Source organism: Pan paniscus, chromosome 8, assembly GCF_029289425.2.
Source record: "Pan paniscus chromosome 8, NHGRI_mPanPan1-v2.0_pri, whole genome shotgun sequence".
Lineage (NCBI taxonomy): Eukaryota > Metazoa > Chordata > Mammalia > Primates > Hominidae > Pan > Pan paniscus.
The window spans coordinates 117,974,040-118,118,218 of record NC_073257.2 but is presented as its reverse complement, the minus strand read 5'-3'; the positions used below and the strand labels follow the sequence as shown (position 1 = coordinate 118,118,218).

The 144,179-nt window shown below is 36.7% G+C and overlaps 1 long non-coding RNA gene across 1 annotated transcript; it reads right to left on the bottom strand.

Moving 5' to 3' along the window:
- Positions 1–54,107: 54,107 nt before the first annotated feature.
- Positions 54,108–103,237, bottom strand: LOC130540563 (uncharacterized). Its single transcript, XR_008954559.1, has 5 exons — positions 103,077–103,237; positions 59,534–59,646; positions 58,819–58,866; positions 56,383–56,460; positions 54,108–54,845 (listed from the first exon to the last, which is right to left on the bottom strand). It is a non-coding gene; the product is annotated as an uncharacterized LOC130540563 (long non-coding RNA).
- Positions 103,238–144,179: the final 40,942 nt, after the last annotated feature.

Sequence of the window (144,179 nt, the reverse complement as noted above, 5' to 3'; positions counted from 1 at the left end):
TTCAGTTCTTATAGTCCAAAGACAGACTTCCTAAAGAGATGGAGGTACAACCAGAAAAGAAAGTAAATCAAGGCATGTACAATGCACTATTGTCTTATGTAACACTAAAAGAGAATATCCTGGTAATTAAACTATATCAGTTATGGGACATTTCTTGAATTTAGCAAGGATAAAATGTGAAAAATATGCATCTTACTATCAAGGAAATAAGACAATGATATAAAACTTTTTTAAAGCACTTACCCTCATCAACTGATAAATCTAACTATCATCACTCTCATTAATGTGAGCTACATATGCCAATATAGAACATGTTGTCAAGTTATACTCTCCCATTTGTCTGCTCCCTTACTCTCCTAGCTTAACAAAGTATTTGCAATGGACTCATACATTAATATGGACATGACAAACATGAGGTATATAAGCTCTGCAGCCATCTCTCTCAGGTTTTAAACTATTTGTAACTCTGGGGAGGCATCACAAATCAATCAAAAATATTTCTATGGAACTTTAGGAAGACTGAGGGTCTTTCTCATTGGTGAGGTGACAATGTAGTTGATGATTGAAACTAGGACCCTCCTGTGAGTCAAAGAGAAATCTATTAATAAATATGCTTCAATAAAATATCTGAAATGGTAATAACATCCTAGGCAAACTGGGATAGACTGTTCATCAACTCATATAAGTTCCATAATTCACAGCCGATGGATTAAAGTTAGTGTGCATGTTGAAACCTCTTTACCATTCCTGTCTGAAAAATGTGTTCCTGATATAGTTAGAAACAGTGAAAGAAGCTCCTGGCTGGGCTGGAAAGGATGTGATGTCACGATTCGTCTGAGGAATCCTGGCAGTTGTTGCCTCCAGAGAGCTCTCTCTTCTGTGTATTCCTATCTCCCGACTTGTTTTCTCCCTGATCGTGGTTAGCTGTGTAGCCTTAACTTTGGTTTCATCATGCTGGAACCCTGAGCAGCTGTTTGGTGAGGTGGCCACTGACTCTTCTCTGTGTCTGGCTATTTCAGTGCCAATGTCGCCCTACTGACTACAGCATCTTAGGAGCTGTCATCAGCCCTACTGTGGTTTTGACAATTGATGTGTCAGAGAAACACGGAAGAGAGAATTCAAAGGACAGTGAACCACGGAATAGATACCCTTTGCAAGAGTGGCACTATGTAATGAAGAAATTATTAAAAATCACTTAAAATTGGACATTCATAATTGTAAAAAGTATAAATATTTTCTTTCATTTCTGACTAGAGCTTTGTGAAAAATGTAAGGGAACTATCAGTACTCTAAAGGAGATGTAACATACAGAAGTGAGATGAGAAATAATTCTATTAACTAGTTTGATGTTTTATGTGTATAACGCAAATGACCTAAACAAGTGAAAATATGAGGAAAACACAAAGTATCTGATTACTTTGTGTTCTATGATTTGGAACACAAAGTAATCAGATACTTTGTGTTTTATAATTTAAGGTACATAAACACAAACATATGCCATGCACACATATACAAGAATTAATGCCATGACATTTCTTCCTCATTTAACAACAAAATATTAAATCACAAATCCAGTCGATTCTACTCTCTTCTGACTCTAGGATAAAAAAATAAAGGCCACATGGATTAGAAAATCTACTATTCTACTCTTTGTCATAGCACAATTATTTTGTCTCTTTTGAAAAGAATTCAAGCATAAATATTTCTATCACAAATATTAAAGCTTATATTTTAATCACATAGCCTGAAGAAAGAAATTTAGAAGAAGAGAGACAAGATTAGAAAGAAGACAAAGGAACAAAAAGATAATACTTTTAGAAAGCTTTCTAGGTGGCTGAAGACAAACCACCTATCCAATATTTCCTCTCAAAACAATTCAGAACAGTAAAAAGAGGAATTACATATATAAAACATATTATAAATATATAACATTATATATAACATAGTTAACATATATAAAATGTTATGTATGTATATATAACATATATGTATATATAAGATGTACGTGTGTGTATGTACGTGTATATATATTGTGTGTGTGTGTGTATATATATATATCTATTGCTCTGGATAATTAAAAAACCATAACATGTTCAATTTTCAAAATGCCTTAAGTAAAAGGAGAAAAGTCACCAGATCCTAGCTCTATACTCTCTCCTGCTCCCCGTCTACCCCTGCCCCTGCAAAACTTTGTAACAAAGAAAGATGGAAAATAATTTTGAAGAGAGAAGCCTCAGTTACCTATGAGGCCTAAGTTTAATTCAAAGCTACAGCCCTTAGTGTGAAAATACTAAAAAAGTGTCAATGTAGATCAGAGCATAGACTATTAGAGAAACTTAAAAGTATGTATGATTTAGAACAACAGTTTTGATATGCATAGTTTCTGAAGGAGGAAAAGGGAATAAAAGGAAGAAACAACCCCCTTTGTTGGATTATGAAGGGGAAAGAAGAAAAAAGAAAAATTTAGGTCTTTAAGATAAAACTTAGGATCTGCAAGTCACAGAATCTAAGAATTTTAAATCCTCCCCTACCACGAGAATAAACAACAAAATCCATTGCTATATACATGGACAGAATAGGGTACCTCTAAAAATCCTGTAAAATACCTCAATACCACAACAATTCATAAAAGGAAAATTAACAAATGCACATAGGGCTATTGTAAAAATTCAGAAGACAAAATTACAAATACATCAGCTGCAAAAAATTCTACAGGAAGCAGAGAAAACTGCAAGCTAACACTCCAAAATATACTGAAATAAGCATTTGAGGATATGAAAACCACATTGAATGAGAAATTCAAAAACTAAACATCAAAATAGACAAAAAGTAGAAATAAAAAAAGACTTGATTGGACTCAAGAAAATATGAAAGAAAGACAAAATTATTTCCAGGATGAAAAATAAATTACAAGAAAGAAGAGACTGAAATAAAAATTTAATACAGGGTGATATAGTTTGGATGTGTGTCCCCGCCTAAATCTTATGTTGTAATGTAATCCCTAGTGTTGGAGGTGGGGCCAGATGGAAGATGACTGGATCGTGGGGGCAGATTTGTCATGAATGGTTTAGCACTGCTCCTCTTGGTACTGTCCTCATGATAGTGAGTTCTCGTGAGATCTGGTCTTTTAAATTGTATAGCACCTCCCCACTTGCTCTCTTGCCCCTGTTTTCACCATGCGATGTGCCTGCTCCCACTTTGCCTGCTGCCATGACTGGAAGCTTCCTAGGCCTTCCCAGAAGCAGACGCCACTCACTATGCTTCCTGTACAGCCTGCAGAACCATGAGCCAATTAAACCTCTATTCTTATAAATTACCCATCCTCAGGTTTTTTATTTTCTTTCCTTTTCTTTTCTTTCTCTCTCTCTCTTTTTTTTTTTTTTTTTTTTGAGACAGAGTTTCGCTCTTGTTGCCCAAGCTGGAGTGCAATGGTGAGATCTCAGCTCACTGCAACCTCCACCTCCTGAGTTCACGCAATTCTCCTGCCTCAGCCTCCCGAGTAGCTGGGGTTACTGGCGCACACCACCACACCTGGCTAATTTTTTTGTATTTTTAGTAGAAATGGGGTTTCACCATGTTAGCTAGGCTGGTCTCGAACTCTTGACCTCAGGTGATCCACCCGCCTCGGCCTCCCAAAGTGATGGGATTACAGGCATGAGCCACCGCCTCTGGCCCCTCAGGTATTTCTTTATAGCAATGCGAGAATGAACTAACACACGAGTTTTTGAAGAAGGTCAGAAAATCAACCAAGAGAAAGAAAATGATATAAAGAGTTAAAAAATGATAGAAGAAAAAGTAGGAGAAATAAAAGGCAGAGAATGAATAATAATGATTAATAATATTAACAGAATCCCTAAAGAAGAAACACTACATAATCAAATAGAACTAATAAAGAGAGTCACCATTCATAAAACACCATCAAAATAATTATTTCAGGCAAAAACCACTGATGAATGATAAAATCAGTGGGGGAAAGTACAGTGAGAAATAGAAAATGTGCATACCTCAAATTGACTCTACACTATATACTTATTAATTACAAAGGAAAAAATAGCAACTTTACAATGGAGGAACCTGGCAGACAACACTCTAATCAAGACATCAAGGTTAACACTATTTAAGATAGACAAATGTATATCCTGATAGGATACATTGAGAAAGACACACCGCCTCTGTGTTACTCTTGTTGAAACTGTGTAACCTCATTCTAAACATGAGAAGACATCAAACCTCACTGAAGGACATTCTACAGGAAACAATCACTGTTAAAATTGTCAGGGCCATGAAAGACAACAAAATGTTAATTTCCTGGCTTCTATAACTTTAGTGTGGCTATGTTAGTTGTATATATTAGGGGAAGCTGAGTAAAGGATATAAAGGTACTACTTTTGCAGCTTTTCTTCATCTAAAGCTATTTCAAAAAGTAAAAATTAAAAAGAAAATCAAATGATGGTAACCACTACTTTTATTCTATAATGTGGTTCTGTAAGAATAGAATAACAGTTTATATATCAATGCTATATATTTTAGTCTAGTTTTATTTATATGTAAACATAAATATACAGCATATAATATGTATATATATTTTTATGTATGTAAAATCATCAAATATAAGCTATTTCCCAGTGGAAAAGATTCTTCAAGAGGTTTTCTTTGTTTTACACACTTGATTATTTAAACTCTTATAATAGATTTTTACTTACTAATTAATTTGGTTATCAATGTATGTTAAAATCTACATGTAATACAATTTTCACATATTTCATTAAAAAATGTTATTTAAATTCTTTAAATCATCTTTGCCATTAGTGTTTTCATTATCATTACAGTCACATTTTGGATCCTCTAACACAGTTATCTAGAGCATATCATCCTTTTTTTTTTTTTCTAAATTATTTGATACATGGTACTTTTGAATCTGTTGATGGGGCTGTCCCTAAAATTTTTATTCTTAGACATGGTACTAAATTGCAAATAGGTAACGCTGGTTTTTTTTTAATCCTTATAAAAATTTTGTCTTAAAATACAAAAATTTGGTTGAATGATGGAACAACTTACTATACTCGCCTTAAAAATTTTTAACATTTAAGAAAGTTTTATTTTTAATTGACAAATAGTAATTGTACATATTCATGAGGTGTACAGTGATGTTTTGATACATATATAGTGATAAGATCAAGTAGTCTGCAACTGCCCTGTAATTTGCTGATTAAAAAGTATTTAACACTCACAGCTATAAAGAATAATTACCATTCTAAAACTTTTAGTCTCTTTTTAAAGTTTACTGTCCCACAAGTTTTTAGTCATCAATACTTTTATTGTTTGAGATCTCTTCAATCTAATGTGCATTCCCCAAACAGTTCTTTAATGTACAAAATGAATTAAGAAACCATTTTGTATATAATATGTTTCTTGCATATTTTTTACTTTAGAGGAAAATGCCAAAAATCCATGGACTTTTTAAAAACTATTCACGGCAGTGCTTCAGAACTGTGTACAGACTTCTAAAGTGGGATCGTTACTTTAAATCACGCCTCTGTGCATTGGGCTGGCTGGACTTCATAGATCCAAATCGTTCTCTGACCTTTCTCTCCATGCTATGGTTCTGATTAAAGCAGAATGGCTACAGAGAAACTTTACAGTTGCAGATAAAAGTCTACCCATTTTGGTAGAAATGAAATGATGTCTGACAACTGGTTGGTAATAAAATGAGATGAGAAGGTGCCTGCTTCCTGAAGTGGCCAGGTCCAGTGCATTCTGCTGTGCACCAGCTGGAGATAAATCTGTCAGCAGAATTTTATTTTCCTTGTCTCTAAGTCCATACAACTCTCTTCACAAATATTTTGTTTTCTTTCACAGACCTGCAAATGTATATATATACACATATATGTATACATATATATACATGTATATACGTATATATATACATATATATACATGTATATATATATACGTGTATATATACGTATATATACACGTATATATATATATATATGCTTTGTTGTTGGTGAGATGCTTTGTGGTGGATGTGATGTAGTTACCAAACTCAGGTGCGCAAAAGAACACTGTGGAGTGAGGGAAGGGTAGGAATTCTATTAATACCTCACTCATTTATGGGAGATGTCCATGCTTTTAGGGAAATCCAGCAAATTCTAGTCTCCATCCTGTCATGGTTATTGCTGCTGGCTTTATTGTTCAAGTCCATGTGTTTCCTGGAAGACTGGCGGCTCTGGGGTTCCATGACACATGATGGCATGTGATTCTTCACTAAAGCAAGGGAAGCCAGGAGTCAGGGGCCAGGGGCTGGCCTCCCTAAGCATGCCAAACTTCAGCCTCGGCATGTTTCACCAGCACGCTGAAGTGATGTCTGGAATTGGATAATGTGTTCCTACTGCCTGCAAAACCCAGAGACCTTTAACTCCTACTCATCTGGGGGGGGAAAAAATCTCATTTTCTCCTCTTATAATCTACAAAGGTAGAGACTCTCTGATATGGTTTGGCTGTGCCTACATTCACATATCATCTTGAATTGTAGCTCCCATAGTTCCCACATGTTGTTTGAGATAACTGAATCATGGGGGCAGTTTCCCCCATGCTATTCTTGTGGCTTGAATAAGTTTCACGAGATCTAATGGTTTTATAAGGGGAAGCCCCTTTTGCTGGCCTCTCATTTCTCTTTTGCTGCCACCATATAAGACATGCGTTTCGCCTTCTGCCATGATTGTGAGGCCTCCCCAGCCACATGGAATGTTGGAACTGTGAGTTCATTAAACCTCTTTTTCTTTATAAATTATCCAGTCTCATTATAAATTATCCAGTCTCTTTATAAATTATCCAGTCTCTTTATAAATTATCCAGTTCAGCAGCATGAACATGGATTAATATACTCTCCTTTTTCTCTAATGCTGCAAGAATGTTTTCTTCCCTGATTTTAAACTTTTACTAAAGACATGAAGGAAATATTTCACTTTGAAGCTTTTGATTTACTCCTATAAAATTCCTGAGACAAGGAAACACTAAGACTGGCATGGCATGGATGAGGGGCGCAGAATAGGGAAGAAGTGAAAAATACTCTTAACAAAACCAAACTAATATCTCAAATTGCTGCAACTAGGAAAATCATAATTGACAAAATATTTGACCAAATGAATATCAGAAAAATCTGTTACCATTGAGTCTTAAGAGGAAGGTCAAGACTACAGATTTTGTTATAGTGATAGAAAACATTATTTGCATCCAGAGAAGCAAAAGCTGTGTATCTTCATATATCCTCTCATTTGTTTGTCTCAGATGCTAACTTGTCTCATTCAAGAGGGCCTCTTCCCTGTTCTGTGAACTCTCTAAGTGCTATTCTGTTCGTCTCTTTTACTTAGCTCATTCTTGCTTGCATGTATGTATACATGCTTGCTGTTCCAGTCACATGCTAGCTCTCTGAAGTTAGGATCCCTGTTTTCTTCATGTGGATAATGTTCACAGTACTGACCACAGTACCAAATTTACATAATACACACTTAATAAGTTCACTAAGATTGTACAACATAAGCATTCAGCATATGCAAATACAACTATACAAGCAAAGAAAAAAAGTGCTTTTTTTCTTCTTAAGAACATAGATTTAGGCTTTTTTTTTTTTTTTTTGGCATTTCACTTCTTGGGCACTGGGACACATTTGCTGTCTGTTCTCTGTATGCCTCAGCATTCTGTTTCCCTTACTATGACTGTAATGATTGGAAAGCCCTTGTCTTTAACATAAGCCAAGCACAAAACTGGAATACAACAGTTTTATCCAAACTAGCAGTAAATGTGGCTATATTCAATTTAGGGAGGGATAATACAATACTGGTCATTCAGTAGAACTTATGGGACACTCAAGGGTAGTGTTCATTTCAAGCAATTTTCAGGTTATCCTATAATTGTTGAACCCAATCACCAGATGTGGTAAATCATGTGTATTGGCTCTCTTAGCTTTCTTTCTATCCATTTTCTCTTTAGAGAGGCTGAAAACTGAAAACTACACTTCCCACACTCCCTGGCAGCTGGGTCCAGTTATGAATCAGGTAAAGCCGTTAAAAGAATGTGTGCAAATCCATGAGTCGTTCCTTCCAGAATCCATCATTCAGCCCTTCTTGAGGGCTACTAGAAGTATTTACAGTAGCTGAATGTCTTGCTCCAGTGTTTAGGTTTCAGAATCGTAGTGGTGAGAGGCCTTTAAGGCTTGGGAGCTGCAGCAACTTGCTAACCTCAAGGTTGTAGCTACAGCAAAATGTTCCTAAATTTAATAAGCAGGAGGCTGACTTGTACCACTCTGCCCTTCCAACTATTTTGTAAGCACCTAATTACACCTTTTAAATCAGTAAGATTAGTTTTTCAAGAAATTACTGAGCACCTAAAAGCATGCCTATTTCCCTCAACCAGAAGTGTTGATAAAGAAAAACTATATATGAATGTATGTATGATATAAATATGTATGCATATTTTACTGATTTTATTACCTATAACATCATAGAATGTCACTGTAATAAGGAACCAGAAAAAGTATATGTCCCCTTCTTTCCACTACAGTTGAAAGAACTAAAGGCAAAACTAATTTTGGCATGTCTAGATTTAAACCTCACTGATCTAGAGCCCGGGCTACCACCCAGATGTTTCTGGCCACATGTTCAGGACCTTTTCTACTGTTGAAAAAAAAAGTCTGGTTGCGGCTGGGCATGGTGGCTCACGCCTGTAATCCCAGCACTTTGGGAGGCTGAGGCGGGCAGATCACGAGGTCAGGAGATAGAGACCATCCTAGCTAACACGGTGAAACCCCGTCTCTACTGAAAATACAAAAAATTAGCCGGGCATGATGGCAGGCGCCTGTAGTCCCAGCTACTCGGGAGGCTGAGGCAGGAGAATGGCATGAACCCGGGAGGTGGAGCTTGCAGTGAGCCGAGATAGCGCCACTGCACTCCAGCCTGGGCGACAGAGCCAGACTCTGTCTCAAAAAAAAAAAAAAAAATCTGGTTGCAAAAGATTCAAGAAGATATTTTGTAAATTTATAGTCATTGTAATTTATGTATTCTAGTCTCTCTTTTTTTTCCTCTGTCTCTCTTTATCCGTCTCTCTCCTCTGTTCATTGACCCAGCGTCTAATTTATTGAAACTCAAATTTGATGCTTATACTTACAGTATGAAAAATGAAAAATGTGTGTGTGAGGATAGATGCAAATGTCATGTGTTTTCAGGAATATCATTTAAGTTTGAAGATGATTTTAACCCAGCAGTTTTGTTTGTTTGCTTAGTTTTAGAAACGAGGCCTTTCTATGTTGCCTAGGCTGGAGTGCAGTGGCTACTCACAGGCATGATCATAGTGTATTGCAGCCTCGAACTGCAGGCCTCAAGCTGTCCTTCCATTCTCAGCCTCATGAGTAGCTGGGACTACAGGTGGATACCACCATACCTGGCAAGTAATATTATTTAGATGATACCATTTACAAAGTAGCAGTCACTTGGGCTGTTACCTATGTTCTAACACTTTAGTAACTGTGTGACTTTGGAAAGTTTATCTTTCTGGTCCCCAGTTCAATCTCTGTAAATTGAAGTTAATATGAGAGCTATTAAACAGTGCTTTCCTGTGTATTAGGTTAGTTATGCTTATGCATAATGAGGCCAATTTTTCATTGTCTACATGAAATCTGATGTTGATCTCGTGACACTAGGATTGCAAACTCTGGAAACATACAATATAGCACTCTTGGCACAGACATTGGTCATGTCATGATTAGTAGAGGCACCTGTGAGACTTCTCCAAGCAGCCATTTAAACAGAATTTTAAAGAAGGAAGGAAGGAAGTATAGAGCACATTTCTTGTGGTGACTTTAGATGACAGAAAGGCATATAGGCACATTGGAAGCACCCCATTGTGGATTCAAAAATATGTCTACTTTCGGGAGGTTTGTCACCTTGCCTGGGATAATAGACATTACTAAGATAACGTATTTTTATTATAAATTTGAAATCCTTAATAACAAATTATTTGGTATGAGAATATGCACTAAATAATTGGTATGCCCTCACTACACAGCTACTGTATTTTGTCGTTCTAATATAAAGAAGTTTTTGTCATTACTCCGTGGGTGAACATTTTTTTTTGCACAACCAGTTTCTATAGTTAGCAGAGTTCTAGGGAACTCAGCAATAGCTAGATTAAGAGATGCCATCATCCCAAGATGATTAAAGACCCAAAGAAAGTCATTTACATCACTCGCTGAAAGACAAAGTTAGGGGCTATATATTTCATAAAAGATCTGGGCACAGACATTGATTCTGCCGTGGACCAAGAGAGTCCACGCTCTGTCCTGGGGAAGCAAAATTTAGTGTTATTTTAAAAAGTTAATTAAACTCACTGATGTATGACTGGTAAAAAAAAAGTGAGCATGTCAGAATGCTGGTATTGCAAGAAGGCACTCAGAGAGAGCAGACTTCATGACAGAAAGGCTGTCTTAAGAATGGTGCCGACTCCTGCCCTCATCTTTCTAGAGAAGCCCTGTTTTTAAAAATAAATAACAATAAATACCCAGATAATATAATAGCTTCTGAGAAGTCTAATGGCATATTATAATGAAAAGAATGCCAAAAAAAAGGGCTCTATACTCCTTGTTCTCTCCATTTATTTATTTAAAAACATTTATTGAGCACCTAGGCCCTGTGCCGACTCTAAGAGATATAACACTCAACAAGAAAAATTATGTCTTTGCCTTCAATGAGCAGACACTCAATAGGTTCTGGTTGTACTCACTGTATGTACGTCATAGGTTACATTTCCTCCCTGTGGTTCAGTTTTTTTATCTGTTAGTTGACTGATAACCTGTGATTCTTTTTGTCAGACCTTGGGAAATAGGCATGCAAGATGACAAATAGATTTGGAGGACAGCAACAGAGAGGTGGTGGGGTTTCATTTGGGACATAATGAGTGTGAGGTCCACCAGGGATTGGGAAATTTTTGATTGAAACTAAGGATGGAGGCAGAGATTTAACATAAAGAGGAAATGAATTTACAGGGTTAAAGCTTTATCAACTATCATTCTGAAGGGGGTTCCACAAGGGAAGGGGAAAAGAGGATGGATGAAAGGAATGCACAGGGTTAGCACGCTTACCACATCTTCTTGTGATTCCCTTTGTTGAGATGAGAAAACTGATATGCAGCAAGATTAAAATATCCATGATTACACACTTGGAACCTTGAGGCATCCTCTCCAACCCAGTTCATTCTAGCTGTATAGCCTATATTTCTCATTCCCTATTATGTGGCCTGTCCTAGAGTGCACAAAGAACAGAGAAGCAGCAAAGAAGGAAGCAGTGCTTCCTGCTGGGTGAAATCTTGTGGAGTTTTATGGAAGAGATAGCATTTAAGCTGGGTGATATTAGGACATGTGGCAAGGAGTGGCAGAATTGGCTATCAGTCAAAATGCGATATGAATAGAGAGTAAAAAGCCAAATGATGTAGGGTGAACAATAAGATTGAGGCTTATGATATAGTAAAGAGACAACAAAGAGTGGAGATGTAAGTTAAAACCAGTTTTTCTAGGCTTTACCAGGCCAAGTATTTTAGACTAATGCAAAATGGCAGAAGATCCAATGTGAAAAGTATGAGCAAAGCAGTGGTGTCCTCAGAGTTGTACTTTGTTAAGTTTGATTTTTCCATCATTTTCAGATTGACTGAAATCCTTGGTTATCATCACCAAAAAACTTTGAAATCTAGAGGAAGAAGGTCTTAATTGTGGTGCCTGGCTTTTTCGCAAAGTTGGATTTTCTATGCTAATTCTATTGGTTTATTTCTGGCTCCTGTTAAAGTAAATAAAAATGGAGGCCAGGCTTGAAGAATCCCTGAGCAAACAAGGCCAATTAGGCCTCATAAGTGACTTTAACCTTAAGGTTAAGTGAAACTTAACCTGAGCCATTTCTTGTAAATTCCTATATCAAAGGAAAACAGAACTTAAGTTCAACCAATTAGAAGCAGCCACAAATGTATAATTATATAACTAGAGACTTTCTAACTGGGCACATCAAATAAGGCAACTATAGAACTATAACCAATCAAAATATTTTCCTTGCTTTACTTCAATGTTTGTCCAAAAAAAAACAAAAAACAAACAAAAAAAACCACCTCTTTGTTTTACTTCCTTGATGGAGCATCTGAATGACTTCTGGCTTGGAGTTGCCTGATTCATGAATTGCTGTTTGCTCAAATAAACTCTTTTAAATTTTATTGTGCCTCAGTTTACTTTTTAACATTCTTCCTCCCACCCACATCCCCTAAGAATATGTTGGACCCAGTGTCCTAAAATATTTTGACAGAATTGCAGGCTTCCCTGTTCCCATTCTGTTTGGTTAAGCCATGGCACACCGCTCTGTGTGTTCAGTGAGCTCTGATAAACGTTGCTTCCTGTGTTATTGCGTCGCTCTCTTTGTCTCCATGTATCAAATTAATAAGTATATGTCCATGAAACAGAGTTTCAGACACAACCTCTTAGATAGACATAAATCTGCTTGCATTTTGCCTTTTTCTCTACCCTAAAACCTGTCCCAGCGCAACATGGGCTCTCTCTGTTATCTAGAAAAATCCTCTGGGGATCTGAGTAGATGGCTACAAGAGTCAATGTGGGCTATTGTTTCACCAATCCACTTTCACTGTCATCTGAAGGTTTCAAAAAATAAAGGACAAAAATAACAACAGCTCCTCATTTGTGTGTCTTTTTGGAACTATTCCATCAAAATGATACCCAAATGCCATTGTATTTTGGATACTTTTAAAAGGGAAACAATTTGGTTTTGATTCCCAAGAATATGTTTGTAGACCTGGATGAAGAAAACCTGTTCTACAATGAACATCTATCTCTGCAGGCAATACCATAATACTGTTCACAATAGGTCCTTCTCCAAATGACTATGTAATCCTACCTTCTGGTATCAGGCCCATAGCATTTTCCTCCTAATCTTGAAGCCTAGATTGTCTTTGCATTTTTTTTTTTTTACTATTGAAAAGAATTAATTTATGTCTTCCATTAACTAAGTTACTTTATAAGACTCTACGCCAAAATAAATAAGCATATGAAATAGTGGTTATTCTTTCTCACTTACATGACAAATACGGAAGTAGTTCCATATTGTCTCACTGATAGCTGGGTACTAGATGCAGTGACTACCTCATTATGCATGTTTTATAGGAAGCCTAAATAAGAAACATTAATGGTTCTTTTCCTATTATACTTTGAACAAGAACTTAGAAGTGGCATATGCTAGAATATTTTCTTTGGGATTATTCACCAGCAAATTTGGAGAGTTTTTAGATCTCAAAAGATTTGTAACACAGAATATCCCAAGAATGTAGGCTATGCGAGACACTTAATTTACTGTAAAATATTGTGCCTCTCAATATTAAAAAGACAAACTGTTCTAGCATTAGCTAGCTATTTCTTTTACCAGAACATTGAATCTAAAATTGTAAGTAAAACTATCCAAATTGCTAAAATTAATTTTCTATTAAAATGTTTGTCTAAGGTGTTTTTCCATCCATAGACAATTATTTTTCATTACAAATCTTCTAGAATGCAGGATGCCTGTCAGTTATTAGCAAGAAAATAATGCATAGTTTGTAACTTTGGAGTCAGGAGAGAAAGATGCATATTATGGATGACAAATGTGAAGTGAAAACATCGCTCCTTAACAGCTGTGAAATCCCCTTTGACCCTCCTCCTACTTTTAAAAATCAACTTGGTGCTTAGCATTTTCCTAAAATGAAACTACAAATATTTCCTTCACTAGAGAAATATGGTCTCACTCATTATAGTGACTTATAGTATACTGAACAAAGAGGGTTCTATTCTGAATAGATTCTATACACACAAAGAGAGAATGGTCTGCAAAGAGATTGCCCATATGCAAAGTCCAAAGAAAGTCAGTTACTAAAAGAATTGCATAAATTCTTCCCCCCTGCTTATCTGGAAACCCAAATGGCAAATTCTCCTAAGAATTTTATATCAAGTCACTTTTATTATGCCCATAATATGACCCTCCAGGATTTGCTTGCAGCTCATCTTCATTTTATTTTCTTTGATTATTTAATCATTCATGAAAGCCTCTCTCCTGTCTGGCACTTCCATTTCTATAGAAGCTGATAATAGAAAGATATATTTTTAAAGCATCCAGTGAGGGACTTCATTAATTCCACACACCCTCAAGACAGCACCTACTTGAAGATGATCAGGATGTTTTGCTGGCGAATACATGACTCCTGATTCTTGCTCTTTGAAGGTCATTTGGCCGAAAGCAATTTCACTTGTCTTTTGTTTCTTTAACCTAATTATTCCCAAACTTTGTATTTTTTTTTAAATCAGATCTCAGCTAATAATCAGATTCTGTCATCAAACATGGAACAAGCCTTTTGTTGGCAGGAAGTATGAAAACCTAGGGAAGCTCACCGAATTTATAATGTGGATTTTATGTTTCATTTTCCTTACAATTTTTACTATGATGTTCAAAGATTTTTTTTATTATTATTAAGACTTGCATTGTTCTCTATAAGACCAAAACTGATTTTCAGAACTTAAAGTTCCTACTCAAATGCTCTGTTATTTGGAAGCATCTATTTCTGCCTCCATATTACTCTGTCCTTCTTCTATTCTACTCCTCTTTCTTTCTCCTCCAGCTTTTCCCCATTCTCTGTTGTTTTTACAATGACCATGTTGTCAAGAGTTATGTATGGCACATGTTGAAAATATTAGCATGCAATTGTCAGATGAATGAAAGGTAAACCTCATAGCTGTGAAAAATCACATATTGCTATTATTTTTTATTTTGTTTGGTTTTATTTGTGTGTGTGTGTGTGTGTGTGTGTGTGTGTGTGTGTGTGTGTGTGTGTGTGTTTGAGATGGGATCTCATTCTGTTGCCCAGGCTGGAATGCAGTGGCCTGATCATGGCTCACTGCAGCCTCCCCTCCTGGGCTCAAGCCATCCCCCCACCTCAGCTTCCTGAGTAGCCGGGACTACAGACATGCACCGCCACACCCAGCTAGTATTGTTTTTCTCTTTTGTAGAGACAGGGTCTACACTGTGTTGCCCAGGTTGGTCTAGAATTCCTTGGCTCAAGGGATCCTACTGCCTTGGCCTCCCAAAGTGCTGGAATTACAGATGTGAGCCACTGCACCTGGCCTGTGTGTTTTTTAAAATATAAAAAAATCATATCACAGTAATAAGTAGATGGCCATTACCTTAGCTATGTGTACACTTTTGATAATGCATAGAGAGGTTGTTTGTTGCTCCTTCTCTAAAATGTATTCCTCTAATTTGATCACTGTCCTACTTCAGTGGAGTAGGAGAGCATTAAAAAAGCCTGTGGAGATCAGACCTATCCTTGGCTACTTTTTCTTGCTGGGCATTATAAGAAGTTCTGCTGCACTCTAAATCTGCTGCTGTTTCCTGAGGCACAATCCTAGCATTGTGAAAATTGTTGATCCAATTTAGATGAGAGAGTCTTATAAAACAGCAGCACATTTTAAGCCCACATTACACAGCAAATCCAGCATAGAATCCGTTCTAAAACAATGTGTGCTGGATGTTATGATAGGAAGTATTAAAAATTAAAAGGCTATATGATATAAATGCACTATATATTTTTTATTTTTCAGAAGGCAAGCTCTATATCAATAAATATGCAGTTACACTAGTAGCCTTTTGAGGTGTGTATATGTGTATGTGCATGTATGTATGTGTATGAAGGAGGAGAGAGAATGACAAGAGAGTGTGTATAATAAGAGTAACAATAATATAAATAATGTATATTTATTTAGTGTTTAGTATATATTAGATAAGACAGGGATGGGACTAGGATGAAACAAGAGAGGTACTCACTTCAGAAGCAAAATTTAGGAATGTGCCAAAGTCAGTAATCAAAATTAATAACATTTTAAAACAGAGTTTTTTAAAAATCATAAGACAAAATATTTCATGATGAAAAATATCAGATTATTAAATAAAGCAGCTTGAATAGTAAGGTCCAAAACTCTTTGCTTACATTGTCTGGTTTAATATCCCTAGCATCCATATAGAGTTGGTATAATTGTTATACATATTTTACTGATAAGAAACCTGAGGCCCAGCACGGTGGGTTGTCCCTGTAATCCTAGTGCTTTGGGAGGCTGAGGTGGGAGGATTGCTTAAGCTCAGGAATTCAAGACCAGCCTGGGCAAGTTAGGGAGACCCGCTCTCTAGAAAAACATGATTAAAAAATTCTTAAATAAAAAGAAGAAAAAATATAAACCTGAGGCTTAGAGTCATGAAGAACAAAAAGAGAGCAAATCACCTGACAGTTTGCAGCCCCAGGTTTGGAAGAGCATTTGCTGGAAGTTCAGAGATAGACATAGGTATTGCCTAATGGCCATTGTGCCCTGGGCAGTGCACAGGAATCTAGGCAGGACTGGATGGTAGATGCAGAAAGGAACTATGACTAACGGTTTTGGCTTTCCAGCTGAAAAGTTAGGGGCAGTACTGATCTCCCTGATGAAAATGAAGCTGGCTTGTTATAATGTGGTGGACTGGTAGCCTCCAAGCCCTGTTCCTGTGCCTTGATATCCAGGGTTGGTGGAGCACTAGTAGCATTCCTGACATAAATAGGAGCAAGAATCCATGCATTGGGTGCAGCTGGATTGTTGAAAATTTTCTGTCTTGCCCAAACCTCAACACATTCTTAGTGAGAGGCCCAAGTTCCTCCACTATATGATATAACTTCACTACGGTCCGCTGCTGCCTCAGAGAACTATGACTGATTGCCTGAAGCTCCCAGGTGTGGCCAGTTTCCAGGGAGCAGTTTTCAATTCTCAAATGGCCTTGTTCTGTAGGAGACCAACTGTTTTGCTGGGAGGCCATCCTTCAGGCAAACTCATCTTTCAGGGGCTCCCTGAGTTAGCCCTTAACTCAAGTTTTTACTGTATTTGTGCAAGGCCATAGAGCCAATAGATTTGGAAAGTAAGGATTCAAATACAGGTCTGTCAGATTCCACAGCTCAAGCATTTAGCCACTGTGTAATACTGACGTCATGTATTCATTCATCTGGAAAATATTTAATCTAGCTTATCTTGTGCCAGATCATTTTCTAAGTGCTGGATATACAATAGTAAAGAAGACAGTCACCATCTTTATCTTCACAGGGTTTATTAGTTAAAAGACAAGGAACGTAAATCTTTATGATGTTAAAGCAAAGGAAATCTTTCAGTGGGTCACTCCCCTTTCTCCAGGTTTATGTTGTGTGACATGCTATAATGGACCATGCAAGACAATCATAATGTATTTAAAATGAAACCCAGTCCAGGCCGCAGCTTGCAAGGCTGTGAATTTGGAGGGCCTCGCTATCTTTCACCATCATTTCATACCACAGTCTCCCTTGCTTGTTATATTCCAACAATTCTGGTCTTGCTTTTTAGTTCCTCAAACATACCAAGGTCCTTTTTGCCTTGGGAAATGCTGTTCTCTCTATTGGTAATTTCCCTCTACTGGCTTTTCTCTCCAAGCTATTTCACCTTTTGGGTCTCAGTCTAAATTTCCATTCCCAGAGAGGCCTCACGTGACCACGCTAAGACAAGTGGATGATCGCTGTAATCATTTTAGTTCTTTCTCTGTCTCTCATTGTTTCTTGTTTCCTCATCACAAATTGTAATTTGTAATAATTGTATGTATTTACTCGTTTACTTTTCTTAGCCTTCTTTAACAGACATTAAGGCTGGAAACTGGTTTGTCAAGTTTGCTATTACATGCCTAGAAAATTGCAGAGCGTCTTACATAAAATAAATGCTCACTAGATATTTGCTGAATGCATGTTATAATACTATGCATGTAGCAATAAGAGCTACATTCAACCAGGATTTAGTCTGTTCCAAACACTTCTTTAAGTGCTCACAACAATTCATAATGTAGAAGCTATTTTAATAAAAACATCTTATTTTATAATTATAAAATAATCTTTTATAAGAGAAGAAATGCAAATAGTGCAGAAGGTTTCTTTTATCTAAATCAACTTTCCAGATGTAACTACTGTTCATAGCAAGCTACCTATTCTTGCAGATATGTTTTTATGACTATAAATGCTCTCAGATTCATCTGTGGCCCCAAATGTCAGTAACTCCACATTTTAAAGTGAGTCTATAGACCAACTATAGAGAACTTACAAGAGTTGATTAAGAGCAAAGAAATAAAATTTCTGCTATTGGCCACACATTTCCATCCTTTAAGACTCAGGAAACCAAAAAAGAAGATGCTGAAGTTTAGATAAAGGATTTATTTGGAGAGACTTGTTAGTGCTGTGGGTTCTATCCATGCATGCCTTGGCCAGGGTGTTCTTTTCCCTTACTTCAAGCCTCCTCTAAAGGAGTGCATCAGATTTTTCCCCATGAAGATTTCTGGGGCAGCAAAGGAGAGGTTGTATCTGTGAAGCAATTTCATTTCTGTAGATGAGAGATCAACTGTGCATGTTTTCATTTGGCTAGATATGAACCACGTATGAGAAAGAGCAGCTCTGGTATTGCTGGAGAGAGCTGCCTAAAGGAGCAAAGAACCCCATGCTAAAAGTGTTGCCACCAAATGCCTGAGGGTGAGGGGAAATCTGAGTCACATTTACATGAGTCAATAGAGCTGTACTTGTTTCTGAAGAAATCTTCAGGCGTAGATGTTTCTGAAGAACTTAAAAAGTACTGCAGAGAAGAAAAAGTTAGCCTAACATATACCTGGTTCAGAGGAAACAAATGACAGATTGCTTTAGTACTAGTTAGCAAGACCTTTGCTGGTCCTACCTGCCCTCCTGCTTTTGCAGAAAGAAATAGGGATAACAATAGCATTACCTTGTAGTTGATTAATTGTATATTGACATGGAAGTATTTGCATGACATAATGCAGAATAGAAGGCATGGCATGCTCCTAATTTTATTTTTTTAAAGTGTGTGTGTGTGTGTGTGTGTGTGTGTGCGCGCGTGCGTGCAGTTTCATAGATTGATCAAATGGGACTCCAGGTACAACAAGAAAACAATTGAATTTCTTTTTTTATCATTATTATTATTATTATACTTAAAGTTTTAGGGTACATGTGCACAATGTGCAGGTTTGTTACATATGTATACATGTGCCATGTTGGTGTGCTGCACTCATTAACTCGTCATTTAGCATTAGGTATATCTCCTAATGCTATCCCTCCCCCTCCCCCCACCCCACAACAGTCCCCGGAGTGTGATGTTCCCCTTCCTGTGTCCATGTGTTCTCATTGTTCAGTTCCCACCTATGAGTGAGAACATGCGGTGTTTGGTTTTTTGTCCTTGCGATAGTTTGCTGAGAATGATGGTTTCCAGTTTCATCCATGTCCCTACAAAGGACATGAACTCATCATTTTTTATGGCTGCATAGTATTCCATGGTGTATATGTGCCACATTTTCTTAATCCAGTCTATCATTGTTGGACATTTGGGTTGGTTCCAAGTCTTTGCTATTGTGAATAGTGCCACAATAAACATACGTGTGCATGTGTCTTTATAGCAGAATGATTTATAATCCTTTGGGTATATACCCAATAATGGGATGGCTGGGTCAAATGGTATTCTGGTTCTAGATCCCTGAGGAATTGCCACACTGACTTCCACAATGGTTGAACTAGTTTACAGTCCCACCAACAGTGTAAAAGTGTTCCTATTTCTCTACATCCTCCCCAGCACCTGTTGTTTCCTGACTTTTTAATGATCACAATTCTAACTGGTGTGAGATGGTATCTCATTGTGGTTTTGATTTGCATTCTCTGATGGCCAGTGATGATGAGCATTTCTTCATGTGTTTTTTGGCTGCATAAATGTCTTCTTTTGGGAAGTGTCTGTTCATATCCTTCGCCCACTTTTTGATGGGGTTGTTTGTCTTTTTCTTGTAAATTCGTTTGAGTTCATTGTAGATTCTGGATATTAGCCCTTTGTCAGATGAGTAGGTTGCGAAAATTTTCTCCCATTTTGTAGGTTGCCTGTTCACTCTGATGGTAGTTTCTTTGCTGTGCAGAAGCTCTTTAGTTTAATTAAATCCCATTTGTCAATTTTGGCTTTTGTTGCCATTGCTTTTGGTGTTTTAGACATGAAGTCCTTGCCCATGCCTATGTCCTGCATGGTATTGCCTAGGTTTTCTTCTAGGGTTTTGATGGTTTTAGGTCTAACATTTAAGTCTTTAATCCATCTTGAATTAATTTTTGTATAAGGTGTAAGGAAGGGATCCAGTTTCAGCTTTCTACATATGTCTAGCCAGTTTTCCCAGCACCATTTATTAAATAGGGAATCCTTTCCCCATTGCTTGCTTTTCTGAGGTTTGTCAAAGATCAGATAGCTGTAGATATGCAGCATTATTTCTGAGGGCTCTGTTCTGTTCCATTGGTCTATATCTTTGTTTTGGTACCAGTACCATGCTGTTTTGGTTACTGTAGCCTTGTAGTATAGTTTGAAGTCAGGTAGCGTGATGCCTTCAGCTTTGTTTTTTGGCTTAGGATTGACGTGGCGATGTGGGCTCTTTTTTGGTTCCATATGAACTCTAAAGTAGTTTTTTCCAATTCTGTGAAGAAAGTCATTGGTAGCTTGATGGGGATGGCATTGAATCTATAAATTACCTTGGGCAGTATGGCCATTTTCACGATATTGATTCTTCCTACCCATGAGCATGGAATGTTCTTCCATTTGTTTGTATCCTCTTTTATTTCATTGAGCAGTGGTTTGTAGTTCTCCTTGAAGAGATCCTTCACATCCCTTGTAAGTTGGATTCCTAGGTATTTTATTCTCTTTGAAGCAATTGTGAATGGGAGTTCACTCATGATTTGGTTCTCTGTTTGTCTGTTACTGGTGTATAGGAATGCTTGTGATTTTCGTACATTGATTTTTTATCCTGAGACTTTGCTGAAGTCGCTTATCAGCTTAAGGAGATTTTGGGCTGAGACAATGGGGTTTTCTAGATATACAATAATGTCATCTGCAAACAGGGACAATTTGACTTCCTCTTTTCCTAATTGGATACCCTTCATTTCCTTCTCCTGCCTGATTGCCCTGGCCAGAACTTCCAACACTATGTTGAATAGGAGTGGTGAGAGAGGGCATCCCTGTCTTGTGCCAGTTTTCAAAGGGAATGCTTCCAGTTTTTGCCCATTCAGTATGATATTGACTGTGGGTTTGTCATAGATAGCTCTTATTATTTTGAGATACGTCCCATCAATACCTAATTTATTGAGAGTTTTTAGCATGAAGGGTTGTTGAGTTTTGTCAAAGGCCTTTTCTGCATCTAATCACGCGGTTTTTGTCTTTGGTTCTGTTTATATGCTGGATTACATTTATGGATTTGCGTATGTTGAACCAGCCTTGCATCCCAGGGATGAAGCCAACTTTATCATGGTGGGTAAGCTTTTTGATGTGCTGCTGGATTTGGTTTGCCAGTATTTTATTGAGGATTCTTGCATCAATGTTCACCAAGGATATTGGTCTAAAATTCTCTTTTTTAGTTGTGTCTCTGCCAGGCTTTGGTATCAGAATGATGCTGGCCTCATAAAATGAGTTAGGGAGGATTCCCTCTTTTTCTATTGATTGGAATAGTTTCAGAAGGAATGGTACCAGTTCCTCCTTGTACCTCTGGTAGAATTTGGCTGTGAATCCGTCTGGTCCTGGACTTTTTTTGGTTGGTAAGCTATTGATAATTGCCACAATTTCAGAGCCTGTTATTGGTCTATTCAGAGATTCAACTTCTTCCTGGTTTAGTCTTTGGAGGGTGTATGTGTTGAGGAATTTATCCATTTCTTCTAGATTTTCTAGTTTATTTGCATAGAGGTGTTTATAGTATTCTCTGATGGTAGTTTGTATTTCTGTGGGATTGGTGGTGATATCCCCTTTACCATTTTTTGTTGTGTCTATTTGATTCTTCTCTCTTTTCTTCTTTATTGGTCTTGCTAGTGGTCTATTGATTTTGTTGATCTTTTCAAAAAACCAGCTCCTGGATTCATTAATTTTTTGAAGGGTTTTTTGTGTCTCTACTTCCTTCAGTTCTGCTCTCATTTTAGTTATTTCTTGCCTTCTGCTAGCTTTTGAATGTGTTTGCCCTTGCTTTTCTAGTTCTTCTAATTGTGACATTAGGGTGTCAGTTTTAGATCTTTCCTGCTTTCTCTTGTGGGCATTTAGCAAGCTGTATGTAGTCCAAATTTAGCAGGCATAAAGGGAGGACTGTTGTTGATTAGGATGCAATGTGTGCATATCTTAAGGATTATATCTTTTTTCAGAATGGATAATAACTTTTTGTACAACCAGTACATCTGGATGAGGTTTTGATTGTTTCAAGTCTAGGAGAATTTTGCTAATGGTTGTTGTGTTGCATAACTTCAAAAGTGAAACCCCACTGGTGTGCAGATACATGTGCCATTGCACATAGCTTAGAATCAAGGCTTATGAAGGTCATCAGGGTCAGAACTTGGCTCTGCACTTACTTACTATGTAAGTAAGAGCATGGACAAGTTGCTTCATCTCGAGCCTCATTTCTTCATTTCTAAAATTAGGTTAAAAATACCCATCTCATGTGTTTGTTCTCTATTCAAAAGAAAACACGGTTTAAAAGCACTTAGTTGGCATGTGTTATAGGCTCAAAATTTGTAGCCATCATTATAACCCCATTTCTCTTACTTTCTGCTCCAGTTGGATGGAGGTAAGGGAAAGGATTTTCTGTTTCAACATGTCCAGGGCCATTATCCAAGCTCTGAAAAGACCTTGGTAAGTGGGGCACGGCCAACAAATCACTTGTTCTGGTCTCATGTAACAACAATGGCAAACTGCCTTGTGTGGGAGGCAGGACCTTTATGATCTATGAGACTTTTACTATGTTGATATTGCTGTAGATGTTACAACAGTGTCTTTCTTGGAATTTATAGACAGAAAAACCCACGACCTTGCAATCTTTAAAACAGGAAGAATAGAAACTGAAAAAATTTTCATGTTTTTTTTTTGTTGTTTGTTTGTTTTTGTTTGATTTTTTTAGCGCATCCAAGATTCTTTTATTTGGACTGAACCCTGACCTATATATTCAACAAGAACAGCTAATTAGCTAGTTTTTCTATCTGTTTACATGCATCTAACACTAATGAAATTTTGGGGAAGGCATTAGCATAAAGTACAGAAAAGGAACATTGTCTCTGCTCTTTCTACATCATCATGACCCCACCCCAAATCCAAGCTCCACATGGCAGCCAAAGGGGCATTTTACAAATACCGTCTTGACTTGTGTAATGAACTGAGTTGGGTTTCCCCAAATTTACATGTTGAGGTTATAATATCTGGTGTCTATATTTACAGATAGGCCTTTAAAAAAGTAATCAAAGTTAAATGAAGTCATTAGGAGGCATCCTAATCTAATAGGATTCCTTATAAGAAAAGGAAGAGATATCAGGAGTGTGCATGCACAGAGAAAAGGCCAGGTGAGGATGCAGCCATAAGGCAGCCATCTGCAAGGCAGGGAGAGAGGACTCACCAGAAACCAACCCTTCTGCCACCTTGATCTTGGACTTCCCAGCCTCCAGAACTGTGGGAAAATAAAATTTGGTTGTTTAAGCCACCCAGACTGTCATATTCTGTTGTGGCAGCCTTAGCCAACTTAAAAATCTTTAAAGTCCCTATCACTCCCCTTTTAGTTCTGAATAAAATTGAGCCTTCTTAAGATGGCCTCTGAAACCCTGTGTTTGGCCTTTCCACTTTTCCAAACTTACCTACTGCTCTTTTCTCCTACTACATGCCATCCACAGGGACTTGAATTCCTTTGACAGACAAAGTTTGTTGGAAAAAAAATAGTTATCAATGTCCTTACACTTGAAGCTTGTTTATCTGGAACTCTGTTTCCCTGATAGTTTGCAAGGCTTCTTCTCTTTATTCAAGTCTCATTTTAAATGCCTTCTCATCAGAGAGGTTATATCTGAGCATTGCATCTCAAGTATCTCTCCTTCTCCCCTACCCTCAGTACTTTTGACCATCTTATTTTATTCCCTTATCACCATTTATTACTGTCAGACCTTATCTCCTTTATTTACCATCTATATGTTTATTGTATGTCATTTCTCACTAAAATGAAAGCTCCCAGAGTGCAGGAACCTGTCTATCTTGGTGAACGTCTGTTCTCTATCTCATTGTCCAGCAGATAGCTTGATATATGAGCTGCCCAGTATGTGCATGTTGGATGTTGAATGAATGCATGCTTTTCTTCTTTCTGTTCCCTATTTCCCATTTCCCTTTCCACTCTATGCCTGTCTCATAGCTCATGTCCCAAGCTTCATGCTTTCAGATATCTGCTCCAATTAACTAAAAGCTCTTATCAAATTAAGAGAATCCTTTCACAGGTGCAGTTGTATTTCCCTTGAAATTGGACTTCTTAGGTTGGAAATTTAGTCAAAAGGACAAATATTGACAGATACCATGACTTATTCAGTGCCCCTCAAGTTGAGGTCACCATCAGTAGCTTTTTATTCTCTCATCCCAAAGCTCTTATAGGGTCTTTAGATCTATAAGAGATAGTAGTCTTATATGAGGTAGAACACTGGCTTGTTTTGAAGGTCTTTCATTGCATCAGGGCTTCAACAAAAGAGAATTCCTTCTGCCCTGGAGGTATGAGAGGAAGAAAATGTGGGAATGTGTTGGTCACAAATACAGAAAAGCTCCATAACCTGACAACATTGAAAATCTGTAGTGCATAGTGTAAGCCACTAAACTATGGCTAGATTGACTTACAGCAACTATACCACTTCACATGCTGATAAGACAAAAAAGTAATGTGTTTAAAACCAAATAGAATTCCTAATCACTAGTTTCCTCGTTTTAAGATGCCCCCAATCTATTATCAAACCCTTTATCTCCATCTGTTCCTGCAAATTGTTCTAACTGAAGGCTTCTGATTAATGCTGTGATCTTTCTTGTCATGTTTCATTACAAGTGTTTGTATAGGAAATATTATCCCGCCTTCATGGAGGAAGACTCGAAGTTCATTTCCTTCTTCACTTCATTATGCTGAGCCTAAGCTCAGTTTCAATATCAAACACAGAGAGAATGATCTGAATCTAATAGAGTAGAGATTGGTTACGGAGAAGAATTGACCAGGCCCCTACAAATAAACATGGTTTCTCAACCAGTATCTTGCTAACAGCTCCTTCCCCCTATTTTATTAAAATAGCTTGACTAACTGGAATGGTTCCAGATTTGTTTTCCCATTGGCGTCCAATGCATAATTTCAGTAATTTGCAGATGAAGATTGTATTAGGTGGTGTTATATACTTAGCATTGAATATATACTTATTTTTCCCCAATTGTGCGTAACAGAAAAAGGCTACTTCAGTTCACAGAATTCTTAGCACACAGATGGCTTACCAGTTCATTGAACAGCCCTAATAAAAACAGGCCTCTGTAAGTTTAAATGCTACCTTCAATCTATCCCATTTGGCTTATCCTGATTGCCTATGCATGTAGAACCGTGTCCCTATTTTGCTTTAAACTCGATTTGATTAAAGATAAGTTGCTTGTATTTCCTTTGCCATAAACATAAAGAGCAAAGGCAAATCCTACAAACATCCCTCACCTTTAACAGGAGAGAAAAATAACCATGACATCAGATCAGTTGAGAGGGCTGATGAGACAACTTGCAGCTGAAAAGAGAAGTGAGGATAAGGAAAAAAATAAAACCTTTAAAATTATAATAGACTGGGAGATGAAATATATTACCTTCACGCCCTGGCAGTGATTTCTGCTGAGAAGGGTATAGTCTTATTTTCCCCCTTTTCCCCTTAAGAAACAATTTTCTAGGAATATGAAGTGTTTTTTTCCCTATTAAATGGAAAATCATTGCAGTTTTGCAGTAATACTAAAAAAACTAATAGGAGAATACATTCTATTTGTGAATATATTATCCGTTTGGCAGACTTGCAAGAACAAATCAGCAGCAATGTTTGGTCTGGCATTTATTTCTACGTATAGGAACTCTCCCTAAAGTAAGTTGCTGATAACATTAAGTACAGCTTATTAAAATAGATGGCAAGACTTTTAAAGGACTTGCATCTTCTTTGCTTATAAAGAAAGAAAAAATTCTAGTAAATAAAACTTCTAATGTTTATACAATCATATGCTATGGATTAGCCATTTAAATATATGGGATATAAGATGAAGCATGAATGCATATTATCAATATTTTTATGATCAATTTGTTACTCTTCAAAAATAGCAAAGTTATTATTCACCGTGCCAACCTTTCTCCAATTCACAAATAAGAAAGATGAAAAACTCAGCAACCACTTATTTACATAATCTTTTTCTTGATAAGCTCTCTAAGTTAGTTGGCATGATATTTTCACCTTGTGATCAGACTCAATTTCAAACCTACTCAATATTATGGTATTTCCCTTAAGATGACTGCAGAGTTGTTTAGCTGGATATATAGTAATAATAATGTTTGTTAGGATAGTAAAATAATAAAATAAAAAGAACTAACCCTACTCCAGTATGCCTATTTTCTAATTTAGCTCATTTTTAAAAACAATCTTTAATTTCACCCTTAGATATTCTATATTTTGTTTCTCATGTATTGTATATTTTATTTAAATAAAAGTGTAGTGGGATACATATTTTTTTATTTTCATTTCCTGCATATCTTAATCATTGTTACCTGTCTCGCGTTTTACGAACAGCAGTCTTCCTGAGGACTGCTTCTAGAATGAAGTAGTAGCAGTTCTGGCCCTCTGAAAACTCTGAATCATTATGTTGCTGGATAAAAGTTTATGTTGATTTGTTATTATAGTGATGGTTGTATTTAGGGAAAACCCCACTTTAACCTCTGCAATTTATTTAGTAATAGATAACATGTATTTAGTAGATACTTCCTGATGGACACTGTTGTAAGTGTGTGGTAACCCAAAAGAGAAGAGATGCCATATTCAAAAAGGAGGATTTGGGAGTTTAATTAAGGGGCTATTCACAAAAATATGGGCCGGATTAAGGTAAACCAATAGAAGGCGGTGAGGTACCTCTAAACTAGAAGGAGCAAAAGGTGGGAGAGGTTAACAGAACTTGGCAAAACTGTAGGTGTGGAAGAATGCCAGGCAATGTCTGCCACTCAATACTTCAGTTTTGGTTGCCTACTGCAGCACTCTCTGTCTGTGGCCTGGCAGGGAGCTGGCCTATAGGGAAAGGTACACAGACCTCATTTTCCTTCTGACCTCCCATCTCCTGTGGTGTCTTGCATTTGCTGAACCTGATAGGAAACCAGAAGAGAAGGAGGCTTTATCACAGCAGAATACACAAGCCTGCCTCCCAGGCACCAAAATGAGGGGAGAAAAGTGGATTGTAAACCCATGGTGGTGAGTGGAAACCCTCCAGCCCAAAGTGATTCCTGTGGATAACTGATTTAATCATCACAATAACTATACCATACCGATAAATAACATTAGTCCTATTTTACAGGTGAGGCAACTGATTTAGGCACTCTGCCGTTAGGTCATACATTTCATGAGCAGCAGAGGAAAGATTTGAACCCAGGCAGTCTTTTTGCACAAACAGTACTCTGATTCACTACGATGTGCTACCCAAGGAATAGCTTTCTCCCTGCCCCAAGGACAAAATCCAAGACACAGAACATGGCTCTCTTCCTGGAGGGTTTCTTCCCTTTCATGCTTTCCCATTTTTGTGTCTACACATTTAATTTGAGAACCATAGCAGCCATGGGATAGTGTGATATTTGTCATTCACCTTAGGATGTAGATAACCATGTGAGACATTCTTCTCAGAACAGTTATATTCTTTGAATCAGTAAACTATTTTAAGAAAATAGGCCCATGACTTCCTAGAATTATTTTAAAATTGCAGGGTAGGAGTGAGACACAGGGAAGGGTGATGAAAAGCATATGGAGAAAGAAACTAAATATTGGCTATATGTTGTGCTAGGTATTTTCATGTAGTAATATTAATAGTAGTAGTAATAATATAAAATGTCATAATAATAGAAAACATTTATTGAACATTTACTACATATCATCCCCTAGATCTAATTTTTGCATATTATGTTAAGTAATCTTCATAACAAATGAATGGGGTAGGAATTAGAATGCTCATGTTATACATAAGAAGTTTAGATTTTGTTGGGTTAAGATCGTCACATAGACACATACAAAAGTTAAAGCTCTAAATCAAACATAAGATTGTCTGATGTCAAAAGCCCTGATCCTAACCAATGTGTATCCTTACTGTTAAGCTTTGTCAGATGATCATTATTCAACTAGCTTTTTTAGGTGCCTAAGGGACTTATATAGCTCATCCAGTTTTCCAAAGTTAATAAAGGACAAGGCTGGAATTGGAACCCATCAATAGGACTTCAGTACCACTTCTAATAAGAAGCACACAAAGGCATCAATTGTGTAATTTTATCTACTAGCACAATGAAGTCTCCTAGAAAAAGTGAACTGCTATTTTCATTGTGCTCACTTTAATAAGCCATAAAGGTTTAGGGTATATCTTATGTAATAATTCCACTTATGAAAATCAAAAGTGACGTCAGTGGAATCAATTGAGTGAGTGGACACTTAGCTGGACAATTTGTTTCTTTTGTCACTTAGTCACTGCAGTCATTTACAAACCATCTAACCAGGCCTAGAGATTTAGTTTTCAAATTAGTTATTGATCTAAACTCTAGGAAGTACAGTTTTGTTTTGTTTTTCCAGATTCAGAGGAATCCACAAAAGAAAAGCTTCAGGGTTATGATGAACAAATGTCTCATTTTTAAAGAACTTTCTTGTAGTTCTGAATCTCTACCTTAAAGAGATAACACATTGGTATTTTCTATAAGGAGTGACTCAAGAAAACATGAGGGAGGATCTTAACCTACTACTCTTTGTTTTTTTTTTTTCTTTTTGAGACGGAGTTTCGCTCTTGTTGCCCAGGCTGGAGGGCAATGGTGCAATCTTGGCTCACTGCAACCTCTGCCTCCCATTAACCCTAGTACTGTTTATCATACAACTCTGCAATGACTCAGGTCACAGTCACATTCTGATATTATAATTTGAATGGTTTATTCTTATATGTATCAGTTTTCTATTACTGCATAACAAGTTATCAATCACTTAGAAGCATAAAACAACACAGATTCATTATCTCACAGTTCTGTGAGTTAGGAGTATTGGTAAAGCTTAGCTAGATTCTCTGCTCAGGGTCTCGTAAGGCTGTAATCAAAGTGCTTCCAAGCTGGATTCTTATCTGGAGGCTGGATTGGAGAGGAGTCTGCTTCTAAGCCTACTCAGGTCAGTGGCAGAATGCATTTCCTTGAGGCTAAAAGGTGTACGTCCTTGGCTTCTTGCTGACTGTTGTCCAGGGGTTGCTGTCAGCAATAAGAGGCCAATTGCAAATCTGTCACATTACCCTCCCTACAGGCCCTTCTATAATATGGTAGCTTACTTTTTCAAGGCCAGAAACAGAGAGGAATAGACTTTAGCAATACCTAGACAGGTACTAGAGACTTACGTAATCACCATAATCTTTGCCACACTCAGATTAGAAGCAAGTCCTAGATCCCACCCCCTACTCAAGGTAAGAACATTTCACAAAGGTATGAATGATAGGAGTCAAGAACCATGAAGGCCACCTTAAAATCTGTCCTACACTTTGCTAAAATGGAAACAAGCTCATTCTGGAAAGGTGCATTGAATAGTTCCAAACATATTATATCATTGAAAAGGCCAAAGTCTAGAGTTTTCTGGGAGATAACCTTTAGCCATGTGTAGTAAATAGATTTTTAGGAATCTTACTGTCTTGTAAGTATTAGAGACCCATTAAATCTAGCTTACACTATGAAAAACAATTTGTAGACAAGAAGCTACCTGTCTCACAATATCTGGACTTTGGGCACTGTTTGGAATCATGTATGAAGTAGTTGTAGGAAAGCAGAATTTCTCTATTTCCATCTCTTGTTTTTGTTTCATTTTGACCTGTTGTATTCTCCTTTCATATTATAGACAATTTTCTCTTTTGTATTGGCCCACATGCAGGAAAATGGTTGGAATGGAAGAAAGGCTTAAAAGAAGTGTCCATTTATGCACTTTGGGCCAATAATTTAACTATGAATTATACATTCATGACCAAGGGGCAAAATTATGTATCTGATTGTGCTTACTTCAACCATGTTTTACTTGGAGGTGGGGAAAAAAGGGAGACTTTCTAGAAAAGTGATACATGATAGAGTTGGAGTCTTTTCTGCCTTATTTAATGTCTAGGAAATCTCTCTCTCTCTCTCTCTCTCTCTCTCTTTCTCTCTTTCTCTCTTTCTCTTTCTGTCTCTATTTTTCTATTTAGTGAGTGAGAGAGCAGACTGTGCTTTTCATGAATTTGAGTCTTAAGGTCCTGAAGGACTGGCATTTTTTAGCACTGTGATTTATACATTTAAATGTTCAATAAATGCTGAATTTAATCTGTTCTATTTTCAGTGACAGCAAGTCAGAATTTTACTCTGCTGCTTAAAGCCTTCCAAAGGCTTCCTATTTTCTTCACGACTTTCAAAGATGATGGGCTATGTGGCTTATAGGATGAGGCCACTGTTTCTTCTCTGACCTCATCTCCACCTACTTTTCCTCTCTTTCACTGAGCTTCAACCACACTGGCCTTCTTGGAAGCACCAACCAACTTTTTTGTCTCAGGCCTTTACGCTTGCCCCCTTACCTTTTTTTTTTTTTTTTTTAGAGAGAGTCTTGCTCTGTTGCCAGGCTGGAGGCTGGAAAGCAGTGGCACAATCCTGGCTCACTGCAACCTCCACCTCCCGGTTTCAAGCGATTCTCCTGCCTCAGCCTTCCGAGTACCTGGGACTACCGGTGGGCACCACCACGCCCAGCTAATTTTTGTATTTTTAGTAGAGACAGGGTTTCACTCTGTTGGCCAGGATGGTCTCCATCTCTTGACCTCATGATCTGCCCACATCGGCCTCCCAAAGTGCTGGGATTACAGGTGTGAGCCACCACATCCAGCTGATCACCACTTTTAAAATTGCGAATGCTGTTCCTTGTTCCTTCATTTCCTACTGGCATTCCCTAATTTATTGCATCTACACCATTTATCATCAACCAGCATACCATATACTCTGTTTTACTTGCTCACGTGTTTAGTATATATTTCCACATCTAACATGTAATCATGTGGGCAGGCATTTTTGTCAGTTTAATTCAATGTTATGTTGCTTGTGATCAGGGCTTGGTACATAGGAACCTTTAAATATGTATGTATTTATCACAGCAATTGACTTTATGGCCACCCACATTATTTGTTTAGATTGAGACTGTGGGAAAATTTCTTGGGGCCATTCTTTTCAGCAGTGTGTAAAAGGCATATTCCTAGAGCATGCATAGGATGCCAGGTGGAAGTAGAAGGCACTGGGGAGTGTGAAAGGAGGACATTTGAGCTGCAGTTCGATGTAGTTCTATGGCCTCTGAAATTCTTTGTTTTATACATCATTGTTTATACATACTTTATAATTTAGTGCCTCTTAGTTTTCTGGTCATTGAGAGCTATGCTCTTTGCATTGTTTCTGCAGCTTTTTAAATTTAAACATTGAGTAGAATATTCATATAACTAGAACATAAAAAAGGAATGTAGTCAATGTCAAAATCTTATGCCGTAAAAATGACCATAAAATGGCAGTCTTTTGGTTGTGCAACTGATGTTATACCTTGTTTTATTAGCCCTGGCAGAATTTTGTAAATTGGATTTATATTTCCTAATTTCTATCAGTTTGGCTTTTTCATTACTTTCAGCTTGGACAATCAAAATAAGGCATTCATTATGTTTCTCTGCTGTGTTTGCACTTCTATCCAGGCAATAAACAGGAGAGATGCCTGCATATACAAATCAGATAGAGAAGAAACTCTGCTTACAAATTGAAGACTTTATAGCTGATCTCATGGCCTTTCTCATTCACCAGGAAGGTTGGGGCAAATTCAATCCTTTTATTAGGGGGAGTAATATAAAATAGTTTGGGTGACTAAGACAAATGATTTCAGTGATTAGGGAGAACATAATATGTCATAAATGCATTAACTTGTTCCCAATCTTATTCACTGCATCAGGCACTGTTCATGCACCACTGCATAGCCTCTCAGTTTTGCCTGAGTCTTATTTCAGCAGAGGCTGCAGTGATGCCCTCTGAAAGGATTCTGACCAGCTTCACTCAGGCTCAACCTGCCAGTGTCTGCCTCATACCTGTGCCATGTACTTCTTGCCTCCCACCCTGGGTCTTCTGTGTTGACATGGGGCTTTGCATGTGGTGGACTTTCCTCTGTGACCATAATAGTGAAACCTGCTTCCTTCTTCACTTTCCTGACCTTTATCCTGCTCGCTGGGATGCCATTCCTGAATAAAGCAGTACCTTATAAATCTTTGCATTGTACTCTGCTTTGTAGCAGAAGGCAGATTAAGACCATTGGTATTGGGGAGGTGGCAGAGCTCTAGAAAGAAGAGGAAAATTTGGAACTTGATGACTGTATGATCTGGTGTCAGTAAGATCATTGCTGGTGATAATTGGGGTGGTTGTAACCATCAAGGCTTTCAATTGTTAATAATCGGAACAAAGGGCAGGTAGAAGGTAAGCCACTGGATTTGCAGTGGCTGAGGGCTTGGATGGTGTGGGGTAAATGATAATCATAAGAAATGTGAATGTGTTCTATTCTTTTTTGGAAAACTTGAAATAAGAACATGATAGGCATGGGACAGCCAACTGCTAACTCAAAGCACGCTATAAAGCCAAAGAGCCTCTGGGACAGCTATGAAGGGTACTTTCATCTTCTGAAGCCATAGCACAGAATGCACTGAAAGTCAGGCTCATTTTAAGAGTGACCCCTCCATGTGGCATCCTTCCTCCAGAAGACTGGCCAGTCCCATGGTGGCAGGTCAATTAATTTGGATCCCTTCCACTAAGAAGGGAGAGAATTCCTTCTTACAGGAATCAACACCTACTCCAAATATGGGGCTTCCTTCCCTACCTGCTGTATTTTCACCATCACTGCTTAAGGACTTAAAAATGCCTAACTTACTGTCATGGTAGCCCACACATTATTTTGGAACAAGGGATTCTTGTACAGCAAAGGAGCTACGAAAAAGTTGCATGATAACAGATGCATTGTTCTTATCATAAACCCCATCACCCAGAAGAAGCAGTAGAATGCATTGTTAAAGGATTAGCTAAAAAGGTAGTGAGGGATCAACATCCCGTGACACTGAGGCACTGCCCACCAAAATACAGTCTGTTTGCTGGACCAAGAGTGCTCATAATAACTGGTATATATAAGCCTGGGAACCAAGGAGTAGAAATAGTGCTGGCTTTTCTCACCTTACCCCAATGATCTGCTTGTGGAATTTGTGATTTCTGTCCCCCTGACTGTAGGCTTTGCCAAGTCAGTGGTCATAGATCCCGAGAAAAAGAATGTTTCTCTTAGAGATACTAATGTTTCTTTTGAATTTTAGGCTTTAGCTACTTTCTGGTTGCTTTGGGATTCTTAAAATAGGGAACAGGCATAAACAAAAGAGTTACTAGATTGTTAGGGGCAGCAGACCCTGATTACCACAATGAGCTAAGATTGTTCTACATAGTTGGGGGTGGGAAGAAGGTATATTTTGAATGCGCAGGGTTCACCTTGGCACCTTGTGTTTCTGTACCCATGATAAGAATAAACTCTTGATAAACCTTGACTTTAAAAAAGTAGAACAATTGAAAACACAGATATGGAAGGGATAAGTGCCTTGGTCACCCCACCAGATAAGCCATCCAGATAAACTGAAGTGCTGACCAAAAGTGAGGGAAACTGATTATGGAGCCAGATATGATAAATACCAAAGATAATCTTGGCGCAAACTGTAGCAGTGTGGATGGTAGCTTTTTCACTAGGCTTCTTGGCTTACATCTTTTCAGATATTGTGTCTGTTCTTACTTTGAAGGGGATTCTATGATAGATGGGGTTTGTAATTCACCTTTCAAGGAAAAACAAAGCATGCTGTCCCTACTACAAATGGGAATTTCATACTGCAGTATTGGAGCTGGATAAAATGAAGAACGTACAATGAGACATGGTTTACATCACATCTTGGAGGATGATCACAAGACGGAGCAATCACTTGCCCTTTGGAGCTGTGAGCTCTGTAGTACGTCCTTGTCACAGGCTGACCCTCCTTTCCTGCTCTGCTCTCCTAGTCCCTCACTTCTGCTCCTTGGGATTGCACTCGAAAATAACAAAGCAACTCAGTAAGATTTTGCTTTGTTTCTGCTTTTGTGGGAATGTAAACTGAGATATCTACTATATATTTTAATAATTTAATTTATCAATAAAGTTTTATTATTTTAGCTTCAGACCGAAGAGTTTAAAATCATATTACTTATCAGTTGGGTGATGTTGGGCATGTGGCTTAACCTCTCTGAATTGTTGCTCCTTGAATAGGTTGTTGTAATATCAAGAAAAGTTGTGGTAATACCAAGAAAGGTTGTTGTAATATCAAGAAAATATCTTCAAAGCACATTAGATATTTAATAAATGGTAATTATTATTGTTGTATTACAAATTCCTTGTTCATGGTTGAGCTAACAAGTAAAAAGGAGATTATTTCCCCAGATTACATGGAGGGTATGCTAGAATGCATCCAAATCTGTGGATCCACCAGGATAATTTCCTTTCTATGGTATTGTCCTAGAAAAAGGAATCATTCACAACCATTCTATAAAGGTATAAGCATCTGAATTGACACCACCTGGCGTTCCACAGAGAATTGTCTGGGCTCTACTGGCTGAGATGACCATGGATGGTGTCCTGGAAGAAGTGCCCCTTAGCTTTGTCCTTGAAAGCTGAATGGGTTTTTGTCTCTATCTTACTGGCTTATTTACATTTACTTCACTCAAGTCATTCATAGTAATTACCTCTTACTACTTTTCTTTCATGGTTTTAAGATGAATCACAGATGCATATCCTAAGATAATCAGTAGAATGACAAGGTTTGGGCCTGAAAAATCATAAACTCTAAAAGGACTGGGTAGCTCTTCTTAAATAGCTGAAGGGCTAAGGAAGAAATATTCTGTCTTCCTGTATAGCTCCAAATGAGAGAACCGGGACCAGTAGATATACATTTAAGGGAGACATGCTGTAGAGTTCCAATGACAAGACATTCAGTAAAAGGCAAAATAGTGAAAAGATCAGTAGTTGCCAGAGGTTGGGGAGGTGGATGGAGAGATAAATAAGCAGAGCTTAGAGATTTTTTAGAGCATTGAAACTATTTTTTATGATACTGTATTAGTGGATCCATGTCATTATACATTCGTCAACACCCATAGAATGTAAAATACCAAGATGGAATCCTAATGTCAACTATAGACTATACATGATAATTATATGTCAATGCAGGCTCATCAATTCTAACAAATGTACCACTCTCATGGGGGATGTTGATGGTAGGAAAGGCTGGGGGAGGGGAGGGGGAGGAAATATACAGGAACTCTTTGTACTTTCTGCGACTATATATACATTTCATATATGTATACATATATACACATATAAATAAGAAACAAAATATAATAAAAACAAATTGAGAGTCAGAAGCATGTAAAAATGGAATGGGTTGCCTTTGTCAATAGTAAGGTTCCCACTTTAGCATTTTTAAGCACAGAGTGACCAAGGGGCCAGGTATTTCACAGAGGAATGAGATGACCTTTGGTGTGTCTTCTCATCCTGAGACTCCAAGCCTCAAGAGATCCAAAGATTCAATTTTATTTTCTAAATCAATTTATCATCTCCCTGTTTTGTATTCATTGCCTGATTCCATTTGGATACTGTTTTTAATTATTCTGATAAATAGATGGCAACTGCCTCCTTGATTCCCCTACAGAAACTTGTTGTTCGTGATATATCAGGTGCACAGAAAACAAGAAAAACAAAGTTCTCAAGTAATGCCTAAGATGATAATTGGGCGATGATTAACTCTCAGGTTCAAAAATACATACACTTCACATACAGCAAGCTGGTGTTTAAGCAAAAGCCTTTTCATAAGAAGTGCAGATAAGAGCTGTTTGTTATTTCTTTAGAGTAAAAGGAAAAAACACCTTAATCATCGAAGGGAAGAAACCAACCTGATAGGCTAATGAGATGTTCGGCCTCGATAAAGGAGGATCCAGGAAGGAAATATTGCCAAGATCAGGTTTTGCTGCATTGCCATGTTAGGAAGTCATGGACCAAAGAGCAGAGGAGGAAAAGTTGAACTTCAGGTGCTTGGCAGGAATTATAGGGGGTGTGGACTATAATACAGCATGGCAGCAATTCTGCTCCACGCTATTCTGCTCTAAGATCTTTTTTTTTTTTTTTTTGAGACGGAGTCTTGCCCTGTCTCCCAGGCTGGAGTGCAGTGGCATGAACTCGGCACACTACAACATCTGCCTCCCGGGTCAAACAATTCTCCTGTCTCAGCCTCTTGAGTAGCTGGGACTACAGCTGCGTGCCACCATGCCCAGCTAATTTTTGTATTTTTAGTAGAGATGAGGTTTCACTATGTTGGCCAGGCTGGTCTCAAACTCTTAACCTCAAGTGATCCGCATGCCTCAGCCTCTCAAAGTGCTGAGATTACAGGCGTGAGCAACCGTGCCCGGCCCAAGATCTTTTTAGGTAGGAGTGATCCTCAAGATTTGCTATGTGGACTTGAACAAATCATTTATCTTTTTAGAATTTGGAATCATTTGCTATAAAATAAATCACAACAATGTCTTTATAATACTCTAATTAGACAATATTATTAGCCTGTTCTATTGCCTATAAGCTGAACATTAAAACCGGAAGTATTATCTATTCTTCCTATTTTGAAATAGATTTTATTCTTGAAAATTTGCAGCCTTCACTAGTCACTAGTTTCTGCTGTTTGTCCCAAGAAAATAAGACATTCATCCTAGTAACCCATCAAACTTTGCTCTGACTTACAGTAACTTTATTTTCTTGCATATGATCTTCAAAACAACTGCCCAGGATTCTCGTAAAAGATACCTGAAAGTAGTCATTAAGGCTTGGGTGGAATGGAAATGTCTCATTAAAACAATACTGCTGTCTCAATGACTGTAACACACAGGTTCAAGTAAGCATTAAGACTGTCGAAGATGCTGTACAAGACATAGCATAGAGAAAATGGCTATTTGTTAGAAGAATACCAGGAGTGAGATCTAAGGGGAAGAGATTGAGTCTTACCTGGCAGATGCAGACCTTCCTTAGTGACCTGCCACTGGTTTAAGCCAGCAATGGCTTTGTGGGTTTTATTTCAGAATCTCAATGCCCAGCAGAAAAAGGCAGTTTTTTTTCCCAAGTAGATTTGGGGAATTATACATATGAGGCTGGTTATAGAAAGTATGAGTTGCATATAAAATTATCCAAGCACCTAAACATATCTTTGATTAGTTGGAAATTGCAATTATCTTGTAATAATACTTTAAAAGCAGCTTGTAAGAAAAAAATTGACCTTTTCTCTCCCATTTGAAAACACTTCTTTGAGATTAGCAGATAGTATTAGAGAAATATCTGCTTTTTCTGCATCTAATCCTTCAAAGACAGGATGGCTGGATGTTTAGACAACTTCGTCAAAGTAATTACAGGTCTCTTTGAAGAGTTGGGGTTATTTAGATGTTCTGAGCCAACTATAGGGCTCTCCTATTTTTCTTGGTTATACTACAAAATTCAAGTCAAATTTTCCACCTGAAAAATGCAGATGAATTGTTATATCTGGCAGTGGCAATAATATGTACTTCTCATGGGATGATCAGTGAATATTCAAATTACATATATAAAGCATTTTCTTAAACATCAAATAAAGTCAATTTTATTATTCTTACCCATTCAATTGTTTCTTAAATGGGAAATACAGTTGATAAAAATTACAAATTTGTTTCTTTTTCCGAAGCTGGCCAGGAGTCAATCATCATCGTGAAAACTTTGTTTTGTTAGACCCTAAATATGGTCTTTGTTTTGTTAGAATCTAAATATGGTCTATATATTCTGTATTCTTATACAACAATGTTGAACCATGAAGAGAGACATCAACCCCTGCCCCAAGGAAAAATGAAAGGATGAATTGTAACAATGTGGTCTTAATATGTTAGAGTCAACTCTCATTGTGAAATCTGTTTTGTTAGACCATATTTAGGTTTCACAATGAGGATTGACTCTAACATAATTAGACCACATTGTTACAATTTATCTTTCCGTTTTTCTTTGGGGCAGGGGTTGATGTCTCTCTTCATGGTTTGACATTGTTGACTACAAATACGGAATATATAGATTTCTCTACATATCATCTATAATCGAAAGTGGTTATTCATTGATGAAATTATTTTACTCACCACAGCAGTCTCAGCTGTGTTTTCCAATATAGCTGCCAATTATCTTACAGATTCTATGGACACTCTGATGTTGTCTAGACAAGAATGTGAAATCATGTATATACTTTTTGTAGCTCAAATGTACTTAGAAATTAGTGTCAGAGTAAAAAAAAATAAAAATCAGAAATGGAATTAAAGAAACTGAGACCTACTCACTAATTAGTTCCTATATTTTCTTACCTAGCATTAGTTTAACCCTTCTGTAAACCAGGACTGTGAATTATATTGCCTATCATTTTAGTTGTCACTATCAGATTATCTGGTCCATCCTTCTCGCCCTTATTATTATGTTTTAATCAACAAGGAAATAAAAACTCAGGAAGTTGAAGTTATCTGCCCAAATATATACAGGTGTGTGTATGTGTGTGTGTTTGTGTGTGTATATGTGCGTGCACACATGTGCGTGTGTGTGTGTGTGTGTTTGGCAGAGCCAAGAATCTTACCTAGATTTAGTTTCAAGGTCAACACATTGGGTAACTTTTCTTGTTGATCTCTGCCTATCTTTTGAAATGTTAAATAGATGAGATTATATACCTCCTAGATTATCAGAAAGAAGCTAGTAAAAATAGATGTTTCATCCTTAAAAACTGAAGGCTAAGAGTTGATCACAGTAAGTCACCTTCAGGCATGGAGCAGTGTATGAAGAAGTTATCATCAGCACCTAGTGTCATCTCCCTGTAACTCTTCCCCTGAACTACCTAAGGTCATACCCCTCTCAATGCAATTTCTGCTTGATATGGTTTATTATTTATTAAGAGCAACTTAATGTGGCTCCCACAGCTCTCTCAGCCTAGAGGACTGAAACCCCCAAATTAGATCTCTGAAACGATGCCACCAAGCTGAACCCATTTAATTTTGTCTGGTTCTATTCATTTGCATAATAAGTATTGGGTTTATTTATAGCTCTATGAGAACACTCCATATTAGCTAGTGGCAAAATAAAACTCTTTTATCACCAGGATTTGTAAGTAGCATTCACCCAAAATAACTGAAGAAAATATTTAAATTGTGAATTAAACTAAAGATAAGTCTATATGTATATTTTCAAAGTTAAACAAAAAATTTGAAATAAAAGGAATAATTTGTTATTTAGTATAATTTAGTAATAAAATGAAACAGAGGAGAATTGGGGAAGATGGGTGATTAAATATGTATTTCTCATCTGCACTTTTTGTCATCTTCCTGCTTGACACTTGAACTCCTAAAATAATTAGAACTGGCTGTAGTTGCCTAGTGGAGTACCAGACATACAGGTCAAAACACTCATAAAAACAAATAGAGGCCGAGTGTGGTGGCTCATGCCTGTAATCCCATCACTTTGAGAGACCCAGGCAGGCAGATCACTTGGAGCCTAGGAGTTTGAAACCAGCCTGAGCAACAGGTGATACCAGGTCTCTACAAAAAATACAAAAATTAGCCAGGCATGGTGGCCCATGCCTGTAGTCCAAGCTACTTGGGAGGCTGAGGTGGGAGAATCGCTTCAGCCCAAGAGGTCAAGGCTGCAGTAAGCTGTGATTGGCCCACTGCACTCCAGCCTGGGCAACAGAGTGAGACCCTGTCTCAAAAAATAAAAAAGAAAGAAAGAAAGAAAAAAAGCAGATGAAGTTTAAATTTTATATGTATTAAGAAGGCATCAAAAACCTGCAGGAGCGCATAATATTGACTTAAGCCAAATACCTATGACCATACACTTAATGATTCTATTAATATAAAGTTCTAAATAGGCAAATTTACGGTGATAGAATTCATAATGGGGTATATTACTTATGTATCATCACTGCATAACAAATTACAACAAATGTAGAGGCTTAAAACAACACATTCATTATTTATTTCATGATTTCTGTGGGTTAGGAGGTCAGGCATGGTTTAGCTGGGTCCTCGGTGTAGGATCTCACAAAGCAGAGATCAAAGTGTCTGCTCAGTTGAATTGTCACATGCAGGTTTGGCTGAGAATTTCTTTCCAAATGCACCCAGGTTGTTGGCAGAATTCATTTCCTTGGCATTGTAGGATCGAGATATCCCAATTCTTGCTGACTGTTAACCTGAAGCTGCCCGCAGGTCCTAGAGGCTTCCTCCAGTTCCTGCCCTCAATTCCTGACCCTGTGGCTTCCTCAACATGATCACTTACATCATCAAGCCAATAATAAGTGTCTGCAGAGCCAATTTGCTAGCAAATGAAGTCATATATAACATAATTTAAGCTCGATTGACATCTCATCACCTTTATTGCGTTCTTTTGGTTAGAAACAAATCACAAGGCCTACCCATACTCAGTAGGATGGGTTTATACAAAGGCATGAATAGAAGAAGAGTTATTGTTAGGTATATTAGTCTGCTTTCACACTACTGATAAAGACATACCCGAGACTGGGAATAAAAAAAGGTTTAATTGGACTTACAGTTCCACATGACTGGGGAGGCCTCAGAATCATGGCAGAAGGCAAAAGGCACTGCCTACATGGCAGCAGCAAGAGAGAATGAGGAAGAAGCAGCAAAAGCGGAAACCCCTGATAAACCCATCAGATCTCATGAAACTTACTCATTATCCTGAGACTAGCACTAGAAATACCAGCGCCTAATGATTCAATTACCTCCCCCTTGGTTCCTTCCACAACACATGGGAATTCTGGAAGATACAATTCAAATTGAGATTTTAGTGGGGACACAGCCAAACCGTATTAGTAGGGCTTTGGGGGAAGCCCCTAAAAGTCTTTCTGCCTTGTATGTATACAAAGTTGTACAGTGGGAAATTACTGAAATGGGGCCCAAGGGAGGTTTTTTGAAACTGAATATATGGCATTTCTTTTGGTGGTGGTTACAGCAGGATGGTCACTTCATCATAGTTTAGCTAACTATGATTTTATTTTTACCCCTTAAGAATGTTATGTTTTAATTAAACGTGTGTTTAAAATAAAGGAAATGTATATGCACGCATTCATTTATAATATATATTTTGTATTTACTATAAATATGGTAATACATTATGTAAATGCGAAAATAGAAACTGGCTTTATTAATAATAATGTTTCATTCAATGCTAACTCCATTATTTAATAATAAAGGAATAGCTTTCTTTTCCAATGTATACAACCTATAGTAATAGACTAGTCATTACCTTCTTGTACCAAACCTCAAAGCAGGGAAATACAAAAAGGAAGATATTTTACAGAATTTGATACATCCAGTAGTCAAAAGTCAAAATGTGAAATACAGTCAAGTATTTTCACAGAGATCATCACATGTATACATATTCTTTTCTTAAATTGATGAAATATTCACTGAAAAGCCCACTAATATAATTAGTAACAGAAAATCTAAACTTCCAAATATTTGGTACTTTATAGGATGAATTCTTTTATCATAGTCAAATCAGATTACATAACAACAAAGAAACAAACATAAGAAAACAAAATTATACCCCTTCAAAGGTAAGAAACAATATTATAAATATTTCCTAATTCAAGTGATGTTATACCTAGAATTATAAATTATCTAGATGTGAATCAAAGTAATAAATCATAGCAAAATATGAGTTTAAGCTAAAGCTGTACTCAGAGAAACATTTGTACCTCTAAATATTTTTAAATTTAAAAAATAAACTTCTGAATAAATTATTTATTTCAAGAACCTAGTAAAGTAAAACTAAAAATGAACCAAAATATTGAGAGGAATGTTTTAATAAAGATAAAAATAGAAATCAATGAAATAAGAAAGTGGAGAAATTACATCTAATCCAATAAATAGCTACTTTTCAAAACATTGGTTGGTTTGATTAAAGAAAAGAAATAAATACATCCAAAATTAAGAATGAAAAGTATTAACCTGATTTCTGTAAAAATTATAGAAAGTTACAAAATACCATTGTGTAGAACTCTTTGAAAATATATTGAAACTATGAAAAATAGATAGTTTTGTAACAAAATATAAATAATACTTTGAGAAAGTTATAAAGCCTGAACAGAAAAATAATCAAAGGAAAGTTTTCGAAATTTGTTAAATAAATGTAACTAAATTTTATTTATTTATTTTGAGACAGACTCTCACTCTGTTACCCAGGCTGGAGTGCAATGGCGGGATCTTGACTCAATGCAAACTCTGCCTCCTGGGTTCAGGCAATTCTCATGCCTCATTAAATACAAAAATTAGCCCGCCGTGGTGGCGGGTGCCTGTAATCCCAGCTACTGGGGAGGCTGAGGCAGAAGAATTGCTTGAACTTGGGACCTGGAGGTTGCAGTGAGCCGAGGTCACGCAATTGCACTCCAACCTGGGTGACAAGAGTGAAATTCCGTCTCAAAAAAAAAAAGTGCAAAACTCAGATGAGTTTGTCAGTTCCTCAGGAGTTACATAAAAATTTAGTTAAACCTGATTAATAATTCTTATAGGTCCATACCAAAGAAAAGTCCAATTAATTTTATGGGTTAGCATACATTTTCTTAACCAAACCTAAAATAGATAGTACAAACACCACAAACAAAACTCATTTATAAATATAGGTGTGAAAATCCAAGATAAAATATCAATAAATCATATGTCAGAATAAGATACTTCTCAGCAAGTTGGAGTTATTCTAGGAGTGCCAAAAATATTCAGTGTTAATCTATCAAAATGTGAACACTGTCTTTAAAGTAGAAAGTAACATCCACAAAATATTAAATGAGACATATATTAATGTAAAAGAACAAAAATGCAATCTAAGTAAAATTCAGTGAAAGTAAAATACAAATAGTACGAAACTACCTATATATGATCCTATTTATCAACCCCAAACTAATAGCAAGCATCATCTTAAAAAGCTAAATGTTGAAGTCATTTTCACTGAAATCTGGATCCAAACAGGTATGATTGATATCGCCACTATTAATCAGTACTTTAACAAATGTTTATCCAATTAATAGAATTCAAAATATTTCATAACATGAAAAAAATACAATTAACTTTGAAGAATTGATTACATGCTTGTATTTTAGAAAAATCCAAGTGAATCCAATATACAGGAATTAATAAGTTAATTAGATGTTTGATTATAAATCTAGAAATTCCAAAAGTTTTCTTTATTCAAAAGTAATGTCAAGAAAGAAAATGAAAAAGAGTATTTATAATAATGACCACAAAAATATAAAATACTTAAAAATAAATTTAATAAGATAGATAGATATACATATATATATGGCACCTAATATAAAATCTAAAAAAGTTATAGAAGAGCATAAAATAAGATCTTGATAAGTAGAGTAACAGATCATTTTACTACATGATATCAATTAACATGAAAACGTTGTTTCCTACCAAATATATTAAGCATCAGATTATTTAATTATACTTTTAAAAATATACTTTGAATCATATCACCAGCTGACATTTTTTGAAAAGAAAAGAAAATGTAGGCCCACATGTAATTTCATATAGAAGAATAAATATATGGAAATAATTAAGAAAAGGAACAAAAATGTGGTCAATAGTGATGAAGCATTTGTATCTACCTCACATTAGAAAGTTCCTTTCATGTTAATGGTGTGTGATTAGAATAAGGGTAGGGAAGTGGATAAGCAGAAGAAAACAGAAAGTTGAGGAAACATTTTTATTTAATAAAGTAATTTAATATATGTAAAAGATGGCCATTAAATTTAGTGGAAAAGGGATCAATTATTTAATCTAGGATAACTAGATACTTTCCATTTATCCCTCTATATTGCTGCTATAAGTCACATATGTAATTTCAAACTGGTAGCCACAATTAAAAAGTAAAAAGAGGCCGGGCATGGTGGCTCATGCCTGTAATCCCAGCCCTTTGGGAGGCCGAGGCCGGCGGATCATGACGTCAAGAGATCCAGACCATCTGGCCATCATGGTGAAACCCCGTCTCTACTAAAAAAAAATACAAAAATTAGCTGGGCGTGGTGGCGGGCACCTGTAGACCCAGCTACTCGGGAGGCTGAGGCAGGATAATCGCTTGAACCCTGGAGGAAGAGGCTGCAGTGAGCCAAGATCATGCCACTGCACTCCAGCCTGGCAACAGAGTGAGACTCCATCTAAAAAAAAAAAAAATGTAATATATTACCATTTCAGTGCAATGAATATAAACAATTATAAATGAGTATTGCATATTCATTTTCTTTGTTTTTCCTACTAATTCTTTGAAATCCAGTACTTATTTCATACATACAGAACATCTCCAGACTGGCCACATTTCAAATACTCAGTAGCTGCCTGTAACTAATGCCTGCCATATTGGATCCTGTCTCTAACCCTCACCATTCACTGAGACCAAAGGTGTGGACTACCTTGATCAGTCCCCTTGTTATCTGGTTTCTTATTGAATTCAGCCTAAGACAGACAACAAAGAGATGGACTTAGAGAGTAAAAGGAGAGTGATGTTGTGTATATATTCCTCCATGTACCTCTCTGTTGGACTGTGAGTTTGTTTCATTGCTCTCCTGGGGCAATAAATTCATTTAATGGCCTTCTCCTGCAAGGTCCTGATAACACATCTCTCCTCCTCTTACCTCTCCAAGTCTAATGAAGGAGAAGGATACTTCACTGTTTCTTGGCTTCCCTCAACCTTGCCCTCTCCCTTATAAATTATCCTTTTATTAAGTTGTCTACTTTTACCCTGTTTGATATTTTTCATACCAGGATCCTTGTTGATATAACTATTCCATTAGAAGAATATAAAAGTATACCTCATCTCATATCACATGCAACACACACACACACACACACACACACACACACACACACACTAGATGAGTTATAGCTTTAAATATAATATATAAAAGACAAAACTTTTGAAGAAAATATTTGTATAATTTTGTGGAGAGGAGCAAAAAAGCCAAGAAGCCATAAAGTAATAAGTAAAACAAACAACCCCGACGGATTAGATGACATTGTACTTAAAATTTTTATATGGCTAAATTTGGGCTCATGCTTGTAATCCCAGCACTTTGGGAGGCTGAGGCAGGCAGATCACAAGGTCAGGAGATCGAGACCATCCTTGCTAACATGGTGAAACCCTGTCTATACTAAAAATACAAAAAAAAAAAAAAAAAAATTAGCCGAGTGTGGTGGCGGGCCCCTGTAGTCCCAGCTACTCGGGAGGCTGAGGCAGGAGAATGGCGTGAACTCGGGAAGAGGCGAGATTGTGCCACTGCACTCCAGCCTGGGCGACAGAGCGAGACTCTGTCTCAAAAAAAAAAAAAAAAAATTATCAAAAATAGTCAAAAGGAAAAAAAAGACAGAAGAAAATATTGACATCACAAAAAATGGGCAAAATGTTAATTTCTTTAATATAAAAAGATCTATAAATTGTTTTTAAAAAGAACAACAGAAGGAAAATGGACAATAAATTTGAGTAGGAAATTCACAAGAAATTAAATGCAAACATCAAACAACCCCATGAAAAGACATCCAACTTCACTAGTAGATAGATAATTGCAAATTAAAACAATAATATCCCTTTTTTTTATTCACAAAATGGAAAGGATTATTTTCAGTTGGTGCTAAAAAAAAAAAAACCTTAGGAATAGCTGCATTCTCATAGACTACTGATGTGAGTGTAAATTTAAACAACCATTTACTATCCTTCTTGGATAGTAAACCCCGTGATTACTCGCCATAATGAAGTAAACGTATAAGTTAATCTTACCAAAAAAAGAAAATAATAAAGGAAAAACACATGCATTTATATGTACATAGAAAACTATTATGAATGGATAGGTAGAATATTAAACAATTATTATATCAACAAGTTGGAATTGAAGAGGGAGAAGTCACAGTATTACAGTTACGTAGAGAAAAATACATAATTGTTCATTACAAAGAGCAAATACTTTGAAGTAAGAATAAAGAACAACAAAGGAAAACTATAGAAAACATTATTTAATCTTTAAAAAATATAACAACAATGTTCTGTTAACATCCTAAAGTTAGATTCTGGCTTCAATCTGGGTACCTGAATGTTGCAAAAAGAGAAGGTTTCCACTCATACAAAACCAGATTCCTATAAGACTGACCTACTGTCAGACCTTCTGTGCCTAGAGATCAGTTACCAATTTAGTTCCTTATGATCATTGTGTATTTATGAATTCATTAACTAATATTAATATAATTATTTGAAACACTTATTTGACAGTTTTGGCAATAGATCCGTCCAAGTTTAATTCAGGAAGAAAAAGTCTGCATTGGGAAGTGTGAGTTTCTATATCAACATTTTTTTCTATATTAGGGGTACATAGTCAGTTTTATACATCTTAACCTAAAATGGTTTTGTAGCACCTGAGGAAGTTGAATGAAATCTATGTCATGTGTTATTGGAATTTTAATATTTAGTAATCTCTATTCTTGTTCTTAGCTATTCTTTAGTAAAGATTTTACTATTTTATTGTAAATGATAATTTCTTTGTTAATTTGTTTTCTCTGCAGATATCTGTACTTAATCTGATTTTATAGTATTATTGGTATAGAGAGTTTATGAGGGCAAGAAAGAAAACTACAAATTCCTGCTATTCTAAAATAAGTGTCTGTTGGAAAATGGCCAACAGGTACATGAAAAAGTGCTCAACAGCATTAGTCATCAGGAAAATACAAATCAAGACCATAATGAGATCTCTCTCACTTCTTAGGATGGCTATATCAAAAGGACAAGAGAAAAGTGTTAGGAGGATTTGAAGAAAAGGGGATCTGTGTACATTGTTTGTGGAAATAACAATTAATACAGCAATTATGGAAAACAGTATGTTTGTTCCTCAAAAAAAAATAAAAATAGAACTATTGCATGATTCAGCAATCCTACTTCTGGGTATATGTTCAAAGAAAGTGAGATCACTATTCGGAAAAGTTATCCTTATTCCTATGTTTATTGCAGCATTATCCACAATAGCCAAGATATGAAAATAACTTAAGTAGTTGTTCATTGTTAAATGGATTTTTAAAATGTGATAGCCATACACACTGGAATATTATTCATTTTTTAAAAATAAGGAAACCTGACATTTGTGACAACATGGAAGAGTCTGGAACACATCATGCTAAGTGAAATAACCCAGAGGCAGAAAGATAATTACTTAATAGTCTCACTTACATGTGGAATGTACTCTCAGAGACACAGAGAAAGAAAAATGTTACCAGGGATTGAGGACCATAAGAAATGGAAAGATGTTAGTCAAAAGTACAAGCTTTCAGCTTTAAGAGGAGTAAGTTCTGGAGACCTAAAGTACAACATGGTGACAATAGCAAATAGTAAAGTAGTGTATTCATGATATTTGTTAGGAAAGTAGATCTTAAATATACCTACCACAAAAAACAAAATGATAGCTATGTGAGGGGGCAGATATGTTAATTAGCTTGATGGTGGTAATCACAATGTTTATACATATCAAAATATCACATTGTACACAATAAATAATACAATTTTTATTTGTCAATTATACCTTAGTAAAGCTTGGGGGGAAAAAAGAGATGCCTCCATTTGGAACTCAAGATGAAAAAAAATTAAAGTTCTTGAATATAACCAAAAGCAAATAAATAAATACAAACAATCAAAATGTGCTGCCAAACAAAACTTACCCTCTGTATTTGTTAGGGCTCTCTCTTGCTCTCTCTCTTGCTCTCTCTCTCTCTCTCTCTTCTCTCTCTCTCTCCTTCTCTCTTTCTCCTTCTCTCTATGTATATAGATAGATACCTCCAATACCTATCTATCTATCTATCTGTCTCTATCTATCTGTATCTATCTATCTATCTATCTATCTATCTATCTATCTATCTATCTATTGAGAGATACTATGCTATTATGCAAACTGAGAAACTAGCAAAGACAGTGGTGTCATTCAGTCCAAGTCTGAAGGCCTGAGGACCAGAAAAGCCAATACTATAACTACCATTCTTATTCCAAAGTTATGAAAACAAGGGGTGAGTGGCAGTGGTGTAAGTCCCGCAGGCCAAAGCCACAAGAATAAGAGTTCTGATGTCTAAGGATGGGAGAAAATAGATGATCTAGCTCAAAAAGAGAGAGAGAGAGGGAGAGATAGAGAGAGACAGAGAGAAAGAGGAAGTGGAAGTCACCTTTTCTCCCTTTGTTTTATTTGGGCTCTCAATAGATTGGATGATGCCCACTCACACTGATGAGGCTGGACCTTCTCAGCCTACTGATTCAAATACTAGTATCTCCAGGAAATATCCTCACAGATACATCTAGAAATAATATTTTACCAGGTACAGCTATCTGGGCATTCCTTAGCCCAGGCAAGTTGATACATAACATTAACCATCACATGCTCTAAATCCAAAATCCTAATATAACAAGTCTATAGTTGGCAATTCTGACCAGCTGTTGTCTGGGAGACTACCAAACTTAACATAAATTTATTTTGCTAGGAATCTATGAAAAATCTTTGTAGGTAACAATATGTCTTTTTAGTCCTGCAATTTTCACTTCCTGGCAAGTCCTACCCAATTCTAACCATACCAAATATTTTTTCTACCCAGTCCTTGTTTAAATTCCACATTTTCCCTAATGATTTTCTTAATTACAGTGATTGGAAAATAAATTTATTTTCTCTTATCTAATACTGCCATATAATTTTGATAAGTGTCATGAGTTTTAGGATTCTTAATACATTATAAACTTCCAGTTAGTCGAACTTTGCACAGGACATCTTTTTTCATAAGAAAAATATTGAATATCAAAGGATCTTTTATCCTTTTTACACCATGTTAAAGTAATTCCTTAAAAGATTTCAATATGGATGTTTTGGAGAATTGCAGGTACAGCCCAAGTTTCATAACAGAAACTAGTTCATGAGTTAGAGGGAAAACAAAAGGCAGTCCACTGGTTCTATATCTATTTTATAATACTTTAGAGACCAGAGAATATTGGAATCAGGAGATTTATAAAACACTAGCCCTCCAGGTTTCCAATGTTTGGTTTTCCAGATGGTACATTGCATATTGTGGTTATTCATACAATACAGAGAAGATTAATCCAAAGAGCAAAACATGTAAGTGTCTTTTTAAATCATTACTTTTAATACTCTCCTTTCTCCACCTCCAAAGATTTGGATAAAATATTTTTCCACATTGGCAGTATTTTTCTTTGGAATGCAAATTCCTAGTGTGGACCAATCCTATAATTATTCAGGCCAGACATCTCTAAAATGGTAAACATAAGCTGAAGGTTTACCTGTAAATTTGTGGTATGTATTCAAACTCACTGATGATTTTAGATAAACATAAGTAGAGAACCTAAATGAAAATATTTACTTACCTTAGGGAAATAAAGCTTGGAAAGCTGGTATCAACTTTCCTTCTGTCATATAAACCTTGCTTATCCCTACTTCTGACCATTTACTCATGCACTTCCATGCAAAACTTTCCTCTTCTCAGCTCCCTTTTATGAGTTTATATTCAGTGGTTACTTTAAGTTCTGTCTCAAAACTAGTTTCCTCCAAGTTACTGTTCAAGATTTTCCTACTCTGAAAATTTCTTTACCTAGATTTCTGTTTAGTACATATCTAACCATTGTCATATAATTTTCTTATCATGTATATGTTCTAACTTGCTAATATGTTATTTTGCCATTATTCTTGAATGGGATTGTCTTTTTTACTTGGAATATAAGCTTCTTAATATCAGAAACTTTGTTTCAAGCTTGTCTGACCTGCAGCTGAAGGGCCACGTGTAGCCCAGCATGGCTTTTCATGCAGCCCAACACAACTTTGTGAACTTTCTTAAAACATCATGATTTTTTTTTTGCATTTTTTTTCTAGCTCATCAGCTATCATTAGTGTTCATGTATTTTATGTGTGGCCCAAGACAATTCTTCTTCCAATATGACCCAGGAAAGGCAAAAGGTTGGACACTCCTGCTTTATTCCATTAATCTTCTACTTAGGGGTTAAATATTGATGGTGGAAAAACACATCATTAATATATTAAATGAGAGAGTTAAAATTAAAAACATTAGAAAATACTGAAATCCTGGACTTGGTCTGGTGAGGTGAAATTTTGATAATTGTATTATCTTTTGGTTCACAGAAACTAGAGCCCAAATGCATAATAGAGAGATATTGTAGCATAGAATTATATGTGAAAAGGCCAGTGTTCTATTTGGCTCTAAACTAAGTCATTGGAAATCAAATCTGCAAGTTATAGAAATGATACCTATTGAGAATGGTTGGAGTTCATGATACAAAAGCTGAAGGAAGGCTCATGAGATAGCTAAAGTACATAAAAGTCAGTTCATGAAAGCCTTGCATGTCATTATTTTTAGGCCAAGATTTATTGAGCACTGAACAGATGACAGACACTGAAAATCATCAATTTCAATCCTTGCACTATCCCTAAGATATAGGTGGTCTTATTCACACATTATAAATGCAAAACCTAAGCCTTAGGGAAGTAGAATAGCTAAAAATAAGTAGAGACATTTGTATTGGTTATTTGCTATGAAGTTGCAAATAACCAAAAAGAGAATAGTCAATGAAACAATTTATCCAAAAGAGTGATAGTGTCAGATGTAGTTATAAGACAGAGGGAAACTTCCTTGATTTTCTATAAAAAATAGTAATCATGAGAGGCGGGAGAGCTGTATGCAATTTGGAGGGGGCAGGATAAAATTTGAGATTTTGGTAACCTCTCTACTTACCTATTTGAGAATCACTGTTTCACAAACATTTGTTGACAGCAACATGGAGGGGGGACTTCTATTATGCGCACTTCAATTTAATATTCCGAGAAAGAGAATGTTTGGTCTGTTCTCTGCATGGTCTGTTCTCTACTTTTAATACATCATTTATTTGCAAGACACTAATTAAGATAAATTGATAAAGTGCCTGTTACTCAGGGTCAAGCAATTAGGATGGTGAAGGCAAAAAATCATTTTATAATGAAAAAGAAATCTGGATATGTATTTAAAGAAGATAATATTCGTGCAGTGGAGGAAATATTTTGCGTGATTACAAAATAAAACTTTTTCAGGGTTCAGCTTGATATAAGCAATTTTTCATAATCATCTTCTACATTGGAATGGATTGTCATTGAAATAGGTGAATTTCTAATTACTGAAGGTTTTAAAACATGCTATGCAACCTCTCATCAGAGGCATTATTCTCTCCCAGTTTTTCCACTGGATATGTGAAATTCTTTAACACCAGTATTTTCTGTTCCAAGCCTACTGAAACCAGCTTAACTTACAAGGGAATTCATTAGTTTATGTAAATGGAAGTCAGGAGATAGGGCAAGCTTCAGGAATAGTTAAGACCCAGAGGGTTATCTATCCTTGACACCAGAGGTATAGTTTCATTTCTCAGGCTGGCTTTCCTCATGTTGACGGCAGGTTGGCATTGCTCTTGAGTTACATGCATCTTGGTTCATATTTAGACAAAAGAAACGTTTGTTTCAATAAATTTACCACATTCAGTTTCATATCTATCCCTGATAGTTACAATGGCGGAGGTCTGCGTTATAAGCCCATCCCTGACCCAAAACTGTCAGAAATACATTGTGAATATATTGATAAATTTGATGTATTCCCCTGAGCAAGAGTTTTCAAACTCTGGCATCCTAAGAATCACCTGTATTCCTTGTTAAAACACAGATTCCTGGGCCCCACATCCAGAGTTTCTGATTCAGCTGGTGTGAGATCCAATGATTTATATATTTTTCTTTTATTGCATATGTTTATTGTATGCAACATGACATTTTGAAACATGTATACATTATAAAATAGCTAAACTGAGTAATTAACATGTGCATTCCTTCACATAAAATTTGCATTTAACACCTCCCCAGGTAATGATGATGATTAACCACTGCCTAGGCCTCATCTCAGAATAATTAAATGGGAATCTCTGAGGATGAAACCCAAGCATCTGTATTTTTTAAATGTGCCTACAGATCGCCTGGAAATCCTGTTAAAATGCAGATTCTGGTTCAGTAAGTCTGGAGAGGGGCTTGAGATTCTGAATTGCTAATAAGCTCTCAGATGATACTGATGCTTCCAATTTGAGGTACTGACTTTGAACAACAAAAACTCGACAACATTCTGGTTGAATTAACCTGAGGAAGACCCAGGTGTTTCCAGTGGGTGGACGTAGCTGAGAATCCTTTTCTGATGTCATCAGGACCCAGGAATTAAAACTCAATGCAAGAGAAAGAGGAGGAGTGGGTTTCTTCTGGAAAGACAGTCCCTTTGCCAGACAGTGGGTAATTGGATTGGTTGGGTGATCTTTAAGGTATGTTGTAATTTTGGCTTCCAGGAATTGTCTTGAGTTCCTTTGTGTTAGCCCACAAAAAACAGAACTTTGCTTCAGAATCAATTTATAGTTGAAAAATCAACTTAAATATAAATATTTGTTTTGTTTTGTCAACTCAAAAGGAATCTGAAATCATAAAAATCTTCCATTACTGGGCTCCAAGTCATCGTGTTTTAAGTCACCAGCATCTTAAACTTTCCTTAGAACCTTAGGCACTTACACAGCTGTCATCATGGAAAAAAAGGAAAAATCATTTTCACATGCCACACAGAATTTGGATAAGCACATCAGTGATTTTTTTCCTAACTCATCTGCAGTGTTTAGTTTACCTTACCAATGCGTGTTGCTTACTAATAGCTGCTGATCAGAGCTGAATGAATAGATTTGTTTATAGGAAAGATTTGCATGATTGAGAATCAATAAGGCATGTTTAAATCCTCAGGTGATATGAAGAGAGGAAATAGGACAGATTAAGCTGGTGAGTGTTTACAATTTAATTGTGAGCAGACAGGTGAAAAAAAATCTACTTTGGGAGAAAAAGGAAAAAGAAAAAGTTCTATGATGTCAAGGGTGAAAATATCAGAAAAATGTAAATACAGGAATCTGGATATTTTAGGCCTATGCCTTAGGCCACATTCATTAAAACTGATTTGAGCTAGTGGTCCATCTGTCCATTATTAATGGGAGAGAATGGCTTCAGCAAATAACTCATTAAATATGCACTGTTTGGCCCAATGTGAACTGATATATCTAAATGGCATTTGTAAATGCTTATGTGAAACTACTTTTAGAAATGTCTTAAACCACAAATAAAAATAAAGAGATAGGAAGAAGAGACATCTTGCTGTGGATGCTTTTGTTGTTGCAGGTTCCCATTATCTTTAATTCTGAAGCCTGGTTGGTGGAATTGAGATGAATTTGTTAGGGTCATATTTTAAACCTCAGGTAGCACTTCCCCCAGCTATCCACTATCTTTCCATGGCATATTTTATAGTTTAGATCTGCAGGGTAAGCCTCATAAAAATTACAAATTTTATCACCCCTCATTAAAGTGACTGGTATGACGATCTGTATGAGTTAAGAGCATGGCTAATTATCTACCTCTTAGCATTTGCAAGGTCAGTGCATCAAACGCTAAGAAGGTCAGTACTGGGTGAAGGGCTGACAAGAACTTGGGAGGTTTTGTGAAAAGATCAATGACCTTCATTTGTCTTAGGAGGCAAAACAGGCTGAAACAGTTCCAGCAGAGGGCAGCAGTACCTACATCAGCATGGCACTGTGTCAGAGGCCAGTAGCAGATGGCAATAATGATAGTTGTGGCAATAATGATAGTTGTAGCAATAACAACAATTACCAATAGGGTTTATTACTCTATGTCAGGCTTTTTATATGTATTCTTCCATTTAATTTTCAAAACAACCACATAAGGTTTTTATTATACTCATTTTTACTAACAAAGAAGCAGGCTTTGATTTTAAGTAATATACCAGAATGAGTTGACCAGATGTATATAATAGAAGTATGACTTTTGAATCAAGGACTGGCAGGCAGGTCAGCACTCCAGAAAACGATGGGTACTACAACTACTATAATTCGTAGTGTTCTGACCATGGTCAATGTGACTTCCTCCAACTGTATTCTTACAACACTAACATTCCTGTTAAGATGTTACTGAGTGTTCTTCGTGTGTGTGTGTGTGTTTGTGGTGGGGTGGTGGTGGTGGGGTTCCTACATAGGAAGGAGTTGGATAGGATTTATGACAATGTCGAGTTATATAATTTTTAGCAAGTTTATCTCTTGTATTACTTTTGCAAGGAGAGATACAATAGGGAACATGATCAATATATTACAGAATATTATCTCCAGTGGAACACAATTTATAAAGAGCTGAACGAGGAAAAGAATACAAGATCAACAGTTAAAAACCTAGTGTGTTAGTCTATTTGGGCTGCAATAACAGAATACTACAGACTAGGTGCTTATAAACAACATACATTTTTTTTTTTTTTTTACATTTCTGGAGGCCAGAAAGTTCAAGATCAAGGCACTGTCAGACTTAGTGTCTGGTGAGGGCTCACTTCCTGGTTCATAGTTGTCCATCTTCTCACTGTGTCCTCACATGGCAGAAGGCATGAAGCAGCAATCTATAGCAAGATTGATTTTATATGTATATAAGAAAAGAAAGCAAAATATATCAGACTCATTGGTGAATTTAGTGGATCAAGCCATAAGAAAAAGTAAGAATGCAGACTTCTAGAAGATAATAAGTAATATATGGCAATTAAATAGTTGAACCTCAACTTGCTTCTAAACTTCTTTATAGCTAAAGAGTCTCAAATTTAAGTGTCTTCACCTAGTGACTTTGCCTTGTCACTTGGAATTGAAAGTTTGTTTTCAAAGTAGAAAACAAAAACCAAAGAATAGGAATAAACTATATTTTTAGGGGAAATAAGAGAAGAAACTGCAGAAGTTTAGAGAAACTTAGGAAACAGAGCCAGAGGATTCTGTTTGATCAAAAATACACATTTTAAACTCCTGGATTTAGAGACCTTACTTGAAATGTATACCTCTTCTTCTCTCCAACACTGTATCTATGCAATTCCCTACTTTGATATTAATTGTAATCATAAAGATGATATTATAGTATTTGTTCTTCCCCTGTGGGTCTAAGATATGTCTGCCAACTAAGATTTGCAGAATATAGAAACAAAAGAAAAAATAACGTCTGGTTGACAACATCAGAGCACATGGTTTAAATGGGAATTTGTTTACTTTGGAGATGGACCAAAAACAACATCATAGAAACCCTTAAACCATCAGGAATAGAAGAGCCTCACATCTGGCATCTTTTCTACTAAAACAGGAAATTCTTTTTTTTTTTTTGACTAAGATGTTGCCCCCCTTGGCTGGGTGCAGTGGTTCACGCCTGTAATCCCAGCATTTTGGGAGGCCGAGGCGGGTGGATCACAAGGTCAGGAGATCGAGACCAGCCTGGCTAACACAGCGAAACCTTCTCTCTACTAAAAATACAAAAAATTAGCTGGGCATAGTGGCACGTGCCTGTAGTCCCAGCTACTCAGGAGGCTGAGGAAGGAGAATCACTTTAATCTGGGAGGCAGAGGTTGCTGTGAGCTGAGATGGCACCACTGCACTCCAGCCTGGGCAACAGAGCGAGACTCCATCTCAAAAAAAAAAAAAAAAAAGAAAGAAAAAAGAAAAAAAATTGCCCCTCTTACTAAGTGTACTCTACAGGATTTATTTGAACCAAAAGTACCTGTACTCGTAGAATAGTAGTACTTCAGCTCAAGAAAGTTAAGTCAAAAGAGGCCTTGAGGGGACCAACATTTTCCAAATAAGAAAACTGATGCCTGGTAGGGTGCCATGCTTTCTCAAAGCAGCTTGATGACAGAGCCAGGGCTTCAAGTCTCTAGTGACCCTGTATGCAACCCTTTGAGAAACTGTCCATGTGTCATTTTATATCTACATTCTCAAAACTGTAGTGTGTTTTATAACTCAGAGTGTCAGAGTTAATTGGAAGTCAAAAGAAGAAGGTATCCAATTGAACATCTAAAACAAAACAGATTTCAAGTAGGCACACATGGAAGGAGAATGACCTGTGTTTCTGCTTTAGAAAGTGTTTGGGGAATGAGGCTAAGCAGTTAAGAGTTAGTTAATATTTACCATGCTGTGTTATAATCACAGGAATCTGAGCTGATGCTGTTGGGTAAAAATGGTCTCCATCTTTTCAGAAAGCAGCTTCTACCCAGCCATGGGGAGGGAACAAACAAGACCATGGAGAGACATGACTGAATTATTAAAAGCCTCGTCTACTTATAAGGATTAATTGTGAGTTCTGAATCAATATTTTATCATTTTAGCTAGTGAAAAATTTATGAGACAGCCCCTTTTTTGCAAGTGCCCAAGTATAATTAAAAGAGATCTAACCTTTCAATTGGCATATTTTTCTGCTTTTACCTAGATGACATTGATTAGCTAAGCCCTAATCGAGCTAGGAACAGTCTCTTAGACCCTCTTTACTCAGTATCATTGTACCCATATTCCCTGTATACACACAATGCTTAATGTATTAATTTATTCACTCACTGAGAAAACACGTGTTGAGTATTCAAATGAAAATCACTGAAACAGATGCCATGGGGTATATAGTGATAAGAGATACATAGTCCTGGTCCACCCACAAAACCCAGACATCATTATGATTAAGCACCTACATCTAATCCAGCTTTTCTTAGGTCACACCACTGTGTATATATGTGTGTGATGTGTGTTTTTGTGTGTGCGTGTATGTGTGTGTATGCAATGGATGTAGTTATTGATTCACAATAACAAAAAGCCTAAATTCTCCTGTCTCCTACTTAACATTGTCAGATATATTCTATATCCTCTTTTTAGTATCTTTCCTAAGATAATACTTTTTTGAAAGCTCTCAGGAAGTGATCCACATAGAAGCAGTGTAAAAAAATGGATGTCAGCATGAGCTTGGAATTTGAATCCAGACTACACAGCTTAATAGTTTTGCGACCACAGACAGGTTTCCTAATCACAGTTTCACCATTTGTAAAATAAAGATAAACAAAGTACCTCCCTCCACATATTTGTTATAAAGATTAATGAGAATAAAAATGTTTGGTACAGTGCCTGATGTAAAATAAGTGATCCATTGTTATTTATTATAAATACGTGTCTAGTTTTATGTATCATATATTTCATTGGCTCTGAAGTGCATTTTTTTCTATTTCAGCATCTTTGAAATTGGGATGTGATTTAGAATCTACAATGTCTCAAACGTGATGAAAGAGAGAGTTATATGAAAGAGAGAATTATATAAAGCACATATTCATATAACAATAAATGATATGTATTATCATGGGCTCATGGACAATTGCATCAGCAATGTTAATATTTCTATCCTTTTATTCCTTCTTGATCCAGTTCAGTATGGTGAGTCAATGTTTAGGTCCAGGTATCATGATGTGGGCTTTATAGCTAGGACTCAACAAGACTTCTTGCTGTGCTGTTGTTGTTGTTGCTGTCTGCTGATACCTGAACTGGGGTGTCTAGCAGTCAAGATCTGGTGCATCAAGGTAACTATGGAGAGCATTAAGGCCTATTACTACAGGAATGATTTGAGCTTATTATGACAAAAGTGAGTGTAATTTCTGCTAATGTGGGAGATCTTTTGGCTATACCTTTGTATCACACTCTGTTGCCCACAACTCAAGGCAGTTCTGCCTGGGACCCCTTATACTTGAATGTATTCATTAAATAGCTTCTTCAGGCTTGGTTTGCAGACTGTCCTTGAGCTCAGGCTGGTGGGAGAAGTTAAGTGACTGGCAATGTGTGCTTATCACACATTGTCCCCTTTCTCAGGAAAATACGAATATCTGGCTCTTATTCAAAGACAAGTTGTTTCCTAGGTGTCTGATCACTCCCAAGTTGCCTGTGTGTGCTGCACAAATACCACAGCAGAGCGTTCAGGTGGGGATGTGCAGTGTGTGGTATGGCGGTCCTGGTGTCTGTTCCTGTGCTGTCTGTTTCACTTGTCTGTGCTCAGGTGCATTTCCTGCATTTCCCCTGCTTGGCTTCATATCATAGGGGATTGACCCCCCTGCAAACTCTGTTTCCCAGGACTCCCTCTCCTTCTGGCTTCCAGCTAGGTCTGGGCAACAGTGAACACTCACAAGAGCTTGAACAGAGGGAGAAAAGAAAAACTTGAGTTAGTTCTCATTTTCTCTGTTTTTGACAGTGTTGTTAGAGAGGACTGCATGTCTCCTATGGTTCCTGTTCTTGCTGAACATCTCCCTTTGACCTCACCTCCTATCATTTCTACCCCACCAAGGTAACCAGTCTCTCGGACTCTGGAAATTCCATTCCCTCCCTTATTCCTATAGCCTAAGGGTGATAGCAACTTTCTACTTTTGCTAATTTGGGGGTTACCTTTTTATCAACTGTTTGGTATTTAAGCTCCTCCCACATGTTTGTAGCTAGTTTTCTATTTTAAAACCTTACTAGTTGGCTACCTGGAATGGGTTTCACTTTCCTGATATAGGCCCATGCAAATAGACCTCAGGAGTCCCAACCCTACAGAATACCTACCCAGGTGTATCTGAACACTGGTGAAGGCAACATAGACTTTGCTTGGATCTGTAATACAGGCATATATTGAATCAATTAACATATGGTCAAATGTGAAGACAGAGTCATTGAAGAGCCATCTGGAACTTTTGAACAGGCTGATAGAAAAGATGGCGAGGGTGGTGATGAATGTTTCAGTGCATGGAGTTCAGGATGAGGGGTGGCATTTCTGAAAAATGAAGCATCACATTTATAGAATAATGAGTCATTTAGGCTGGGCGTGATGGCTCAAGCCTGCAATCCCAGCACTTTGGAAGGCTGAGGTCGGAGGTTCACTTGAGCCCAGGAGTTAAAGACAAGCCTGGGAAACAAAGCAAGGACCCCTCTCTACAAAATAATACTAATACTGCTAATAATAATAATAGTTAGAATAATGATTCAGTTTGGAGTATGGTATACTGTGGAAGACAGGGAAGATATTACAAATTAATAACAATATCAGTGACAACTAATATTTATTTTCATTTTAATGTTTGCCAAGCACTAAGTGGTCAGTATACATTCTGTAATTTATTCTTAGAAAACCTTGTAATGGAAGCATTGTAAGCTACATGTAATGATGTGGAAACCTAAGATGAGAAATGAGAGTAAGTCTTTTAAGTAGAAAATGCAAACTAAGTGGCAGAGCTAAACTATCAAATGTGATGCCAGCCCCATCTACTCAGCCCAGACTTACTTTTCAGCCTTCAACAGGCCAAGCCGATGTCCACTTCAGGGCATTTTCACATTTGCTTTTATATCCTTGGAATGTTGTGCCTCCTGATCTTCACCTTTTCCTCTTTTTGACATCTAGAAATAGTGTATCCATGTATTTGTTTCTGATTATTTTCTCCTACTTCAGCTAGAATATCAACTTCATAAGAGCAAGAACTTCAACTACCTTTCACTGTTGTGTTACTTGTGCCCAGGACAGTACATGGTATGGAGCTACATCATAATTATTCATTGAATAGAAGAATGGCACAAAATAGGGCTTTAGTAAATATCCATTCTCAACTCCCTGTGTGTCCAAAAGTCAGTCCCTCAGCCACTTTCAAGGGCATAGACTGCATACCCATAAAGGTCAATGGATCTGCTTTCAGAAAAAAAAAAAATAGGGCAATCTATAAGCGGCAGCATTTGGGACGATCTCTCCCAGCTAACTATTATCGTTTAGGCTGAGAAATGAGATTCGTACCCTGCCAAACTATTTATACTTTTTAGGTAATTAAAGTAATGAAGTTGTCTGGGAGCACAACACATTGTGTGCTATCCCCTCAGGTCCAATTCATCTGCTTTAGTTTCTGACTCCAGTTAACAGTTTTATGTAGGAAAATCACATAGAATAGTGGGAATTCATGCAGAGCCGCACGCCAGAACAAGCTATTTGCTATTTCCAAGAGAGAAATGAATGAGGAAAGGAAACAGGGCTTAAGTCTGCTTTCTCTGTTTCATGCAAGAACTGTGTATTTTAAATAGGTCTAATGAGGCGTGGGGAGTTTCAGCCTATGCAACACAAGCCCTCTATGTGGACATTGGAAAGCACTTTGTATTTAAAAATATATACATAGATGTAAACATATAGAGACAATTTATTTTGCCAGAGATCAGTGTAGCATAAAGGGTATGTGTATTCCTATAGAAATATTTTTCTCAAACAGGACACAAAGCACTGTTTCTTTGTTAAGACAAAGCCTTAGGCAGGAAATTGCCTCTGGGGTGGATAGTTTGAGCTTCTGCACACCTTCAACAGCCTCTTCCTTTCTACAGGTTCAGCCTAAGAGGCAGAAGTCTTAAGGCAGGCTCTCTTGCATCTACTCTGTCTGGAGGCAATGGCTTTCCTGGTTCCCTACCTCTTGGACAGCAGAGACCTTGGCTGCAGGCCAGCAGGAACACAGACGTGCCAGCCAGTAGGTTAGTTATGCTTTCTAATTAGTCACTGCCAATCTCTGGAACATTTTCTTTCTTTTTTTCTAATTTTTCCCTCATTTGTTTTACTATGTAGATGGCTTTCAAATTTGTCTTCAAATAATTACAAATATTCCATACCATTCCAGTTGAGGTGTAGAAAACAGAGTGAAAATATGATGTTCACAACACTGGGGAAAACCCACCAGGTTTCCTCTCACCTGGGCCCAGACAGTACTGGGGAGCAAGGTAAAGAAATCTTCAGATCTGCCTATAGACACTGGAAGCCGCATGTGTGAGCCAATTTTGCTGTTTTTCATGCCGATGTGTTTTACTACGATTCTCTTCACAAATATCCCTTCAAAGATCACCTTCCATCCAGGTCTGACATTCAGACTGTGTACTAGAATGGCTATGTCTGGTCTTTTTGTTTATTAAAAAAAACAACAGAAATATTTCCACACAAGCTGGTAAATAGCCATGCCCTGAGCCCCCTAGATTCCCCAGCTTCCCTGGCCACCTTGACTCAGAGAACCCTTGATTTTCAGGATCCAAGTTTATATCTGGCCCCACAGGTGGTCTGTCAACCTGTTTCAACACTGTAGATGACAGCAGTTGTGACTGCCTGACCAAGTTTTGAAGATTAGGAATAGCACTCCTACTTCTAATAAAAAGGGGGTTCATCTTTATAGTGCCATCCAGTCTTCCCTCACTTTGGGAATAACTTAGATTCCATGAGAAGAGCTAGAAGCACTGTTAGAAGACAAAGCTGTACAGCACAATACAGGCTTGGGGGGTCAGCCTGAAATGTATTTAAATTTTACTTGCCAGTTGGATGAGTTTCTGCAGTTGTCTTCTCCAAACATTGCTATCATATTTTGTCTTTGAACTTCAGTAGCCTGATCTGTGAATCAGAGAGTAGTAATTGGAATGCAAGCAAGAGGAATCGAAGTGACTGATATTTGAAAAACAATTTTTTAAGGATGCAATGAAAAATAATTTACTGCAGTTCACAGAGTCAAAGGAAGAATTGAGCAATGGAGCATTGTTGGGAAGAGTAAAAACCACAGCAGAGCCGGGTGTTTCTGAACAGATGGCCGGGCTTCAACTATGTTCCATTTCCCTTTATATTTTATTTTATTTTATGTCTTGGAGACAGAGTCTCTCTCTCTCTCACCCAGGCTAGAGTACAGTGGCACGATCTAAGCTCACTGCAACCTCTGCCTCCAGGGTTCAAGCGATTCTCCTACCTCACTCTCTCAAGTGACTGGGATTACAGGTGTGCACCACCACGCCTGACTAATTTTTATATTTTTAATAGAGATGGGGTTTCACCATGTTGGCCAGGCTGGTCTTGAACTCCTGACCACAAGTGATCTGCCTGCCTCAGCCTCCCAAAGTGCTGGGATTACAGGCGTGAGCCACCATGCCTGGCCATTCATTTGTATTTTATTAAGATTCATATTTTTGGGACAGAGAATCTGGTTGCGCTATTTGTTCTCCTGTCTGTCCCTATATCTAGGACAGCAAGTCTGTTTTATTGGTAGCCCCAAAAGAATAGGGAAGAGGAATTTCCTGAAGAAAAGGAAAACAAGTAAACAACAATAATCAAGATATCTACTTACCCACTAGACATTAATCACAGGGTACCACAGAGTTTAAAGGAGATAACATATATCAATTGCTTAGCTTAGTATGTAGTTCAAACACTCAATGAATAGATGCTAATAATATAATGAATGATAATAATGTGGCATAGAAGAAATATAATATCAGTGCTATTAAAAGTAGCAGCTGCTGGGTGTGGTAGTGGGCACCTGTAATCCCAGCTACTAGGGAGGCTGAGGCAAGGAGAATCCCTTGAACCTGGAAGGTGGGGTTTGTGGAAAGTGAGCTGAGATCACACCGCTGAACTCCAGCCTGGGCAACAGTGCGAGGCTCGGTCTCAAAAAAAAAAAAAAAAAAAAAAAAAAGCAGCTGTAGCGCTGGTAGTATGGTGAGAATATGGTCTTTAGCTTTAAAAGGCTAGATATAAGATCAATGGCAAATCTGAGACTCATTTTCTTCATTAGAGAATGAGGGATATAATAGTTTTTCTGAGTTACTAAATTAAATAACATAATGTACATAAAGCACTTATGGTTCATGGCTAAGTACTAAATTTTTTTTGTGTGTGTATATGTCCTTATGTGTGTATATATATGTGTGTATGTATGTATATATACCTCTACACCTAAATTTATATATCTTTATCTGACATATATGAGATTATATCTTAGGACTTTAAAGGAATCATAAAATCCATGATTAAGGTAGGTTTGAGGTTGTGTCTATGGGTAGCCATTCCTTGACCCCCTTCCATCTATAAATAGGCTCCCTTAGCATCCACATGTAGATAGATCTGGCATTTCATTCTATAAAACACATCTGCCTCTTGCAGTCTTTGTGCGAGAATATTGTTTCCTCATCAATTTTAAGGGTGATTTATTATTGTTTTTGCTGTTATTATTTATTTTCAAACCCCACATTAATTATTCAAAATTAATAACAGCTGCATTTGTAAAATGAGATCTAGATAGAGATGAAAGAATCTGCTCATGAAGCTGACCCCAGTCATGCGTGACTCAAAGCCCACTCCATGCTCCTTTTCTGTGCTTCCTTCTGGAGAAGAAAAGCTCAGAGCCAGAGGGGTTGATGTCATTAAGAACAAACGGACACTTTCCTGGTGACTTCCTTGGGAATTGGTCCTTTGCTTTCCTATCTGAAGTCCACCTTGATAAAGCAGCTGGCCCTTTGTACTGAAAGGAGGGGTTATCTCTTTTCAGGGAAATCTCTGCTTTGAATTATTCGTCTTTGAAAGTAAATGCATTAATAAAGTTGTCTCACTACAGAAGAGGACACAGTCTATCAACCTAGGTCCCCACTATGTGTTTTGTTTTGTGATGTTCCAGAATACAAGGGGAGGAACATTAGGCATAAATGACATTAAAACAACTTGAGGTCAATAGATGATGGAACTAAATAGTTGCGATAGTGGTAGTTTTCCCCAACAGCTGCTGTCCATTCAATCCTAGCTAATTGTTTACCCTTTGACACACACCTAGATGTATTTCAAAGTGGTCCCACTCAACTATTTAAATAAATTATGATGCAAAGATGTAGTGTAGTACTGGCAGCTGTTCTTTTGAAAGACTCTATAATGACATGGGAGAAATCTTTCAAATATATTGTTTGGTGGAAAAAAAAAGTCAGGATTCAAACATGATGTAATATAATCTCAAATAATATGCTTATATAAATTTTTTTAAAAAGGCAACTATTCAAAATTCTACGTTCCAAATATTCTATAAAAAATATATGTTTCTTTATAGACATAAAAACAATAACTGCTCTGCTGTTAAAGAGGGCTTCAGCAGTTCTTTATGCAGCCTAAGGATCCTGGTAAGGAATGTCACCGGACCCACCCATCCCTGGAAATCTAGGATGCCCTCATCCCTTTTCATGAAATTTATTCTTCTACATGTGATTGCCCAGGAAGTTACTTTAGTCCACTTACCACTTAGACTTTCAGATAAGATTCGAAGTCTATACCTGACCACATTATTTCAATTTGAATGGTGGAATCTTGCCACTTCCATACTGAATTCATACTTAGGAATTCCATTATATTCCCCAATTCATTTTTCCACCTTGTTTGATGATGTATGTACCTAGTAAGCTGTCTCCCTCTAGACTGTGGGCTCTGTAGAGGACATAGAGTGTCAGATTCTGCAATATATTCTTTGTGTCAGCAGGTCACCAAAGAGCAAACAGTGCTAAAAACTGGTATGAGCAAGGTCTTCTTAATGCCAACTGCTTTGGGGTCTGCAAAGATTACTATATTCCACATCTTTTTTTGTCAAGGAGAGAACAAGGTGAGATAGATATGGTGATTATGTGGTGACAAGAACACAAATAACTATTATATAGTCATAGGACAGAAGACGTGTCAGGTTCTCATAGTATAAGCAAAGACTTGAGAGATTCAACGGTGATTGAAGTCATATGGTTTAGTGGGTTTCCGAGGATGACTGATGAAGGATTTTTCCCTCATGTTGGGACTTGAAGGAGATAGAATTTGGTAGGCCGATAATAGGGTACTTGAAGAAAAATGCAAAGCATGAGTAATTGGAAAGTGTGGATAATTTCCAAAGATGGGTATATCTCTGGGAGCCAAGAGAATTTACTTCTTACTGTGTCATAAGGAATAATATAGAGAATGCAAGGTACTTAAGTCAAGGTCCTATTGCCAGGGTTAGTTTGTTACAGGGAGGTTATTTTCAATTTGGTAGGAACTGGAAAATTACAAGTGGTTTTCATGTAAAGTTATGATATTACTCAACTGTGTGGAAGCCTGATTTATTTAGAAAGAATCTAGGGACGGGGATACTAATTAGGGGGTTATTATATTATTTTGTTAAAGATAGAAGGAGAAACTAGATTTGCAGCATCGGGAATAGAAAGGAGAGAAATACTGAAATGGACAAAATCCATGTATCTAAATCATAGCCATTTTGCAAGGTACATAATGTTCTTTACAACCTATACTTAATTTGTAACTCATGCAATAATGGATTACAAGTCTCACCTACCCACATGCATCTCTGCCTCCATGAGTACATCATTCTTCAAGCAATTCCACATCATTCTCTAGTCTGTTGTTTTGTGCATGCCATCTTTGTCCAGAATCCCCTCTCAGTAGCTCCAATGCTGCTTCTCAGTATCTATTGACTCCTCCAGGAAGTTCCATTTAATTTTTCGGACAATATTTAGTCTAATATTTGATAATGCATGGTAATCTAAATGAATGCATATCTGTCTTTCCCACTAGAGCCTGAGTTCTCACTCCCAACCTCGGGATATCTGCAAATTCAAAAAGCATTTCTTTTAAGCCCTCTAAGTCATTGCCCCAAATATTAAACAGGACAAGGCCAAGGCCCTGTCATCCTCCATTAATTTTATTTTAAAATATTTATGGAGGACTGCACTCTGATGAATGCTGTGCAGGATTTAGAAAAAGTAAAATACACAGTTCCTGTTCCCAAATTGCTCACAATACAGCGCAAAAACAAGACTAACACTTGTAAAACAATTAGAGGACAAATATCACATTATATAATTAAGGGTTTAATTGTGTGGTGAAGATTTATAGGAGACTTAAGTGGAGGGAGATTGGAGAGCATGAAAAAGTCAAGAATGGCTTCATGGAAGAGATGGAAAGAAACAAAAGAGAAATAGCAATAGAACTGGAAGGTGTTTCCTAACTAAACCACCTGCTCTGACTTTCTCCCTTGTGACATATACCTCTGAGACTTGTCTGGGACAGATGGAGACATGGATGTGCAATGGCTCAGAGTCAGGGGATGAGGCAGGAAAGGACGTGAACATAGACATTTTGAAAATAAAGAACTAAACCAGCAGTTTTATAGGACAAATCAGCTTTATATATGAACAGTTCATTTCATCTGAAGTTAGAAATAGAGTTCAGCTGACATATTCACTATCTCTTTCATCAAGATTCAAAAAACGTTGGTAAACCAGGAAGAAATTGATTCCTTTATAATAATTACTAAAAGGTCCTTGTATCCAAATCTTTCCTCTGAACAATTCAAAGCAGTCAAGGAATTGAACTCTAGCTATTCAAATGAGACAAATTTTAAACAACTATAGACATAAACATTAATGCTGATATTTATTTGAAATTATTTGTCTTTGATCTATTTGTGGCTTATTCTAGAATCAATAACAATACATGATTTGCAGATTATAAAAACCTGGCTTGGCCGGGCTCGATGGCTCACGCCTGTAATTCCAGCACTTTGGGAGGCCGAGACGGGCGGATCACGAGGTCAGGAAATCGAGACCATCCTGGCTAACACCGTGAAACCCCGTCTCTACTAAAACTACAAAAAAATAGCCGGGCGCCTGTAGTCCCAGCTACTCGGGAGGCTGAGGCAGGAGAATGGCGTGAACCCGGGAGGCGGAGCTTGCAGTGAGCCGAGATGGCGCCACTGCACTCCAGCCTGGGTGACAGAGCGAGACTCCGTTTCAAAAAGCAAACAAACAAACAAACAAACAAACAAAGACTGGCTCAAACCAGGTATCCTGAGAAATGAGATGTATTCCATTTCCTCATTAAAGCTGCATAATGTTAACACGGTGCATGGAATAAGAGGTTGCCATCAATGAAAACCCGCTGCAGTACTGTATTTTGTCCATAACCTTGTTTTTCTTCAATATCAAGAAATTAATTTTTATGCCGAGTTTTTTAGTCCATGCATCTGAGAATTAATAATTGTGTAGAATTGAGGATGAGCCAAAAAATCAAAATGTGAAGGTAGATTTAATATTTCTATCTTCAAATGGTTTGCTGTTTTTTTGTATTGATATTTTATGAACACCAGCAGCAAAAGTATGCATATACACGTATACACACACGTATATGACAGTGCATATACATATGTTTTTGCAACACACTATTCTTGTATAATAATATTGAAACAGAATATTTCTCTGAAATCTTTAGATTAATTTGCATCACTTTTATATAATTTTCTCTCTGTATGATTGAAGAAATATTTGGGTTGTCAGGCTTAGTTACATATAAAAAAGAACAATCAGAAATAGTTAAAATTTACACGTGATATGTTTTTCTCCATCTGACTTTACTGCCTTTTACCCACAAGGTGGCACTCTCTAGATATGTCTAAATTCAAGCCTTTTTAATAAAGATACATCAAAATAGAAATCTTCCTCAACCAACCTTCATTGTTAACAACCTTCCCCAAAAACAAAGTGAATTCACAAATGCAGTTTGGAAAACTAGTATGGTTAAATGTATCGCATAGATCCCTTACAAGATGTCACTGTTTATATGGTAAATCTGTAAAGTCCTTAATTCTGGATCAGTCAATTTAGGTCTGATTTTGTTCTCAGTATGAATAGCAAAGCGGATTGTCCCTACTAAATCTGATTAGTCTTGAGGCACCTCTATTCAGTATTTCTTCTTAGGAAGTACACAGGCGCAGCCCAGAGGATGGGGTTTATGGAGAGAACTGGTGTGCTGTGATTGCAGTGACCACATGTCCCCAGTTTTTTTGGACAAAAATAATTTTAAATGGGCTATTATAATAACCACATCTGGATATTCATATTTCTAGAGAACGTCTTCCTTTTTTTTTTTTTTTTTTTTTTTTTATTTGAGACGGAGTCTTGCTGTGTCGCCCAGGCTGGAATGCAGTGGCGCGATCTCGGCTCACTGCAAACTCCACCTCCTGGGTTCAAGCAATTCTCCCGCCTCAGCCTCCAGAGTAGCTGGGACTACAGGCGCCCACCACCATGCCTGGCTGATTTTTGCATTTTTAATAGAGACAGAGTTTCACCATGTTGGTGAGGATGGTCTTGATCTCCTGACCTGTGATCCACCCGCCACGGCCTCCCAAAATGCTGGGATTACGGGCATGAACCACTGTGCCCGGCCCCAAATTTTTAAATTCAAAAATAGTTAATATTAAAGACAGTCTTGATCTCCTTCTCAACCAAGTGTACATGGAGTCTGTTAGCGACATGACAACAGATGTTCAGTCCTTTTTTAAGTTCAATATTGGCCCTGGGAGATGTCCTATTCATTGGCCGGTGGATGCACAAAGATAAGGCTCTGGCAGCTAGATCCTAGGATCAAGTCCTCCCTATCAGCTTTCACTGCCTTTCTTAGAAGCTGTATCAGGAAAGAGATATGCCCTTTGCTTGAGACACTTCCTTTGAAATTGAGCTCTTAAAAATCAGAGAGAGCATCCTCCAAAAATAGTTCCATAGATCTACATTCTAGTTTTTCAGTCAGAATTTTATAAAGCCTCTTTTCTTACCATTGAATAATTATAAAATAAGGAGTTTTTCAGTAGAGAAAATGATATGTTTTCTATATCATGCAATTGCTAGATGCACACTGGGTAGTGCCTACAAATAAGAATATTAGAGATCTCGCCCCTCACCGACCCCCTTATGCATATAAAAGAAAAGCAAGTCATACTATAACTGGTTGTCACTAAGACAGGTTAGAGTAAGGTAACAGATTTGTTACAATCCACATCTCTGCCTTTTACCTAGGTAGAGATAAATCAGCAACAAATTCTACATTCTACTAATGATGCTACTAGAGATGCAGTCTGCTTATGTTTCAAAGCATTTTCTTGGTACATGGAGCAGCTGATTAAAATGTCCATGAGGGAAAGCTCACGTATAAAATGAACTCAATTTGAATGAAAGGAGGTGGAGCCTGTAGAAATTTCAAATACAGAAGAATGTGAAGTGGGTAATGATTACCAGGAAGCAGCAAAATAGAATAAAATAAAAATTTGATTAACTAAAAAATGGACTAGACAGAGAGAGGCATTGTGTAAAATTTTCATACAAACAATGTCCTCCCTTGTATTATTGTGGAAATGACAACTGGGAGGAGTTACGGGCTTGCAAAATTGAGTAGATGCAATAAAATGGGAGTTCTGCTTTGGGAAACATCTTTGATGCGTATGGTATTGTGAAAAGCATTACAGCCCTGGCATAAATAATCTAGGTAAAAGTATACCTGATAGACACTTGCAGGCAGTAATGTAACTGGAAAGTAAACAGAAGGATTTGATTTGATTTAAAATGAGGAGGGAATCTGATAAAACAGAGACTATGATAGAGGAGTCAAATGGAAGAACAGGAGTTATAAAGCAGACACAAATCAGCATAAAGAGATGAAAATGACTATAGAGATGAGCGAAATATCAGCCCAGCCCTAAATATGTTACACATTGGGCTCCTGCTGCACCCAAAGAATATATGCTACCTGACCTCAGAGGCTACAAAGGGGAACAGCATGACACAGAATCTTTTACCAATAATATTATAATCTTATTGAGGAGAAAAGATATAAATACATTAAAAAGTTAGGTTTAATACAAGCATTAACAATACAACAATATTTTTACAACATAATTCATGAAGAGTTACAGAGAGACAAATCACATAACTAAATGGAGTTTATCATCAACATTAAAAGGAAAAAATACATAATCAATATCACATCAATTTCTTGGACACACTTTTATACAACTGTTTGAACTCTGATAATAAGAACTAACACAAGCTAAGGTAAAATGATATAGGCATATCGAGACTTTGCTTTAGTATTTATGGTTTTCCAAAATGTAAGCTTCAGCCTTTGAGCTCAGCAATTTAAAACTGTAACGGCTATGTTTGATAACTCAGAAAAATATGCTTTCTAAGTCCTTTATTTTTATATGTTTATTCGATTAAATCAAAGGAAAAAAGATGCTAAAATAGAAAAACGGTCTCTATACTTAAGTTAATTTAGCTTGAGTACCAATATTTTTAAAATTAATTTTTGGATCCCAGGGAGAATCACTCACTCACATTAGATTTTCTTTTTAAATCTTGCCAGTGGTCATTAATTACGTACAATCATTTGTGACATTTAAAACTGTTAATTTCCTTTGTGATTTAGGCTGTGGGGATTTTATTTTTCAAGGAAACAGTTTCTCAAAACCCATACTGTAAATGATTTTAAAAATACCTCAGTGAATAGTATCTATTTATTATTATTATTATTATTAATCTATTTGAGTACCTAGGCCAGGAACTATGTATACATCAACCCTAGTTGACAAATTTGTAGTTAAGTCATTCAAAAGACAGAAACACTCAGAAAGGTAAAGTGATATTCCCCAACTAGAAAATGGTTGAGGGAAGGTTTATTTCCAAATCTGCCTAATTCCCAAATCATTGTTCTTTCCACCAGCTAATGCTGCCTCCTTAGAGAGAACCATATTGAGATGCTGCCATATTATAGATGCCTCTGTGTGTGTGTGTGTATGTGTGTGTGTGTATATGTGTGTGTGTGTGTGCGTGTGCTCAGAGGCTTTCACACAAATTTTTATATCCTAAATAAGTCTCTAACCAGCTTTATAATTTGGCAAAAACTGAAGTGCAAATTAGAATTAGATTATTTGTTTTATCTTTTCTGTTCTCGGCCTGCACTACCTTCATCCTATTCAAGAAAAGAGACTTCGTTGGGTGGCATGAAATTGGTTGCTAACGACTCTTAGGTGTCTTTTTGTTTTTATTTGCTTCCAGGGACTGATATTTCAGTGGCTGCATAGTACCTGACCTGAAGAGGATACTCAATAAATGTCCTTGAAAGACTGAATTGTATTAATCTGTGTTTATATCTGATTGTTCCACACATAGCCCTTGTTTTCCCTCGTCTTGAAAATACCCAAATACACATTGCAATTTTACGTATTAAATAAAATGTATTCTCAGATGCACTTACATATGGACAATGTTTTAAAACTCACTTATATTTGCATTTGAAAAGTTTGTATCAGACCATTACATAATCTAACAATTATTAGGGCTCTTAGAGATACTATGGTTGAACCCTTTCATCTTACTGAAAGATAAAATTGAATCTTTGAGAAAGTAGGACATCTTTGTTTTAAAATTAAATAAGATTATAAATTCACCTAGGAAATTTAGAGATGTGTTTCTTTCAATAATGGTAGTGTTTCCTTACCATTTGTGGCTGGGTAGGAGGCAGTGTTGCATGGAGTGTTGGGGTCAGAATGACCTGAGTTTGGGATATAACTCTGACATGCTTGACATGTGACTTTGAGCAAATTACACAATTTTCTCTACCCAGAATTTCATTTTTTTAAATAAATTAAGCATTATAATAACTATCTCCAGAGATTGTTTTAAAGACTAAATGAGATAGTGTATGATAAGAACTTAGCATAATCCTCTTAAAGTAAATGTTCAATAAATCTCAGGTTTTAGCACTGTTGTGACATAACCACTGCTTATAGTCTTTGAATTTGAAGATATCTATTTAACCTCTCTAAAATACATTGAAATGAAAAATGTTAATCATTCCTGCTCTGCCTACTGTGGCACTCCTACTGTGATTCCTTACCCTAACACCTCCTTTACTGGCTTTTCTCCTGCTCTGAATTTCTTTCTCCACTCTCATCATCTTGTTAAATTTTACCTTAAATTAACTATGTGTACCCAAACCTTTGACTCAGGCTCTGTCCGTAGGAGAGTTCAGCAAAGACAGCCCTTTATATGAATTCACTTTCAGAGCTAAGTAAATTAAAACCAAATTTAAATGGATTGTTATGATAAAGAAATTTGTTTGATTCACACAATTCAAAATCCCAGAAAAAATATCTATTCCTGCACTTTTACTAAAGTGCCAATATTACAAAGATGTGATTTCTCTCCAACACCTTGCTTAGACTTCTGATATACCGGCTTTATCCTATGGTTGCTATTCCTCATGGTCCCAAGATGTGTTCCAGAAGCTTCCACAGTAAGATGCATTGCCATTTATGGGTGATGTGAACGACGTGATGTCTTCATTCCAGGGTGCTTAGAAAATTTCCTGAGATTCACCCTGACTGCATCAGCGTATGTTCCATGTCCATGCCTGTACCAATCACTGTGACCAGGGAAATTAAACATGTGGATTGACTTAGATTCAGTTATGGGTTTCAGCCTAGAGTGGGTGAAGGAAGCAGCTTCTTTGAACCTATAGAGATTCCCAAGCAGAAGTTGAAGCTGCTGGGAAGGGTTAACACCTGGGAAGGTGGTGAGCAGGTAATAAAAAATGTCGGCTGGGTGTGGTGGCTCACGCCTGTAATCCCAGCACTTTGGCAGGCCAAGGCAGATGCATCACTTGAGGTCAGGTGTTCAAGACCAGCCTGGCCAACATGGTGAAACCCAGTCTCTACTAAAAATACAAAAATTAGCCAGGCATGGTGGTGCATGCCTGTAATCTCAGCTATTCGGGAGGCTGAGGCAGGAGAATGAGTTGAACCTGGTAGGCGGAGGTTGCAGTGAGCCGAGAGATAGCACCATTGCACTCCAGCCTAGGCGACAAGAGCTAAACTCCATCTCAAAAAAAAAAAAAAAAAAAAAAAAAAAAGTCTACTACTTGACTTCACATGATTGCAGTGAAACAAAAAGGAAGTGATATTTGTGAATATTCTCTATAGTATAGCTATAAGGTGATATACAAATATCTGGTTATTATCATCTGATTTTCCTTGGCAGGAGCATCTCAGGAGGTCTATCCGTTTGTCTCTAACCCAGACCAAGGACTCTATGCAAAATAGTCCCAAGACCAACTTCACTTCTCCTTGGTGCTCAGTGAGAATGGTTGCGGCCTTTTGAGCCATGGCACACCAGCAGATGTGCATGGGCAGAAAAGCGCTGATAAATTTCTATATAGACAGAGCAATGCATGTGTTCCTCTGGGCAAGATTTGATATTCACTGAAACAGCTGTTATCTCTCAGCCGTTGCACATAAGGTTAAAGTGAATAGGATATTGTTAGTATAGACTCAAGCAGTTTTTTTTTTTTTTTTGTAGCAACAGGACCACACCACACATGGGTCATTCTGCCATCTATGAGACTGTTCAATTTTGTTCCTCACAAGAGGAAAGAAATAACTTGAATCCACAGAAAACGTTATAGTCTACCCTAAATATAGCATGCATTCTGCTTTCCATATTCCAAAGCTCTGAAACAAATTCAGGAAGTAACTTTGACTTCTTGTCATCAACTATGATTTATTTAAGAATAGCATTCCAAAACCTGAGTCCCAGAACCAACTAAATTAAAAAGATGAAACACATTTTAAAATATGTGATGGTGTTTAGATCAAAAGGATCCCAAATGCTGAGGTAATTGTCTTAGTAAATAATACGATAGGCACTTCAAATATAAACAAGTGATGGTCAGAGCGCAGATAGAATTTTTAGATGACATTTAACAAAATGCAGTGAAGACGGCCAATGTAAATGTTTTTCTTTTTTTCTTAATAAAAGAACATAGGGGCCATATGCTGAGGCACAAACAGTTGGAAAATGCAGTAATCCAGGAAAAAGAAGCAGATCAGCATTAATTCTAGCCTTGCTTTGTAGCGATAAATGTGTTTTTTAAAATGACTAATTGAATACATGACAAGAAAAGCCGTTCCTGGAAAATAACTAGCAGTTGAGAACATATCGCTACCTTGCAGAAACCGACTCACAGTAACTTATACTGAAACGTGAAGTCAAACAAACAGTTAGAATTAATAAACCACAGCAATAACTCAGGGCATTGTGAAATGACTGAAAAAAATAGTCTTTACTCGGCAAACTTTTGGCACAAACCTGCTTCTTTAAACCTGCTTGTTTTTGCGGGAAATCACACGTGATCGATGATTCTATGAGTAAGAAGTCATGAATATTTCAGGCTATAGTAGTCGATTAAGTACACAGGCAGGAAAGGTGAAGAGGGAAATAGCTTGAATTGGTTATTGGCAATGTCTACGACTTGATGGTATATTTACAAAAACCCCCAAAGCATCACCTGGTTTTATGAGTTGTATCCTATCATCTGATGCCACAGATAGGGTGTAGTAGCGTGACCAAATCTGGGCCAATGGTAAGGGAGAAATATTGCAGGGAAAGATTCAAAATGTCACTATACAAAAGACATGTAATATGCAAGATTGGGATAGAAGGCAACTACAGCAACTCAGAGGCAAGAAACTGTATCAGTTCATTCATTAGCACTCCAGAGGACACATTCATACAAAGAAGAACAAGGAAGTTAATTTCAACACAAGACAAAGGGAAACTTTATACCACTGAAAACAGTTCAAAAGTAGAAGGTCTAATCAGGTCCTTTCCAATGAATGTGGTCAGAGACCTCTACCCCCAGACATGTTGAGCATCCTCCCCAGGGCTGAACCAAATAACTAGGTGAGGATGCAAAAGCTCTGGGGGAAATCTTTTTTTTTAAATTTTTGTTGCCAATATTCTTTTTATTTCTTTGGGACTTTGGAAGTTAGGAAAGAATTTCTGGAGCATTTGACAAACATTTTATACGGAGATCTGCAAACAAGGAAATTTCACTGAAGTTCTTGGAATTTATGAATTGCAGGACAAAGTTATTGGCTTTAATTTCTTTGAATATAGATATTTTTTCTAAAATGAGAAGTGTGTATATTAGGACTGAAATTGATGCGGATGCAAAATAGCATTTAAGAATAGCATTCCTAAACCTGAAAGCCTAATATGACCAAAAGAGAAAGTTAAAACTTAAGTCGTCAATATAGAAATATTATGAGATTAAATGAGAATACACATATTAAAGGTATGTCATATAAACACTGGTTCCCTATCTTTTCATGGAAAACTCAGAAGACATATTTTTATATGTGCATGGTAGAAGTGTACAAATTCTAAAGACCTCTAACTTGGTAGTAATAGTCTCCAGTTCAGAAAATCATCCACCCCTAGATTTCAATCTTTGGTTATTTAGTCAGGGGTTCTGCAGTGTCTGCAAGTTCTTGGAATGGGAGTGTTCAGGTTTTCTCTGCCTTGAATTGTGGTTGAGATTAAAAAACGCCTTGGCACATCCTGTTTGAAGTACAGTAGATGAATCAAGTTCTGGCCATGTCCCAGCTATGGATGCTAAAATGGTATCATCTCCCTCAGCAGCTAAGGTTCCCAGCCATAAAGGCCAGGCGTCTTTAAGTGAAAGCTTCAGTGGGTTAATTGACACTTAGTGAGGTGTTTTTTTGTTTTTGTTTTTTTTTTTTTTTGACAGAATGGCACAATCTCTATTATCTCATGGGAACAAGATGGTAGAGTTCTGGCTATGGTGTTCTGTTGGACATCAAGGCATAGCCCACTCAGCATGGGGAAGTGTAAACTGTGGTACATTTGAGGTTCCCTGGTAGAAAACAAGAACTTCCCAAACATGAAATGATGCATGGAGAGAAACGTGGAGATAGCATGCATGTTCTCTCCATGTATGAAGAGAAATCTTGTTCATAGAAGACTTGAGCTAGAAGGGGATAAACTGTGACCTTGCCAGGAAAACAGTCTTGAAAGCTGAGGTTACAGCGATGTGGCAAAGTACAGGTCTTTTTTTTTTTTTTTTTTTTTTTTTTTTTTTTTGTGCCTGCTACCTTTGTTACTGATGGGAGTCCTTCAGAGTGGTTCTTTAAAGGAATAAGATATTTCAGTATCTTGTTGAGGCACCAGATCCATACTTTTAGATGTCTTCGCCATTACACAGCCACTTCTTAGGTGCAACCAGCCTTGACATTGCGGTGACCTTATGGATTTGGCACCAAGCCTGCTACAGGCCAAGAACCACTCCCTACTCTACCTGAACCACTTAATCCCCCAAACATGGGACATCTTATACACATCTCTCCAGACAGTGAGGACTAGCCCCTTGCAATTACTCTCCCAAGGAAGATGATAAGTGAATTCAAGGTGATTTGTCAGTCTCAGTGTGTACTCTGAAATGTTTGGCTCTATTCACTGAATAAATAAAGATGCCACATACAATCTAGTGATACATCTTTCTATTAGGCATAATGTCGGAAAAGATATACAATAGTGTTAATATTAGTGTTAATATTTAAAGCAAACACTCCCTCAGTGTTCCTTTTCAAATCTTCCAAAGTTCATAGGTGAAATTTTTAAGGTAAACTGTAAGATAACTTTGTAAAAAATGTCATCAGGATTTCAATTATGTTTGGTACATATATATTATTTGCAGAATTTTGAAAATATTAGATATATTTATTTCTTCCCACCAGATGAATAATCTATTCCTCCATTTATTTGAACTTTTTACACATTTTATGATGAATTTCTATAGTTTCCTGATTTTGGTTCTAGACTTTGTTTTATGACGTAGAGTTTTGGAATATAAAAAGCTAAGAGTTTTATCTATATTATATTCTCACTATTATATCTTCATTGTTTTAAAGTTTTAAAGTTAATTTTCTTTTATTTCTAGGGACAATCATATCATTTTGAAGTAATGTCTGTGTCCTTGTTCTCATCTGTTATAATCTCAGTTGACTTTTTGTATTATTCCTGATCTTAGGAGAAAGCATCCAATCTTTCACCCTCACATATGAGATTAACTGTGAGTTTTGATAGATTTCCTTTATCAGGTTGAGCAAGTTCTCTTTTTTCCCTATCTTGTTGAGTGTTTTATTTTTTTCTAACCATGAAATGAGATTGGATTTCTTTTCAAATACCTTTATGTATCTAGTGAGATGATTGCATAGTGTTTTCCTTTTATTATATTAATATGGTGTTTTATATTTATTGACATTTGGATATTAAACCAGCTTTACAACCCTGGGATAAAGCCCACTTGGTTATAGAGTGTAATCATTTTATGTGTTAATTGGATTTGGTTTGCTAATATTTTTTCAATATTTTTTGTGTCTATGTGTCTATATTCATAACAAGTATTGGCCTGTAGATTTCTTTTCTTGTGATGTCTTTGGTTTTAATATCAAGGTAATACTGACCTCATAGACAATTTCTTCCTTTTTAAAAACAGTTTGTGAAGATCTAGTATTAGCTGTTCTTCAAATGTTTGGTAGAAATTACCAAGAAGGCCCTCTGAATCTTAAGCTCTTCTTTGTGAAAAGTATTGAAATTATTAATTTAATCTCCTTAATTTTTATATTTACTTTTTATTTATGTAAAGCATCAGATATACTTTATTTGTTAATTTCTTTCAAATTATGTGTGTTTGGTACTGATTAAGAGAATGTCAGTACCAAACACACAAAAATAAAGGAATAATAAGGAAAGAGTATTGCAACTGTATGCCAATCAGAGCAGTTCCAAACATATTTCAGCCTTTAGATTTAGAAATATGAATCTTTTATCATTTTTCTTAATCATTCTAAATTTTTGTCAATTAAGTAATATTTTAAAATAACCAGTGTTTGTTTTGTTGATTTTCTCTATGTTTATTTCATTTGTTCACACACTTATTTTAATTATTCCCTGTCTTGTGCTTGCTTTGTGTTTAGCTTGTTCTTCCTTTCCCAATTTCTTATGGCAATAGATTATCAATTTGATTTCTTCTTTTTTTTCAATATAGATGTTTAAAGCTATAAATGTCTCGGTCAGGACTATTTTAGTTTCATCTTATAAGTTTAAGTTTTTGTATGTTGTATTTTTGTTTCCATTATCTCAGAATTTTCTAGTTTATCTTGTGATTTCTTCCTTGATTCTGGTTATTTAGGAGTGTGTCATTTAATTTCCATATATTTGTGAACTTCCCAAATTTATTTTTGTTATTGATTTCTAATTTAATATCATTGTGGTCAGGAAACATGGTTTATATGATTTTAATGTGTTTAAATTTACTGAAGCTTGATTTATAGTCTAGCATATTGTCTATTTTGAAAATGTTACATAGTACCAGAGAAGAATGTGTATTCTTCTGCTGAGTGAAGTGCTGTATAGATATTTGTTAGATTTAGTTGGTTCAGTGTTTTTTCATGTCATCTATATCTTTGTTATTCTCTCTAGTTCTATCCATTATTGAAGTGAATATTAAAATATCTAACTATTGTTGAATTGTCCCTTCCTCCCTTCAACTCTTATAGACTTTATGAGTTTTGGGGCTGTGTTGTTACGTGTATATTTATTTATAATTGTTATTCCTTCTGGATTTATTGATGCTGTTACCATTATAAAATATCTTTCTATTGATATTTTTGTTTCAAAATCTATTTTGCCTGGTATTAGTATAGGTCAGTTTTCTTATGATTGCTGTGCGCCTGCTATATTTCTCTTCATCCTCTTACAGTCAACCTGTTTCTATATTTGAATCTAAAGATACAAAGTATCTTTCCATCCTGAGAACAGAATATTGTCAGAAAATTTTTTTTAATGCATAAAGTCTAAAAAACCCTGCCCTTAATGCATTTGCATGTAATGTTGTTATTGATATAGTTAGGTTTAGGTCTGCCATTTTTCTTTTTGTGTTTTATATGTCTCATGTGTTTTCCTCCTATTTTATTCCTCTTTGACTGACTTTTTTTGTGTTAAGCTGAGGTTTTCTGGTGTAATGTTTTAATAACTTGACATTTGTTTTCACTTTTTTATTCTCTTAGTCATTGGTCTAGGGCTTACCATATGTTTGTTATCAGAATCTACTTCAGATTTATACTAACTTAATTATAATGAAATATAAAAATTTATTCCTATATATCTCAATTCCATCTTCTTCCTTTTCATGCTATTATCATTTTACATATTATATTTATATGTTATAATATAAAAACACATTATAAATGATATTTTATATATTTTTATGTTTATAAAAAACAGGAAAGAAAGAAGATCAAGTATATATTTATAAAGTTTGCTATATTATTATTCTTATTTTCTGTTTCTGGTTGTCTTCTTTTGTTCCTATGGATTCAAATGACAACTGATGTCATTTTATACTTCAATACAGCTTTGTTCCCACCTGACCCCTCTGTGCTGTTATTGTCAAATACATATGTTCCTCCACTTACAACGGGTTGTACCATAAACCCATTGTAAGTCAAACATGCATTTAATACCCTTATAAACTCATTATGAAATTAAACATTTATAAATTGAACCATCATAAGTCCAGATGCTTCCCAACTTAGGATGGGGTTTTGTCCAAGTAAACCCATCATAAAGTCTAAAAATCATAAGTCAAACTATCAAAAGTTAGGAACTGTCTGTATACTAGATTTCTGCATGGTATATGCCCAATATAGAAAGTACAATTATATACAAATTGTGTTAGACAATATTTTATCAATCTGTTGAGAGTAGAAAAGAGACAAAACATGCATTTATACTATCTTTTTAAATTACACAGTTACCATTACCAATAATCATTCTTTTTTCATGCAGATTTGAATTACTATCTGGGATCACTTACTTTCAGCCTGATGAAATTTCTAAGTATTTTTGTAAGATGAGTCTGCTAACAATATATTTTCTCAGTGCTTATGTTATCTGAGAATATATTTATTTCATCTTCATTTTTACAGATAGTTTTGCTGGATGTATAATTCTTGGTTGACAGCTTTTTTTGTTTTTTATTTCTTCTTTCTGTACTTTGAATATGTCACCCCACTCTTTCCTGGTCGCCATTATTCCTGATGAGAAGATCTTAATCTCACTAAGTTTCTTGTGTCCAAGCAAAGTCATTTTCCACTTGCTGCTTGCAGTATTTTCTGTCTTTAGATTTCAGCATTCTTACTCTGATATACCTGGGTAGATCTTTTTGCATTCATCCTACTTGGAGTTCAATGGGCTTCTTTGATGTGCAGATCATTTTTTCATCAATTTTTAGTTTTCACTCATTATTCTTAAAATATTTTTTTCTGCTCCTTTCTCTTCTCTTTTTCAGGTACACCCTTTATGTATATGTTGGTATGCTTAATGGTGTCCACATTTCTCTGAGATTCTGTACATTTTTTAAAATTTGATTTTCTCTCTGTTTTTTGGGGTCACATAATCTCTATCAATTTATCTTCAAATGTGCTAACTGTATCAAATATAATGTTGAGCCTCTCTAGTGGATTTTATATTTTGATGATAGAACTTTTCACTCCAGAACTTACATGTGGCTATGTTTATAATCTTCTCAGCTAAAACATTGTTAATAGCTTCTTTTAACATATTTAAGCATGGTTCCCTTTAGTTTTTTGATATATTTATAAGGGATACTTTGACTCTGTTCTTTTTATTCTGTTAAATCTGACATCTGGGCCTTCCTAGAGGCAGATTTTATCGTCTGCCTCTACAAAGCAGACAATATTCCTGTATATGGCTCACACTTTCCTGTTGCTTTGCATGTCTCATGATTTTGAATTGAAAACTGGATATTTTACTTCATATACTGTAGCAACTCTGAATTCTTATCTTTCTCACCCCTTTTGGCACTTCTTGTTTGTTCTTGTTTGTGTGTCTATTTGTTTAGTAATGTGAGATGACTGGACTACTTCAGTGAATTCTATTTCCCCAGTAGTGTATAGCTTCTGATGTTTCTTCTCAGAATGTGCATACTTGGCCTACATAATCTCTCTGAGCACCTGGGAAATTCTGCTTCTATTAATATCATGCCTAGCTTTTAGCATCCACAAATTGCTTTCTAATTGTTCTATTTTTTTGAAACAAAGCTTTGAGGCATAAATTGTTCCACAGTTTGATCCAGTTAAAAGTAAGGCCCCTCTGCGGGGGGAGGATCTTTCTAGTCTTGAAGGCTGCTCTGAACCCATGAAGGCTCTTATCTTATTCTCTGGTTCTCTCTATTAAATATCTATCTCATCTACAATTTTGCTTTTTGTTATGGGTGTCAGAGAGCTACAAGTCTCTTCTTAATTGCTCATTTGGTGATCTCCATTGTGTTCAACAATGCCCTCAGTCATGAACTCACAGTTTCTTCCAAATTAAGTAAACTCATTTAGGAAGAGATCTGAGCTCTTTGTTCTTATTTTCTGCCTCTCCTCTGGATAGAACTTCTGTGCCACTTTAGCTGGGATGATAGTGAAGGCAGTGGCCCACTTCTTTTAGGGTGACACCTCTACTCAACAAGTGGTACTCTGGGCAGGGAAATAGATCCTGAACTTTTGAACTTGTCCTTGTTGACACTGAACCTCTACCCTAAGCAAGTTGGGCAGGGCTGTTACAGATTCCAGTTTCCTCGATCTGTTGTGCTTGGGGCATAACTTCTGCCATTGGAGTGGGTGTTGGGGAAGGTAAAGGAGATCAGTGTTCCCACTCATGGCTACCCAGAATAGAGATTCTGCAATTCAGGGCTGGAGTGGAATGACATGTTCATGCTGTTCCTGGAGTAAAACTGTAACCCTTGACTGAGAGCGAGGTAGGGAGGAAGCCCCATGTCTTCAAATGACTGAACTAGAGTTTTCATCACACAGCTCTAGGAGGGGCAGGATAGAAATGGTAGTGAGTTTTGGCTTAAGTGCCACATATTTTTGCTGTTCTTACATACATTTAGTAGATTTTCTTGAATAAATGGTTGTTCATTTACTATATACCCAGATGACAATTTCCAAAGACTTTGCATGGTTAGTTTTAAAAAAATACTCACTCACTAAATGATTTTTATTTTCTACTGGGAAGGTGGTTCACTATACTCTTTACACCACTATTTTGATAGCAAATTCCTCTGGTTGCCCTTAAAATAACATCGTTGCCTTTGATACTCTGCAGGCTTACTATAATATATATAATTGGACTTGCTTTCACTTATTATGTTGGTGGCTCATTTTATTTCTCAATCTGAAAGCTCTCTCCTTTTTCATTTTGGTAGTATTCTCAGCCATATAGTTTATAACATTGCTTCTTTTTAAATGTATCCTATTTAATTTCCCCTAGAATATTTAAAGTATGTTGTACAATTTCTGTTTCTATATCTCTTAACCTCTCTTTTATATTCTCTAGTACAGTTCTCAATTTTGCATGTATCAGAATCATCTGGAGAGCTGCTTAAAAGACAGATTACTGATCCCTGTCCTTAGAATCTCTGATTCCACAAATCTAGGATAGAGCTTAAGAATTTCATTTCTAACAAGTTTTCAGTGATGCTGAAATTCTGATGTGAGGACTACACTTTGAGATTTACTGCTCTAGTTCTTATATCTCTGTGCTGGATTCAGATGATTTCTTCAAATTTATCCTCAGTTTACAGATTAGCCATGTCTGATTTGCTAGTTATCATTTCCTACGTTTTAAATTTCAATGACTAGTCTTCATTTATAGAAATTCTGTTTTTTAAAAATCTCTTCTGTTTATTTATGGCTTCTTATTATTTTTTGGTTTATTTTCTGTATTTTGTCTTCGATCCTTTTAATCTCATTTTTTATAGTTATTTAAGAACCTATTTCAGATTGTACCATTATATCAAGTTCTGTGATGTTATTTTGTGTTGTGCCAATAGACTGCCTATTAGATAGAATCATTTCTTCATGTATTGGGTGACTTTTGATAAGAGGTTATCGTTGGCAAGAATTATTTGTCCATGAGAGTTTTGCTCATGTTGGGTTATAGTAGTTTCTGTTTTATTGATTAAATCTGGAGTTTTATTTCTGCCAAGAGCTTGCAAAACTTAATAAGCCTAGACCTATTTTAACAATAAGTTCTCATCACGTAATTTATGCACCATGTGTGGTGTAAATTTGGATCCCAATTTTGGATTCTATGGGGTATATTTTATTTTAGTTTTACACCTCAGGTTTTGGAGGAATACCAGATGAGCAGAATTTTCTCTATTCCCTTTTGAATTGAGGACGGTTGATATGTGTGTGTGTGTGTGTGTGTGCACACATGCATTCATGTGGGCAATTTCTCTTCTAGTTTTTCTACCAAATAAGGTCAAGATTTTAGAAACACAGCTGCGTGTATAGAATTGACCACTACCTACATCCTAAACTGGACTGTAAAGTATTATCACTTTTTTTCAGAAATCACCATTTTAGGCTCTGGAATTTTTGTGCCATTTGCCTTTCATATTTTAATCTAAAATTCATTATCTTAAACTGATATTTATTTCTATATATGAAGCTGGGGACGTACACATCAGCTGAGTCTTATGAATATTGGGAATTTATATTATTTAGTAATCCAAAAAATAAAATTTAAAAAAATTGAAATGGGGTATTAATCAAGGAATGTGCACTTATGATCTGTACACTTATTGTATTTCATATATATATATATATATATATATATGGAGAGAGAGAAAGAGAGAAGTTTTAAGTATAGGTAGCAAAAGCTACTTATACTGAATATTTATAAACAAGCATGCCCTATATTTAAGATTTATATCTTCTGGGTATGTTAACTTTCTTCTTCTATTGGCTACTTTTTACACCAGTCATTGTTGTAATAAAATTACCGATTTAAAATGTTTTCTGTTTCTTGAGAGTCAAAGAAAAGTTGAATTTACTATCACTTTTAAGCAGTGATAGAACTGACAAGCAATTGGACTAACATGTAAGTGCTCTGGTGCCATTATGATGGACAGTTTCCCAGTTCCACAGAAATCACAGTGTGTAGGTACCCCTAGCTTTTTATTTACTGGTATGTTCCAGCATATAGAATAGTACATGGCATAAAGTGGATATTTAATAAAATTGTTGAACAATGACATGAAGCTGTGAAACTGATCTAACCAAGGAAATAATTGTGACATTTGTAATCAAAGTCTGACATCCCACATATTAATTTCCAATCAGAGCTCTAGCCCCTGAGTCCCCTTTCCTAACTGAAACCCAGAGAATGTTCTAAACCTGACATGAATGTGAAGTAATGGCAAGAATGAGGGTGCTGTGTGGAACTACGACTATTTGTGAAACTCACCACTGCTTAAAACCTTAACTTTGCTGAGATTTATGCTCTTTCTAATGAAACAACTGCCCTTCGGATTAAAAAATATCCCATTGTTTAAGTGTCAGGCAGTTAGATTATTATTTTAACAATCCCATAATCAGGAAACGTGAGCTCACATGCAGAGGCTGGTTAATTTGCTAGTCACTAAGGTCACAACCTGGGCAGAGGATAGGATGAAAGTCGGCACTATTAGAAAGGTCCACTCAGAGCCACAGACATATCCAGTGTTCTTGCTTTTCCCTCACAGACAGAAATCTTGTTACTGGATAGGAGCAGGTAACTGACATAAGGAAAAATCAGCCTTCTTCCAATAGTCTCTAAATATTTGGCCATGGGGTCACATCTGGGCTTTGATTAATGAAAATTTTCCCATAGAATCTTGCAGGTGTTTAATGAGTATTCCCAGTGTGTAATCATTTGTATGATTTTAATAAATTCTTCAATGGAAAGTGAGGTAAGGCTGGATTAGATTTTGCCAGTTATCTGCTAAGTTAATATCAAAGCTTTTAGACTCCTGTTATTCTTTAATTCAAAGAGTTTTTCTTTCCCAGTTTGTCCATCAAGAGTCAGCCCCTCAGAGATCTTTTATTTTAGTCCCAGCGTGATCTAGGGGCCACTTCTAAGACTAACAGAGCACACTGAATATACACTAGCATTACATTTACTGTGACTTTTATTAGTAATTAATTAACATACTAGTATTTCCTACTAGATACTATGCTCCTTGAGAATAAGGTCCGAATCTCATTTTCATAAACCTAGTAGCTGACACGGTACCTGGCACGTCACCTACTCAATACATATTTGTTAAATAAATGCATGATGCTCCACCTCACCCTACATGATGATTCTCAGCAAAAGCCTCCAAGAATCCAGCAGCATGAAAAAATCCTTTCCTCATGAGATCATTCCTTCCCGCTATTATGGAAAGCATTTGAAATGTCTCTCTGTGTAAGCCAGATGGATTCAAATTAATATAGCTAGAACAATGTGGCTCATCAAAAGTTAAAATTAAAATAACAAAGAAAAACTGGACCCCCATTGTAAAGTCCTCATATTCTTTTTCTTAAAATGCTAAAATATTTTGTTAAAAACAGAATATTGGAATGCTTAACATGTAGTTTGCTAGTTATTTTTGTTTCTTCTTGAAATTTTCCTCCAAGGGGTGGCAGACAGAAAAGTAAATGTTGTATTGGGATTTGTTTTATTTAATCAGTTAATGATACAGAATCATCTCCTTTCACCAAAGTGGGGCCCCTGATTAACAAATCTCTTTTGGTTGTCATGACTAAACATTCTCGGAAAGTGGGAGAGGTGGGCAGGAATAGGGGGCACAGAGACATCAACCAGGAATTTCAGTAAGCCAGACCTGGGTCGGGCACACTGTTTCTCTGCTTTCGTTGTCCTCATCTACTGAATAAGGGTCTTGATCTAGAATATTTCTTCCAGTTTTAACATGCCATCCTCTCTCTGAATTCTGAAACAATTCTGCCCTCTCTGGCACCATTATCACCAACTGATAACAGAGGAATCATATAGTTGCAAGGGATCCACCGGGCTTAAGATACAGAAGTAGGGTCAGAGTCAGAGTTTGGGCTGCTGCATCTGCACACAGTCAGGTACCGTCAGGATCCTCCATGTGCACACCCTTCCTGGGAATGCAGGATTTTCAAATAGCAGCATGTTTTCAGGGGCTTCTTCTGTAAGGCGGCAGGGTAGGGGTAGAAGAAAGGTACATAGCAGGGAACGTGAAAAGGAAGGGTGGGATACAGTTATTACCATGCTTACTACCTATTAATCTATCAATCATTAAACACTTACTGTATACCAGGCACTGTGATGTGAACTTCCACCTCCAAACTCAATCTTCAAAATAAATCTGTGAATTAGGTACTGCTTTGAGTCCATTATACAGATGGAGAAATTAAGCCTCAGAAATAACACAGATTTTAAGTGGTGTGAATGGTAAACCCAGGCAGTCTGACTCCAGGGGCCAACCTCATAACCATTGACCTATAAAGAGTTTCTCACTTTTGCTAGTTAAAGACAAATAAACAAATGAAACACAGTGGGAAGGAACGATCTGACAAGTTCCCACATTCTCAATGTAAGCATCAAAACCTGCTCCAAAGAACCTTTGTCTCGAGTTCTTGGAGCAGTTCCTGCACCTGCACCTGCACCTGCAAAGAGCCCTGAATGTGAGATGGTGCAGGATCAACTCTGAAATGTAGTCCAGAGAGCTAAATCAATAACATATAAACAATGCTAATGTTTGATTTTCTGGAGAGAGAGATATATATATAAAATTGAAGTAAAATGGAACTCTGCAGGAGCCTAATTTTAAAACATCAATTTCTCAGTGATCATGTTAATGCATAAAATGTTTTCTTTTCTTGAGTGCAGGATTTGCAAATACTTTCTCTATAATATGATGCCATTATCAAACTTAATTCAATGACACATTGATTTGTTATTCATTCATTTATTCAACAAACATTTATTGAATGCTTTCTGCATGATGGGCACTGTCCCACACCCTAAAAAAGAGTTACAGAAAAATTAGACAACAATCGCTGGCCTCATAGAGTTTATGTCATGGTAATATTAAAGGATCTGAAGTTTTATCATTCTGGTTTTATCTATCATCTGAGTATTGGTGGAGAGTAGAATGTTATGACCTTGGTTCTTGGGATCTGAGAGCTACATGAGGAAAATTTTTGCCTAGAATCTTGAAGAAGCTTCCCTATTCCCCACTCTTCTTTAGAAGTTTCTTAGGCCAATAATCTAGAACAGAGAAAAAATATAGAGCAACTTAATCCGCAGAGTCTAGAATCTCTGGCTCTGAAAGAAGACTTGATGAGAAAAGCTTACTTTTCTGTTTTTCTTCCCTTCAATGTCATTATGGCCAGCATAAGTTTCTTAGACAAAAGTATGTGTAGTATCAGATGAAACAAGACAGTCATGTTGGGCCACAATGAGGGGGATAGCCTTTAATACACTTGTATTATAATAAATTTTTGATTTCTTAGTAAGTGTTCTTCTCCATGTTTAATGGTCTCACTTCATTTTTTTCCAGGGTACCATGAATTGCTAGGCCCAGTTACCATAAATCTGTTGGGCTTGAGCACTGTAAAACATGGCAGAGCATGAATGGTATACAGATGTGGGTATCGGGGCATGACCAAGTGTATACTGATTTTCCAGAATTAAATCCACGGTTGTCTTCATTTTTCAAAATTAAAACACAAACATAAATCACTGTGTTTTATCAGGAAACATTTCACTGTCTAGATGTAAGTAGTCACCAGGAAAGAGTGTATAGCCTGCATTTTGATCTTCCTTGGTTTCTTTTAGGATCTCTGCAATTTTAAAGTGACATAGGGTCAAAAATCAAAGCATCTTTTTGATGCTAACTTATCTCCTTTCTTTGGAGATTTATGATGATATCTTAATGGTCCATGAGCCTGTGCCTAATCTTTGTTAAGTCACTTAAAATTTTCCTTTAATTGCAATGGGTGGCTACATTTCATAAAATCATAGAACTGGAAGGTAACTTAGGTGACACACACACACACACACACACACACACACACTTGAAATCCCCGTGTGTCCTTGGCCAGTGCTCAATCAATATTTTATTTCATTGATTCTAGTAAATGTAACCTGTATCTGAAGGCCACCTTTTCTTTTTGAGCATATTTTTAATAAGAAAGTTATTTAGTTATTATAATACATTTCATGTTTACTTCTATTGCTCTTTTGTATTTTCTGGCTCCACATGAAATAGCATGTCCACTTCCATGTGAGAGTCCTTCCTTCGTTTGAAGAAAGCTTTTAGAAACTTTCAGTTTTCATGATGCTTGCCCTTTCTATTCATTGTTTCTCCAAACAATCAAAATGTATTTTTAGCATTTTGCCTAGATTACAGAATCAGAATATAAAATGTCCTGAATCCTAACATCCCCAAATCATGACTGTAAATGTTTGACTGCTGCTTGTATGTTTAGTTTCAGAAGAGCCCATAGCCTTGCTGAGATTCTATCATGCTGTAAGACTACTCCATCCTAGATTTACGGTTTCCTTCAATATATGGGGTCAGATGACAACTAGCCACTAAAAGTCAAGTATTAATATTTTCTTTTACAAATCCTTGATCTACATTTTGTGGTACACACAATAAATAAATACCAGAAGCTGGAACTATGGCCTCCATCCCCTGTAGCACTCCTGCAGCACTTCTGTGCAGTCTTGGTTTAGAAACTATTGGGGACATAAAAGAAGGAAAGAGCATCTGCCGCCAAGAAACACACAGTTTACTTAAGGAGTCATGGTACCTGGAGGACATTATGCTAAGTGAAATGAAAGAAAAATATTGTATGGTCTCTCTTATATGCGAAATCTAAAAAGTCTAACTCATAGGAATGGAGAGTAGAACTGTGGTCACCCAGGAACTGGGGATTGGGGAAAATGGGGACATGCTGATCAAATGGTACAAACTTTTAGTTATAAAATGACAAATTCTGGCAATCTAATGTACAGCATGGGTGGTATTTGAAGGGTTAATTTAATTTGATTTTGACAGTCATTACACAATGCACAGATGTTCTTTGGCTTGTGGTGGGGCTACATCCTAATAAATCCATTGCAATTTGAAAATAACATCGTCTGAAAATCATCTAACACAAAGCCTATTTTATAATAAAGTGTTGAATATCTCATGTGGTTTACTGAAAGTGAAAAACATAATAGTTTTATGAGTACTGTATAAATGCATATCACTTTTGCACCATTCTAAAGTTGAAAAAATGTAAATTGAACCAGCATAAGTTGGGAACTATCTGCATACATATATCAAATCATGTTGTACACCTTGAATATATACAATTTTTAATAAGTTATGGCAGATGGTCATTAAAGAACAAAATATATAACACATTTGTGTGACATCAACTTCTGTGATTGTGTTTTGTGTGTGTGTGTGTGTGTGTATGTGTATTTGTGTGAGATGGTAGAAATCAATATAACAGGGTTATTTGGAAAATTATTTCTAAGAGAGGAGGAATGCAAGTTTACTACTTTGATTACTTCAAAATATAAATCATCTGAAAGAAGAATGCTAATGCTTGGTATTTAAACATTTATATTCCCTAAATTCCAGTAAAGCATGGGATTTTGCTATATCTTAATGATTTATGTGCTTTGAATTTCATGTTTAAAAGAGAAATAATGTGGGGAGCATACACTGTAGAGCCTTAATGCAAAATTATTTTCCACTTCCTCATTGCCCCTATTCATCTAGCTAAGACTTGTTTTTTTTCTCCATGGTCAGCTAAATAACTGTGGAAGATAATAACTCATGGATGTGAACTTCATTGTCATTTTTGCATGTGTAGATATATCCCTTGCTTTCTCAAATCCATGACCACAACTCTAAACTCTAGCAGGTACCAGAGGACGTAAGAAGTAGTAATAGAGTATTATGCAACATGAAAGGTTCAGGAACACCACAACTTCTGGTTTATTCTTTGCTTTTTACACCTTTATGTAAATATTGATTTAGATAAATATTAGAGGAGTGGTAGCTATACGTGTGATTTTGCAGTTTTGTTTTCTACTTACTCTTTCTTGACTTATAGGAGAAATATAGCCAAAACAAGAGCTGCAGTGTCATAATGCAAAATAAAGTTAATTAGTTCACACACACACACACACACACACAAACACACTCACACCCCAACATCTGTGATGGCTGAGAAATTAAAAATAGAACAGAATGAGAGTTTGGGTGACATACTCCAGCTTGAATCTTTAAGAGCAGTTTAGCTGAGGCCCTTTGATGAAAAATTACATTGTGCTTCTTTTGCTACCATCTTTGTTTTAATTTCTAATCCAAACCTTAAATCTTGACAGATTGGTGGGGGTGGAAAGAAAAACAGGGCTTCTTGCTTCTAGCAGAGTCTCAATGTCCTGCTGAGTTTCCTGCCAAATCTGCAGGAATCCATACAGCCACCACTGCCCTATTAAGTGGGTCGTGAGACCCCATAGCTAGAAAAGACTTCCATATGCTGTCCATTTCAGTTCTACCCCATATCTGTTGCAATCATACTCCTGGCTGGCATGAACCTAAATCCTAAACTGGTTTTTATTTTTCTTATTTTAAATATTTAATTGACAACATTGTATATATTTAAGATGGATAATGCAATGGTTTGATACATGTGTAGACTGTGTAATCTTACCACAATCAAATTAACACATCCATCATTAGCCATAGTTATCATTTGTGTGTGTAGAGGGCTGAAGACATTTAAAATCCACTGTTACCATACAGTGTTATTAACTATAGTCACCATGCTATCCATTAGTACTCACAACAATTCATCTTACAACAAAAAGTTATTACCCTTTTTACAAAGTTTTAGTCTGATCGGGTGGTGACTACAGTTAATAGCAATGTATCATATACCTGAAACATGCTGAGCAAGTAGATCTTAAATGTTCTCCACACAAATAATTAAGTACGTGAAGTGATGCATATGCTAATTAGGTTGATTTAAACATTTCGCAACACATATATCAAAAAATCACATTGTTCATACATATATATGATTTATATTTGTCAATTATACCTTAACGAAACTGAAAAATAATTTTAAAAAGTTCGTACCCTATGAACAATATCTCTCCACTTCCTCCACCCTTCAGCCCCTGACAACCACTGTTCTACTCTCTGCTTCTATGAGTTTTACTTTTTTAGATTCCATACATAAGTGAGATTATATAGTATTTTTCTTTCTCTGTCTGGTTTATTTCGCTTAGCATAATATCCTCCAGGTTTATCCATGATGTAACAAATGGCAGAATGTCCTTATTTTTATGGCTGATAAATATTCCATGATACATGTGGCATCCATTAATGGACACTTCGATTATGTGTATCCGTTGACTATTCTGAATAATGATGCAATCACATGTGGTGCAGATATCTCTTCTATATACTGATTTCAAGTTATCAAGATATAGCCCCAGAAGTATATATTGCTGGAAAATATAATCATTCTATTTTTAATTTTTTGAGGAACCTCTATACTCTTTTCCATAATGGCTGTGCCAACTTACATTCCCACTAATGGTGTACAAGGATTTCCTTTCTCCATACGCTGGCCAACACTTGTTATCTCTTGTCTTTTTGATAATAGCCATCCTAACAAGAGTGAGGCAATATCTCACTATGGTTTTGATTTGAATTTCCTTGATGATTTGCGATGTTGAACACCTTTTTCATATACCTGTTGGTCATTTGTATGTTTTCTTTAGAAAAATGTCTATTCAGGTTTTTTTGTTCATTTTTAAATCGGGTTTATTTGTATTTTTATATTGCCATATATATTGAGTTATTTGGATTCCTTATATATTTCCATATACCTTGTCAGATACATGGTTTGCAAATATTTTTCCCACTCTGTAGGTTGCCTTTTCATTTTGTTGATTTCTTTTTCTTTTTTGTTGAGATAGGGCCTTGCTCTGTCACCCAGGCTGCAGTGCACTGGCATGAATACAGCTCACTGCACCCTGAACCTCCCAGGCTCAAGCAATCCTCCCACCTCAGCCTCACAAGTAACTGTGACTACAGGCATGCATCACCATGCCCAGCTAATTTAAAAAAATGCAGAGATGGGGTCTCACTATGTTGGTGAGGCTGGTCTCGAAATACTGGGCTCAAGGCATCTTCCTGCCTCAGCCTCCCAAAGTGCTGGAATTACAGGCATTTGACATCATGCCCAGATGATTGTTTTCTTTTCTATGCAGAAGTTTTTTTTTTTTTATTTTGATGTAGTCCCACTTGTTTATTTTTGCTTTTATTGTCTATGCTTTTGGTGTCATATCCAAAAAGTGATTGCCAAGACCAATATCATGGAGTTTTCCCCTATTTTCTTCTAGGATTTTTATGGCTTCTGGTCTTACATTTAAATCTTTAATCTATGTTGAGTTAGTTTTTTAATATGGTATATAAGAAGTGTGCAATTTCATTCTTTTGCACATGGATATCTAGTTTTCCCATCACCCTCTATTGAAGAGACTGTCTTTTCCCCATTGTGTATTCTTGGCAGTCTTGTCAAAGTGTAATTAATCATATATGTATGGGTTCATTTCTGGGCTCTCTATTCCTGTAATATATGTGTCTGTTTGTGCCAGTACTGTGATGTTTTGATTACGATAGCTTTGTAATATATTTTAAAATCAGGGACTGTGATGCCTCCAGCTTTTTTGTTCTTTCTTAAGAATTGCTTTGGTTATTTGTGCTATGTAATGGTTCCATCCAAATTTAGATTGTGTTTTCTATTTCTGTGAAAAATGTCACTGGAATTTTGATAAGGATTGCATTAAGCATATAAACCTCTTTGGGTAGTATGAACATTTTAACAATATTAATTCTTCCAATCCAATCCACAGAATAGTTTTTCATTTATTTATGTCTTCAATTTCTTTATTCAATATCTTACAGATTTCAGATAGTTTGTTGTTAGTGTATAGAAAACAACTGATTTTGTATCCTGAAATGTTATTGAATTCCTTTCTTAGTTCCAACAGTTTTTTGATGATCTTTAGGGTTTTCTATATGTAATATCATGGCATCTGCAAACAATTTAACTTCTTTTTTATGACTTTAATGTCTTTGATTTCTGTGCCTTTTATCCCCTGTGTAAGGTCAATGCTCATTATTTACTTATATGATCACATTTCTAAGTAGACATTGTAATTATTCCCACTTTAATTATAATGAAACTGAATATTAGAGAGATCAAGTGACTTGGCCCAGATGCTTCATTAACAAATGGTAAAGCCAGATTTAAATTCAGATCTTTCTTTCTCCAAAGCTCACGCTGTTCACTAGCAAACTATACTGTCATCTTTTAACTTAAAATATAGAATCTCATTAAAATGCATATTACCCTGGAGATTAAGAAGTTGGAAAGGAAGTGATAAGGGGATCCTAACAAAGGGAGTTTGTCCCTTACTGTAATCTCCTAGGGCTGCTGTAACCAAGTACTGCTAAATATATGGTTTAAAAGGACAGAAATGTATTCTCTCACAGTTCTGGAGGCTAGAAACCTGAAACGAAGGTGTCAGCAGGCTCCTGCTCCCTCTAAGGACTCTATTTAAGAATGTTTTTGTGTCTTTTCCAGCTTCTGGTGATTACTGGCAGTTCTTGCTGTTCTTTGAACTGTAGCTTTATCATCCTAATATCTAATTCAGTTGTTATGTGGCCTTCTTTCCTCTGAGTCTTTGTGTCTCTGTGTCTTCACATGGCCTTCCATAAAGGTGTCAGTCATTGGATATAGGGCTCACTGTACCTGGTATGATGTTATCTTAACTACTTATGTCTGTAAAGGCCCTATTTCTAAATACGGTCACATTTATCGGTACTGGGGTTTAGGACTCCAGTTTATCTTTACGGAGGACACAAGTTAACCCACAGCACTACCTTCCCATTTTCTTTTTTAGCTATGATTCCTTCAAAAGTTATGTTTGGGTTAGCTGGTGATTATTATATTTCTTGTAGGATGTAAAAAGACCATTAAAACTGTCTTTCCACTCAATCCAAAGGGTTTTCAAATAAATTAGTGGGCAGAACAAAATCTTCCATTGCCTTATATTTCCCCAGGCCTATCTTTTGAGCAAATATATGAGCTGTTCATTAAAAGAGCTGCATATTGGAGAGATGCTCATTGTGTGCAACTGCACTCTACTACTAGAGAAGGAAAGGAAATAAGTAAGACCACCTAAAGCTACACAGAATATTCAGGGGGTGATATAGTGTTATCTTTCCTAACGTAGTGCACATTGCTATTTGTTGATTGTTAAATAAACAAGGATCATTCTTCCCTTGGAAAGTCTCAGTATGGTTTGAGGAACCCTGGGAAACATCATGCCATGTCACTGTTTCATTCGTACTTTTCTATTCTTTATTTATAAACTGCCTTGTTCCAACAATGATTTAAAATAACAAGCTATAATAAATGTAAACTAAAGAAAATAAAAGGATGTAGATGATAATATTTTAGAGTCTGGTTCCTCCAAAACAAATGTTGTACTCTTCACTTGATCATTTTGGTGTCCCATAAATTAGTTAAAATTTGGGTATATTAAAAATATAGTGAAATGCTATAACTGGAATATTGTGTCGCTAATTGAATCCTGGAACAAATAGCTGTACTTTAAAGGGAAGTGATATATTTGAAAAGGTTTGGTGAGTTGTTTTTATCTAATCTTTCTGGGTGCTAGATGCTTGGCTGCTTGCAATGAAACGTGGTCCTCAAAAAGTGAGGGACCTATGGCCTTTTGGTCATTTCTCCAGGGCAACCTGAGGCAAGAGAGCAGGCATGTATCAGGTCATACAACTGCCATCTATTTGCTGAACCCTGATCACAGAAACACTGTGCCACTTGTGATTCAAGTCAAGATCCACTTTCCTTGGTGACCAAGAAGCAGAAAGACGTTAATTAATTTTCCTTTTTCAGTGTCAGTATTTGCCATACCTGCTCTAGAATGGTGAAAATCCATTGGTTGAGAATGCTTCTCTTTCTTCCCACTTGATTTAGGAAAAATAAGAGGGTCCACTAAATCGTGTTTGTTTGTTTGTTTCCTTTTCCCTACGATTTTTCTTTAAAAATGGTTGAATTGTTTAAGTTGCCTTCATTAAGAGAAAAATGTTTCTTGGAAAAGCATTTATCATCAGTCATTATGTTGGGACAATAGGCATAAACTAGGATTTTCCCAGGCACCCCAGAACATGTGGCTACGCTGTATGTAAGTATCATCAGTGTATATTTATAGCATTGCAGCAAACTCTGATTCCGCAAAAGCAATTCTATGGTGAGCAGGTAGGAGGGATAGATTGGACAAGTTTGTTTCTCAGATGGTCTGACTCAATGGAAGGATAGATTTTAGAGAACCCAGTGTCATCAAGAGGTAGCATATTCTCCAAGCAGTCCTCCACCAGTACTTTCTTTCTGATGAATTTTGAAACCTGAGCTCCTAGGAATCTGAGATTACCTTTCTTGAGAATTTCTTGGATTGAGGGTTTTCCAGATTCACAGTCAAATGCAGCATCTTAGCCTTTAATAATCAAATATAACCGAGTATAAATTGACCTTTTCTTTAAAGAAATGTATGGATACCAACACACACTGAAATAGGAGGCCTTCCTTCATATGCTCTGATGTGAGCAACATTTGCTTCTACTTTGCAAGCAATGAATGCTTTGGCTTATTGGCAGCTAGTCTCTCTCTACCTTTTCCACACTGTACATTTGTCTACCGGTTATCTGGGTGCTGAACAGACTCTGCCTGGAACTTATGGCATGTATTCTATGAGGCATTCCATCATCTTGATTTCATTGTCATTAAAAAGTCCCTGGCAACTCAGATGTTGAATGCTCATAGCAGGTCTGCCTGGTGGGGCACCTGTCCTCTTAGTCACCATTGGCTCTCTCAGCCATGGTTTCTTTTAATTGGCAATATTACCAAAACGTTCATTTCATTCACAATACCATCAACTTTTCTAGTCTGAAATAATTTCAAAGTTCATCAAGTTCACATACTTTTTTTTTTTAGAGTTAGGGAAATTGAAGTGTAGGGGTCATATGAGCTCTTAGTAGCAAAGCCCATAATAGAATCCAGACATCTTGACATCTAGCTTAATCTATTTTCTGCTTTTGTAAATTTCAGGCAGTTCTGCTAAAAAAGATTGAACACACTTGATTCACACATCCCTCTTCCTCAAACATCTTTTTATGGGTTAATTTCTGTCATTAAAAATGTATTTTTCATGTCTCCCAGAATGTATCAACTGCAGGCAAGTTCAGGTAAAGTTCTCCATTTGATTTTTCAGTTGACTTACATAAATAGGATTTATTCTCCAGGCTGGATATCACCTGAGATATTATAGCTGTCATGACTTTGGAATGTATCTGGTTGTGGTCAGATAAATACTAAGCACCCCCAGAGCTTCTTTAATCTGAAAATCTTCTAGAATGGGGGTCTGCAAACTGTAACCCGTGAGCCACATCTGGTATGCTGCCTGCTTTTGTAAATAGTTTTATCAACCATGCTCATTTGTTCACAAAGCCTGCTTTCAACTACACCGGCAGAGTTGAGTAGCAGTGACAGAGAATGTTTAGCCTGCACAGCTTGAAATATTTTGTCTGACCCTTTATAGAAAAGGTTTGCCAACTGCTGCTTTGGAAACTATAAAAATCCCTTCTAATAATCAAGATTCTGTTTGTTAGATACTATTTCTTTTTTATTTTCTACAAGAAAAGCATTAGGTAATTTTAGAGTCATGCTAAGGTTTGTAAATAGACAATTTAGTTAATGACTTCCAGAACAATCAATGGTGTTTTCCTTTTTGTTGTATGGTGATTCTTCCTGTGTTCTTGAATATTCATTTTTCCTGAAAGCTGACAGGTAATTATAAATTGAAATAACATCTCTTACATAAACATGGATGGTTTCTCTTTTTTACATGTAAGAACCTGAAGATACAAATGTGTCTTTGATTTGTGAATTGACATTTGCAAGGCCTTAATGAATTATCCATAAGAGGAATATGGGAGAAATCAACATGCTTTGAAATTACTCTTGAGTTTTGCGCCTACTCTTGTTCTTGGTGAAGATGCTTCTTGTTCTTGGTGAAGATGCTGAGGCAATAGATTTTTTTTTAGTTATTATATTCATAGAATTGGCTTTGTAGTAAATTGCCAAAGTCTTGGATAATTTTTTGAGAAATTTTCAAGCAAATCTAATAAACAACCCGGCACCATTTATAAAGTTGACTTAATTTTGTTAGGTGCATTTCACCATTCAGCCTAATCATATTCTAAACAAGAAATAAATATCTGCAATTTGTAAGCTTAGTCTTTTTCTTCCAATTTTCTCCAACAACACTGGTATTTCAATGACTTTTCTTAGTGTCGATATTTTAGGCAGTAGTTACTTTGTAACTGAATTCTGCAATGATTAATCACCATCACTCTGAAACTATCCTTCCTTCATCATAGTCATGAGTCGCTTAACAGTGGGAATATGTTCGAAAAAGTATTCCTTAGGTGATTTTGTCATTGTGCAAACATTATAGAATGTAAAAGATTTAAAAAACACAAAGGTACGCCTATGTAAGTTACTTCCTGTGACTGAAGCGTACAGGACTAAATATTGCTCTGGGTGAGTGAGTGAGTAGTGAGTGAATGTGAAGGCCTAGGACATTGCTGAACACTACTGGAGACTTTGTAAACACTATATAATCAGGCTACAGTACATTTATAAACAAATATTTTTTAACAATAAATTAACCTTACCTGTAATTTTTTACTTTATAAGCTTTTAATTTTTTAACTTTTTGATTCTTGTAATAACTTTCAGTTCAAAACACACACTGTATAGCTGTACAAAAATATTTTCTTTCATTATATCATTATTCTATAAGCTTTTTTCCATTGCAAATTTATTTATCTTACTTTAAAACTTTTTGTTAAAAATTAAGACACAAACACACGTATTAGCCTAGACCTACAAAGGATCAAGATGATTAAGATATCATCAGGTGATAAAAATTTTTCAGCTCCATAATAAATCTTATGGAACCACCATCATATATGTGGTCTGTTCTTCACTAAAACATTGTTTGGTGCATAACTGTACTATAGTTGCTTATTTTAAAATCACTCTTTCATTTGACTGTATGTTCTGTGAAATCAGACACCAACTATATACTCTTCACTGTTGTATCCTCATTTCCTCATTTATTAGTAACTTCTTTATTCTGGACACATTATTGAGCATGTGCTATTGAGCTATGCTAATCCTGAAAAGGAGCAGTTTGAAGCAATCATGTCCCAGTCCTCCTGGAGTTTGCAATTATTTCCTAGCACAGTACTGAGCATATAGAAATTGCTTAGAGTTCCTCATTGAAGAAATACATTAATGAAGGATATTAGTGTTTGGTACTAAATCAGTAACAATTACAGTTAATTTTCTTTTATTCCATAGCTACAAGCCTCCCATCTCAATAAGTAAGACTATTGACAACAAAAAGGATGAGAAATAGTATAGTTCAACACTCATCCACTACTAGAAAAATAATACCTCACATATTATGAATGATGCAGAAAAGCTGAACTTAAATTTCATTTCCCATTATGATTTTTAAGTAAACATTTGTATTTATTGGGTATAAATGCCAAGATATTTATAGGGGCCTCTAAAGGCCCATACAATCTGTCTCCCCTGGAATTATAACCCATATCCTACATCTCTCCCCTTCATTCATTCTGCTCTCACCACACTGGCCTCTTTGTTCTTCAGTCATGTCAGATGTGTTTCTGCCTCTAGATCTTTATTCTCTTTCCTCTATCTGAAACATTCTTCTTCAAAGAATGCACAAGGCTTACATTCTCAGCTCCTTTGCTCAGATCTTACTTTACTCATGTTATCTTGTCAGAGACCCTTTCTCTGACTTCCCTATCATAAGTTTAATACCCCCCTCCCCAGGTACTAACTATACTCACTTTCTGCTGGCTTTATGCATTCATTTGTTTCTGCATTTATTTATTTTTATTTTTAATTCATCCTTCTGTCCATCCATTCATGTGTTCATTCACATATATTCAGCTATTTACATTCTTGGACCATAGTTACTACAGATTTAAGGGTCATTTGTATATATTACGATAAGCAAAGTTATATTAACATGGGTAAGGTAATGGAGAGTGCCTTGGCAAAATACAAATACAAATTTAATGCTATTAACATTCAAAGGAGTAGTGGTTACTGAATATTTCAATAATATCAAAAAAATCTAGTCTCTGTTTCTTAATAAATTTAGAACTCATCTGAACAAAAGCCATTGGCTACAAATGTTCATAGAATGGTTTCCAAATATTCTATGATCAATCTCTGTGCAACATTTGAGCAAATGTTGTGTGCAAATGACTCACGTACTTTTTTTCCGACATTTTAGGTCCTGAAGTATGACCTTTTCACTCTACTCCCAAATTTCAAATGGTGATGCTTACTAGAGTCCAGGCTGAACATTGTTCAGGGTTGAAACAGGTGAAAGCTAGAAGCTATAGACTTTTGCCTTTTGATCGTATTGTCTCAATGCAGAAGTCCTTGAAAGCATCTTTTAAATTTTATCAACCCAAATACCAAAACTTGCTGTACTCCCTGGAAAATGTTCTGAAAATTCTTAACCCACAGTGACAACTTCACCAAACCTAGGACCAGCAACTCAGGCATGCAAGTATGACATATTGTTTCCTATGCTATTCCTACATGGGCTTGGCTAAGATAAATACATCCTACTACATAAATCTCAATATCTATGTGGAGTTATGTGAATTATGTTGTGTAAAAACAGGCCACCATTTCAAAATTCAAAATCACTACTTTGATAATGATAAGACTACATTAGAGGAAGCATATGCAGGTACAGCCTGACACCTCATCTAAACATTGTCTTGTAATCTACAAGCCAGAGGAGCCACTTGACTTTTAGTAGATGAGAAAACATGACACTTAGCTGTGGAGGGGAAATTGGACTTTATTGTTAGAAATTAGCCATTTGGGAAATTGTACTGATGACACATCTTAAAGGACTATGGTACTTATCCAGGACAATATTTTGACTAAAAATAAAATTATAATTTTTGGTCATAGAAGTGTTTCAAAATCTACAAAGAGATTACAGTGTTGTGAAGATTTTCTTTGGGAGGGAGGAATAAAACTTTAGGAATTTCTTCAAAAGTTGCATTTTATGTTTAAGAATATGAACCCAGTCTAGAGTTCTGTTGATTATGGATGCAGATTTTATTTTCAGTGCGTGTAGATGTTTGTAGCCATCTTCTATCCACATATAATTGTTTATTTGCATGTTCTGAGGGTACCACATAATTTTTGAACATGCCATGGAAAGTTATTTTTTTCTCCCAGTCCAGCTGTTAGCTTGCTTAGTGTCCTTCTCAGACATCCCACACAGTCTTTGGTTGCTGTTGGAGACAGTTTGATACCACAGTCTGTGATCATGGACACTTCTGCCCAGGGAATGCATGACACATTTGCGGTTGGAGAACTGTAGTTCACAAGCCCAAGCCTAACAGGTCTCCCTAAGCTTGCATGGTTCCACAAGAAAGCAGGAAGTAAAGGGTGGTTGAGTAGAACCTGTTGGTTTGCAGATCTCATTCCTAGTTTAGAGTAAATCAGTCACAGAAGATGCTGAAGGCAGCTGGTTTCTCAATCTCATCTGAAAATTGTAGTTCTATCATAATATATTTTCTACGGTAAGTAGAAATATATATGATTGAATCTATTTCCATTAGTTTTCTCATTTAATAAATTAAGTCAACATTCTGTCTTTCACCTTGAGGCTTTCTCTCATCAACAAATACATAATTGAGCTTTATTAGAAGCTATGAGCTTCTTCAGTGGCCTGCATTTTGCCTTGGATCCCAGTACTGGATATCCTACTAGAAATGTTGGCAGTTCTTTCCTAAAGGCATGTTGAAGCCTTCAGTCCAGGAACATATGACCAAGGAGCAAGCCAAGAGCAAGGGAAGAGTCAACTGAATGGCACAATCAGCAAATTTGGGGTAAGTCAACTTTTCCTAGGCCCTAGCCTTGGCACTAGCTCCACTGCATTCATTTCATAGATGCTGTTCTCATGGCCTTAATATTTTCTCCAGGACCTTGTAAAACAATATGCATGGGATCATCAAAATCTGTGATGATTTCCATCAGGAGCCACAAACACCCTATCCCATGTTATTATCATTAAGATTATGTAGAAGTCATTGAAATTGTGGTTAGAAACAAATGTGGTATCCATTTGTAGATGTAGTTGTTAATGGGATTTAGTCTTGAGAAAATACTTTACAAAGGTTGAAGCAAATCCTTTATTATCTGGATTATTTTTCTAGAAATCATCTCTGCTTCTGCCTACAGAGCTCAGAGACAGGCTAGACATGGATCGAAATTCCCATGTCTATAAATGTAGGGCTGAAGCACAGGTAAACAACAGGTTAACTAATATTGACTTTAGTAAAACAAGTGTCATCTCAATTGCTTTCTCATATCTGTGAACTCTAAATGATGATATAGGCTACAACCACCAAAATCAGAAGAATCATTTCTGACAACAGCACTCCTGAAGAAATAGGATAGCCATAGTAATAACAAAGCAAGTGTTTTGTATTATACCTCAGGGCAGAGTTTTGTTTGCTTTTCAAGGAAATGGGATTAATAAAGAACTAGAAGGATTTTATTCCAAGTCTAGTTAGAGCACATCTCACATTCTTGATCTGTTTGAATATATTATGGCAACTGGGAAAATAATATAGTAATCTAAATCATAGGTACTCTGGATTTGTGTGGCAGGCAGAAATAAGACATAGGTTCAGAAGAAATGTATGCAAAATAGTTACAGGTTCTCTGTGAATGCCAGAAGATACATAAGCCAGATAAGATTTCTAGAATCATTGAAAGAACTGTTCCTTCTAAAGTATCCATCTTAGAGCTAATGATATCTCTTTTCCTCCTTATCATCCTGGTAAGGAAATGAAAGTCGGCTATGTAGGAACTTGTTTGGTGGGCTTCTATCAAGCAGCTGGTTTATTTATTGACATTAGGATTAGGTATATGGTATACTAGTGCCTGAGTTTTTATGAGGTTATTTCCAATATACTCTGCTTGATATCATCTTTGCTGGACAAGGAAGTAGAACTGACAGTTTGAATATCAGCTTCTTTCCTGGTTTTACATTTGAAAGATTTGTTTGCAGAAATATTCATATATATGTATTATATATATGTTATATATATAATATGAATGACTTTGGTGTACAATTAAAGATATTTTTAAACTATAAGTTATAAATTATAATTATAAATTAATATAATTATAAATTATAATAAACTATTCCTGTAATTATTATAATAACTATACATTATAATAAACTGTTGCGTTCTCATGCAACTCTATTCCCTGTTAAGCAACTAGGGTTATCCTTTTGATCCTAGATATGAATCTGCCCTGGCAAACCAGAGGCTTCTATACCACCTGCAAGGGTCTCATCATTAGCCATATATTATCTCAGGGTCCTCTACAGTGTCTGTTTTTATATTCACTTCCATGGAGGAAATGATGTCAATCACCAAATCAAGAGAATTCTTTGGGTTCTTTATTATAAGGGGACTAATCTCATTCGTGAGGGCTACACCCACGTGACCTAATCACGTCCCAAAGCCTCCACCTCCTAATACCATCATCTTCGGGGTTAGGATTTCAACATATGAATTTTGTGGAGACACACATATTCAGACAATAGCACTTATATTTTGGTGATCCCTCAGAAAATTAAAAGTAGAATTACTGTATGATCTAGCAATTCCATGCCTGCATGTATACCCCCAAAAATGGAAAGCAGGATCCTAAAGAGATATTTGTATACCCTTTATCATAACATAATTATTCACAATAGCAAAAAGGTGAAAGCACCTCAGCTGTCTATAAGCAGGTGAATGGATAAACAAAATGTGGCATATACATACCGGGAAATTTTACTTAATCTTATAAAGGAAGGAAATTGTGACATATGCTACATCCTGGATGGATTTTGAGGAAATTATCTATGTGAAATAAACCTGTCACAAAAACACAAATACTGTATTGTTTTATTTATATGAGATACGTAGAGTAGTCACATTTATTAAAAACAAAAGTAGTAGGGTGGTTGCCAGGAATCCGGGAAAGGGAAGAATAGGAATTGTTGTTTAATGAGCATAGAGTTTCAGTTTCTCAAGATGAAAAGAGTTCTGGAGATTGATTGTACAACAATGTGAATACACTTAACACTACTCAACTGTGCACTTAAACAGAGCTAAGATGATAAATTTTACATGTGTTATGCCACAATTAAAAATAAAATATAATACTCACATATTAATGCCACATTTGATATTTCATATCTTCTTGGTAATCTTTAAAACAATTTCATTCATTTTCAGGGCACCAGTCCAGAGCAAGAGGTTCATCAAGGGTCATTTCTGTTTTGTTAGGTTTTGTTTTGTTTTCTCTAGGATTCAAGTCTCCCCCTGTTCTATGTGTGGAACACTTTCTCTTGGCTGCCTGGCAAATCTTCAACAAGGCCCCATACACTCTGACATCAAGGAGGGTGTTGTCCCAGAGCTTTCTCCCAAGATACTCAAACCTGGTGGTTTGCAGGCATGAGGTGGCCACCACCAACCTTTAGTCAATAGCCAGCAGGCTCTGCATGGGCATCAGCCCTTGGACACAAAAGTGACTAAAAGGAGCTGCTAAATGCCCCAGTGTGAGCACCAGTAGGGCTTCTGAGAAGAAAGGGCAGCAGAGTACCAGGAGGAGAAGCCTAAAGAACAAAATGCATTTGCTGATCCTGGGGGAACTTGCAGTTTCTATGCCCTTGATACTGTTACCAAGCTGAGCAAGAGGGAGAGGAAGCAGTGCTCAGCGAGTAAGTCCTTGACCAGGCCTTCTGTAGCCTGAGATTTGCCACAAGCTGTTTCAGCCCCAGCTGTTGCAAGCAGGATGAGCAAGCCAGAATATTCACCTGGCCATCCACTCCAGTAGGGACAAGGTGTGTCGAACAGTGTCTGCAGCTTGGGTCATTTCAGGTACACGAGGATAGAAGACACCTCAGAGACTAGCCCAAACTTCTCACTTTACATATGAAGAAAACTGAGGTCCACATTCATAGATTTACAGTTCAGTGCTTACTCTACTTTGTTTGAAATAAGTTACATGTCAAAAAAAGTGGGGGTGATGTGGGGAGTATTAAAATAGTACTGAGCTTCAAAGGAAGAATTTCTAGTATCTTACTCTCTCCTATTCCCAAGCCTTCCCCTTTCTTCCTAATAGAAGGGAAAATTTGTCACTTCTATGGTCTTCTTTTTCTTGCTTTCGAACTGGAGAAAGCCTACTTGTATTTTACCTTTCTTCTCTCCCTTCAGTAAAAAGGGTATGGTAAGTAAAGTACAATATTCTTCACTCACCAAGATAAAACCCAGGCATCTTTCTCCTCCTCTCTCCTCTCCAGAACCTACCCCAGCAGCCAGGCTGGAGAAGCTGTCTAGGTGATCTCCCTTAACATTATCATAAGCAAACATTCTTTCTTGGTTTGGGTCTCTCTATGATTATTACCTTTGTTCTAGTCCTTCCTTCACATCATAAGATAAGGTCTAAGTTTTAGGTTTGAATCGTCCCAGACAAATGCAGAATGTCTAGTCTCTCCTGTCTATAGCACTTCAACATTTAAATTGAGCTACCTTAAAAATAAGTTTACTAGGTTGGGCATGGTGCCACATGCCTGTAATCCCAGCATTTTGGGAGGGTACACTGGGAAGATCACTTGAAGCCAGGAGTTTGAGATCAGCCTGGGCAACAAATGAGACTCCGTCTCTTAAAAAAAAAAAAAAAAAAAAAGAAAGAAAGAAAAAAGAAAAAAAAGAAAATTAGCCAGGCATGCTGACACATGCCTACAAGCCCAGCTACTTGGGAGCTGAGGAGAGAACATTGCTTGAGCCCAGGAGTTCAAGGCTGCACTGAGCTATGATCTTCCCACTGTATCCCAGCCCATGTAATAGAACGAGACCGTCTCAAAAATAAAATAAAATAAATAAAAACAAGGAAGTTTACTAAATGTTCTAGTCCAGTTTATAAAATACTTTTCATTTTATATTTGATACGTAAGTCACTGCTTAAAAAATATTTTTTGGCCAGGCACAGTGGTTCACTCCTATAATCTGAGCACTTTGGGAGGTTGAGGCAAATGGATTTCTTGAGCCAAGGTGTTCAAGAATCCCATCTCTCCAAATAAAAGTATCTAATTCAAGTATCTATTGGTGTGTGTGTGTGTGTGTGTGTGTGTGTGTGTGTGTGTGTGTGTGAAGGTGTGCAGGGAAAATGCACCTATCTTCATAGATTGATGTTACTTAGCATCCCTGGGAAAATAGTAACTCTGACTACAGAAAAAAAAAATCTCCAATTTAAAAAAGTTTTTTATATAACTTCCAAGGTCAATGGTTACCTTATTTAATTTCAGATGATAACCAGAACTTCTTGAAATTTTAAAGGACGGCTAAGTGGTTAACCAGGGAAAAACTGTGATTAAATTCTTACTGTAAAGAGCCAGATCAAGACAAGTGAATATATTTCAAGGAAATGACTGCATTAAGGAATCAATATATAGTTACAAGAGCTTTCCAGTGAGTCTACCATCCACAGAGTAAAACATTTTCTACAACTGTTATATCAATATGTGGCAAATAATATCTTAAGATTTATTCACAAGTTGTTCCCACTTGAATATGTAGCCTCTTCTTTGAAATTGTGCTTTAAAGTGATCATTTGTAAGCATAAGAGTAACTGCAATTCTTGTGTCTTTCATTTCAAAATGTTGGAAGTCATTGGTGAATACATGGGTAAAGATGAAAGAAATTAATGATTGCTAGATATATACTTCAGGTTTTAATTAACTTATTTATGTCAGTGATTTATAAATAGTTGTTTTGTGGAACACAAAGTCTGAAAAATGTCTTAACAGAAAAATTAAATGTTCTGTTAAAAGCAATGAATTTTGGAAACACTGCATTACTGTAACGAGGAATATTAAAGAGATTTTGACTTGGAGATAGCCAAGGGATTTGGATTTGGGGATATAATATAACCAAGTGGGGTTCATCCCAGGTAAGAGAATTTAATTTAATATTTAAAATCTATTACTAATAATGATTTTCTCAATGGAAAAAAGAAAATTTAATATAATTAAACACATATAATAAATACTCTCAACATACTTGAAGCAGAAGAAAACCTTCTCAATCTGGTGAAGAGTTTCAACACGAAGGCATCACATAGCATAATTCTTCATGGTTAAATAAGTATTGAATAGTGTCCTTTGATTTTAGGAAGTAGACAAGGATATGTATGATCTCATTTTTGTATCTGGCTTCTTTCATTTAGCATAATGCTTTTGAGATTCATCCACATTGTTTCAAATATTAATAGTTCACTGCCTTTGTTGCTGAGTACTAGTTAATTGTGTGGATATAGCATAATTAGATTATACATTCACCAGTTGAATGCTTATATTGTTTTATTTATGTTGTTGAATGAACCATATAAATGTTTCCAGGTTTGACTATTATTAATGCAGCTGCTATATACATTTGCATTTAGTCTTTGTATGCACATGTTTTGTTTCTTTTGGGTGGGGTGGAATTTCTGGGCAATAGAGTGTCTGTTTAACTTGACAAGAAACTGACAAACTCTCTTCCAAAATGACTGTATTATTTTTATTCTTTCTAAAATAAACATTTAATCCTATACATTTTCCACTAAACACTGCTTCTGCAGCATCTCACAAATTTTGATACGTTGTGTTTTCATTTTATTTCTCTTGAAAATATTTTCCAATTTCTCTTAGGATCTTCTCTTTGACCCATGGACTATTTGAAAATGTATTGTTTAATTTCCAAGAGTTTGGAAATTTACCTATCATCTTTCTATTATTTATTTATAGCTTAATTCAGTTATGGTCAGTGTGTTAGTCTGTTTAGTGTGTCTATAACAGAATACCTGAGACTGTGTAGTTTATTTTCCATATGCATTTATTTAGCATAGGATTCTACAGGCTGGGAAGCTCAAGAGCATAGGGCCACATGTTGGGTCAAAAACTGGCATGGGAAAAGAGATCACATGGCAAGGGAGGAAGAGAGTGTAGGAAGTCCATCTCGCTTTTATAACAGTTCACTCTCTAGGAACTAGTCCAGTCCTGGGAGAGCAAAATTTCACTCCCATAGGAGGGTATGAATCTACTCATGAAGGATCACCTCTGAGACTCAAACACCTCCCACTAGGCCCCAACTCCCAACGACACCACACTGAGAAGCAAGTTTCAGCATGAGTTTGGGTGGGAAAACCACAGCAATCAGGGAACATATTTTGTATGATATCAATTCTTTTATGTGGTTAAGATTTGTTTTATGAATCAGGATATCCTTATTTGGTGAGTGTTGGGTATACACTTGAAAATAATGAATATTTTCCTGCTTGGGGTGGATAATTATGTAAATATCAATTAGAAGCCATTGATTATTGGTGGTATTCAGTCCCTTTATATCTTTTCCGATATTCTGTCTGCTAGTTTATCTATGACTGATAAATAAATCCACTGATATAATTGTGGATTTTTCTACTTCTCCATTCAGTTTTTTCAGTTTTTCCTTCATGTTCTGAGGCTCTTTTGTTATATTCATGTACATGTAGGGTTGTTATGGCTTCTTGGTGGATTTGCCCTTTTATTGTTATGTAATGTCTTTATTCTCGTAATTTTCTTTGCTCTGAAATCTACTTTGTCTGATACTAATATAGCTTTTCTAGCTTTCTTTTGATTAGCATTTGTATGGGAAATGTTTTTCCAACCCTTTAACTTTAATCTAACTCTATCATTGCATTTGGCATGAGTATATCATAGATAGCACTTGGCTGAATCCATTTTTAAAAATCTATGTTGTCCATCTCACTTTTTTAGTTAGTATATTTAGATCATTTGGAGCCCATTGATTTATAAACAACTTTATGGGTTTGTATTCCTGAGCTCTCCCTAAAATCTCCCAGGTATTTTCCAGTTCCCTAGTGCTTTCTTCTTCTGTCCTCTGGCCAGAAAGCTGGAGCATTGGTTACTCTATGCTGCCATATACTACCCATGACTGTGTCAACATTAGGGGTAGCGAAGATCATGGTAATTGAAGCTCCAGGTTTCTGGCCTGTGGGAGGACAAAGAGGAAAAAATATATAATTGGAGTTTTCTCCACTCTCTTGGGACAACAGATCCTCTGGTTAGAGTGGAAGATTTTCCTCCCTCAAAGTTTATATGCTCCTGGATGGATGTACAATCATTTTGGAGGTCAATATGCAACACAATATCTAACAAACTTGAAGATGGGCAGCCCTGTAATCCTGTTCCTCATCATACACCCTAAAGAAACACTTCAGTGTGTATACCAGAGACAAAAATTACTTTATCATTTTTTATAGTAGCAAAAAATTAAAATTAAGCTAAATTATCATCAACAGAGGAGTGAACAGTTTGCTTCCTCACTTTATTCATGTCTCTGACCTAAAATGCAGCCTCTTTAGAAAGGCCTTTCATGGCCACCATATTAAAAATAATTCAGTCTTCTCCCTCAACCCCAATCTCCTTCAATCTCCTTATCCTATTTTATTGCTCCTAATAGTTCTCATTATGATCTGACACTAGATTGTATTATTGGCTTGTCTCCTGTTGTTCTCTCCCACCATAATCCCATACATGTGTGGATTCTTTGCTGTTCATTTTATATACTTCACTACTTCACATTATATACTTATTTGTTAACATGTTTGTTTACTACCTCTCTCTCCAACTAGAATATAAATTCCATGAGAGTTGGGAAATTTGTCTTAGTCACTGTTGTATCACCCATATCTAAGAATGTGTGGTACTTAATAAGTGCTCAAAATATTTGTAGAATATATCAACGAATAAATTATGTAAATCTGAGTAAAGACTGCACGACATTTTATAATTCTCTATCTCTACGTTGTTATATTTTATACCTTTTTTTTTTTTTTTTTTGAGAAATGTTCTTGCTCTGTCACCCAGGCTGGAATGCAGTGGCATGATCTCTGTTCACTGCAACCTCTGCCTTCCAGGTTCAAGCAAATCTTCCGCCTCAGCCTCCCAAAGTGCTGGGAGTACAGGCATGAGTCACCGTGCCCAGCCTATATTTTATAACTTTTGAAAGAGAAAATAACAATACATTGTTTTAAATAATCTTTCAGTGATTAATTTATAAGTGATTTTCTTCCTTTTGTTTTATTTTTAAAAACTTCTTTGAACAGATTTTATTTTTATAAGTATAATAATATTTTTGCTATTAATATTTTATTTTATAATTTAGCTATAACTCTTTTGGTTCGCATTCAAGGTCTATTTCATTTTATATCTACTCCCCTGCCAACCTACCTTTCTAGCTCAACCGTTCAGTAGTCATGAACGAGTATTCTGCATGCAAAACAAAATGGAAGATTGGTAGTTTTCATATTATGCTCTATGCTTATATCTGTCACTCCTAACTCTTCCTAACTTGCACTGTTCTCTTCATCTGGAAAGAAAATCCTTTCTCTCAGCCCTGTCACTTTCTGCCATCAAAATTGCAATCCTTCTTCAATGGCACATTGAGTGCCTTTTCACACTTTCCTATGGCAATAAATGCATGCAGCAGAGGTGTTATTTGTGTATCTCCCTATCTTTCTTTTTGCCTTAATGTCTTTGTTGACCAACCCCGTTTCCTAAAACACATTTTATAAAATTCACATTTCACAGAATGTTAATCTAGGTCATGTGGAGAGAAAAAAAAAATGATTCCATGGTAACTCTATTTAAAAAAAAATTTAAGTAGATTATTTTAATTTTGGACCTACGAAGAACATTTTATTTGTCAATATCCATTGTGAAACTTCAAGAGGGACCTATAATATTCAGACTTTCAACTTGTTGTCCATAAAACTACTTTGTACATTTTAATGGTTTCCCTCTAAAAATTTCTTTGTGCGAGTATTTCACAATGTGGGCAATTGTATTTTGTTCTATTTCATATTTTGTGTGGGAACTTATCTCTCTTTTTACCTTCAAAATTCACTCACTGCAATTGATTAGCATAATAGGTACTAAACCAACACTAGATAAATACATGATTAATCTATTGCTATTAGGAACTTCTATAGAGAGTTTAGTACTTTGTCTAGTGTGACCCTTTAGGAATGTACTTTTTTAATCATCTTCTTTTAGATAAGGAAATCTAGCCTGTGAAATTGACCCCCAAGTCTAATCCTCCTCTGCTTTCCAAAGTTGATAGTGAGTTGATAAAGTATCTGTGGAGAATTCCTCCTCTCTTGTTACCGCTGAATACATATGAGTCAAAATCAATTTGACAGATGACAGTTACCTTCAAACTTTTGATGGGAATGAGAGGACAAAAGAGAACCTGAATTTTTTTCCACTCATTTAATGCTTGTTGACAGTGGAAATTTTTTTTTTTTAAGATTATGCCATTTCTTTCAGATCTTTATTTCTCAAAAGGATCAAAAGCCTTCAACAGAGATGTTTTAAATCCCAAGCTATCAAATAAAAATACAATATATATTAGAACAGTGGAGAAAGGTTATCATAACATTTTGTTTTGTTTGGGCAAATTATAACAGGGAATTAGACACTGGGAATCTAAAAATCCAAGGATACTAACTAAAGTCAGTATTTTAGGTCCAGGACACTGCTTGAGTGGTATCATGGAGATAAATAATGTGGGAAAACTCAAAAATGTGCCAAGCAGCAGAAATAAAAGGAGTGAAAAGAGAAGAAAAAGGTTGTATCTTTTTACTAAAATATGTACGTACTGGTACCTGTAAATTGAATGTAAATGTCCCCAAATTCTGAAATTGTGACTTAAAAAAAAAGTAATGGTGATAGATAAATCATATGCCAGAGTGAAATTTTAAAATACATTTCATATTTCCAGCATCATAAAAATAAATCCCTCTGAAGGCAATTATCCTAAAATATTTTTTATCAGAAATATAGCTTTAGTAACAAATAACCATTTGATAGTTACATAAACATATAACAGATACGCTCTACATGTGTAATTTAAGTACATTAATATGAGCATTCTTTATGGGTATACATCATATAAAAATAAATCATTTTCATATTTTTTTAAATGTTGGCACTGTAAGTCACAAGAATGAGCTACTCAGTCAGACTTTAAATTTTCAAAAGAAAATTTTCTTTCAACATTTCTTGAAGGACATGGAGTGGGGATTGGATCATTTAACAATATAACAAAACTTCCTGATTTGATTTTACGTATCTTCTGTCTACGCCCTTCCTGTGCCTGTGACTCTCCCCAAATTGCCCTGTTGCCTTGAGTTCTTCTGAGCTAAGGCAGCCTTCAGTCCCTATCAGCGCCTCCTTTACTTCCCAGAGAACTTCACAGGGACTCTGTCCTTCCATGCAAAGGCTTCCTGAAATAGGGAGACTGACAGTGGAAATTTTTAAGAATTAGTCAGACTGTGGTTGTAGAGAAAGAATGGGTTGGAATTTTATACGGTTTCATGGTCAAACAAATTGACTAATTTGGATTAAGGCTGAGTTCTGAATGGAGACTTACTTTACTTTCATAGAATTGCAATGTTTGTCCACTTCAAAATGTATTCAGAGAATAAGCCATTGTTACTCTACATGTTTTGTATCTGACAAGTGTAATCCTCGTAGAAAGGTTTTGGCTGAAATCACTTACGAGCTAGAAAGGCCTATGGTGACAACATTGAATTTGGGAAACTCTTCTGTACTTTAAAAATTATTTTAGCAGAATAGTGAGTAGATCCATACAAAATAGTTCCAATTAGAGCTTCATAATTCATGTTATTGACTGACTCCCAAATCTGTAAATGTCTTTTTATGATTGTCTCTGCTGATTTACCCTCATTTTTTGATGATTGAGGCATGTTTCCAAATTATGTGGTAGTATTATTGTTAGCACTAGTGTTGTGATTAAAACCTATTGTGCATCAGACATTTCCTAAAGTACCAGGAAATATTTTACATATATTATTTCCTTTAATATTTTACATACATTATGTAATATTTTACATATATTTTTATATATTACTTATTTTACATATATTTCATGTAATCATCTCCAAAGTTATGAGATTAATGGAATGTTATTCCTTTTTATTATCCTCTACCAATAAGAAGACTTACATGACAAGAAGATTAGTTACTTTGTTCAAAGTCACAGAAGTAGTAAAAGGTTAAATTTGGATTCAAACACACACAATCTTAATCCAAAACCTGAATGTCCAGTTATGGCTACACAGTATACAAATGAGTTTAAAAGTATAAGCTCTCAAGTAAAAAAGTATCCCAAATTGTAAGCTCTGCTCTATATTAGTTGTATGTATTTGGGTTCATTGCTGAATCCACTTAAACCTCAGTGTACTCAAGTGTAAATTGAGGCTAAAAAAGGCACACATTTCAGATGGTATCTGTAAAGACTAAGTAAGTTTATGCACATGCATAGATGAATAGAGTAAATGATGAGTAATTGTTACCTATTGACATGACACCTACCAGTATTATTGTGACTATGTTAAGAAAGTTTATCCAAATGAACTTGTTGATTTCTCTATAGAAAGTTCTGTCAAAAGGCTTATCTGGGAAAAAAAAAATGTAGCAATACAGTAAATTTTAGTGTGTTTTAAGTCAAAGATAAGCTTTCCTGCAAGAATATATTATTTTTAAATCAATCTGGAATTAATCTTTTCCTTGCTGAAAGGAGAGCAGTTCAATACCATTATCATAATCTTTATCACCAAATATCATATTCATGATCAATAAAGGCATAAAGAAGTATTTAAAAATGTGTGCTCCAATCAGCAGAGAAACAGCACCCCTGTCCTCTCTGTTGACCACAGAGGCAGCCTCACCAATCGATTCTTCAGTGTTCTATGTGGTTCCAATCAGCTTCTCAATCCATAACACCAAATCAAAGATTCTACTTGTGGAACAGATTGATGATTTGTGAGAAGATAATGTATACACTAATTCATAATTCTTTAACAGACACAAAGCAGATTTACCCTCCTTAAAAGACCCGGAAAATAATAAATTCCTAAGGAATATTTTGGAAAATTAGTCTTTTTATTGCACTTATTATATGAAAAATGGCCTTCCATACTAAACAAGTTCATAAATTCTGTTTATTTCTCACATATTTTTTGTGATCCAGGTACTTTTCAAAGTAAATTTAATTTATTCTTCTCTCTAGAATTCAGATTTAGTCATAATCTACTTAAAAGCTCAACTCAAGTTATAGTCTTCTGCAGGCAACTTGCTGGTTTCACACACGAATCTCCCTTGGCAGAATCCAGTATAGTAAAATGTATTACTGCACATTACAGTCATTGTCTATAATTCCTTTGATTCTTCCCTACTTTTTTGCAGTACCTAAATTTGTCAGTTTGTATCTTCTTCTTGAATTGCCATTATTTCACTCTCACACCCATAATGTTTGTGGCTGTAGTCTACAAAGGGGTTTTTGCATTATAAAGATAAGGCAGTGGTAAACTGTATTGCGTCTATAAAACCAAAAGTCTGATTGTAGAGACTTTCTCAATTTGGGTCTTACACTGTTGCTTCAACAAAATAATGCATAAAACAACTGAGCAGGTGATTTTGAAATCTGCTACACCCACTTATGCCTCTTATGTTGTTCATTTGGACAAAGACATTTTTGTTAAGGATTATGTAATTTCACCCTCCACGATTTTTCCCTTGAATGTAATGTTAAAGGCTTTATCTTGTGTCTGTCATTGACAGTATACAGCTCTAAATAGCTTCCCATAAGTGGCAAAGGTAAGGACCTCTTTGGATTATCAATAAGGTATTGCATTTTTACAAGAAAAATTCACATATTATCATATTAAGTCTCTTCCTCTAACATGCTGTTTATCCTTTAGCCCCCAATCAAGAAGGGTTTAGTGGTCCCAGACACCACCTAGATGCCAACGTCAGCTCTAACATTTATGGTTTGTCTTTTCCTGAGCTTGCTTGCCTTTTATTTTCTTTTTGGCTGAGGAGGGGGTAGGATATAATTTTTTTGACTCTGTGAAAATGATCTAAAAAGAGTTGACATCTTCTAACAAGTCTATACTACTTTTGATTCATCTTCTTTATTTTCCATCCGCTCTTTAATTTGCTCCATTCTGTCCCAACTCCCATGTAAACTGCTCCTTTCAATGGTAAAATTAAATGGTCATTTCTTTCTGTATTTATCTTGCTTTAAGTCTCAGCAGCAGCGTTTTAAACAGTTTTCTGTGGCATTTGACTCACTCTCCTTCTCCCTCTTGCTCTCTCTCTCTTCTAAAACTTTTCTTAGATTGTAGGAGATCATGCTCACTTAGTTCTTAGGTATCTCTTGCTTCTCAGTGTCTTTTCACAGCTGCTCCTTCTCAACTTGTTCTTTGAGTACTGAGAAGTTGAATCTTCTTATATAAAGACGTATATATAAATATATACACACACACATGCACACATATATGTCTATGTATATAGATGTCTTTATATAAGACTCAACTTTATATATATACACACATATATGTCTTGACATATATATGTATACATATATGTCTTTAAGCACCTCATTTATATATATATTTATATATAGATGTCATTAAGTACTTCATTTATATATATATTTATATATAGACATATATATGTCTTTAAGTACCTCATTTATATATATATTTTTATATAGACATATAAATGTCTTTAAATACCTCATTTATATATATTTATATATAGACATATATATGTATGTCTTTAAGTACCTCATTTATATATATTTTAATATAGACATAATATATAGTCTGTCTTTAAGTACCTCATTCAGTTCCAGAGCTGGAAATACTCTGATGACTCTCAGATTAGAATCTAAAGTCACGAACTCTCCCTTAAGCTTGGATTTAGACATCAAAATGAAGATTGAAGAACTAAGCAAGATATACACTAAAAATCTCAAATTTGATATGTCCCCCAATTTCCCACAGAAACATCTTACTCCAATCTCTCCTGTCTACATAAATGGAGCTACAGTCTGCCCTCTTTATTTACTCCAAAACATAGACAATTATACTTAACTGCTTTCTGCCCTTTATTTTTCACTTTCTCAGAGAAACTGATCAGTTCTGTCCCTCGAATATGCCTTTAATTTGTTCACATTTCTTCACCTCCACTGTCACTTCTACATATCACTATCAGTTCTCACCTGATTTACAGTAGTGGCCTTTTAACTGGTCATCAATTTTCCTCTCTTAACTTTCCCAAATCAGGATACACTGCAGTAACAGAGGGATATTTTGAAAATGAAAATCTGGTTGTGTCATTCCCCTTTGACAACTTGTCACTGGATTCCTACAACTCTTAGAATAAATTCCTAAATCCTCACCGTTGAGAAGACAACATGAACCGGCCCTCATCTAAGGCCTGGCCTCATGCAGCTTTGATAGTGTACATCTTTAATGATGCCAACTCATTCTCTCCTTAGTACTTAGTATAGGTGCCCTTTCCTCTGGCTCTTCAAATCTCTGGCTCCTCATTAGACAGGTTTCATTTCAAATATCACTCCCTAATGGGCCAAACCTTTTCTGAACACCTTACCTATGTAGCCCCTCCCCAGTCACTCCTCCAGCCCATAACTTCATTATCTTCCTTGCATTCATCAGTATCTAAAATTATCTGATGTATTTTTTCAATTATTTATTGTAGTTGTCTTTTCCATTAGAATGTAAGCTGTCTGTGGATGAAGACCCTTTTCATTTTGTTCGTTGCTTTGCCAGCTGCCCAAGAAGAATATCAGAGACATAGTATATATTCAATATATATTTGGAAACGAAAGAGTGAATGTATTTTCCATGAATGTTTATTCATTCTTGCTGAATCCTGACTTAGGTGCCCTGAACAGTCATTCTGAGTTTTTGTTTCCAGTCACTACTTTAACTCTTTGTTGCTAAGGACCTACTGTGCATTCAAACCATTGCCAGGCCTATGACTGTGGCACATGAAATTTCAATTTCTAGAAACCTGACAGTTTTCTTCAGGGTAGTGAAAGTTCTTGGCTGGGTGTTGTGGCTCACACCTATAAACCCAGCACTTTGGGAGGCTAAGGCAGGAGGATCACTTGAGGCCAGGAGTTTGAGATCAGCCTGGACAACATAACAAGACCCTATCTATCTCTACAAAAAAAAAAAAAATATATGAAAATTAGCTGGGTGATGTGTGCCTGTAGTTCAAGCTATTCTGGAAGCTGAGGCAGGAGGATCACTTGAGCCCAGGAGGTCAAGGCTTCAATGAGGCAAGATCATGCCACGACACTTCAGCCTGGGCGACAGAGTAAGACCATGTCTCAAAAAAATGTTCTAGATGCCTATTTGCAAATCTAAAATCTATATTTTTCTGGAACCCACGCCTCTACTGCATCTGCTTTCCATATGTCCAAGTAGCTATGAGCATTAAGGACCACTGGGGCTGTACTAATTCCTGAGAGCAATTCCTCTGCTGCACTGAGGATTGAAAGAAAACCTGGAATTACAGATGCCTGCCCTCCCAATGCCTGCTGGGCTTGAACTCCACCTCCCTGGGGAGGGAGCAGGGCATCAGGCTGCAAGTCCTGATGGAGGAGAGTCTTGGATGTGCTTAGGAGAAATGCTGTCAGAGAGAAGATATATGAATGAATTTAATCGTTCTGCTGGTTCTGGTATTGCTTCATTCAAACTGCATTATGGCCTAGACACTGCATGCTGAAGAGGAGATTCTTATTTTTATCAGTGAGGATTAATGAGTAAAGAATCAAGGACAAAAATCAAAGGAAAGGAATGAACCCCAGATAGTGGGGATGTGGTGCGTGTGCGTAAGGTATTATGACAGTGATGGTCTCTAGCATGCAAGCCCAACAAGCTGGGATAGACAGATATTTTACGTGGATATTAAGTTTGATATATATGTATATATAAATTTTCATGTGAAAGAAATGGACAACTATAGGGTTTCAGAAAAGAAAGATATTGCATCCAGTTTTGTTTATTAGGACAGACATGATGCTAAAATCCTTTCGAATGAAACAAGATAGGAATAAAATGTTCAAAGGAGAACCAAATCTCAGAGAATATGAATCAATTACTTTTAACCAAAATTTATGGTTTGTTTAGGACAGTAATAGTGGGAGGCTCTTAATGTAATGATCTATCTGGCCCAATCTCTTTAATCGCTTTAGTTTTTGTCTCATTTTCTTGATTATCCTAACAGTCAGCCTTCCGGATTTGTAACTTTTACTATATTTTTATGTTGCATGTTCAACGATGAGACGATTAAACATAATACAATGAAATTCTAATTATATTCTAAAAGTGTGTCTAATGTATAATTGTTGAAAGAAATAAAAGGACACATTTCCAGACTTAGGATATTTTTACTAAAATGTTCCTCTTCTGTGAACTATTTTCATTTTAAAACCATTGCATTAATGGCTGTAATTTTTATTATGAGCAGCTGACACCACAGATGTAGCATCAAGCTCATTGACAACCCTCATAGGAGGCGGAGGTCAAAGGGAACATGGCTGAATCAGTTTGCACATGGAATCAGAGGAAAAACATCTTTATTACAAGGCCTTTCATTCTTTCATTTTTTTAAATGTAGAAATTAATTCACTCTGATGTAAGAAAATAAAACAGTGATGCATAGAATGTTACCTATCTTTGTTTATCTTATATCATCAAACTTCATGAGTGGAAGTGAGCGAGCTAGTCTCTATGTTAAAATGTTTCACTTCAAACACAATTTTCAACTTGGAAAAAAGATAGGGTTGAAAAGTGGGCATTTTATATAATTGAATTCCTAAAAAGAAAGACTTTTTGTATACATGGAATCATATACCTTTGAAACAAGAATAAATTCAAGTGAAGACAGTGTCTGTCTTCTTGGAAATTAACAAGTCCAGAAGGGGAAGAAAGGAATGTGGTTTCACATGATTCTTAAACAGATGCTGTTATACCTTTTGAGGGTCAGGGGTAAATTGCAAATGCCAGTGTAAAACACAGCAGTCCCATACACTTTTATTAAAATAATTGTGGGGAAAGCTACCTCTTGCAATTAGTCTAAAGACCGTTCTGGAAATGTATATGTTTGAAAAGCTACAGTGGCAAAAAATGAAAGAAAAAAATTGTCTGATTGTAAGGCAGCCAAGGAAAGACTGACTGATCCTCTACTCTTTATCCTACTTCTTTCTCAGAATTCCCGTCTTCTTCCCTTTCACTCTGCACTGGGAAGTATGAGAAGATGATCAGAAGAGGAGCAGAAAGTACTCCATTATCCAGCACCAACCATCTGAAGACTTTGGTGGTATTTACAAATATTTGACAAAAATAATGGTACTTTTGGAGACAGGTGCTCCTACTTTAGATGAAATTACTTAAACCAGGGGTTGGCAAACTTTCTAGATGAAGCCAGATAGTAAATATTTTATGCTGTGTGGGCCATACAGTTTTTGTTGCAGCTATGTAACTTTGCCATTATAGGATAAAACATTCCATAGTGTGCAAGCAAATAAACATGGCTGTGTTCCAATAAAAACTTCTTTTTTTTTTTCTTTTTTGTTGAGATGGAGTCTCGCTCTGTCACCCAGGCTGGAGTGCAGTGGCACGATCTTGGATCACTGCAACCTCTGCTTCCCGGGTTCAAACAATTCTCCCTGCCTCTGCCTCCCAAGTAGCTGGGATTACAGGCACCCACTACCATGCCAGCTAAGTTTTTTGTATTTTAGTAGAGACAGGGTTTCACTATGTTGGCCAGGCTGGTCTCGAACCCTTGACTTCAGGTGATCCGCCCACCTCGGCCTCCCAAAGTGCCGGGATTACAGGCGTGAACCCAATAAAACTTTATGTACTGAAACAGGTGGATGGTCAGATTTGGTTTGGAGGCCTTATGTTGCCTATTGCTGTCTTCAACTATTGAATAATACTTACTAAGGGAATATTTATTAGAAAAAAAAGACAAATCTTCAGTGCAAAATTCACTGGACCCATGGTTCTAGGGACCTCACTCACTGAGGGCATCCAGTTCATGTAAACACACACACCCACACATGGAAATAGAATATATGTAACCTTGTAATATTTAGTTTTAACTGAAAATAAAAGAATGCTAATTCAGTTATATAATATGCTATTTACATGATGTGGGGGAATAGTAAACAGAATTCCAATATCTGAACCCTGATTTTTAGAGCTGCACTAAAAGGAAAAAATATATACTTAAATGGCTCTGTTTGCTGTCATCTTTTTGGAACAAATTGAGTCATACATTAGGTAATTTTTCAGTAAATCTCCTGTTAGGGCTGTAGAAATCTCACTCCAAACTTTCTGAGAACTCTTAAGCCATGTCTGAAATCTTAAAAGCTTGATGAATGTAAATAAATATGCTTTAAATCCAATATAGCTGAAGTAGGAGGTACAATTGCAACATTTAAGAATTTACCAATTGCTCTTCTAATTACATCCTTGTATATAATTGTCACTATATTCTAAGTATCTTTCACCAAAGCATCAGATTTGCCATCATTTTAGATTGGAAAAGAAACATTTGTAAATCAAGCTGTTGTTAGCAATGTTAAAACATATGCAAAATTTGGATCCAAGTAGTAAGCATATACTAACAAGCACGTGGTTTTAGACACAAAGGGTCAAACTACCTTTTCAGTAGACTCTAAAAACTTTATACATGCCACGGAATTGAGTCCAATCTTCAGGAACTGCTTAGATTTTAACCTAAAAATAATGATATATGAGACAATGGATGGAATAAAGGAAACACTGGCATAATTAGATACTAGTGAAAAGAACATGGAGCTTAGATTATAAGGCAAGTGAGTTAAGGTCAAACAATTGAAAGACTGTTATAGGTTGAATGATGGATTTAAAGAAAGAGTGTGGGATTTTTTAGAATCTGTAAATTGGAGGGTTTGAAAACAATCCTCCTTACACATTGACAAAAAAGCTCTTTGGCTTTAAGATTCACAGTCTTTTTACCCCACAGGTTGGTATAATAAAAACATCCAGCAATCCATACAGCTATTATTAACAAAAAGTCCCAATGATTTACAAAAATATATTAAATAGATTTTTGTTTTGTTATGTTTCTATTTTCCCACTGTGGAAGTTAGAACACGAGTGGTCCCCTAAGGAAAACATGATCTTAAGAATGCAAAACTAATTATTCTGTCATTAGGATTTGAAGAAGGAAAGACAAAGCAGTAGATTTTTTTTTTTCCAGTTAGAGTACGGCAGATTTTCATGTTCACCAGAGCCTATGGAATTGTTTCAATTAGTCACTGAAGTTTAGTACAAAACCTCTTGCATACTGTCTAAAACACATGTAGGCCACCCACAGTCCCAGAAGAGCTGCACATATTTCTGAATTGTGTACTGTGGCCTTAACGTCCATAGATTCTTGCTTTCTATCGCAGCCTTAGTGAGGATGAAAAGGTACATTTTTATAACATACACCATGATATGCATAACGTTTTGCCTCCAGTCCCTGTATCTTAGAAGTGTATTTTCTGTGACATATAGCATACAAGGTAAATGCGCTGTGGAGTAACAAATTAAAAAGCTTTTATAGAAACCTCTAAATACTATTTATGACTCCCCTGGTATTACCTAAACTTGTTACTGCTCAAATAATTACAAGTTTTCCAATAAGCGTGGGGTAGGCATTGTTGACTAACAATAGATGCAATGAGCAGTGCAATTTATTTTGAAGGCTGAGCCATCAAGGTAGTTTTTATCAATGATGTCCTTTCTGTGCACTGCCAGGCAGACAATGAGAAAGGGCATTTTTAAAAACGGTGGTATTTTTCCTGCACTGACACGGTCCTTCCCGGGTGAGAACACCTCAATCCTGTCCCTTTTATTTAGTATATAACATCGATATTATTTTTTAAATGAGCAGATATACAGATACACTCACCTGGTTATATAGGAATTTAAACATCATGAAAAGTTTGCAGTGCATCTGCAGTTATATAATTAATAAATTTAATGAGACCTATCTATAGGCTATAGTCCCAGCAGTTTGGGAGCCTGAGGCGGGCAGATCATTTGAGATCAGGAGTTTGAGACCAGACTGGCTGATATGGCGAAACCCCATCTCTACTAAAAGTGCAAAAATTGGCTGGGCGTGGTGGTGTGTGCCTGTAATCCCAGCTACTTGGGAGTCTGAGGCAGGAGAATCACTTGAACCCAGGAGGTGGAGGTGGAGGTTGCAGTGCGCCGAGATCATGCCACTGCACTCCAACCTGTGCTACAGACAGAGGTTCTGTATCAAAAAACAAACAAACAACAAAAAAGAAAAGAACAGAAAAGTGGTTTTTTGATCTCAAGGGGATCATGATCTAGTAAATAATTCTTTGGCTTATGATTCTTTTTCAAAACAATGACAAAGTGGTGTGAATTTGATCCATCGAAAATTTATTGAGCATCTACTATTATCAGCTATTGGCTAGACTCTGGGACTCAAACATTAAATTCCCTGGCTTCTGGATGTTCATGATCTCGTGAAGGATGGAGAAGGTTACATAAATAGCACTTGTAGATGGCAGACAGGGGTCGGTGATATGAGTTCCAACCAACATGGTATTGAAGGAGGCAAATTAAGATTCTGAGTGGATCTGAGGGGGTATTAGGAATAGGTATTAGGAATAAGGTAGAAGGTGAGCTTGCAAATGCGATTTAGGACTGGGATGACAGGGCTTTCCAGGTAATTAATGACTTATTTTGAAAAAAAATACATGAAGATAAAACTAGCAGAAATATAATTTATGCAAGACTGAATATCAGCCAGAATTATTATTTGGACAGCTGTTTGATGGGATGATATAGAGGTAAAATTAAAAGAAAAAGGATAATTATCGTTTTCGTGATACATGCAGCCTAACTGGAGAGTAGAAGAATCCATTCTGCAGGATCAGATATGTTTCCACATACTCTGTGTAATGATTAAAAACTTGGATTTTGAAGCATAACAATTGTTCCCACCCTATCTATCTGTTAGGGATTTTATGACTATAAAGAAGAACACACTTGGAATTGCTTTATAAATTTTTAAACTTTAAAGAAATGTCAATATTCTGGCATGAATTGAGAGATGTATAAGTACTGCTTGTCCTGACATATCACACAATTGACTTCCCAGCAATCCAGCCGCTGTGTTGGGCAGTGCAGACAATGCTGGCCATTTGGACATGACTGGCAGCGACAAAATACAGTCCGTAATGATGGTGCCTCTTTGGAAGGTCAGATGATGTTGTATTTCACCACGCTATGAATGCCCTTTGTGCAGCTGACAATCAAGAAGTCTAGAAAGAAAGTTGCTGTCATTTACAGAGTGTCAATGTGGTAGTCTTTGCCTCGCATGTTGGAAGCCTCAGGTCTGCCTCCATCAGTGAGGTGGGAGACACTAGGCTGGACCTTTAAACAAACACATAAGCAACAAAAAGTACAGAAGCAGCGACAGCACAGGTGGCCGGGAATCCCATACTTGTATAGAATGCTGATGGAACCTATTGTCATTCCTGGATGGAACCGCAGGTTTTTGGTGGCTTGTTGGGTTGTTCTCTGATGACTTGCTTTATTCCCGCTTAGGTGAGTCCAGGCTAAACAGGGCTGATCAGGAAGCCCTCTGAAATGTGGGATTATGATGGGAAGGATTACCTCAGGATGTAGGGAAAGAAAAAATTGCAGAGATAGACTCAAAGTCAATCCTAACTGATTATGTAAAGGTGGATCCTTTTTTCTTTGAGACAGAGTCTCCTCTGTCACCCAGGCTGGAGTGCAGCCTGACTGTCACCACCCACTGCAGCCTCCACCTACTAGGCTCAAGAGATCCACCCACCTCAGCCTCCCAAGTAGCTGGGACCACAGGCAGGAATGACTATTCCGGGCTAGGTATTTTATTTTCAGTAGACATGAGGTCCTGCTATGTTGCCCAGGATGTTCTCAAACAACTGAGCTCCACTGATCCTCCCACTTCGGTTTCCCAAAGTGCTTGGGATTATAGGCGTGAGCCACTGCACCCGGGCCTGGATCCTTCTTGTGCAGCCCAGGCTGTTGTTCCAAATACTCCCTACTACCCACCTGATATGATTTGGATTTGTGTGTTCACCCAAATCTCATATCAAATTGGAGGAAAGTCTTGGCGGGAGGTGATTGGATCATGGGGGCGAATTTCCCCCTTGCTGTTCTTCTGAGAGTGAATGAGTCCCCAGGAGATCTGGTTGTTTAAAAGTGTGGCACCTCCCAGTTTTCTTTCTCTCTCCTGCTCTACTGTGGCAAAACGTGCATAATTCCCCTTCACCTTCTGCCATGATTGTACGTTTCCTAAGGCCTCACAACCAGGCTTCCTGTACAGCCTGTGGAACTGTAAGTAAAGTTCTTTTCTTCATAAATTACCCAGTCTCAAGTAGTTCTTTATAGCAGTATGAGAATGGACTAATGCACCACCCATATTTTATTTTTAGAATATTTCATTTTTATATTTTTCATGTGACTCATATTAATTATTATGCCCCCTCTAGTCCTTACACAAATCTGAAAAGTAGAGGAACACTATTTGATCTCTTTGACACTTCATGTTATTTTTCCATGGCTCCTCATTTCTCAGACCCTTTATGTATCCGCATTCTTCTCTCTTTTTAAATTTTATTTTATTTTAAGGTCCAGGATACATGTGCAAGACATGCAAGTTTGTTACATAGGTAAATCTGTGCCATGGTGGTTTGCTGCACCTATCAACCCATCACCTAGGTATTAAGCCCAGCTGCATTAGCTATTTATCCTGATGTTCTGCCTCTCCCTGCCCCACCGACAGGCCCCAGTGTGTATTGTTCCCCTCCCCGTGTCCATGTGTTCTCATTGTTCAGCCCCCACTTACGAGTGAAAACATGCGGTGTTTGGTTTTCTGGTCCTGTGTTAGTTTGCTGAGGATAATGGCTTCCAGCTGCATCCATAACCCTGCAAAGGACATGATCTTGTTCCTTTTTATGGCTGCATAGTATTCCATGGTATCTATGTACCACATTTGTTTTAATCCAGTCTATCATCAATGGACATTTGGGTTGATTCTATGTCTTTACTATTGTAAAAGTGTTGCAATGAACACAACATGTGCGTGTATCTTTATGATAGAATGATTTACATTCCTTTGGGTTTATACCTAGTAATGGGATTGCTGGGTCAAATGGTACTTCTGGTTCTAGCTCTTTAAGGAATTGCCAGTCTTCCACAATGGTTGAACTAATTTACATTACCACCGACAGTGTAAAAGCATTCCTATTTCTCCACAGCCTCACCAGCATCTGTTGTTTCTTGACTTTTTAATAATCGTCATTCTGAATGGCATCAGATGTCATCTCATTGTGGTTTTGATTTGCATTTCTTTAATGATCAGTGATGTTGAGCCTTTTTTTCATGTTTGTTGGCCACATAAATGTCTTCTTTTGAGAACTGTCTGTTCATGTTCTTTGGCCATTTTTTGATTTGGTTGGTTGTTTCTTGTAAATTTGTTTAAGTTCCTTGTAGATTCTGGATATTAGACTTGTGTCAGATGGATAGATTGCAAAAATTTTCTCCCATTCTGTAGGATGTCTGTTCACTCTGACAATGGTTTCTTTTGCTGTGCAGAAGCTCTTTTGTTTAATTAGATCCCATTTGTCAAATTTTGCTTTTGTTGCAATTGCTTTGGGTGTTTTCATCATGAAATCTTTGCCTGTGCCTATGTCTTGAATAGGATTGCCTAGATTTTCTTCTAGGGTTTTTATAGTTTGGGTTTTACATTTAAGTCTTTAATCCATGTTGAGTTAATTTTTGTACAAGGTGTAAGGAAGGGATCCAGTTTCAATTTTCTGCATATGGCTAGCCTGTTTACCCAGCACCATTTATTAAATAGGGAAAACTTTCCTCATTGCTTGCTTTTATCAGGTTTGTCAAAGATCAGATGGCTGTAGATGTGCAGTCTTATTTCTGAGATCTTTCTACTGTTCCATTGGTCTCTGTGTCTGTGTTTGTACCAGTACCATGCTGTTTTGGTTACTGTAGACTTGTAGTATAGACATTGGGTAGCGAGATGCCTCTAACTTTGTTCTTTTGGCTTAGGATTGTGTTGGCTCTATGGGCTCTTTTTGGTCCCATGTGAATTTTAAAGTAGTTTTTTTCCTAATTCTATGAAGAATGTCAATGGTAGTTTGATGGGAATAGCACTGAATCTATAAATTACTTTGGGCCATATGGCCATTTTCAAAATATTGATTCTTCCTATCCATGAGCATGGGATATTTTTCCATTTGTTTGTGTTCTCTCTGATTTCCTTGAGCAGTGGTTTGTAGTTCTCCTTGAAGAGGTCCTTCACTTCCTTTGTTAGCTATATTCCTAGGTATTTTATGCTCTTTGTAGCAATTGTGAATGAGAGTTCATTCATGATTTGCCTCTCTGCTTGTCCATTGTTGGTGTATAGGAATGCTTGTGACTTTTGCACATTGATTTTGTATCATGGGACTTTGCTGAATTTCCTTATCAGATTAAGAAGCTTTTGGGCTGAGACAATGGGGTTTTCTAGATATAGGATCATGTAGTCTGCAAACAGACAGTTTGACTTCCTCTCTTCTTATTTGAATACTCTTTATTTCTTTCTTTTGCCGAATTGCCCCGGCCAGAACTTCCAACGCTATGTTGAATAAGAGTGGTGAGACATGGCATCCTTATCTTGTGCCAGTTTTCAAGGGGAATGCTTCCATCTTTTGCCCATTCAGTATATCTGCTGCAGGTTTGTCATAAATGGCTGTTAATATTTTGAGATATGTTTCGTCAATACCTAGTTTATTGAGAGTTTTTAACATAGAGGGATGTTGAATTTTATGAAAACCTTTTCTGGATCTATTGAGGTAATCATGTGGTTTTTGTCTTCAGTTCTGTTTATGTGATGAATTACACTTATTCATTTGCATATGTTGAACCAGGCTTGCATCCTGGGGACAAAGCCAACTTGATGGTGCTGGATAAGCTTTTTGTTGTGCTGCTGTATTTGGTTTGCCAGTATTTTACTGTGGATTTTTGCATAGATGTCCATCAGGGATATTGGCCTGAAGTTTTCTTTTTTTGTTGTATCTCTGCCAGGTTTTGGTATCAGGATGATGCTGGCCTCATAACATGAGTTAGGGAGAAGTCCTTCCTTTTCAATTGTTTGTAATAGTTTCAGAAGAAATGGTACCAGCTCCTCTTTGTACCTCTGGTAGAATTCAGCTGTAAATGTCTGGTCCTGGTCTTTTTATGGTTGGTAGGCTATTTATTACTGCCTCAATTTCAGAACTTCTTATTGGTCTATTCAGGGATTCAACTTCTTCCTGGTTTAGTCTTGGGAGGGCGTATGTGTCTAGGAATTTATCCATTTCTTCTAGATTTTCTAGTTTATTTGCATAGAGCCATTTATAGTATTCTCAGATGGTTGTTTGTATTTCTGTGGGGTCAGCAGTGATATCCCCTTTATCATTTTTTATTGTGTCTATTTGATTCCTCTCTCTTTTCTTCTTTATTAGTCTAGCTAGCAGTATATTTATTTTATTAATTTCTTTTCAAAAAAAACACCTCCTGGATTCATTGATTTTTTGAAAGTTTTTTCGTGTCTCTGTCTCCTTCAGTTCCACTCTGATCTTAGTTATTTCTTGTCTTCTGCTAGCTTTTGAGGTTGTTTGCTTTGGGATTTCTAGTGCTTTTAGTTGTTATGTTAGGATGTTAATTTGAGATCTTTCTAGCTTTTTGGTGTGGATATTTAGTGCTATAAATTTCCCTCTTAACACTGCTTTAGCTGCATCCCAGAGATTCTGGTACATTGTTTCTTTGTTCTTTTTGGTTTCAAATAACTTTTTGATTTCTGCCTTAATTTCATTATTTACACAGAAATCATTTAGGAGCAGGTTGTTCAATTCCATGTAGTTGTGTGGTGTTGAGTGAGTTCCTTGATCTTGAGTTGTAATTTGATTGCACTGTGGTCTGACAGACTGTTACAATTTCAGTTCTTTTGCATTTGCTGAGAAGTGTTTTACTTCCAATTATGTGATTGACTTTAGAATAAGTGCCATGTGGTCCTGAGAAGAATGTATATTCTGTTGTTTTTGGGTGGAGAGTTCTGTGGATATCTATCAGGTCCACTTGATCCAGAGCTGTGTTCAAGTGGTGAATATTCTTGTTAATATTTTTTTCTTGTTGATCTTTCTAATATTGACAGTGGAGTGTTAAAGTCTCCCACTATTATTTTGTTAGAGTCTAAGTCTCTTTGTAGGTCTCTAAGAACTTGTTTTAATAAATCTGGGTGCTTCTGTATTGGGTGCATATACATTTAGGATAGGTACTCTTCTTGTTGAATTCATCTCTTTACCATTAAGTAATGCCCTTCTTTGTCTTTTTTGATCTTTGTTGGCTTAAAGTGTGTTTTGTCAAAAACTAGGATTGCAACCTCTGCTTTTTTCCTGCTTTCCATGTGCTTGGTAAATTTTCCTTCATCCCTTTATTTTAAGCCTATGTGTGTCTTGCGCATGAGATGGGTCTCTTGAATACAGCATACCAACGGGTCTTGACTATCCAGCTTGTGATTCTGTGTCTTTTAATTGGGGCATTTTGCCCATTTACATGTAAGATTAATATTGTTATGTGTGAGTTTTATCCTGTCATCATGATGCTTGCTGATTATTTTGCAGACTTGTTGATGTTGTTGCTTCATAGTGTTATTGGTCTTTGTACTTCAGTGTGTTTTGCAGTGGCTGGTAATGGTTTTTCCCTTCCATATTTAGTGCTTCTTTCAGGAGCTCTTGCAAGGCAGGCCTGGGGGGTGACGATTCCCTCAGCATTTGCTCGTCTGAAAAGGATTTTATTTCTTCCTCATTTGTGAAGCTTAGTTTGGCTGGGCATGCAATTCTGGGTTGGAAATTATTTTCTTTAAGAATGTTGAATATTGGCCCCCAATCTCTTCTGGCTTAAAGGGTTTCTGCTGAGAAGTCCACTGTTAGTCTGATGGGCTTCCCTTTGTAGGTGCCCTGGTCTTTCTCTCTTGCTGCCCTTAACATTATTTTCCTTAATCTCGACCTTGGAGAATCTGATGATTATGTGTCTTGAGGTTGATCTTCTCATGGAGTATTTTACTGGGGTTCTCTGTGTTTCCTGAATTTGAATGTTGGCCTGTTTTGTTAGGTTGGGGAAGTTCTCCTGGATGATATCCTGGTATGTTTTCCAACTTGATTCCATTCTCCCTGTCTCTTTCAGGTACCCCAATCAGTCATAGGTTTGGTCTTCTTACATAATCCCATAGTTCTTGGAGATTTTGTTCATTCCTTTTCCTCTAATCATCTTGTCTGCCTGTCTTATTTCAGCGAGATAGTCTTCAAACTCTGAAATTCTTCCCTCTGCTTGGTCTATTTAGTTATTGATACATGCGTTTGCATTGTGAAGTTCTTGTGTTGTGTTTTTCAGCTCCATCAGGACATCGCTTCCTCTCTAAACTGGCTATTATGGTAACAGCTCCTGTAATGTTTTATCATGGTTCTTAGCTTCTTCACATTGGGTTAGAACATGCAACTTTAGCTCAGCAAAGTTTGTTATTACCCACCTTCTGAAGCCCATTTCTGTCAATTTGCTCATTTCAGCCTCTGTCTTTTTCTGTGCCCTTGCTGGAGAGGTATTTCAGTCATTTGGAGGAGAAGAGGCACTCTGGGTTTTTGGGTTCTCAGCATTTTTTTGTTGATTCTTTCTTATCTTCATGAGGTTGCCTAGCTTCAATCTTTGAGGCTGCTGACCTTTGAATGGGGTTTTTGTGTTGATGCTGTTGTTGTTGCTGTTTGTTTGTTTTTCTTTTAACAGTCAGGCCCCTCTTCTGTAAGGCTGCTGCTGTTGGCTGGGGTTCCATTCCAGGCCCTATTTGCCTGGTCCTTCTCGCACTTGAAGGTGTCACGCATGGAGGCTGCAGAACAGCACAGATGGCTGCCTGCTCCTTCCTCTGGGATCTCCGTCCACACAGAGCACTGACCTGATGCCAGTGGAAACACTACTGTGTAAGGTACATTGGGGGTTCTCACCCAGTTAAGGGGCACGAGATTCAGGACTCGCTTAATGAAGCACTCTGGCTCCCCCTTGGTGAACGGGTTGTGCTGTTCTGGGGGGAATTCCACTCATTTGGGCTGCCCAGATTCCTCAGATCCAGCAGGGGGAAAGACGAAGTCTGCTGATCTGTAGAGACCACGGCCACGCTTCCCTAAAGGGGCTCAGTCCCATGGAGATCAGAGTTTTGTCCCTAAACCCCTGGCTGGAGTTCTGAAATCCCTGCAGGGAGGCCCTGTCCGGTGAGGAGGAATGGGTCAGGGTCCAGCCTAAGGAGGCAGTGTGGCCATGATCTCCCACAGCTGCTGTGCTGCGCTCGTGGGGAATTCCTCCTGGGTCCAAACCGTCCAGTCCCCCTGGCACCAGCAGGAAAAACATGGCAGACTGGAGCTGCAGTGATGGCTGCTGCCCCTCTCCCCAGGAACTCAGTCATCTTAGGCAGCAGGCAGCATAGTAATGGCAGACACCCCTCCCCCTGGGGACTCGGTAGTCTTAGGGAGCATCCAGCAGAGCAGCTACTGGGAATCGGCACAGCTTCGTGCTTGGGACCCAAGGCCTTGGTGGTGTGGACTCACAAGGGAGATCTCCTAATCCACAGGTTGTACAGATCTATGGAAAAGCCAAGCTGCCCTGACAGGGTAGCACAATCTCTCACTGCCTCCCTTGGCTGCCAGTAGGAGCTCCGCTTTCCCTCTGTGGATCTCAGGTAGGTTGTTGCACCACCATGCTATTTCTTTGCTCTCCACGGGTCATGCCAACTGCCTAGTCAGTCCTGATGAAAGAACCTGATACCTCAGTTGCCGGTGCAGGATTCACTTGCCATTTTGATTCTTCTCTGTGGGAGCTTCCACCACAGCTGTTTCTAGTCAGCCATCTTGGCCCCTCCCCCACATTATTTTCTTAATGTTCCAATACGGTTTTGCTCGGTTCCCTAGATTTTCCTATTCCTGTCTTTGGACAGAGAGAACCAATGTTGGTATCTCATCTATATCATGTTCTAAAATCAATAATGGCTACTGGCATTTATTCTAACTGGCCTCTTTACTGACAGTTTCATAGCCTGGGAAAGGAATTGGAGCATAAGAAATGTACTGTTCTCTCATATTTAGAGCTCATTCAAAGCCCCAGTAGATTCTAAGTCATTGGGAAATCATCAGTGTATCTCTGTGCATTGCCACATCTTTATAATCTTTAGGCAGAATTTATCCAAATTGATGCATTGGTATCCAAAGATGGTGAATAAAAATGCAAACTAGATGGGTACACATTACTCATTTACCCAATATTTAATACTAGAAGTCTGGTGCATATTAGTCCAAATTTTATCCAATTGCTTTTATCTCAAGTTTAAAATGACTCACAAATATTCATATAATTAGAAAGTCCAATTATTTCAGTTAGATGTGCGCTTAGCAGAAGGTGTCTAAGACCGAACAAAAATCTTTGTGCACATTAAATGATTCTGCATTTTCCCATTTTCTGTGATCTTGTATGTATTTTGACTACTAAAGGATTAAGAAGCTTTAAAAAAAAGATTTTTCAAGGGTTGACCTGCATACATAAATAAAAGTGTTAATCTGAGAGAAGAAGATTTGAATTAGAAATGAGATAATTAAAAGTGAAGATATAATGGAACAAATAAGTAGATAAGGATGAAATATTTAGGTCTACCAATGAAGACAGTCTTAATAAGTTTACCATGCTATCTCATTGATTAACTTAGTGCCTACAAATTGCATATTCTTAGTGGAAACAGTAGGAAGTCTATCAGTAATGTGGTGTAAAATAAGAAAGCCAACCAGCACTTTACTTGATATACAATATATTTGGGCCAATCACCAATGAACCATGACAGTAGAAACCACATTTTTAAATTAATTAATTAATGGTGTGCCCTTTAAATGACCCTGGTGTCTTTGATATTACTTTCATGGCTCTTTACATTCTAGCTCTTGATCGCCTTTCACACAGTTTTCATAATGAGCATTAGTCTGTATTGCTTCATTTGCACGCAGAGGAGGCAATCTCTACAGTAAAGCAATAGGGGATGCATTTCCTGTTCTCCAATGTGACTTCTTTTGCATGAGGTCCCAGGAGCAAACTGGGGACTATAATTTCTTTAAAATGGATGTAATAATATTTCCACATCTATTACTTTGAAATGCTGAGTGTGTAATTATTCCATCTAATAGGAATAGGACATCTTGGTGTTATAAAATTAATATAATTCATGTTGGAAAGTACACCAAGTGTTTAAAATTATTACCACTATCCTAAGTCTTATTTCTAAGTCTTATTTTCTATCAATAAAAGTATTTGACTTCCCTTTTTTGTTCCGAGCTACTTAGAGAGGGACTTTAATAGTGAGCTGTTGTCTTTGTCATCAGGTTATATATATTTTTTAGTGTATTTTATTCCCAAAAACAAGCAGTTTTCCAAAAATACTTAAATGTTTCTCAAGAGTGAGTTTTAAATACTCCCTGGCTATACCTAAGAACACTGTGACTCTATACAAATAAAATTTCACATAACTTTGGATGGATGCTTTACTATTCTGTTTTCAGTGTGTTGATCCAAAAATAACCATTAAAAAAAGTCTACATCACCTGGTTAATTCAACAGCGGTGAAAAGACACTGTCTCCATCAGGGTCTGGCCTATTGTGTCCTACCCCAGGTGACTTGTCTTATAAAGACAGTCCAGATGGCATGTTCTGCCTGTTTCCCTATACCTGACAGTGAAGCTGCAAGAATGAGAAAGTATCTGTGAAGTGTTTTGAGATTTCCAGGTGAAAAGAAATCTATAAGTGAAAAGCATCATTGTTATTATAAATGGAAATATCACGAATGCCTGGGAGGTAATTCTAGAGTCCTGATCATTTTCCAAAACATAGCAGTGCCCTTTTCCTCCCACTATCCATGATCAAACAAAGAGAAAACTCTCTCCTTTTATCCACCAAAGTGGACGTAGGGAAAACTTAAACATTTGTACTTTGGATATTGTATTATAGATGTCCCTAACTGGCTGTATAGAAATGAACATTTACTTTGACAGGTCGTTCATATGTTCCATGCTGTCCAGCCAACATACAGTACGAAATGAAATTACAGGGCAGCACTTTCTATCAGTAGGAATATATAATTACAATGTATTTACCATGTGTATACCTGGAAGCTTTATTAAATTACCATGTAATTAAAAGGCAGTATGTCCTTCACTCAAGCTGCTACTTTTCCCAGTATGTGTGGAAGGTTCCTATAAAAGTTAAGGAAACACTGATATTTTATACAGCCGTTGAGAACACAGATGAATAATCTAAAAGTAAGTCAATGCAGGTTGTTTTTATTAACCATTCATTGGACTTCAATTAATTCCCCTTTTAATTGTTTCATTATTTCAGGCAAAAGAAGATAATGCTCTTTCTGGTGACCAATCACTCAGTTGGATAACTTGGTAAGTAGTTTCTTAGACTGATAATATTTATGTTACCTTCTTACTTTGTTCTTTGTACTAAATTTTTAAAAGTACCTTTTGGAAAACTTGTTCCTGAAAATACCAGGCTTATAGACTGCACTAGGTTCTGTTCCACCTCACATATCCTAACCCAATGGTAAAAGCAGAATGACAAGTGGTCAGATTTATTATGTATTTAAGTATACAGATATTAAGGAGAGAAATAGTAGATGGTGGCAAAAGAGCATTCAGTAATAAAATCTAGCAATAATTTTCTACTCTCCCCTCCCTCCCCCATATTTGGTTACTACATACTCTAGAGCAGAGATTATGAAGATCTTGTTTACTGTGTTTCCAGGGGATGACTAAGAACAATGTATTTCAACTGGAAATGCTTAAACAGTCCAAATTTTAATTTACCCTCGAAAATATTAGGGGGAAACTAATGGCTGCAGCAGAAATTTGCAATTCAAATAGCATTCATTTTTTTCTTCTGTGCAGCAAACTGCTTTCATTCAGAAAAACAACAAACAATGCAAAGGCCAAACAACCCTATATATGCTTTGAACACCTACCACACAGAGTAATGTTGAAGTAGTGCTAATTGTTGTATCACTATGATTTCTCATCCAATTTTATCAATGCTTTGCAAGGTACAGTTAATGCTTTAAAAGATTTTGAATTCAGTAATAATTACCTGGCCCTTTCTCATACTCTTGCCATGATGATTGTTAAGGTCCTATATGTAATGAGATACTTGTATGTTAACATTGATTGGGTGCTGTTTCATCTTTTCTACACTCATAATTGGGCCTTCAGTAAAGGAGTACAACAGGAGTAATAGCACAGTTAAATTTCCTCTCAGGGTTTCTTTTACCTTCGGATGTTATAAGATTTGCACTGTTTATTTTTTCATCAAAGCTTATATCACATATAGATAATGCTACAATGCTCCAAGTCAGCTAAATAAATGGTGATGTCAGCCATCTAAAGATGAATGTAAAAATAGACAAAAATCATTGGAGATCCCATCTTATAGTTCCACAAACGAGAACCACCTGGAATTCTGCACAAGCTGGAATTTATGTTTCAGGCATCTCCCAGGATTCATCCCGTGATGAAAATAGCTTTGTCAGGTGCAAAGAAAATTTGGCAGAGAGGAAAAAAATAAGTGCTAGATAGAAGATCAAATAAAGAAGAAGTAATTTGTGTACATCATTCTAAAAGAAGTTTGAAAAGTAAAAATAAAGGTAACTGGGTATTACAGAATATATATTGGAATAAACACAAAATTGATGATTTCTCTGAATGAATAGGTTGCTTTGTGATTATCTAGATGGAGTCTGAAGGGCTATATGTGAAAGGCGTGCTTCAATTTCCTCCTCAACACAGACACAAAGTTTTGCACATACTTGTGTGCCTTTGCATGGGCATGCATAACTTTTTTTTTTTTTTTTACTGGAATACACTTGTATTTGGAATAGTGACAGACAGGTTTGGTAGAAATAGTGAATAATTACTTTTTTGTTTTCTCTCTGATTGGGTTCCAATAAAGATACAACAAATAAAACACGAATGAGTGTTTCATATACATTCTTTTAGATTTTTACCTATGTTTGTATGTATTTTTCCCATTATTCCTCTTTTTTCTTTTTCTCTCTTCTATTTTTTATTTATTGCCTCAGAGGAGGGATCCAAAATAGAAAACGTGCAGAGCCCTCTGGCTTTGGTTTCTGGTTTCTAAAAGCCTATAAACCCTTTCAGAAACAAAGCCTTCAGAATCTCAGTGAAATAATGGGGAGAAACAGAGAGTAAAAAGGACCTTGCCATTTTAGACGAAAAACAGATTTGCTTAGCCAGTGAAGCAGGCACAAAAGTAACATAAGGAAAGACACTGATGGATTGAAGAAAAAGGAGCTTTTGCCTTTCTCACACACAGCTCTTGAAAAGTGCGTGCTGTAATATAAGGCAGATTAGACCACAGAAAGTCTTCAGGAAATTCCTATATCCCTGGTGTGTCCTAGTTGCAGCAGAGATAAGCCCATTAAACCAACATTGGCAGGGAAACATTAGAGAGGACTGACAGACAAATTTTGCCAGCCGAGCACCGTCAACGTGTGCAGACCAATGACTAGAAGAATAAAAATTCACATTTGTCAATTCCTGAGCAGTACATATTCAAGTCATTTGAAATACCAGAAGCACTCTAAAAAGACAGACTGTGGTTCAATTTTTCCCATCAAACTCCATTTTCCCAATCCTAGCAGATGAAGGCTTGAGATTAAAATAACTGTGTTTGTAGAACGCAGTAAAATGGTTACTGTATACCTGAGATTGCAAACTGCTGATTTGGAATGCAGTTAGGCTCAGTTCTCATAATGGTGTATTTTCTTAGGTTAAGTTCCCATGAAAAGAGAAGTTAGGGACAAGGACGTATTTGCAGACAGTTTACTTAGGAAGTCATCCCAAGAACCCAGAGTGAGGGAGAAGGGGAAGTGAAGTGAGGCAGAAAAAGAATAAAAAGCAATATAATGGTGTGTCCCTGTGGGTTACTGCTGCTGATAATAAGGGCTTGATTCTTCTGGGGTTTCTGAGAAACATAGCAACAGCCTCCCAGAGTTGTTCACTGGCTCCCATACCCCACTGATGAAAGGTGGATTCTTGTAGGGGAAGTTTAAACTTTCACGCTGACAGTTCAATGATCGAGTCCTCCTGCTGAAATAAACTGGCAATAGACAAATTACCAGAAGAAAAGTCATACAAATTTATAAACATGTACATGAACCTGGAAGTCTCACAAATGTGAGATTCAGAGAAAAGCCAGATGGTTGAGGCTTAAATACCCTCTTAGCTTAAATACCCTCTTAATAGGGAATAGGGAAGAGGGAAATGGGAGAGGTGGGCACTTGTGAGGGGTAGCAAATGATTTTTAGGGGAAAATGAATGCGCCTAAACAGACATGGCCTGAAATAAAGTTTTTCTGAGCTCTAGGGGAGGTGGTGAGAAGGTGTGGGGAAGAACTTCAAAGTTTTCTTATTACACAGATAAAGTCTCCCAGGTAATCTCTTGAAGCTGCTCTCAGAACAGATGAAAAGTATGTGGGGGCATAATGTGTTTTAGTCTTTTCTGCTGTAGTTAATCTTTCCTGGTTATTTGATGAGATTCCTAGGGAGAGAGTCTTAAGACAATTGCTTTCTTTTTTTTTTTTTTTAGAAGAAATTTTTATTAGATAAGGGAACATTCAGAGAGATCCCCTCCCTGCACTTGGGGAGGAAAAGCAAGACAAGGTTAGAAAGTCCTTGTTTATGAAGCAGCTTCTAAGAAAGACCTTCCAATTTCCTTCAGTTCAACAGTGCTCAGCATGCCAAAGCACCTTACTTTGAGAGTAGAGTATCATTCTCTGTGCCCCAGCACTTCTGAGAACATTAACTCTTATGTTTTCACTTAGGATGATTGGAATTATGTGGCTTTTGAGAAGGGCCGGAAGCACAAAAGCAGAGAAAGGCACACAGTAGGCGTGGAAATATTCACCACCATGGCATCGAAAATTAGAGTTGGGCCAACCAAAAAGGATAAGGAACATAAAAAGCATCTGCTATAGTCCCATCATTTTATGACTCAGGTTCACTTTTGCTCAACATTATGTACATTTCTTATTGACTCTTGCACGTAGGGCCAGACACAATCTCTATAATGAGCTTAAATAAGGAAGGATTAGTGGAACATGCTACAGGCCCTACTGTTACAGTGCTGAAACCATGTAAACTCCTCCTTTTCCTGTTTCCACCAATTGTACATTCAGTACAATTTTGCCAGCCCTTTAGCTGTGCTGTATTACTTGCATGCTGAGGTGACTCAGCCCTCATCCCTGAGAGATCCCAGCACCAGGTTTCCTTGGCTTTGGTAATCTGTAGCTGCTGACACAAAAGCATCAAGAAAATCCCCCAGTGAACTTCTTGAGTCCTAAAGATGTTTTATCCTGCCTCCCATTATGAAGCAGCAACCCTTGCTCTTAGGAAAAGCAAGGTAAAAATAAAACAGTATGAATAGTCCAAGGTGATCAGAATGCAGTTATAATTATAAGTTTAAAGGAAAATTTGTTGTATTCCCTTATGGAAGCACCTCCCACTCCCAACACACACACACACACACACACACACACTCTCTCTCTGTCTCTCTCTATTGGCTACCAAGGCCTCTACTCTAAAAGAGGATGAGAAATACAAATGCTGAAAGTGGCTCACTAGGAGTAATGGTGAGAAAGATCAATTTTTCTTCCACAACTTGACCACCAGAACTGTTTATTTTATATATATTCTAGCTACTAGAGACTCAGCATCGTATATTGGCTACTAGTTTATTGCATATATTGTATTCTAGAAGCCAGAAACCCAAATCTGTAGGATGCTATTCTTGAAACTTAGAGGAGCTTTTAATTGGCCTAACATTCTATTAGACTAATTTCATGTAAGGTGGCATATGGTAAGATAAGTGAGTTATGTGATCATGCAATAATTGTTATTTTTTCTCTACTTTAAACTTGGCCAATTAGTCTGACATGATGTTAGTCTGACATGATGTTATACAACAGCAGTCTTCAACCCTTTTGGCACCAGGGACTAGTTTCATGGAAGGCAATTTTTCCATGGATTGGGCATGGAGTTGGGGGGCTGGTTTCAGGATGATTCAAGCACATTACATTTATTGTGCACTTTATTTCTATTATTATTACATCATAATATATAATGAAATAATTATACAACTTACTATAGTGTAGAATCAGTGGGAGCCCTGAGCTTGTTTTCCTGCAACTAGATGGTCCCATCTGGGGGTGAAGGGAGACAGTGATAGATCAGCAGGCATTAGATTCTCATAAGGAGTGTGTAACCTAGATCCCTCACATGCATAGTTCACAATAGTGTTTGCACTCCTATGAGAATCTAATGCTACTGCTGATCTGACAGGAGGCGGGGCTCAGGTAGTAATGCAAGCCATGAGGATGGCTGTAAATACAGATGAAGCTTTGCTCATTTGCCCACTTCTCACCTCCTTCTGTGAAGCCTTGTTTCTAACAGGCCATGGACAGGTACCTGTCCATATGATGTTCCCTGGGGGTTGTGGACCCTTGTTATACAATATTCCATGTCAATTATCAAATATTCTGTAAATACTATGATCATGCTGCTGTAAAATCTCTTTGAGAAGAAAAACCTATGCCTAGAGTAAGTGTCAAGTCTAATAAGGATCCATAATTGCCAGAGTCAAAGGATCTAATATCAGCTTCACACGAAGTACCAAGCTAGTCTCCTCAAGGGATTTTGCCACATCAGTGTCTCACACTTGGATTGTGCTTCTGATATGCCTGGTGTTCAGCCATTTCGGTAGCTGGATCAGCTTACTTAAGAAGGAGACTTTGCTCTTGGGACCATACACTGACTTCATTCAAGATAAATATACCTTTTCTAAGCCTATTGCACAAGCAATAGAGTGACAGAACACAAACGCTGGCTAGAGTCCACTGAATGAGTAATTCTGTATACCTGCTATTGGGCGCCTTCTTTGCAGTGGTATTTCTCTGATGTTTATTTATATGATACACAAATATCCCATATATTTTATGCCCATTTGTGTAAATTCATGCATAGACAGCTACCCAAAGCTCCTTAGATATGATGTTTCCGTATTTTTTTTCAGTCCACTGACCACAGCAAAGCTATTTGCAATTTTTCAGGAGTCTGTATGCATCCCAACTTCATATCAATTCTCTTACCAAAAACACCGGCAAAAAAAGATGTACTTTTAAAGTTGCCCACTAAGAACAGTTAGTGTTATTTAGGGCCACTTCTGGAACAAGCTTTAAAGGGGCAGAATAACATTGTCAGCTTGCACTGATATAGTTAGACAAAGCATCACACAGCAAGCCTGAATGTTTTCTTCTCATTCACGTGGTTATAAGGAATGCTGCACAAGGCCATAGCCATGACCACTGGTGCAACCTACTGAAGCAGTATGGGTGTCTGATCTATGTGTTCATGAAACTGACTTTTACTCTCTAGACCTGCTTGTGTGTGATTCTAAATGAGATGTATTGTTTTCGTCACATGATAGATTGCTCGTTACTAGCATAACGTTATCAATAAAGAGTTCAAATACAGTGTTCTACAGAATGTGAAGATGATTAACATTCCTGTGGTCTGTATTATGATGGAGATCAGAAGAGTTACCTTAGCCCTGAGTCAACTGAATGTATATTTCTGTCTTTCCCACATAAAAGCAAACTGAATTGTATCCTCCTTATTGATGGGGTTTGAAAAGACCACACTATCAGGTAAACAATTCCATACCAAATTGTTGATGTATTCTGAAAAATAAATCATCCCTATCAGAAAAGTTAAACCACTTCTATATCAGAAAAGTAGGATATCAGTTAATTAAGTTTTTATAGTAATTACTAGTCACCCAAAACAATCCTCTAATTTTTGTAAGTGTTATACATTCTTTAAATTTTTGAAAATGGTGTTCATCTATAACATGTAATGGATTACAGGGTACCATTATACTTCAGGTTTCACTGTCAGAATGAGGATTGTTTTAGAGGCTTACATTTGGCCCCACCTACCGTAATATCAATATAGGGATCATGAAACCAATGTGAGAATCCTGGCAGCTGCTAAAAAATCAACTCCAATTATGCTCCTCTCTATACTGCACAAAATATTTAAAAAGTATTTGAAGACACTGGAGAAGAATCAAAGCAGGAAGAAATCTGAGGAATACGATTCTTGGAAAAAGAGATGCACTAGGTAAGCTTCATACTTACCTGCCTTTCTGTTTAAGGGGATTCCCTACTTTACTTTACCCCCAAACAATATGTTGCAGTCTTAGTGGACAGAGAAGAAAGAGTCATCTTTCACGGACTCTAGATTTTGTGCATTACTGGAATTCAATCAAAAAAAGTATGATTACTTTTTAAAAAAGGATTAGTTATTTTAAAACTAAGAAAAGCAATAAAAGTGACTCAATAACAAGTTGTTTAGATATTAGAGTCGAAGCAGAATTTTAACTAACTATTAAAATGTATTAAAATAGAGGAAAAGATTATCAAAATTGAAGACAACAAAATAAAAAAATCTGGTTTAGAACTTAAAGCATATATGCAGAATCAAAGGCCCATTGAATGGATAGTTGAAAAGTCTGGGCACAGTAGAAAACAGGATTTGTGAATTCAGTGACAGGTCAATAGAAACATATCTAGACTGAAGCACAGAGAAAAATAAAATGTAAAGAATAGAACAGAGTGTAAAAGGTATGTGATACATAGTCAAAGGCCTAACGTGTATAATTGGCAGCCTATAAAGGGAGGAGAGAGGGAATGAGGAAGAAGCAACATTTGAAGAGATAATGACTGAAAATACACTAAAATTGACAAAAAAATCTCAACCCACACATTGCAGAAGATCAGTGAAACCAAAACAGGAGAAATACAAAGAAAAATCCCACTTAGACGCATCATAGCCAAATTGCTAAACATCAAAGTTAAAGAAAACCTTAAAGGAGCTAGAGAAAATAGATACATTATCTTCAGAGAAGCAATAGTAAAACTGGTGTCTGGCTTTTCAACAGAAACTATGGAATCTGAAAACAATAAAATGACATTTTTTAAAGCATTGAACAAAAAAAAGAACTCTAATCTTAAACTCCATACCTAGTGAAAATATTCTTCAACAGTGAAGTCAAAATGAAGACTTTTTCAGACAAACAAAACCTGAGAAAATTGATCATCAGAAGACCCGTGCTGCATAAAATAAGTGAAATCCTAAAGAAAGTTTTTCAGGCTGAAAGAAAATAATTTAGATAAAGGCTTTGAACTACATGAAAGAATGAAGGATTCCAGAAAGAATAAAGTTGTGACAAAGACTTCATGACTAAAACACCAAAAGCCATTGCCACAAAAGCAAAAATTGATAAAAGGGATCTAATCAAACTAAACAGCTTCTGCACAGCAAAAGAAACTATCATCAGGGTAAACAGAATGGGAGAAAATTTTTGCAAGTTACCCATCTGACAAAAGTCTAATATACAGAATCTACAAGGAACTTGGAACTTAAACAAATTTACAAGAAAAACAACCCCATCAATAAGTGGCTGAAGGGTATGAACAGATAATTCTCAAAAGAAGACATTTATGCAGCCAAAAACATATGAAAAAAAGCTCAAAAGCACTGGTCATTAGAGAAATTCAAATGAAAACCACAATGAGATACCATCTCACGCCAGTTAAAATGGCGATTATTAAAAAGTCAGGAAACAACAGATGCTGGTGAGGTTGTGGAGAAATAGGAACGCTTTTACATTGTTGGTGGGAGTGTAAATTAGTTCAACCATTGTGGAAGGCAGTGTGGTGATTCCTCAAGGATCTATAACCAGAAATACCATTTGACCCAGCAATCCCATTACTGGGTATATACCCAAAGGATTATAATTCACTCTACTATAAAGACAGGCACACGTATGTTTATTGCAGCACTATTTACAATAGCAAAGACTTGGAACCAACCCAAATGCCCATCAATGATAGACTGAATAAAGAAAATGTGGCACATATACACCATGGAATACTGTGCAGCCATAGGAAAGAAAGAATGAGTTCATGTCCTTTGGAAAATGTGGCACATATACACCATGGAATACTGTGCAGCCATAGGAAAGAAAGAATGAGTTCATGTCCTTTGCAGGGACATAAATGAAACTGGAAGCCATTATTCTCAGCAAACTAACAGAGGAACAGAAAACCAAACACTGCATGTTCTCACTCATAAGTGGGAGTTTAACAATGAGAACACATGGACACAGGGAGGGGAACATCACACACCCGGGCCTGTTGGGGGGTGGGGGGCAAAAGGAGAGAGAGCATTAGGACAAATACCTAATGCATGTGGGGCTTAAAACATAGATGATGGGTTGATAGGTGCAGCAAACCACCACGGCACATGTATACCTATGTAATAAACCTGCATGTTCTGCACATGATGTATCCCAGATCATAAAGTAAAATTAAAAAAAGATGTGAGTAAATGTGAAAGAACATTAACTGTATAAAACAATAATAATAGCTATGTCTTGTGTAACAGATAAAGAAGAAAACTATATGATAGCCAAACCACAAAATCAGGAGGGGTAGAGTTAAACTTTTAAAGTTTCTTGCATTGTTCTGGAAGTGGTAAATACACTAATAAAAAGGCAATAATTAGACAAATATACACATCTTGGATATCTACTAAAAGGACAACACAAAAATTACTAAAATTCAATAAAAATTACTAAAAATTTTTAGTAAATTACTAAAAGTTACTAAAAATTCAATAAAATACTTATTGAATTATAATTTTGTAGTCAAAGTAGGGGAGAAAAAACCATAGGGTGTAGCTGAGGGGCCTTTGCACACACTGTTAGATGGAAGTTCGCCATGACCATATCTATCACCTGTCATTTTATAAGCTCCCACCAAATCAGAGCTCCATGATGGTATTTTGAGTCTCCTGGCGTCAGTGTCAGATCAAACCCTGTATCTGTCACCTCTCATAAGTTATGTGATTAATGGCTGCAGGTCCACTTGCAGAAGGATTGGCAGGTTGGTTATTGTGTTGACTTTCAATGGCACTTCATGGTCCCTACTACCCAAGTAGAAATTGGCCTCCTATCCAAATGGCAGGATCTGTAACTGAAAACTGGAGATGGAAATACTTTTCTATTAAGACTGCTGACATCAGGCTTCTCACAAGCTCTGTCATTTTTCTGTTTTTACAAGTCAAGCAATACGCTCATCAGCTGCTTCTCTATCTTACCCAAGAACCCCATGTTTTCTTAGCCATTAACATAGACCTCTGCATGAAAAAGCACCTTGGTTGTTGCTTTAGTCTTGCTGTCATTAGAAGAAAACTGTCCACTTTGCCTCTTATGGTTGAGTTTCACCACATGGTCTCTGTTATTTCCATTGACACTAGGGAACTAAGCTCCAAGGCAACTCTCTCACCACCAACCCTGCAGAACAGAGGACAGTCACCCTAAACCAAGCAAGAGTTCTCACAACCTAGACAGTTCCCAAGAAATTACCCAGGCATTTCTACTTTACTCACAAATCTGAGGGTCCCAAATAAAGGTCCAAACTTTACCCTGGGCTGCCTGTCGAGGTTTTACATTACTTATTTGGCTATTTGGCTATTCTGCTAGCAATTAAACTCTGAGCCTAATTTTCAGCACAGCACTGACTTCACAGAAAGACCTCTAACAATGCCAAGAAGATCTTCAGACTTTTATCATGTTCTGATACTTGAGACCTTATCATTCTCTTTCTTTCTTAAAGTCTTTTAAGAAATTTAACAAAAACCACCCACCTCCTAATTTTTATTGCCATTGTCCCACACCATTCAAGGGCTAGAACTAATGCATAAGTTAATATGTCCTCTTTCAATTGTATTTAATTTTAGTCCATCATAGGTGAGGCTGTTGGTGGTTGTGATATTGCTTTACACATCAGAGGTTATCATCATTCTGTTTATTGCCAGTAAGAACTCATATCTGAGCAGTGAGAGATCCAGTTCCAAAATCCCACCTTAAGAATAAGTTTTTCAGGACCACTTCTGGGACAACTGTCTTTGTTTAGGCATGCTCAATTGTAGAGCTTGAAAGAAAATTTGTGAGGGGAACTATAAAATAGTTGAGAGAGAGAATGAAAAAGAAAAATTTAAATTAAGGACAAGTATTCAAAGTAGGTCTGAGGGTAACAGGGACTCAATTCTACTGGCCCTTCTGAGAAGCAAACAAAATACCTCCCACTATTATATGTCCAATAAGCATGAGAGCACCCACCTACTGAGAGTTGCTTCTGGAAGCATTAACTCCTCTGCATTTTAGGACTGAAACAAATATGTAAACTGAACGAATTTCTCAATTTTAGGAAAATGCTCTGAGGTTGAAAAGGAGAGAGACGTTTTCATCATTTGAAATGGAAGTCTTTCAATATGCATGAAACTATCTACCACAGTTGGGGCTAAAATCAAAATAGGCCCAAGAAACCAAAATCGTGTACAAACTAATATGCTACACACAGGGTTCTGGATCTGCCTTAATCAGGGTCTTCGCAAACAGAGTGAAAATTAAAACATACACATTAGACCCTATTGGTTTACTCAGTCACGTGAGATGACTTGGAGCAGACAACTACCGTACATTGAAGAATCTGCTGAGGAGAAGTAGAGGGATACTTTTTGGCTCTCTTCTTCCATTTCTCTCACCAGTTACCCACAAGGCTTTAAATTGCTGCATTTCCTAGCTGTGTCACCAGGCCTCTCTGGATATGAGTGTGCAAACTAGATGCTGTTCTTAATGGAATGGTGCTTTATCTGAGTGAGTTGGGAGTTGAGTCAAATAGGAGCTTCTGTGTGTCTGGTTCTTTCAGGCTTGATTACTAATGCTACTTTTGCTCCCACCAGAGTTGACATATGGATACCTATGCCAGAAAAGGACTCTAACTTCAGAAATCAAAACCAACTGGGGCTATTAGGTGATGTAACAGCAGTAACTGAGTCTCCTTAATGACCAAGTAGGGACTGGGAGGCAAGGATATTTGGTATGCAAATAGATTATTTCTTCTGGGGCCTATGTATCAATACAATCAGTGCATACAATGCATGTATATGTCACTCACAGGTTATAAGTTATTTCTAATTTATAATCAGATATCAATTATATCAATTCT